At 32.1% G+C, this 115,103-nt stretch overlaps 15 protein-coding genes and 4 long non-coding RNA genes across 27 annotated transcripts; 6 read left to right on the top strand and 13 right to left on the bottom strand.

The window, feature by feature from the left end:
• Window positions 1–1,830: 1,830 nt before the first annotated feature.
• Window positions 1,831–3,415, bottom strand: LOC101218824 (auxin-responsive protein IAA4). The gene is made up of 4 exons (XM_004134055.3): window positions 3,128–3,415; window positions 2,809–3,035; window positions 2,594–2,693; window positions 1,831–2,494 (listed from the first exon to the last, which is right to left on the bottom strand). Exons 1-4 carry the CDS (start codon window positions 3,337–3,339, stop codon window positions 2,419–2,421), a joined length of 615 nt encoding a protein of 204 aa, XP_004134103.1. The 5' UTR covers window positions 3,340–3,415; the 3' UTR covers window positions 1,831–2,418.
• A 14,280-nt stretch (window positions 3,416–17,695) lies between these two features.
• LOC101217325 (auxin-responsive protein IAA14) lies at window positions 17,696–20,174 on the top strand. The gene is made up of 5 exons (XM_004134048.3): window positions 17,696–18,097; window positions 18,242–18,471; window positions 18,974–19,109; window positions 19,248–19,309; window positions 19,771–20,174. Exons 1-5 carry the CDS (start codon window positions 17,850–17,852, stop codon window positions 19,806–19,808), a joined length of 714 nt encoding a protein of 237 aa, XP_004134096.1. The 5' UTR covers window positions 17,696–17,849; the 3' UTR covers window positions 19,809–20,174.
• Window positions 20,175–24,850: 4,676 nt separating this feature from the next.
• On the top strand, window positions 24,851–27,418 carry LOC101216620 (E3 ubiquitin protein ligase DRIP2). Its single transcript, XM_031883374.1, has 6 exons — window positions 24,851–25,709; window positions 25,803–25,902; window positions 25,985–26,587; window positions 26,692–26,742; window positions 26,898–26,970; window positions 27,174–27,418. The coding sequence occupies exons 1-6, from the start codon at window positions 25,589–25,591 to the stop codon at window positions 27,390–27,392; spliced, it is 1,167 nt and encodes a 388-aa protein (XP_031739234.1). The 5' UTR covers window positions 24,851–25,588; the 3' UTR covers window positions 27,393–27,418.
• Window positions 27,419–27,662: 244 nt separating this feature from the next.
• On the bottom strand, window positions 27,663–28,637 carry LOC101217951 (PRA1 family protein D). Its single transcript, XM_031883375.1, has one exon. It carries the CDS (start codon window positions 28,479–28,481, stop codon window positions 27,951–27,953), a length of 531 nt encoding a protein of 176 aa, XP_031739235.1. The 5' UTR covers window positions 28,482–28,637; the 3' UTR covers window positions 27,663–27,950.
• Window positions 28,638–29,245: 608 nt separating this feature from the next.
• Window positions 29,246–31,631, bottom strand: LOC101218353 (DNA-directed RNA polymerase V subunit 7). 2 transcript variants are annotated; one of them, XM_004134053.3, is made up of 2 exons: window positions 31,405–31,631; window positions 29,246–30,433 (listed from the first exon to the last, which is right to left on the bottom strand). In XM_004134053.3, the coding sequence occupies exon 2, from the start codon at window positions 30,422–30,424 to the stop codon at window positions 29,852–29,854; it is 573 nt and encodes a 190-aa protein (XP_004134101.1). In that variant the 5' UTR covers window positions 30,425–30,433; window positions 31,405–31,631; the 3' UTR covers window positions 29,246–29,851. The 2 variants fall into 2 exon arrangements, with proteins under 2 accessions (XP_004134101.1, XP_004134102.1); XM_004134054.3 differs by lacking the exon at window positions 31,405–31,631 and adding an exon at window positions 31,260–31,398.
• A 725-nt stretch (window positions 31,632–32,356) lies between these two features.
• On the top strand, window positions 32,357–36,981 carry LOC101216848 (CRM-domain containing factor CFM3A, chloroplastic/mitochondrial). Its single transcript, XM_004134046.3, has 9 exons — window positions 32,357–33,500; window positions 34,130–34,625; window positions 34,692–34,822; window positions 34,910–35,257; window positions 35,526–35,682; window positions 35,750–36,042; window positions 36,161–36,220; window positions 36,305–36,391; window positions 36,488–36,981. The coding sequence occupies exons 1-9, from the start codon at window positions 32,598–32,600 to the stop codon at window positions 36,635–36,637; spliced, it is 2,625 nt and encodes an 874-aa protein (XP_004134094.1). The 5' UTR covers window positions 32,357–32,597; the 3' UTR covers window positions 36,638–36,981.
• A 1,230-nt stretch (window positions 36,982–38,211) lies between these two features.
• Window positions 38,212–39,950, bottom strand: LOC101217711 (40S ribosomal protein S15-4). The gene is made up of 4 exons (XM_004134050.3): window positions 39,795–39,950; window positions 39,565–39,719; window positions 39,426–39,483; window positions 38,212–38,682 (listed from the first exon to the last, which is right to left on the bottom strand). The coding sequence occupies exons 1-4, from the start codon at window positions 39,795–39,797 to the stop codon at window positions 38,434–38,436; spliced, it is 465 nt and encodes a 154-aa protein (XP_004134098.1). The 5' UTR covers window positions 39,798–39,950; the 3' UTR covers window positions 38,212–38,433.
• Window positions 39,951–42,512: 2,562 nt separating this feature from the next.
• On the bottom strand, window positions 42,513–45,334 carry LOC101217085. Its single transcript, XM_011652645.2, has 9 exons — window positions 45,193–45,334; window positions 44,897–45,091; window positions 44,582–44,805; window positions 44,435–44,493; window positions 44,028–44,252; window positions 43,804–43,933; window positions 43,390–43,706; window positions 43,142–43,286; window positions 42,513–43,037 (listed from the first exon to the last, which is right to left on the bottom strand). Exons 1-9 carry the CDS (start codon window positions 45,290–45,292, stop codon window positions 42,774–42,776), a joined length of 1,659 nt encoding a protein of 552 aa, XP_011650947.2. The 5' UTR covers window positions 45,293–45,334; the 3' UTR covers window positions 42,513–42,773.
• Window positions 45,335–53,754: 8,420 nt separating this feature from the next.
• LOC101216376 lies at window positions 53,755–61,281 on the bottom strand. 4 transcript variants are annotated; one of them, XM_031882376.1, is made up of 8 exons: window positions 60,876–61,280; window positions 58,621–59,106; window positions 58,306–58,467; window positions 56,135–58,015; window positions 55,792–55,981; window positions 55,140–55,255; window positions 54,896–54,990; window positions 53,755–54,197 (listed from the first exon to the last, which is right to left on the bottom strand). In XM_031882376.1, the coding sequence occupies exons 2-8, from the start codon at window positions 59,078–59,080 to the stop codon at window positions 54,057–54,059; spliced, it is 3,045 nt and encodes a 1,014-aa protein (XP_031738236.1). In that variant the 5' UTR covers window positions 59,081–59,106; window positions 60,876–61,280; the 3' UTR covers window positions 53,755–54,056. The 4 variants fall into 4 exon arrangements, with proteins under 4 accessions (XP_031738236.1, XP_031738237.1, XP_031738235.1 ...); XM_031882377.1 differs by having other exon boundaries at window positions 55,792–55,957; XM_031882375.1 differs by having other exon boundaries at window positions 55,792–58,015; window positions 60,876–61,281.
• A 6,590-nt stretch (window positions 61,282–67,871) lies between these two features.
• Window positions 67,872–71,970, bottom strand: LOC101216617. Its single transcript, XM_004134045.3, has 6 exons — window positions 71,366–71,970; window positions 70,637–70,796; window positions 69,599–69,775; window positions 69,410–69,493; window positions 68,850–68,931; window positions 67,872–68,722 (listed from the first exon to the last, which is right to left on the bottom strand). Exons 1-6 carry the CDS (start codon window positions 71,749–71,751, stop codon window positions 68,292–68,294), a joined length of 1,320 nt encoding a protein of 439 aa, XP_004134093.1. The 5' UTR covers window positions 71,752–71,970; the 3' UTR covers window positions 67,872–68,291.
• Window positions 71,971–75,746: 3,776 nt separating this feature from the next.
• Window positions 75,747–77,085, bottom strand: LOC116402538. The gene is made up of 2 exons (XR_004214969.1): window positions 76,757–77,085; window positions 75,747–76,304 (listed from the first exon to the last, which is right to left on the bottom strand). It is a non-coding gene; the product is annotated as an uncharacterized LOC116402538 (long non-coding RNA).
• A 2,541-nt stretch (window positions 77,086–79,626) lies between these two features.
• Window positions 79,627–81,116, top strand: LOC101216135 (uncharacterized protein At2g34160). Its single transcript, XM_004134376.3, has 5 exons — window positions 79,627–80,204; window positions 80,295–80,343; window positions 80,440–80,502; window positions 80,613–80,677; window positions 80,773–81,116. Exons 1-5 carry the CDS (start codon window positions 80,004–80,006, stop codon window positions 80,842–80,844), a joined length of 450 nt encoding a protein of 149 aa, XP_004134424.1. The 5' UTR covers window positions 79,627–80,003; the 3' UTR covers window positions 80,845–81,116.
• A 54-nt stretch (window positions 81,117–81,170) lies between these two features.
• Window positions 81,171–85,626, bottom strand: LOC101216373 (ureidoglycolate hydrolase). The gene is made up of 12 exons (XM_004134044.3): window positions 85,191–85,626; window positions 85,003–85,088; window positions 84,452–84,526; window positions 84,207–84,335; window positions 83,833–83,919; window positions 83,535–83,737; window positions 82,993–83,095; window positions 82,662–82,753; window positions 82,460–82,522; window positions 82,122–82,362; window positions 81,644–81,684; window positions 81,171–81,486 (listed from the first exon to the last, which is right to left on the bottom strand). The coding sequence occupies exons 1-12, from the start codon at window positions 85,395–85,397 to the stop codon at window positions 81,389–81,391; spliced, it is 1,425 nt and encodes a 474-aa protein (XP_004134092.1). The 5' UTR covers window positions 85,398–85,626; the 3' UTR covers window positions 81,171–81,388.
• A 2,193-nt stretch (window positions 85,627–87,819) lies between these two features.
• On the top strand, window positions 87,820–88,621 carry LOC116402890. Its single transcript, XR_004215564.1, has 2 exons — window positions 87,820–88,046; window positions 88,398–88,621. It is a non-coding gene; the product is annotated as an uncharacterized LOC116402890 (long non-coding RNA).
• Window positions 88,622–91,026: 2,405 nt separating this feature from the next.
• Window positions 91,027–92,214, bottom strand: LOC101215888 (glu S.griseus protease inhibitor). The gene is made up of 2 exons (XM_004134042.3): window positions 92,071–92,214; window positions 91,027–91,420 (listed from the first exon to the last, which is right to left on the bottom strand). The coding sequence occupies exons 1-2, from the start codon at window positions 92,087–92,089 to the stop codon at window positions 91,224–91,226; spliced, it is 216 nt and encodes a 71-aa protein (XP_004134090.1). The 5' UTR covers window positions 92,090–92,214; the 3' UTR covers window positions 91,027–91,223.
• Window positions 92,215–94,987: 2,773 nt separating this feature from the next.
• LOC116402968 lies at window positions 94,988–95,472 on the bottom strand. Its single transcript, XR_004215698.1, has 2 exons — window positions 95,410–95,472; window positions 94,988–95,324 (listed from the first exon to the last, which is right to left on the bottom strand). It is a non-coding gene; the product is annotated as an uncharacterized LOC116402968 (long non-coding RNA).
• Window positions 95,473–100,405: 4,933 nt separating this feature from the next.
• LOC101215413 (TNF receptor-associated factor homolog 1a) lies at window positions 100,406–109,293 on the bottom strand. Of its 4 annotated transcripts, none has more exons than XM_031882115.1 (14): window positions 109,131–109,293; window positions 108,972–109,035; window positions 108,164–108,400; window positions 107,562–107,673; window positions 106,952–107,040; window positions 106,795–106,863; window positions 106,589–106,718; window positions 105,946–106,104; window positions 104,481–104,829; window positions 104,046–104,158; window positions 103,368–103,518; window positions 102,772–103,247; window positions 102,495–102,699; window positions 100,406–102,094 (listed from the first exon to the last, which is right to left on the bottom strand). In XM_031882115.1, exons 3-14 carry the CDS (start codon window positions 108,342–108,344, stop codon window positions 100,718–100,720), a joined length of 3,411 nt encoding a protein of 1,136 aa, XP_031737975.1. In that variant the 5' UTR covers window positions 108,345–108,400; window positions 108,972–109,035; window positions 109,131–109,293; the 3' UTR covers window positions 100,406–100,717. The 4 variants fall into 4 exon arrangements, with proteins under 4 accessions (XP_031737975.1, XP_031737976.1, XP_004134088.1 ...); XM_031882116.1 differs by lacking the exon at window positions 108,972–109,035 and having other exon boundaries at window positions 100,406–101,372; window positions 101,466–102,094; XM_004134040.3 differs by lacking the exon at window positions 108,972–109,035.
• Window positions 109,294–109,892: 599 nt separating this feature from the next.
• On the top strand, window positions 109,893–114,050 carry LOC101215891 (FHA domain-containing protein At4g14490). Of its 2 annotated transcripts, XR_004215617.1 has the most exons (3): window positions 109,894–111,273; window positions 113,551–113,590; window positions 113,671–114,050. XR_004215617.1 is itself a non-coding variant. In XM_031883434.1 (2 exons), the coding sequence occupies exons 1-2, from the start codon at window positions 110,028–110,030 to the stop codon at window positions 111,246–111,248; spliced, it is 1,125 nt and encodes a 374-aa protein (XP_031739294.1). In that variant the 5' UTR covers window positions 109,893–110,027; the 3' UTR covers window positions 111,249–111,641. The 2 variants fall into 2 exon arrangements, 1 of the variants encoding a protein (XP_031739294.1); XM_031883434.1 differs by lacking the exons at window positions 113,551–113,590; window positions 113,671–114,050 and having other exon boundaries at window positions 109,893–110,910; window positions 111,007–111,641.
• Window positions 112,985–113,787, bottom strand: LOC116402931. Its single transcript, XR_004215618.1, has 2 exons — window positions 113,562–113,787; window positions 112,985–113,370 (listed from the first exon to the last, which is right to left on the bottom strand). It is a non-coding gene; the product is annotated as an uncharacterized LOC116402931 (long non-coding RNA).
• Window positions 114,051–115,103: the final 1,053 nt, after the last annotated feature.

Genomic DNA, 115,103 nt, shown 5'->3' with positions numbered 1-115,103 from the left:
AAATTCTTAATAACATATGTGAGGTGAACAATCTATGTCTCCCAGCACTGTATAAAGATAAGATGTGATTTATACATCATATTTACCTCAATTGATTATAACATGTGGTGGTGGTTTCATCTTTTTTTTTTTCTTTTTCTTTTGTAGTTTGGATGTTAGATTTTGTTTCATGATATAAATATTAAATGTCTTACCACCAACTTTTATAACAACATGTCTAGTAAGTCTAAAGTTTTATATTTGTTAATTGCATCTCTAAATTGTTTAAAATATGTATATATGTAGGTAAAAATTAAACATTAATTCATTAAATAAATTTTCTATCCAATAAATGTTTAAACATTAATTCATTAAATAAATTTTCTATCCAATAAATGTTTAAATTTGTAAATAGATGCATCAAATTAACATTTCAACTTGACACATTAATCGTACCATGCATTACCAACAAATTCCAAGACCAAGAATGATGAATTATATATCAAAGAAGAAATATACAAGAAAGTTTATAAACTAACAAAAGAAAATACTAGAGAAAAATCTTGAATGAACACGTCATAATATTATAAAATAGTTTTAATTTCGTGCTCCATAGTCTACCAACCTATTCGATTGTTTAGTTCTATTAAATTCAGTTTTATATCTAACTAATGAATTCATTAATTTTTAAAAATATTTAGAATCTATTAAAATTATTTTTAGATTTTTTTAATTTAAAAGATTACTAGTCACAAACTTGAAATCTCTTAAAAGTTTTAAATGTAAAGATAAATTCAACTTTTGTTGTTGTTTGTGAAGGGTAAGTTTGCTAATTATTTTGACAAGTTTAGAATGTTTTTGAAAAATAAAAAATAAATTGTTTGTCAAACTACAAGTTAGAAGACTTGTTTCTTTGATCAAAATATAACTGTATATATATATATATAAAGAACAATTCCATTACAAGTTGAACTGTTATTTCAAAAAAATAAACAATATTTATAGTCATAATTAATTAATTCAATTTAATAAATGAAATCCACTTAGTAGTTTATAGTGTGAGTGCAAATTATTTAGAGCCAACACATGTGAAGATTCTTTTATTCTTTTCTTTTTCTATTTAATGATTCCCAATCACAAGCTTATAAATTTACATATTAATTTTAAAATATTGACTTTTCTAGTCAAAATTTTTAGCTCAAACATAGTCTTAATTAATATAGAAAATAAAATTAATTAACGACGATAAGAAACTACAACGACTAAACCACATAAAAGATGAAAAATTAAAGTTGCACTAAACTTGAAAAAAAGAAAAAGAAAGTGAAAAAGAGAAAAAGTTTTTAACAAAAACCTTCAAACTTCTGCACTTTTTCATTATTATCATATTACTTTTAAAAGTGATGTGTGTATATATTTGAATCATTTTTAACTCTTACATATGTTACACATCAGAGATTGTATATGAATAATTTGATATAAATTTTTTTTAAACTTTTATTTTATGGATAGTAAAATAACTTAATATGGGATTTTACTTTTGTTTCATTTTAGTAAGAATTTAAGACTTGGATTCATATAAGATATAAAAGAAAAAAATATTAATTTATCAATTTTTTTCTAACAACACAACAAATCTTGTCTTAATACAAACAAGATTAAACAAAAAATTCACGAAGATAAAAAATGAGAAGACATGATGGAAAATATAATCATCATTTGTCCTCTTGTCTACCTCTAAACATCTCAACTTGAACATGATTTTAGACTATCTCAACTTGAACATGATTTTAGAACAAAAACAAAAATAACCAACGATGGAATTAGAATCTTTAAAATTAACTCAAATTCTTCTGAGAACGTGAAGGATAGAATAAATGAGAAAGATTGCATTACATGATTTAGATACACAAAAATTCCATATAATATAATCAACAAAATTTAATGAACATATAATTGATATAATTGTTTTTGCATCAAAATTACATTAAGATCAATAATAATACTAATAAAAACAAATCATTCTCTCTGCTCCTTGCAGATAATGATATGTAATTGGGATTAAAATTCCCACCATGAGACACTCGTGATTATCTTCCTCATAAAGATGATCAAATTGCAGCAAGAATCATATCATCAAACGATCCCCAAAAACATCCAAATTTCTTTGCCAATTTTTTGTTTCTCAAATCCAAATCCCAATTTGGTCTTTTTTTTTTCTTCTTTTTCTGTTTGTTTGGCTGCATAGAAAAAGGAAAAATTCCATCTTTGAAGAAGAAAGATCCTCCCCGAGCAAAAAACAATTAAAATCTTAATAATAACAATCCTACATTCTGTTCTTCTTTTTCTTCTTCGATAACCCAAGCCTTCAATTTTTTTCCTTCTCTCAATCGATCCTTCCATTGATTTTGTTCTGATTTCTTAAAATATTGTTTTTCTTTATGCAACACATCCTAATCCCTTTGCTTCTGATCCTTTCATGATTCTCAATCGTTTGCACGATGACGTAAACATTCTGTAAAATCAAAAACCCATTTGAAATATCAGATCAATTTCAAATTTTAAACAAATTTCCTTAAAAAATTAATAATAATAATAGTAACCAAGAACTTACTCCCATGGGACATCTCCAACCAACATCCAATCACCATCTTTATCTTCATAAGTTGGTACATATTCAGATCCTTTATAGCCTTCTCTCTCAGAGTATTCACCTAAAGACAAGAGGAAAAAATATTCAATAATCATTTTAATCAAAATTTGATGTGACAAAAAATAAAAATAGAAACTTTACGTCGGATAAAATTAATTAATTCAAAATATACATACCTACGGTGAATTTGAACATGTCTTCTAAAGTTTGGAGGAGTACAGGGTATCCTTTGTATAAACTAAGATCAATTTTTCTCAAATAAGGAGCTCCATCCATGCTTACTTTCACAAAATTTCCACTACTCTCCTGTGCCGCCGTTGTCGCGGCCACCGTCGTCGTCTTCTTCCCTTGAAGGCTATTTCTTCTAAATGATTGAACCGGTGGCCATCCCACAATCTGAGCCCTATATAACATAACCAAAAGAATAAAATTAATAACCCATAATCTAAAAATTATGAATTACAACTAAATGAAAATAAAAAAACCGAAACATACTTGGAGGGAGGTGGAGTGTCAAGTGTGGCATCAGAAGAAACGGATATATTTGATCCAGAAGAACTTTGGTTGGATTCTGGTAATAGTAATGGTCTTTTGTTGATTCTGATGGATTGAGGTAGTTGTTGATCTTGTAATTTATTTTCATCGAGGCCCGGTGGTCCAAGGCGGAGCTCCGTCGCGTCGAGGTTTAACCCATTTTGAAATGCCATTGTTCCCAAATATGGCCTTAAAGTTTGAGTTTTCTCTCGTTTGAGTATTGATTTGGTGGAAGGGGGAATCGGAAGTGGTTGTATTTTTATAGAGAAGGCTTAAAAGCAAAAGGGTTATTAATTAATTTATTAAAGAAAGAAAAAGAAGAATGAATAAATTTGAAAATTTGGGTTTGAATTGAGGACAAAGGGAAAGGAAGCTGTCGGTAGCAAAGGCAGCAACTTTGAGGCAAAGGGGACAAGAGTGGGACATTAAGGGAGTCTGCCCACGAGGAAATGGGGGAAGTGAGAATAAACGGGTCAGATTTGTTGAGTTAGATGAGTGGGGAGAGATCTGGAGCGTTGGATTGTAGGACAGCCCCACGTGAAAGGGGTCCACATTCATTGCCATGTGGGACACCAACCCCTTTGCTACTGACCTACCAATTAAACTAATTATTCTTTTCTTTTTTTTTAACTCCCTTATTATTCTCTTTCTAATTTAATTCACGTTTAAGGTGTCGCTTTTTATTGGAAAACTACCCTCTTCTTTAACTTTATTATTTCTTTTTCTCTTAATTCAAACATTTTTTATTTGTATCTAAAGTTACTTTTGGAATTTGGTTCCTTCCTCTTTACTTCATTACTACTTTTTATTATTATTATTATTATTATAAGTCTTAGTTTAAGATATATTTATTGACTTTATCTTTTTAACAAGTATGTAATAGTGTAGAATTCTAGATATATTATTATTTCGAGTTTGACATTTTTGTGCAAAACAGCTACATAATCAAACCCATTATTATTGTTGTAGAGACTTGATCCCATCAACTTGTGTATTAGTGTATTGATGGAGGGCAAGTACTCAACAATAGCTGCCATCCATCTCTAACTGGGAAATCTTGGAGGCATAGTTTCAAGCTGCCAAAGGCAGAATTTTAGTGAATAATAGCATTGTTCACCACAAAAACCTTTAACAAAATTCATCATACCCCCGAGGAGTCTATCTTTTATTCTTATGAACTATTTTAAAGAATAAATACTATTTTAACAAAACAATGATTGTGGTTCTTTTAGTATGTTTTATCTTCATTTTCACATACTTTTAAGAAAAGCTCGTTGAAAGTTACTCAACATAGAATTACTCTAAACGAAACATGCTTATCTTGGGAGTTTCTATGATTCAACCATTGAAAATAAATGTGCACTTTCTTAATATATGTAGTAATTATCAATTACTTTTAACTACTTTTCAGCTATATACTATTTCTTTTTCATCTAGCATGTGATATGAATTTATTCAAATATCAAATATGTAGTACATTTTTTGAACTAGGATGTTACAGTAGTATTAATATACTACAAATAATCTATTATCATTACTTTTTTTTTTTTTGTTCACTAACATTTATTTTAAATGTCGACGGACTGTACACAATTTTCGTTGATATAGGGCAGCGACTACTATTATAGATGTTAATTCTGGTGTAAAATAACTAAAATTGAATAGTGTAAATGGATGGATGGAAATCAACAATTTGTTTGGTTAGACAAAAGGACATGAGGAATGATCGATGAAGCATCAATATGAATAGAGAGAAAGAAAGCATAATTACTACGAAACTTCTGAAAGAACAAAAATCTCTCAATAATTTTGGGATATTAATTTATGAAATGAAATTAAAAGAGAAAAAAAATAAAGAATAGAGGTTGAGGTTTGACGAGTTGTCTGTTGAAAGAGTATAAATGAATGGTAATTACATTAAATGTTTAGCATGTGGTAGGCCAAAAGAAAATTAAAAAGGCTGTCTTAATCTCATTTTTCTTATGGCCCGACATGTCGACCTCCTATTCCCCCCTTTTCACTTCTTACTATTTCCTTTTTACTAAAACTTAATTAACAAAACATATCATATATAATAACACTAACACACATCCCCACCAAATTTGAAACAAATTTGATTACAATAAACACATTATGCTTAAACTTCTCTAACTTAGATAATTAACCAACTTGAAACTCCATACAAACGACTCCAAAAATGGATATTTATATTGTGTACTTTAAATTACTTAGATGATGATTCATTAAGGTTGATGGGTGTCATACCTAATATTCCACATGGTTTAAATTGAGCCAAGAGGGGATTTTTAGTTTATGTAATAAAAATTACCGTCCATTTTTTTAAAATTTTATTTTATTTAGTCGTTTTATAATTTTAAATATCTAAATTAGTTAGCCATATATTCTTGATAAAAAATGATTATAGTAGTCTCTATTATTGTTTGTGATGATTAAATTTTCAAAAAAAAAAAAAAAGCTATTTAACATCGTTTTTTTAAAATTATATATTCAATGAAAATTATTGATTTTTTATTTTTTTTATTTTAGTGACTAATTTGGATAAAAAGAATTATTTTAAACTAACAATAAACTAAAGACTAAATTTATAATTTATCAAAAATTGCAACTCACTTTATGGTTGTTAATGTGATTTTCTAGGCCACAAGAAATGTTATGTGTTTTGAAAATATATTATTTTTCATTTTTATATTATTGAAAACTACAAATATAATTGGCTAAGCAGAATATCTTTTGCACTATATATATAACTAAAAGCTTGATGGGTTCTTAAAATATTGATTACTACAAAATTAGGGTTTGAATGAACTTATTTATTGAAGAAGAAAAAAGTTGTTTAAACAAGTCCTCAACAAATTAAAATGAAATTTTATCATATATAGATGCTAATCCAACAACTAATTTAGTAGGCCATTTTATTGTTTTCCAATTTTTTTTAAAAAAATGCTGTTCAATCCAAATAGACATATAGAATCTAAATGAAAGAGATTGGACACAAAATGGAATTTGATTATTGTGATATATTATTAAAGTTAGATTGGAGTTCACACCTACTGTTTCCTCATCAATAATCTATGTAACTAAAAAATACACAGTTTAATTACTTTAATTTCTAAATACTGTTATAAACATAGGCCAACGATAAAGAATAGTGTTAGAAACTATTTATAAAATATAACAAAAAAAAAACATTTAACTAAATTTAGAGATGGATGGATTTTAATGTATTTTGAAAATAGTTTCAATAATTTATTGTTTTTTAAAATGTCCGTTTCTATATAATATTATTGTTTTTTTCCTTTTCCTTCTGGATGAACTTTTCTCCCCACTCTTTAGTAAAATAGGTAACTTTATTAGGCCATTATTATAAGTTTTTCTTTCTCTTTAATTTTCATCTCTTTCTCTCTTTGCTTTAAAAAAGGGGAAACAAAGGGAATGAAAAGACATGGCTTTATTACAAGGGGACTTGGGGCAGGTTTTTGCCATTAATAAAACAAACAAAGTTATTTACAATTTTCTAAGCTGTTTCACCATTGTTGGGTAAGGGCAGATCTGCCATTAATTTTCTTGAGAGAGGGGGTTGAGGGGAAATAAAAAGAAGAAGAAAATTTTTGTGGCAAAGCAAGAATGAAGAGCAAACATCAGATTTTAATTTTATACCTTTACACCTGTGTGGAAGGTGAGCCAAAAGCTTGGCACTTCCTCAGAACAGAAGATTCAATGGAGAAAGATATGGAAATATAGTATTGATTATGAATTAGATTTTGGTCAATTTATGAAGGTTGGAATTGATTTGACTTGTCATTATTTAGGGTTTGCTAAGTTAGGTTTGGGCAGACTTTTCTTGATACATCACTTTGATGCATTCAAATTTAATTATATATGTACCCTAGCTAGCTAGTGATTCTTATACATTCCTTAATTTTGATATTTCATATATATAATATCTCTCTCCCTTTGTTTATTGATTTTTTTTAAGGAATGGTTTGAAATGTTTTTGTGGGAAGCTTTCAATGGTGTAAATGCAAACAATATTTTCTTTTCTATATTCTTTTAAGAGGTATTTTATGTGTGTTTTTTTGGGGGTTAATATGAGGATTTTTTAAAATAATTTTGAGGTGGGAAATGCACTGTTTTAGTTGATGAATTTTTTTTAAAAGTTAAATTCTAAATATTTAGCTCGATAATATATATTGTCATATTATTATTTAGGGTGACAGATAGGGTTTAATGAATAATTTAGGGCATGATATGAGGATTCTAAGCGGGTGTCATTTTAGTTGAGATGTTAGGGTGCATTTTTTGTTATCCCTCTTCCTCTAATTTGTTGTTAAAAAAATTATGTTTAATGAATAGTATTTTATTAGTTGGTCAAATATCAATTTTGTATTTTTGAACTTGAAAGGTTGTATCAATCATTTAAGCCATAAACTAATAACCATATTAATTTAAATCTTTAACTTTGAACTTCATATCAACTTAAACTTTAAACTAATAATTGTACAAATTTAAACTCTAACTTTCACAAGTGTGTTAAATTAATCCCTCAAATTTCATTAGTATATCCAAATAAAACATAATTAAAGATTTAAATTGATATAGTTATGTTATTAAGTTCAAAGATGAAACCAATACACACTTACGAAAGTTTATGTTCTAAATTGATGCAACTATTAGTTTGAAGTTTAAATAGATACTATTTTCAAAGTTTGTTGATCGAAACGGTATACATATTTTTTTCGGTACGAGTGTGAGTTAGGGAGGCAATGGGAAGTAATAAAAATCCTTTAGAATCAAAATGTTTTTAATGATTAAAAACACTACTTTTGTTTGGCAAATATTATTGATGAAATAAATGCAAAATAAAGTTTTAAGCTACATAATAAGAAGCATTATGGTTTAATATCTTTACTGATACAAAACTTGTTTTTGGGTGGTTGATTAAAAACTAGCAAATTAAAGTGTCACACACTAGTGGTCATTTTTCAAAACTTCAAAAATGTAAAATTAAACATAATTACATTAATAATCCATTAACTTTGTGGATTAAGAAGGAACTCAATCACCCAAAACTATCAACTAAAACAATACTTTTTAAAAATGTCAAACATAAATTGAACTCACAAAACGACATATATACAATTGATTATTGAACTTAAATAATATATTATTTCTTTAACTAAACCAAACAAACAATATAGTACAGTACTACATGGTAAACTTAAACCTAGTTCATCTAATTTTAACTTTTTAATATATTAATTTACACACAAACTCAAAATGTTATCGAACTCCGAACCAAGGCAACAAAAGGTTAAGACTTTTATCAACTCCATGTGTCAAACACTAGTGCCTTAATTACTCTATTGGCTTAAATTACCTAGAGTTCATCAAAATCAAGAATTAACCCCACTAACAAGAAAAGAAAGAAGGTACAAAATTAAGGAAGGAAACCCAAGAAACAAAAAGGAGGAAATTAGATATGTAAAATTAAGAGACAAAACACACATGGAAAGATGAGAAAAACATGTGTTGTTGGAATAATATGTGCAATAGTAAAACAAGAACAAGAACAACAATCAACAATGTCCTTCACCCCATTATAAACTTCTTCTTTTTTCATATTTTAAAAATTGTATATATATTTGATGTGGGACTCGAATGTTACAACAACAGCTAGGGTGTGTGTGTTGTTAATGGGAATGGAGAGTTAGTGGAAAAGCTAAGAATTTAAAGTGCATTAACACTATAGAAAGAGGAAGCAAATTAAAGGCATTATATATGAATAAGGAAATCCTCTTTTTAATTTGGACTTTTAATTTTTCTGTTTTTTTTTTATAAATTTCCAGCTCATATTATAAAGTCGGTGTTCCTAACTATCCCTTCTGGTTATGTCTTCTCTATGTCTTCTCTGAAAAAAACAAACTTAAAGCATAAGATGATTAAATATGTACCGACATCTACAACTACATCAATCAACAATAATCTTTTTAAAATTCCCACTTTAATAAAGTTTCAACCAATTTAATAAAGTTTCAACCAATATCTTCAGCATCTATTCATCCTTCATATCTTTTGTTCTTCTCTATTTCAACCCTAATTAACTCAATTCCCTCCTACACATAAAAGTGTACAGTAGAGACCAATGAAGAGTAATATAAAAAAACAAAACAAAACAAAAATATTTAAATGCATGTAGTTTTACTATCAACCTATTTAGTTACATCCACAGCAAGGAGGGTGAGAAGTTTGAAAAGAAACATAGAACGATCGATATAATAGTTTAAAATAGAAAATGAAAGAGTAGTTCTTATATAATTCTTTTTTATTAATAATATGTAACGTGGAAGAATCAAATCCTATAACCTAGACAAATATTATGTCAATCGTGATATGGTGTATTATGACATTCTCATTATATAAAATGTACGTTTATAGAATGACTAAACTAAGAGCGTCAAATAGAACATATATTGAAGAGTAATTTTCATGAATAGTAATTCTACCAATTTAAGGCTATAGAGATCGTACTTTATTTGTTTAAGAAGACAACATACGATAGCCTTAGTCCATCACATTTGTGATTATGCATATAGAATAATAATATTTACGAATCACACATCAACGAATAAACTAAAACAATATATAAGTTACAGAAGCTTTCATTTTCTATAAATTTTGTTAGAGCTGGAGTTGTATGGAGTTACATATTTGGTGTATAGTTGGTCATTTGTATAGTTCATTAGTTTGAACTAGGGTCCAACGTCATTATTCGTTAGTTAGGGAGATAATATGTCACTAGTTATGTGTATTTAATCACATGTTGTGAAGAATGAATATAATATGCTCAAATTAAACTATTCTTCTTTGTGTGTGATTATGTTTTTCTCTAAACTTAACATAATAATGTTAAACATGACAAATCGTTTTAAGTTTAAGAGTTTTGATTAATCAGAGACAAGACACAATGGCTTCTCCTAATAGTTAATCTCTCATTTTCAATTCTTCTTCATATTTGATTATTTAAAGGAAACACACACTTTTCAAAAATTAGCATTATGGTATGGATGATAATGCATTTAAATTCATCCCCACAAAAATCTCTATTTAATTTTTGTGGGCCAAGGTGATGAATTCTCTATAGAAAATTGAAAAGGAATTGGTTTTCTCCCGAGGAATTATATTTTGATTTAAGTTTTATACATGAATAAAAATATCATTAATTATCAATAAAGTTCCTATTTAAAGAGAGAACTAATTCCACCTTCTACGACCAAACAAATTTAAAACATTATACAAAAGTTGAAATTTAGAAGGGATTTTCTAAATAATGGAAGAAAAAAAATTCTATTTACATCCCACTAATACATATACACACATAAATATACATAAAATGTAAAAGCAAGAGAAGAGAGAGTTTGAAAGTCCGAGTCCAATTAGGGTATGAAATTATAATTATGTATTTATAAAAAAATTAACATAAATTGTTCTCTAAAATTTTTAAGTTGTTTTATGATAATTAGATGACCAATTGGATGGAAGGGCATGCCTGGTTTTCTTTTTGGCTAGAGTTGGGTCCAACCTCGACCAAACATCCTTCTTTACTTATATTTTTTTTTGCTTAAAGTCTTGCTTTAGGTTGGGCATGCATGAAACATATCCTTTAACACACGCGACACATGAAACATATCATTTAACACCGGCGACCTTCAACCTCGGTCTGGGACACTGGTTTGGGTTTGACCCAAAACAACTTCTTTTTGTCGACTCACCTCGATTTTTAGTTGTCAATTTCAAATTGCATTATTCTTTTTCTTAACTCTATCATTTATAAATGTCAATTACACATTTTGATCCAAAATCACTCTTAATATATACTCCTTAGATAAAAGGAAAAAAAACACTTATAACGTAAATCGCTAATATAAAAGTAATGATGTAAATAAATCCATGTACATACGAGTTTGTAATAATAATTATTTTTAACAATCCTACCAAGGAGTGTGTATCATATATGTATAGCTATAACATAAAATAAAATAGAGTAGTTGAAATGTACCAGCTGTGTGTGTGTGTGTTTCCCTTCATTTGCATCGAATCTTTGGCCATTTTCTTTATAAACAAAAACCACTTTTATGGGCATTACCAGCTTCGAAATTGCTATTTCACACCAAGTTCCCTGAATGTTCTTCCAATAATATTATTCAAAACGTATCATATCAATATCATTGCACCAAAAACACACCTATTTTTTCCACAACAAAACCCCTCACTTTTTAGATTCTTTTTCTGTTCTTTTCTCTTACAAGGATGTCATATGAAAGACTATTTTGGTTGACTCTTTCTTTTTTTTTTCCTTCCTTAGTTCAATAATCGTTAAGAAGATGTTTGTGCAATCCCATTCATTAACTTAAAAGTTTTAATATTATATAGTGATGGATATATACCCGATAATGCAAGTCTTTTTTTAATAAGACTAAGTTTTTTTAGATTTATGAACTCTAATGTCATAGATGTCATAGATGTAGGAGGAGTAACACTTTTATTTTATAATTTTTCTATGTAGAAACCCAAATTCTCACAATATACACACACACATATATATATCTATACACACATACAAATATATCTATTCATATATATAATATCTTCTTAAACTAAACATGTCATATTTATATATATATATACCACCACACTCTTTCTAATCTATTAATTGAGGAACACATGAGCTACACTAAATTATGATTGTTTATATGTTAGACATCATAACTCCATAACTCTATAACAGCTTCTGTTATCTATAAAATAATAAACACACAATTAAGAGTAATAAAAACTGAAGAAGTTGTAAAAATAATAAAGAAATGGAAGAAATTTGAACTCTTATGAATGAGTTAAAAGTGTGATAAAAAGGACGAAGTTGTGATATATAAAGCTTTGAAGAAAAAAAAAATCGTAGATGAAAATAATAAAGACGCTGTTTAAAACATGATTGAACTATTTAGAATATGGAGGGCGTGAAGAAGAAGAAGAAGAAGAAGAAGAGAGATGACGTGTGGGGACGTGGTAAGGGTTGCATGTGTGGGGGTCTGAGGTGGTAACTGCACAACTTAAAAGAGGGTCCCACTCAGAATCAAGAAGCCACACGGGAGGTACGGCTGGACCCCTCCCCGCATCCCATTCATTAACTTGGAAGTTGGAGCCCTCGTTGCGTGCTTGTCCTCATCTCCCTACGACACGTCACCAAATCAAATCCTTTATTTATTAATATAATTAATTATGCATATTTATTTTTTGCGGTTTTTAAGGCCACTTGTTGGGCTCTCACCCAAAGCCCACTTTCCTAACACACACACTCCCTTCCTTTCCCTTCTGTGGACCCTTTTTTCCTTTCTTTAACTTCTATTTTTCTTTGTTTATATAGATTCCTTCTTCCACGCGTTTAATTGAGTTGGGTTTTTTTTTTTTTTTTTTAATAAAGGCACAAAATGATTGATCAAAGTGTTTCAATTGAATTAATTCATTCTCTATAATTATTTCGATTCTATATTTGTTCAATTTAAAATAGGTATATGTGCATGGTTTTTGGTATTGTTATTTCATTAAACCTCCACTATCAATTATCAAGTATCAAATACCTATTTACTTGTGAACATCTGATTTGAAGAGAATTCTAAATATTATCTAAAATTTCAAACCATTTGAAGGGATATTGGAAATGGGCCTGAAGAAGAATGGGCTGAAACGATAAGAAGAGCCCAAGAACAATGTCGGTTGAGAAAGAGGGGGAAGAGAGAGAGAGAGAGAAGTGGCAGTTGTCATTATCAAATAGGAATTTTTGAGGGAGAGAAACACAGCACAACTCATACGTCAATTATGTTCAAAGATTCCATGAATTTGATGTTCCCGCCGCCATAACCACCAATTCGATTTGACAATCAATTACTCTCAAATCTATATCTATATATATAATATATACTTTTTTTTCTTCTTCCTTTTGACAAATTCTTAACCTTTCTGAATATTACCAATACAATATTATTCCTTCATTTTCTTCTTATTATTTTTTTCTACCCATTTCCCAAGACATAGCTTAAACTCAAAGGACTGTTAGTTGAATATGAAATATAACTAGGTTTGATTCTCTTAATTAGGACCAAATCTCATGTTGATCAATATTTATATATAAGGACACACAGCTTGAGTTAAGGGTTTTGATGAATGTATCCGCCTCATTAAACCCATGTTTGATATGTACATGTATCCTATTAATTTAGAACGTTCTATATATATAGTTTTAGTTTTGAATTCAATTCATGATAATCTCATTGTTTTTCTTTTATAAATAATGCATCTCCTTCTTAATTACAATTCTCAAAACCCACCATTCAAACAAATATTATTCAATAGTTTAGACTTGGTTTAAAGTTAAAGAAGAACCTATTATCTTAAAATATTGAATTTTGTAAGTGTTGCAAAAAACTACTTACAAATATCTAAATTGAGTTTGTGTAATTTCAAAATAAATCTTACTACTAATTCTCATGCACGAGAAATAAAATATTTATAATTTATGAAAGGAAGTTAATAGACACTTTCCTTTTTCAGAAATTAAAAATAAACAACTAACACTAAAGTATATGAAAACCATAACAGTATTGTAACCTAACTTTATAATAAAAGATATGAATGAGCAACGAAACAAAGCTTAATTTAGTTAAGACTCTTTAATCAACCTATCTCCCTCTAAATCTAAATACAATAAGGGGAATTAAAGCTTGAGGGACCCTTGGAATTAATAGACATGAAAACGAGACATCTTTTTCTTCTCTCCCATATAATAATGGTTGGGAGACTCGACCTACCGACTTCGTGGTCAACAATACAAGTGACTATCGAGCTACAATTTTTGTTCTATGAAAATAAGATTTAGGGTTTAGAGATATGAAAGGTGTCAAATATAACAATCAAATCTAAAATATATAATTAACACACATATATAGCACAACGTAGAAGACTTTGCACATACACCAAAATTTAATTAAATTGATCAATTTATAGAGTGTAGACTATGTGTATGATAATAGAATATAAGGTATGATTGATAGATTTGGTTATAAACTTGTATGAAACTTAATTGTTATGGATAGAAGAAAAATGGTGTTATTTTTTAGTTGAATAATAATAAATAGAAAGAAAAGAAGGTAGGGGCATAAAAGTAAAAAGAGAAAAGAAAGAAGGGTTTGATTTGATTATATGATTAATGATAAGAAAAATGTGTAATGTGTAATGTATATTGACTAAAACACTAAAAGGAAAGGGGGTGTCCTGGTCAGCCCCACCCACGGTACCATTGTCTCAACTTCTACCAACATTTGGAATATTTTGTTATGGTGCGTCCAGATTCTTTCTTATTTATTTTTCCATCCCTACACATTTCATTTATTATTTGCCCCTCCATTCAATTAACCCTAATAACTCCCACTTTAATTATGTCTCCATTTCTATTCATACACCTTACAACCATCATTTATACTATGTCTAACAAAATATATATATTTATTTATATTTATATTTCCTCAAACATACAAATAATTCATGATAGTAAAATTAGGATTTTCATTTACACTCATGCCATAATATACACATCCAATATTCTTTGGTTTAGATATAAAGGTATTGTCTACACGACTTACAACATATTATTAAATGAAAATTTGTACGAGACCGACTAATATGACAATGTTTGTTTGGAACCTTTGGTTGGAGGGTAATGTATAGGACTACTTTTAATGATTCCATCTACGACCTTTTAACAACATTTGAGAAGATTCACTGGTCATGCCTTTACTCTTTGGTCTCTACTAAATTTAATCTCTTTCACACGTATGACGATGTTGCTATAGTGGCCCTCAATTGAATAGTTTCTTGATAACTTAGTTTTTTAATCGTCAGCTCTCTTCTTTTATGTTTTCCACATACACCCCTCCATGATAAGTATTGTAGATATATACAACACTACTCTCTCTTCGTCACTCGTGAGTTTAAGAATTTGTAGAGCAAAAGGTTCAACATCAAGTAGAGATCAATGTTAAATAGAGATGTAAATGACATTTTGCCGATTCAAATACAAGACCATATACTCTAACATCATGTTAAAATCACCACACCAATCCAAAAACTTAAATGGAGGGATAAATTTAATTAATAGTCCTACTCACTATTAAATCACTCTTATATACTTAAAATCTTAAAAGGATAATACTTTGATGCATCTTAGGATATACACTATCTTTAATTATGCATTCCCTTCTTAACACTCACTAAAAAAGAATTAAAATGTTTCAAAAATAAAATGTGAATAATGATTGAACAAATTTAGTGGAATGCATGAAATATAACAAGTGTAGTCTAGAATGCACATAAGAACCAATTTATAAGTATATATTTCTAACTCCAACATGACCTTTGAGCAATATTTTAGTTGACATGTAGATCATGTGGCTTAACTAGATATGAATTTGGCTTATCACACTTATCACAGTCCAAACAATATGAATGATGAACACCATTTAGAAGTACTGGTGAACTCAATAAATGTTTGAATCTCAAATAGGTATTATAGCTCACTTTATGTTTGAGACTTCAATTATATTCATTAGTGTTTCCAACTTTGAAACCGTGTTTACTATTTTATACACCTAGACTAAAAAAGTTCACCTCAAACACAAATTATTATAATGTATAAATTATATAATAATTAATCAGTCGAACGTTTTAAACAACAACTAAAGCTTTGTACTTTGGGGTCATGGTTGAGCGAGAGAGATAAGAAAGGGGAGAGCTGTTTGGGAACGAAGAGGAGGATAACCATAAACATACATAAGGACGAAAAACATTACATGATTTTGACTCGCATATAAAAGATATATATAAAAGTGAATGAGTGGGAGATATATAGTGGGGGCTTAGAGAGTAGTGTGTTTGATGAAAGAGAAGACGTACGTGTGGTTAGGAAGGCATTCACATCAGAGATTTAATAAAGGATTGGTTAGAGAAGAAACATTGTGAATGTGTATATATGTGTGTGTATATATATCAAAGCTTTAAAACAGAGAGAGAGAGAGAGCAATTGAGGGGCTTTGAGTTTTAATTTGAGAGAGCGACGTTGACAGAGCAAGGTTACCTGCTACCTTTACAAATGTTTCCTTCTCTCTCTTCTTAGATGTGACTTGTCTCTAACTTACCACCATATTCTTTTAAATTTAAACATACCTCCTCTCTTCTATTCAATAAACCCTTCTTCTTGATATTTTAGCTCTAACATTTTTTTACATCGTCTCATGTTGATGAAAACATTTACGCGTTTTTGTAGGAAAATAGATAGACTAAAATGAACGTTTTATGTATTTGAGATTGTTGTGTTTGTTATTGAGACTATACGATCAATTTGTGTGCAAGAATTTTGTTAGACTATAAGTCAAGGTTATTATTATCACTTTAGAAATGCATGGACTAAAATTGACTTGTGAAATAATCATGAATGAACCAATAGTACGCATTTATTTGAAGAGGTTTTCACAATGTGGTTGACAGTTTGTATTGGATGTTTGTAAAAGAAGAACACGAACTGAATCCATATTTTAAGATTACCATGAGAATAGTCATTGCGATCGTAACCTCCTTATTGAATATTATATATTTTTTCAATAAAGATGTTTATAAGTAATATATAAACTAAAATAGATAAAAGGAAGAAATTATTCAACGATAACTTTAGCTCATCCTAGTGTGTGTTTTGATTTGTATATAAATGTCATATATGGAAATGACTGGCCATTTATTCTCTCATCCTTTGTTTGTTACCTAATATAATATTTGTTTTCATCCTTTAAGCCAATAGAGTCTTCATATTTTCACTTTATCGGATTATCAATTCTCAATTATAAGAGATTCTAGTGTCCATTCATGATGGTTTAGAAACACAGTGGTCTGTTTGAATTGATTTTTCAAATTCCTTGAAAGACAAGAAGTATGGTAGAGTGAAAAAAACATTTTATAATAAAAAGCTAAAAGAAACGAATGGAAAGTTGTGTTTGGTTCAATGTTTTTGGTGGTGCTAATACAAAGAATGGTTGTTAATTAACATCATGATTTGGATATGATATAAATGTGTACTAGCTAGAGTGAGATTTAATTTGGAAAGAAAGGGTGGGTGTGTGTAACATTGAGAGGTTGGGTGGAGTTGAGTACATGTGATTAATGGTTGACTAATTGGAATTAGAAGAAAAAGATATGATGAATCATAATTGGAGGCAAAACCATGTTACCTTGGCTCCCTCCAAAACCAACCACAACTTGCCCAAATAAAATCACATAATATAAGTTTTTAGGGGAGAAGAAGTCTCAAGATCAACGGTCCTATATTTCTCCACGTGGCAAAATCCCATTAGTGAGGGAGCTTGATAAGACATGCACATGCAACCACACGCTACACAAACTTCCACGCACCTTAATATTATTTCTCTTCTCCTCAAACACTCCCCAACCCCAAATTTCCAAATTATCAATAACATAAAAAAGAGAGAAAGGATCAAGAAAGTGGCAAGCCAAATTCTAAAGCTCTCAAATTTTCTCTCCCTTATTACCGGAACAACAATTTTCCATGGAGGTTAGCCGCAAAATGGTCAACATGCTGGAAACTGATCTCTGCCTCGGCCTTCCCGGCGGTGGCGCTGAGCCGGAGACTCCCAAAGCTAATGGAAAAAGAGGGTTCTCTGAAACTGTTGATTTGAAACTCAATATCCAATCTAAGCCAGGAGTTACCGTCGATCTCACTCCACAGAATAATGATACTTCAACTGATGAGGAGAGTCTCATAGCCTCTAAAGATCCTGCAAAGCCACCTGCCAAGTATGTTTCTTTCTATCTTTTCGATGTTGAGGATAATCGTTATCCTTCCTGATTATTATTTAACTCAAACGTTAAAGCTAATAGATTACGATAAAAATCTTTTTTCAAGTATGTTGTTTGATTGTATATGGGTGAATATTTTAGGGCACAAGTTGTGGGATGGCCACCCGTGCGATCCTACCGGAAGAATGCGATGTCCCAAAAGAGCTCTGAAGCCGGAGAAAAAGGCGGAAGCAGCGGCGGTTCAGCTATGTTTGTCAAAGTTTGTATGGATGGCGCGCCTTATCTGCGAAAGGTCGACCTGAAGATGTACAAAAGCTACCAAGAGCTCTCGAACGCCTTGGCCAAGATGTTCAGCTCCTTCACCATGGCCGGTTAGTTTTTTTTTGTTCTTAGTAGTACTTGTGAAGATGAGTCTCACTCAATTTTTTTTTTTCAGAAACAGATTATTACTTTACTAAATTAAATATGAAATGAGATAATATTAAAGTGAGATGGTTTGTTATTAGAAATATTTTAATTTGCACTACTTAGTTATCTCAACATAAAATACAATATTTTCAATATGGGTATTTTTATTAGTTAAGTGAATTGTTTATAGTATTTTAAACATGGTAGAGAGATTTATGAAATGAATTAGGTTAGATCTGGAAACACAAGAACCCTTGATGCCAGAATATGTGGGATCATTTGGAATCATTATCAAAGGCACATTACAGCCTAGCTATGATAATGCTTTACTATTATACTTATTATTAATTATTTCTCAAAAATAATTATTATATGTTTAGAATTAAAGAATTTATTTAATTAATTAGCATTCTTTTTTTCTTTGGGGGAAGTGTTAATGATAATGTTTAATAATAAAATGTAAAGGTGACTATGGGGCCCAAGGAATGATAGACTTCATGAATGAAAGCAAGTTGATGGATCTTCTGAACAGCTCTGAGTATGTGCCAACTTATGAAGATAAGGATGGTGATTGGATGCTGGTTGGAGATGTACCTTGGGAGTAAGTTCTTATTCCAACTAAATCCTTCCTTATCTCCATAACCAATCAACCCCCCGCATTTATACAATTTTACATCCATTATATTAATTATTCTCTCCTAATCCTGATATTAATTACATTTTAATCCACCTTTTTTAGGATGTTTGTTGATTCATGCAAGCGCTTAAGGATAATGAAAGGATCAGAAGCTATTGGACTTGGTATGTATATTATTATTTCGTCTAATAGTTTTCAAATATAGGAAAATTTTACTTTCTATCGATCATAAGACACTTATAAATATTTATCTAAGCCTGTTACAATTTTTTTTTTCAATATCTTTGTGATTTAAAACAATTATTTTTTTTTAATTTGTTGATTAGTCATGAGATAATGGTAATTTTCATAAATCAAACCATGCACTATAAATGTATATATTAAAGAATTTGAAATTATGGGGTTCATGATATCGTTACATTTCATCATGATCAATTTTTTTAAAGTGTCATTCAATAAAGAAAGTACATTGAAACCCGAAAGGGAATTAAAAACCTTATGTTAATAATAAAAAAAAAGGGTTTGATAAAGAGAGATATATAGAAAAGAAAAAAGGGAAGAAAGACGAAAGAAAGAAAGAAGTGAAGCTTTTTAAACCCCTAAAGTTAGTTAATGTTAATTTCAGCCCCAAGAGCAATGGAAAAATGCAAAAGCAGAAGCTAAAGAGGGCGGTGGTTCCATGATTTGGTCGACCCATAATTAAGCAACAAAGAAGGAGGCAAGACAGATGGATCGAGCATATGGATCTTGTTTGATTGCAATATCTGTACTTTTTTTCTTTTCTTTTTTTTCTTTTTTTTGCTTTTTTTTCTTCTTTAATTTTAATTTTTAATGTTTTATGATTCGTATATAGATATTAAAAGAGATTTGGGACATTAATTAATTTGTAATAGCCAACAAGGAAAAAAAAAAATAAACTCTCTCTCCTAGTACTCTGTCTGGCTGTTTGTTTGTTTTGCTTTTAAAATGTCTGTTTAATTATTACCCAAAAAAGAAAAAAAAGAACTATAATGGGCTTTGCTTTTTATATGCTTTGATCTCTCTTGTTAATTATTATTATTGTTATTATTTGCTTTGTTTTCTTTTGTGTTGGTTGGTTGTTAAAGATTATTTTGATTCCTTTTTTCTTTTAAAATGTATATTGTGTATAGTTTATTGTGGCTAAACTAAGGTACCCATTTGTGTTCAATTTTTTTTCTGATTTCCCTACATATATTATTGCATATATTGTGATTTGAAGGTGTGGAAGCCATTAGGGTTTTCTTTTTTTTTAAAAAAAAGTAAAAGAAAAGTTTTTTTTTTTATTATTATTATTCTTTGGGGAACATGAGCATGTGAATGCTTATGAAGATGTTTGATTTATTATATGCTTATTATGAGTTAAGTTTGTTTTGGCTTGCCCAAGACTAACCCAACAGCTGAAGGGTAAAAGGGTCGTTTCAACAAAAATATTATTTAACTATTGATCTCTAATATAACATCAATAATATTCATAGGTTTAATTACAAATTATTTTATTGACATGTTAATATTATATATGAGGGGGGAAAAGAGAACTTAGCATTCATTAGTCTTCCATATTAAAGATAAAAGGTAAGAGAAAGCATATTATTTTACATGATTATCCTAAATTTTGATAATTATCTATTTATTTTAAATTTTGTTGTGAAAATTACTAATTAAATTTATGATGGGCTTTAATTCATATAAAGTATAATTAAATATGATTAATAATGTGTGGAGATAAAGAAGGGGTGGAAGTGTTATCCATGTTTTTGTTGGAATTATGATGATTGATCGATGTGAATTATTATAAATAATTGATAGTGGGAGCAAAATTGTTTTAGATAAACTTCGTATAGTTCTAATCAACTCTTTAGTGATTTACACATAAAAAAATTCCAATTATTATTGTCAAAAGAAATTGCAATTATTTTTCTTCATTATTACTTTTTTGAATTATATATATATATATAGTAGGATAGAGTTTTTTTAGGTATATTGTCTTTGGATGTTATGATGGAGTGTTGATCACATAAAATGAGAGAATAATTTCAATGTTTAATTCAATTCCAAAACCACCATTTGGATATTAACGTGTATATAGAACGTGGATAATTAATTAAATAGCGACATGACTACTAAGGGAAGAGAGAAAGGTATACAACTTGAGATATTTGGATGCACCATGCCTTCTGATCTTTCGCTCGATGTTTTTTTAGGAAAAAAACGCTATGAGATTCAAAGAAGAGAAAAAAAATTAATAAAGAAAAATGTATATTAAATCGAATAAAATTGGGCTATCTTTATTTTAAAAAAAAACCCTAAAGTTGGAAGAATATTAAACTTTACAATAATTATGTTCGTAAGAGTTTACGTCACAAGAATAACTATACAGATTAGGTTAAATACACATTGAGTTCATAGGCTAGTTCAAATTTGTTTAAATTTTTTAACATTGAACAAATATTTGTATATATAAGTCACTGTAAGATATATATTTGATCGATTAATAAGTTTTGAATATCTGCATAAGGTTTACATTGGCCTTGATAAATGACCATTCATATTTATTATATCAAACAAAATAAATAAAATTAAACAAAACAATATGTTTGTACTGCTATGAACGTAATGCTAAGTATTTAAGTGCTTAATGATACTTATAAATTTTAAGTATTTTTAAAAGGACGAAATAAGTTCTTGATGAGAAAACATAAATATAGACATTATTTTTATAATATAACTTACTAATAGTGATTTAGTCGTTGAGGTAGATTTATTAGCGTTTACTTCATGATTAATTTAGTTAACTATCTTATTTTCTTGTAAACTTATAAGTAGTCACTTCCACATCGTAAGTTGTTATGGACCTTTTGAATATCATATTTAGATTCATATATTTGGATCGTGTGAAGTTGGCACGCACATACAACCTCTTCAACATGAGTGCATTATTAGTGTTTACACCAAAATCATCTAAATTACTTGATACAACTCTAACATTTTTAAACTATCAATATCACATTTGAATAATCTAATTGATTTTGAACTTGCGGAAACTTTTCAACATGATCACACACTAAATTCATTATCTTGTTAGTATAACTTAAGCTATCAAAGTATTTTGTTATACAATATAGAAAAAGGTAAATTACTACAAAGTTGATATCGTACATTTTGTGTGTGTTTTGTTTGTTTGACTTTGATGCTATGATTAATATGATATGATTTAAAAACTTGTTAAATATGTAATGTAAACCCATATTTATGAAATTAATAGGGATGGATGCTACTGCTAGTGTTTTCCAATGTATATACTAAAATTAAATGCCTAAATAACTTCTTCAATTCCTTCCTCCCATCTCACTGATTTCTTGGATCTGACGCCCTCCATTTATATAATAAATTATAAGAGTATATATTGTATAAATGTTATTTCTTCTATTAAAAAAAAAGCTATTGAAACTATATATTTTATTTAATTTACGCAAGTGGAGGAAATATTTTAATAATCTAAATACATAACTCACAAATATGTCTAAGAAATAGGAGAATTGCATCAGGTAGCCAAAATAATTAATATATTAAAACCCATATAACATCTTTTTCAATATTGCAAAGATGGCAAATTATGTTGATTTTTTAATTGCAAATCTATCCTCAATAGTTTCAAATACATACACTTTCCATTTTCTTCCTCCTTGCGACAACCAATCCAAATTCATTTTCTTTCTTATTTGTCTTTGCAAAAAATGGTTGAATTTGAAGCTGATTTTGTGAAAATTCAAGCTTCGCTTTCTCTTTCACTTCCCCGGTCCATCGACTATGAATCTGATTTGGTTAACGGGTGGAAAATCAAACCGAAATTGAAAATACCAACCACTTAACGAAGACTCTTATCAACCGGAATTCTACCCCGAAGCCTAATCGAAAATACCCATAACGGCAACTTCAAAATCTCCCCTGGATAAATTTGATTATATCTCTCTAGGCGTGTTGCAGCAGCTTCTTTTTTATATTTGAAGACCCTGAATGATGAAGATGATGATAGTTACAAAATAATTGCCACCCATGAAAAATTTGCTTAAATGTTGTTAGGCATAATTATACAATTGTCATTAACTTAAAACACCTAAATATTTTGTAATTAACAAATGTCCTTGGATGTAATGTGATTACATTGGAAGTAATCTATCTTTCTCATTTTTGTAATTTAAAAATTCAACTGACATAACCTAATTTAGTTGATTTATTTTTGTTAATTATGCAAGTGAATGCGAACATTTATTTTTGGGGAGAAATACTTATTAATGCGAAACTTATTATTACATGTACATGTATAGGTATATAAACATGATATGTAACGTTTTATATTATAAAGATAACATTATTATATGTTATAATTCTTGCGTATCTTTAGTCTCCTTTTGTATCTCTCCCTTGTCTTCTGCCAAAGAAATCGAATCATGTCCTCTATAATTTCAACATCTTTATTTTTTTATTTATTATCATTATTTGTTGGAACTTGAAATCAATAAGAAAATGTCAAATTTAGTTATAGAATGCAAACACTTGACTCTTAATAGTTATAAAAATCAACCATTTAGAATAAATGTGTCCAATGTCAAACACCAGTCTGAGACATTTACTTTTATTTGTGAGATGTAACCTTTAAATCTTTCTTTTCAAAGATAGATAATCTTTCTTAGGTATAATGTGATCGTTCATGGTGTCCCTATGTCAATAATATTCATCTAAAAAAATGAATTGTTAATATAATTTACCAAATTATATTATCAATGTCAATATTATGATTTTTTTAAAAAGGAAAATTTTAGAAAAGCTACATAGTTAAATTAATAGATGAGAAGTTATTACAATGTATAAAACATACTTCTTAATAATGATTCAATTGATAACATATTGTTTTAATTTTTTGTAATTATGGATAGAGGATCAATCTCTAGAATTTTAGAATGGAAGGACGTGTTAATCATGGTTGAGATAAAGTTACTATTTTAATAAGTTGAGTAATGCTAAAATGGGTGAATTAATGTCTTTTCTTTTGGCATGAACAGTTGAGCTATACTTGTCATTTATTAAAAATTTGAAGGTGAAAAAAAAGTGATTTTGTCTTTGGTTGGAAGGCTGGAACCAATCTTAAGCTGGTAGATGCAAAATGGCCTCCAAGCTTTGAGCCCAAAAGGAAGTCATCAAATATGGGCTTGAGAGAGATTTTGAAAACTTTGCACAACTATCGTGAGTAACCTCATGTATTTGGCAATCTCAAAGTGTGCATTTGACTTACACATAACAACATCAGTAAATTTATTGATGAAGAGAAGAACATGACGGGTCAAAGAGAAAAAATGCATATTCATGTAATACTTGTCACATAATTAAGTTAAAAGAGTAAAAAAATGAAAAAGCTTAAGAGTTTGAGAGTAAAATCCAAGTTACTTCATATATGACTAAAACGATGTATTTATCGATAGGTTGGCTTTAGACTTCTCGTAGTCTGTGTTAGAATATGACTATATTAGATTTTCTAATCAAATTCTACGTGGGATTTTTAGGCTTGAAGGTGCAGTTAAGCGAGAGTTGGACTTCTTGACCTAGACCTCTAAGGTTGAGGAGGAGGAGTCAACCTCTGACAAGAGTTTGACTCAATCCAAAGTCCAAACCCCGTGGCCAAGGAGACCTCCACACCCTCGACCACCAAGGCTGAGGAGGGTGGGTCGACCTTAACCGTCAACCCGGAAAAAAATGCTCTTTCAGCGTCCAACTCATGAGGGAATTAGCAAAGAAGTGTCATATTACTTCACGTGGGAGAATGAAACCTATCCCAATTCACGCCCCCATAGACATCATCTTCTAAATTAAAAATAGAAAGAGATCTCCAGAAGACTCGAAGATCATCATTGAGAAGAAGAATGACCTCTTAATTGTATCAATTTTTCTTTCTTGCTGTCAACGAAAGTTGAATGGCATTGCATGTACTATTGTGGTATAAACTTTTCTTTAACGATATATGACGTGGGAAAATCAAATGTAAATCTTTAATTAAACATATATATTGTTTTTGAGAAAGGAAAAAAAAAATTAATTGTAGACTTATATAAATAATATAGAGAGAGAAATAAGAAAAAAAGAGAAGGTGTTAAAAATAAAATAATGATGAAAGAAGAGTGGAAGGCGGAACGGACGTTACAACGTTGTCCACAAAGAAAAAAGATAAAAACAAACATTTCCTAAACAGAAGCCCAACTCCTTAGCCACGAGAAAAATGCTCTTAATCCTTTTCCTAATTTAATTCCCTCTTCTTTTCCCCCTTTTTTATTATTTTCTATTATTATTTTAATTTAATTCTTACACACCACGATACGACAACACAACCCTTCCACTAATTTCCTCTCTTTCAACCACCGCTCTTCCGCCCAATGGCGACGGCAACTGCGACAGTGAAATTACCCACTGAGAAGCTCATGGGTTGCTTGACATGCCCTCTTTGCCATAACTTGTTTACTAATGCTACCACCATATCTGAATGCCTCCACACATGTAATTCATACACATTCAACCTCTGTTTCTTTCTTTTTTGTTATGGCTCCTATGCTAAAATGTCATATAAATAGATTGTGGATTGTGTTTTAGTTTGCAGGGATTGTATATATGAGAAGATAGCTGAAGAGGAATTAGAGGGTTGTCCTGTCTGCAACACAAATTTAGGGGGTGTGCCATTGGAGAAACTCAGGTATGTTCCCTTTATACTAATTTACATCCTTAATTCAATTTAGAGATAAAATACCATCAGTGATCGGTTTGAAAATATGCAGGGCAGACCACACAATGGATGATTTAAGGGAAAAGATATTTTCTTGTAAATGGAGGAAGGAGAAGGAACCTGAGGAAACACAGTTGTCGTCCTCATCCTCAGTTTCATTGCCTACCAAAAGAAAAGAGGGACCTGTCTCTATTTTAGAGATTGACAATACGTACACAACTTCTGACTCTGGAACATCGAAAAAGTTGTCGGCATCTACAGCACAAGAGAGCTTAACCGAGCAACAATACCTTTCCACCATGATTGATCACACAAAACTCAACTTTGATCAAAATAAGCAGAACAATGGCCAAGTAATGGAAAGAATAATTGATGATTTGAATAAAAAGGAAGCAAGTGTAACATGCTCAAATGATTGTAAGATACAAGATACTCTCCCTAAGGCAGAAACAATCCAGATTGATGATAGCTATTGTAATGTTCAAGAACGTGGTTACAAGCCAATTATGGAAAGAGGTGAAAGAGAATCTCATGGAACTTCAGGTTCAATTGAACATGGTAAATTACAAGATCCTTTAGGTGACATTGATGCAGATAGGCAATGCAACAAGTCATCAAGTCCTATATGGTTTCAACTAGTTGCTTCTGATCACCAGTGAGATTTTAGTAACTTTAGACAAGAAAAAGAATGGTTCTGTTTATTATTCTACTCCTGTGAATGACCAAACACTGACAAGAGCTTTTAATTGACTTTACCAGGGAAGGAAATGAGCCTTTGCCTCAGATTTCCTCAAACTACTTGAGGGTCAGGTTAGTTCTATCTCCTACAGTAACCAGTAGCCCATTTGGCAATCAGCAAACCAAAGCGACTGCCCTGCCCTCCACTGTCCTGTCCCTATTTCTTGCATATTTCGAGTAAATAACAAGTTTCTTATTCAATTTTCCTTTTGATCTTCAATACACAGCGATGGCAGTATACCTGTGTCATTTATCCAGAAATATCTTGCAAAGAAACTAGGTCTTGCTAGTGAGATTGAGGTGATAACCCATCTTCTTCTCCTTAGTTACATTAGCTTTCCTTGTGTTTCAAAGATCTAAAAAGATTCTACCTATGTCACTTTATGCAAGAATGAAAGGCATCAATGTCAAGATGAACTAAAATCTATGCACAGTTCAAACATTCAAGAAACAGAGTCAGTTTATACAGCTATAAAGTAATAACATTTCCTGAATATTTACAGGTGGAAATCTCATTCAAGGGTCAACCAGTGAGCTCCACATTGCATCTACATGACATTGTAGAACTGTGGCGACATACAACCACTAAAGTAGAACTAATACAAATATCTGTGGGCAGCTCGGCCAAGGATTTTGTGATGGTTCTATCTTATGGTCGGAAGTGTTATCACCCTGGAAAATTCACAAATATTTGTGCTCACTTAAACAATGGTGTTCAATAAGAGATCAAATAAACATATTTTATGCATCTGTCTCACACGTTTCCCACGTACGAGTTACACAACAGGCCTCAATTTAGAGGGTCAACTTCTTTCTTTTTCACTAAAACGAGATAATATGGTCAACTAAATCCAAACAGAATACGAGGAAAACTGACATTTAGGTCTCGTGATATCCTTTCTACTCTATCTTTCTTAAATGTTAAACATGCTCATAAGTAGGAGAAAGGAAACTAAAGGCAAAGTTTTCATGTGATCAAAACCCAAAAGAAATGAAAAGCAATGATTTGTTGGCTCAACAATCCATTTCAGTCACAAAGTTGGGAAACATACATCAACACTAACAACACAAGCGACTAATTTTAATTCAAAACAATAATGCAGAAGAATCTAGATTATGAGCATAATGGACGTGAATAATTTTCTGCAATTCATTGTGTTCTGCAATGTACATTTCATCTAAAAATACCAGTATATAGACCAGCAACTATCACTAAACCAATTGAAAAAGAAAAACAGAAGTCCAAATGGTTAAATCTCGAGACAAACCCACATATTCAATCAGATACCGCTGTAATCACCTCTTGGACTCTCCAAAAGGGCATCCCCAAAAGGGTCTTGCATATCCCCAACAAGATCCTCAGTACTCCTCAAAGCCGCATGCAAGCAAACCACCACAGCCCCAATTGCAAGTGAAATCAGCACATTCACAAAAACCCCAGTCAAAGCCAGCGCCAAACCAGTAGCCAATCCAAGAATAATAATCAAAACCAAATCATCCAACTCAAAACCAAAAACCCTAATTGGGTCATCGCGAGAAAAGTAAAGAAAGAACCAGGCAACAAAGACGAGTAAGAAGACAATCATGGAAAATGGATGGTAAATGAGGCCAAGAAAAATGAGAAGCAAGACGACAAGACAGTAATTGGAAAGGAAACGGGTCAAGTTATGAGAAATCCGAGTCGTAGCGTCCGAGAGGGAAGAAGGAAGGCTGAGAGCCGATGGGTCTAGGAATTCCCGCCATGGACGGCGAGTTGCGATGACGGATCGACCGGCTTCCTTGAAAGTGACGGCGAATTCAGCGGTAGACATTGGGATAAAAATCTGAAAATTCTCGCCGGAGCTCCGAAATGGAAAGAAATACAAAAAAGAGAAAGATCCCAATTCCGAAGCTTAAATCTTGAGTCTCACCTTACTTTATACTGATTTATATGAATGATCCAATTCAATCTTAAATGAGAATTCTATAAATATGAAATTAAAATTTTAAAATAAGGAAAAAAAAATGTATACGAAAGAAATGACAGTCAACGGTCAATCTGGAAAAGTTCAACTGTTAACCACTTTCACTCTTGTAATGTTGTATCATATTTCTGTTGCTTTTTATATGTTGAGATTATGATATATATTATGATCATTGTTTCTTTAGTTTTTAAATTCGATAGGTTTGCTTTACAAGCCATGAGTTTGATTGATTATATACGACATAAAAGCTCATCATTATCTTTTCCAGAAAAAGAAAAGTTCATAAAGATGAGCAGTGTAAGAATTAAATCAAAATATGTATAAAAGAGTTTTGAAGTGGTATTGAGAAGATTTATGAATTTATCTGAATTTTAAATACTCTTTTTACTATTATTTTCTACTTCACTTTGATTCACTTTCATTTCTATTGTGAATTTTTATTCAATTTGATTTTAACAAAGTTACCATGTAAGTCAATGTTCCCAAAAGTTTAGTACAAACTTCATTAATTTAAAGTAACGGATGCTTGTTCAGGGTAGTTTTTGTGATTGTGATGAAATTATAATGGAAAAAAAAAAAAAAAAAAACTAAAAAAATTGTTGGGACCAGGATAACATCCAAAAATTCTTCTTTATTTGAAGTCAAGATAACTCTAGAACTCATTCAGTTTCTTTTAACCAATAATGACACTTTTCTACTGCCAACGTGATATATTTAGCCAACTTGAACATAGATTTAACTTATAGGGTGGATGGATAACAATTCACAACAACCCATCACTATTTGAATCAATGAAAAACAAGAAATGCATTGGATTGTAATTTGTAAGACATAGACATCCGTGTCAGTGGGTTGGGTTGAAATATGCCATCATCTTCAGCCTTCAGAACTTCTCTCCCCCTCTCTCATTTTTATTCTTCAAGACCATTGACGTTAGAAGTAGAATATTGCAAACATCGACTCTATTAAGATCTTCAATACAAACTCAAAAGTCCAATACTGTTTTGCAAGTATCTATTCTCCAACTAAAGATTTAAACCATCAGACCTCAAATGTCCTTAATGCAAGACATTTAAATTAACATTCCATGAGAATCTTGAATTATCATGGACAAAAGAACATCGAACAGATATAGAAGGGAAGGAAGAAAAAAGCAAGGCCTGTAAGAGAATATATTACAGTGAAACATTCCCAAGTTTGTGGTTTGTGTTCTAAATTTACAGGTCAAACTCATCGGAGTCCGACAATGAAATAGGTCCAAGTGAGTTGTTACCTTCTAAGCTAGCAAGCATCACAAACTCTTTTTTGATACATCCTCTTTTCTCTATCCATCTCACACCAAGCACACTGAACCGTACAACGACATCGTTACCAATCGTAGCAAATTCTTTGCTTGAGAATACCGGATTTTCACCACCAACGTACTGGTAGGTTGGCATTTTACGAGCTGAAAGAAACACGTACTTGATCGGTCCACATTTTAAGAGTAATCCACGCTGAAATATGTGACGAACAACTCCATGTAAGATCTCCCCCTCAAAAGGCAAAAAGGTTCGGCAAATAAAGGTAATGGGGAATGAAACACATTGAGACTCATTCTTAACAATTCCCTTGCCTATGCTCCTCAAGCTAGTAACAGAAAGAAAATAGCCATGGTCTTTGTTGGCCTTCTCCTTCAATAAGTTTTCTAATAAACATGTTATAATGTACCTCTGGAAATTGTGAGCATCTCTCTTTTCCTTTTCCACTGTGATTTCCACATCTCTCACTAGTTCCACTTCATAAAACATTTCCTAGATCTGATAACATTCAAGTAAACCAACATTTATCAATTTACATCTTATAAGAAACTGGATTTTTTTTTAATCCGAAACAATGTTAAGAACAACAATGCAAAGAACATTTGATTCACCAAATTTGCTTTCTTAGACTATCTGACAAAATATGCAACTCCATTAAACTGTATGAACTCACCCACGTACCACATGGTGCCAAGCTAAAGTATGATCCGTCCTAAGGTCAAAGATTCAAACACCCAACCGCAGTTGTTTAAATAAAAAAAAAACATATCCGCATGATGAAAAATGCTTGAGACTGGGAAATTTAGAGCCATAATTCCAACCATCACTTGAAGGGTAAAACAAAAGCAAAGATAGAAAGAAAACATTTGCTTCATATCGCCCTATAACATTAGCGGAATATATTGGTAGCAGCACTTATAAGGATTCCATGTCATAAATTTGAAGATCCCACTTCGAATAAATACTGTTAACTCTTAAGAAAACGAAAACGAAAACTCTAACAAAGATAGCAAAATGGTTGGTTCCAAAAGGAATAAACACAGGATCCACCCGATTATGCTAGGAGATTTAGATTAAGCCAAATCCGAATCTCTGTTCACAAGCTGACCACACACACACACACACACACACAAAAAGACTTTAATTCGATTAATCAGCACAAAAATAAGAAATTCGTATCACAAATCACCAGGCGATCACAATCCCGAATCCAAACAGAGGGTCGAATCAAGAATCAGACGGCAGAAGAAAAATAATCAGAGACCGCCACAAATGAAAAATGAAAAGGAAAAAAAAAAAACGCATAGAAATCCAATCATCTTACAATTACAGAGAACCAGAAAACGGGTACAGATCCGAAGTTTGAAATGGAAAAGCATCCCTAAAGTGTGGAAAATGAAAACAGGAGGGGAAGAAGCATAGACAGGGAAGGGAATTAGAAGGAAAGGGCGGAGAAAATGATGAGTTACCTGAGTAAGAAAAATGAAGAACGGGAAGGGCGGGAGGGAGGGAGAATTGGGAAGAAGTAGAGAAATGAAATTGGGAGGGCATTAGGAAGAAGAAATGTTGGGGGATGTTAGTGCATTGGAGGAACGGATAAAGGTAAAGGGGAGATGGGTTTGCCATTTTTATACAAAAACAAAAAAGAAAATATGGATTTTGGAAAAAAGGAAGCTGCTCCGATGCCTTTCTCCGATATGATCAATGACGTGTACTATAAATATAAATCCTTCCTATGCATCTCCTCATCCCTATCTATTATTTCTTTATTTAATATGGGTTTCCAATTTGCATTGCAAGATCGTAGTGTGCTATTGTGTCCATCTTCCCCAACATCGCATCTCCCTCCTTTTCATCTTCTTTACAAAGATACTTATATAGTTAAACTAAATGTTCAAGAATTTGTACTTCCACCTCCATTCTCTAATTTGGATTATTGACCATATATTGTTATTCAACATTTTGTAAATTTTAATACTTGGGACTTTAAATAATAATAGAACCAAAGAGAATCAAGAGAAAAGAAGAAGAAACCTATTACAAGGAGAAAGGAGACAAGAATTTTAGGGGTTTTTGCATTTTTTTTAAAAAAATTCAAACATATAATAGAATATGATTCCTTAAAAAGTTTCCTTTCTTTTTTTTTTTAAAAAAACATTTTATTACATTAGATGATCTTAATGGAAATTCTTGGTTATCAAATAAGAGATATGAAGCAAAGAATGTTATAATAAAACAAATCCTTACATAAAACTTTTCGATTTTTAATTATTATTTTTTTATTAACAACGTTTTGAGTTAATTTAGTTTGAGCCATTTTCCTTTAAATATTTTGAGTGCTACTGTTGTGATATTTTAGAGGAGAAAAGTCTAAGTTGCCCTTGAAGAAAAAATATCACAAAATCGTTAATTTTTCTCAAAATCTCATCTCTCACGATTTTGACAACGGCGTTCTCAGGCGGCAACATCAAACGACAACGTCTTTCGACGGCGCCGGCGAGCCTCCTTACCGTTCCCGCGGATAATTTTCGATATTACGCGGAATCAAAATCAGAAAAGTTGAGCTCAGCAAGTTCGTACCTTCCATTATCTGATTTCACATTATTTCTATCTACTTCGTTCGTGGTCCGGGAAGCAAGCAGTTATGCTTCTGTAATCACCGATGGCTCTATTACACAGTCGTTTATGCCATGCCACGAACTTCTTCGATACATTTCAGACTGAATTCCACAGTTCTCACATTTTACTGAAGTACGGTTCGTCTGTTGTCTTCAGAAACCGCTCTTTCTGCTCTTCGTTTTATGGTTTAACCACCGATACTTTTTCCAATGGAATTTCGTATGGGAGTTTAAGCTCGCGAACACCCGTTTACCGATATAATTTGAGAAGAAATTTATCCCGTGTTAGTTGGATAGACAGGTGGAATGAAACCGCGAAACGGAATCGTCCTAAACCACCTCGTGCTGTGTTGGATTATCCCAGTAGCGATGAAAATGAAGTTTCAATTTCAAGTACAGGTTTTTCGAAGAGTTATAGAGCTAGTAGTCGGATTGATGATGATGGAAGAGGCGGAAGTACAATGGAGAAGATAGTGAGGAAATTGAAGAAATTTGGGTACATCGACGATGAGAATAAAGAGAAGGGGGAAGAGAGAGCCATTGAAAAGGGGTCTGTGGAGGACATACTTTATATTGAGGAAGGAATGTTGCCTAATACTCGAGGTGGGTTTTCTAAGGAATCGCCTATGGGAGATGAGAACATGTTTGGAAGTGATGGGGAAGTTAGGTTTCCATGGGAGAAGCCAAAAGAAAAGGAAGATACACATGGGGATTCAACAAGAAGGGGCAGCGCATCATTGGCACAATTGACTCTTCCTGAGCCAGAATTGAGAAGGCTGAGGAACTTGACTTTCCAGAAAAGGCACAAGATGAAGATAGGAGGTGGTGGAGTGACTCAAGCTGTTGTGGATGTCATTCATGAAAAATGGAAATCATCAGAGATTGTGAGGCTTAAAATTCTCGGTCCTCCTGCACTTAACATGAAAAGGATGCATGAGATATTGGAGGTTTGCTTTCTTTGCAGTTCTTTATTTGTTTGCTCATGAAATTTTTGGCATTTGCAAAATAGTAGCGATTTGGCTTCCATAATCATAATGTTATCTCACAAAAAGCTGACGATTGAGCTAGCAAATGAAGTAGTTATAATAGTGATGATAAACCGATTGGAAACTACCATGGTAGATAGAAGATCAAATGACCACATGGAAGGCGTTCCTTGCTTGCAAAGTTCCTTTCCTAGCATAGGCTGGATATGGGCTTAGTTATCCACCCAGTGTGCTTTCATTGTAAGAATAGTCAATTGATGCTGAGACAACTGTTTGAGAGCCATGTCTCAGCCAATGATGAAAATATGAAATTGTATATGAGTTCCCTTTGTTGGCGTGCTACCATCTTCTCTGGATAAACATATCAAGTATGCCTATTTTGAATGTAGCATTCATGATTAGATACTGGGATAAATTTTTTGCAATGTTTCAGAATGATCAAAATACCTGCAAGCTTATTGATGTTCAGATTTTGATTTTGAGCTTTGTAAGAAATCATTGTGTTCCCAGAAACTTCTTAATAGATATGATTTCTATTTTTGCGACTAAAGGTGTGATCGTTTATCATGTCTTATTTGTTCTTTTAACAGAGAAAAACCGGTGGACTGGTTATTTGGAGGTCGGGAACTTCGTTGTCTCTATATAGAGGTGTCAGCTATGAACTTCCTGAAGCACCACAATTTAACAAACGGATTTACAAGAGAAATGAAATCACTGCATTGCCTAAAACTGGTGCTAGTACTATAGCTCCTTCTGAATCTTCTTCTCACCGTAATGTTTATGCTTTGCAACAAAAAAGAGCAGAAACTTCCATAGAGGGTGAACATTGCAGCGAACAATTGACAAAAGTACAAGTGAATTATGAGGATGAAGTAAATAAATTGCTGGATGGTTTGGGTCCAAGATACACAGACTGGCCAGGATTGGATCCTTTGCCCGTAGATGCAGATATGCTCCCAGGAGTAGTTCCTGACTATGAACCTCCATTTAGAATACTTCCTTATGGAGTGAGATCTTCTATTGGAGTTAAGGAAGCCACAGCCTTAAAAAGACTTGCCAGAAGACTCCCTCCTCATTTTGCATTAGGTATTTTCTTCTTGTCAAATTCTTGGTGATATCTGCTGCAGGTGGTGATATTTTTTATGGATACAGGCAGAAACAGACAGCTTCAAGGATTGGCCATTGCAATGACTAAATTGTGGGAACGAAGTTTAATTGCAAAAATCGCCCTGAAACGAGGTGTGCAGCTGACTACTAGCGAAAGAATGGCTGAAGAGATCAAGGTAACGTTTGTTGTTATGGATGAATGTGGTGTATTCATATTACATTATAGCGAGTTTATGAATTGAATGTTTAAGTGGTTCATGTAGAAATTGACGGGAGGCATGCTTCTGTCAAGAAACAAAGACTTTCTGGTATTCTATAGAGGAAAGAGTTTCTTGTCGCCTGAGGTAACTGAAGCTTTGCTAGAAAGGGAGAGGTTGGCAAAATCTCTACAGGACAAGGAAGAACAGGCAAGGTTGAAAGCATCAGCCTTTGTGGTACCCATTGAGAAAACAGAGCAATCTGGAACTGCTGGTTCTCTAGAGGAAACACTAGATGCTGATGCTAGATGGGGAAAGGCTCTGGATGACAAGCACAAGGAAAACGTAATGCGGGAAGCTGAACAATTGAGGCACACCGACCTTGTTAGGAAGTTGGAACGAAAGCTTGCTTTTGTGAGTTTCTTCAATTTGGGTTAACTTCTGCTATCTGAGATCTTCTTCAAATTGTTAATTGCCTTTACTTCATCTAGAATTCTGCTCTTAATGCTGCAAATGGAACCTGCCTTTTTGGTAGAACTGGAGAATGTGAGATTTGATTTTGTTGATCTCCTTGTGATGCTGATATTATAAACATAACTCATGAACTGACTACTTAAGATATGGGACTTCTTATTTCGATGTAGCAGAATCCTTTTTTATTTGAATTATCTGTCTTCTCTAGGCTGAAAGAAAATTGGTGAAAGCTGAACGAACATTAGCTAAGGTCGAAGCATTTATGACACCAGCGAAACGGCAGGCTGAACCTGATAGCATAACTGAGGAGGAAAGATTTATGTTTCGTAAGCTTGGTCTACGAATGAAAGCTTTCTTGCTTCTAGGTAAAACAACTCCCTCCACCATATTCAACTTACTCAGAATTCACTCACTGGGATGGTGTTATTTCAGGTAGGCGTGAAGTTTTCGATGGCACAGTGGAGAACATGCACTTGCATTGGAAGTATCGTGAATTGGTGAAGATCATGATAAAAGCCAATTCCTTTGACCATGTCAAGAATATTGCTCTGCAACTCGAAGCTGAGAGTGGGGGTGTCCTAGTTTCAATTGACAAAGTCTCCAAAGGATATGCTATAATCGTTTATCGAGGAAAGGATTATAAACGGCCATCTTTGCTGAGACCCAAGAATCTTTTGACAAAGAGGAAGGCTCTGGCACGCTCGATCGAGCTTCAAAGGCATGAGGTACAACATTTAAGTTTCTTTTCTTATAGTTGAAAAGCCCTCATGCGTATGAACTTATAGACGAAGAACGAAGTAGACATTTACTGATTCTTGGTTTTCTCATTAATTTGCTCAACAGGCTTTGCTAAAACATATATCAGCAATGCAGAGTAAAGTGGGCAAACTAAATTCTGAAATCGTAAGTCTCCCGCAACTGCAGAAATTATTTCAACTTTTTGGTTCTCTAATTTGATACCTTATTTGATATCTTCTATGTCAAAAGGAACAAATGGAGAAGGTGAAAGACCAAGGGGATGAAGTATTATACAATACTCTAGATTCTGCTTATCCTACTGACAATGACTCGGAGGTCTGTTTATTTTTACTCGATACATTTCTGCTATTTTTGTATCTGTTATCTGCAGATCTAACTTCATGTTCTTATTGTTTTTTTCTTTGGTTGTAGGACGAAAACTCCGATACATATGAGGCATATGATCAGGATAGTGATGTTGAAGATGAAGACGATATCATGGCTAGCGACGAGTACCTAGAAGGGGATATTTCAAATGGAATCCAAGTACAAGAATCAGAGGTTGAATATGAGACCATCTGAATCACGTCGAGTATGAAATTTAATATCTAACACGTGGTGCTTGATGAAGAAGGTGAAACAAAATAATAGTGTGAACAAAGGGATGGAAGAAGGATCTCAAGTATAAGTGTTAACAGTTGAGAGTTGATACTAGGAATTTGTCTGTTCAGTAATCTGAGGATGTATAAATAAAACAATACCATTCGATATCGTTGAAACGCTCCATTTTTTATAGCATATGGCAGAAATTCCATTAATGAACATTGGAAGAAGCTTTGCAAGGCAAACAAATTTTGAAGAACTACATTATTTGGAACGGACAACTTCCGAATGAAGATTCTCTGATACCTTTTGATTGAGTTCAACATTAAAGAATAAAATCAATTTTTCATTTATAGCTGCAAAATTATGTTGTCAAACCGTCAGTGACCAAAATGTGAAGGAACTAGACACTTGGACGCTGCGTGTTGCCATTGTAAGGTTGAACTTTAACTTTCAGAACTCATGAGAGAGGCAAGTGGTATTAGTTACTAGCTACTTGGCTTCCTCGCAGTGAGCCATTTATGAAATGTGCTACCATATAAAATATGTGTGAAAATTTTCAGAACTCATGAAAGAGACAAGTGGTACTAGTTACTAGCTACTAGCTACTTGGCTTCCTCGCAGTGAGCCATTTATGAAATGTGCTACCATATAAAATATGTGTGAAAATGTTGCTAACTCTCATAATTTTCTTCTACATGTCACTAATCGAGGACTTCCTGATGCGGTCATGAAGTGAGCATCAGACGTGGCCAAGCGGACTCAAATGGATCACTGGGACTTGAGTTGACAAGGTTTTAAGCAAGCCTACTATGTCCAAAAGATTCTTATCAATTAGCCTAAACATAATTTAAACTGATTAAAATGTTATATCAAAAGGTCAGAAATTTGACTCGATTGTTTTTAAAATGAAAATCACAAGGTTACCCAATAAAACCTAAACTATTCAAAAACTAACATTGAAATGGTATTCAAACGTTAAAAGAAAAATCGAACGAGAATAAGATGTTTCACCACATGCTAATTTCCATTAAAAAAATAATTACACTCAAATGGCAATCCCTTGTAATTCTTCAACACATGCTCAAATTCCAGAAGATATGCTAACCACTTGCGACATTCACTTTTTGAGAGCACCTAAATTAACATTTGAGTGTTTATATAAAGCAAAATATCAAGACTCATATTTTCAATTACTTACATATATTTTCAAATGATTGTTACTTGAAACAATTTTCCTTTTACGTACAACCAAACAATTTATATGCCTTTCACATTTAGAACTAATAAAAAGATGATTGTTCATTTCCCCCACATAGAAAGAAAAAAGTTGAGTTGCGATGATCAACAAACAACAATAACGTAATGGTTAGTTTCGAGTTTAAGCCACTACAAAACTACATACTAGTAATGACCACTTCGTGCCTACCAACATAAGTGAACATATAGGAAGAGCTTCATACTAGTAATCAACGCAGCTCCAAACAATCTGAAAAAAAGAACCTTAAAAAGCAAACACAAAGGCAATCCCCCCACGAACATCTCAAGCATTCTTTAGATCAAACAAATAAATGCCTTGGTTTAACTCTTGGATGGAGAAAGTAAATCAAGAGCCTGCGTCTGAACCCATCAAAATTATCTTTCATTGTTTGTAGAAAATTAAATTCCAGTCAAAAAGTAATCAAAAATAGACTAATAAAGAAAAATAATTAAATATCCATAAAACTTGAAGAAATGCAGAGTATACTCCAAGACTGACAAATGGTATTCCCTTCTCACTTGAGAGGAATGAACCTCGACGAGTGAGTAGCACCAATACCAGGTCTACCGTGCTTAACAGGCTTGTACGATATGGAAAACTCAGCTAGGTAATGGCCAATCATCTCAGGCTTGATTTCAACCTGATTGAAGGTCTTTCCATTGTAAACTCCAATGATACTTCCAATCATTTCAGGTACTATGATCATGTTACGAAGGTGAGTTCTAACGGGTTCTGGTTTCTCACCCGGGGGTGCCTCACGTTTCTGTAGATATAAGAGGTAAAAACCATATGAGATTGGTATCACTTGTCACAATCTCCAAGTCATCAACCATAAAAAAATCATAAAGCAGTAACATTCGTAGAAGATAGGAAAAATAATTTCATCTGAATATAAAAGCTAAGGGGGAAGGATGCAAATTAGTCATGATTGATGGTGGATTTGACTACATGAGAGTCAGATTCTTGGATCATCAAGAACCATGTGGGTGATCTCATCCTATTTCACCACTAATTGAAAATTCAATAATTGAGAAAGAGAATGGCTCAAATGATCGAAAATTCAAGCTAATTTTGTACTTGGACAACATCAAAAGAGGCACCCAGCAATACAAAACACCACATTTCCAGAAAGCAAATGAATTACGGATATTGCATGCCTTTATCCATCTATGATATCCCGTTTAACGGCGCAACCAATTGACAAGCTTCGTATTGGACTGAAGTTAAAAAAAGGCAGTTAAAGGAAAAACAACAAATTACGTTCCAAAACCCACTCATCGAATATCAACCAATAAAACCATACAAGCCATGGACTTCATAATAGTACATTATGTTAATGTGGATAGCTATTTTTCTATCTAGTTCACTCATATCCAACTACATAAACGCACTAAAATTATGGAAGTAATCACATGAACCTGAATTAGTTTTTTAAAAAAAACAAAAGTTGGAACACTTTTCCAGTTACAAAATGGAACAAAGAAAAATACGAAGTATAACAATTACCGCTTTACGCAGCTTCTTGATAAGAGCCATTGGCTTCCTTGTCAGACCCCTACGGAACCTGAAACAGAAGATCAAGGGAAGCATCAAAATCAGAAAGTTAAACCATTCCAAAAGATCACCCATATATCATTTGAACTACCTTCTGCGAGCCCTGGCAGTGAAGAGCTTGACAAGCTCATCGGTGGACATGTCGAGGAGAGCATCCAAATCGACTCCACGGAAACTGAACTTCTTGAAGGTTCTCTTCTTCGGGACTCCTGCCGCCGCCGCCGCCACATCGGGATTATCGTCCGCCTATGAGCATGAAATTTAGGTCAGATGGAGTACACACATTTCACAACAGAATGCGAGGAATTCCTCGAGGCTTACCATGGTTGGAGTTCAGATATGAGCAGAAGCCGTAGACTGAGCGCAAATGGAGATTCTGGCTGCTAGGGTTTCGAGTGGAGCGAAATTGTCAAATAAAGATCATTTATAAACTCTAAAGCCCTTAGACTTCAATTTTATTTGCATAAACGGACCTGTCATCTTTACTATTCCACTTGGGCCTAAATGCAATTAATCGGCCTCGTTCATAAGCTGCTATGATGAAAATGGGCCGACTATCCAATCAACGAAGCCCAGAAATTAAAAAATTCTTTTTCTTTCTTTCTTTCTCTTTTGTTTTTTTTTTTTTTGAGTTCGAGTTTCAAAATTTAGTCTTTAAATTTTATTTTCAAATAATTAGTGAAAATTTTGTATTTAGTCTCTAAAATTTTTTAATCTTCAAATTTATAAAAATAGATTTATTTACTTCTTCAGTTTTCAAAACATACTTTTTTTTAGTTACTAATTTTTTAAAAATGAGTTTAAAATATCTTTCAAATAATTTTATACTTTTATTTTAATTAATTATATGACATTTTAAATTAAAAAATAATTTATAAAAATCATAATTTTATAGAATTGTTTCTTTTCTAATTTAAATATCATTTATTTATTTATTTAAATCAAACAAAAATATTTCAGAGATTTTTTTAACTTATTTTTAAAATTCAAGGATTAAAAATGCATTTTGACAATTTAGTGATCAAGTAAATCTGTTTTTATAATCTCACAAATTAGAAAAGTAATTTTCTCGTAATTATTTAACCTAACAAATATAGAGAGAGCAAGAGATGTTCTTTTTATTACTTAACAACATTGAAACAATACAATGTATCTTTATGTGTCACTCATCAAGACTTGATTTTTCCCCTTAAAACGATGATGGTATTTTATTTTGTTTATAAGTGGTTACAAACTAAATCAATTAATCTAACTTTATGAGTCAACAAGCTAAGGGTTGGGCATGTGGAAGGCTCCTTGGGAATTAGCAATTTCCCACCAAAATGAAGATCTTTGGTGGTCACCTTGCTTCAATGCCCCATATTGCACTACCCAATCATATACTTCAACGCGGAATTATCAACTCCCATGTGCGTTCAAATTTGCCACCCAAGCCCAAAAATTAGTCTTCGCATGACATGGCATTCCAAGGGAAGTAGACAGTTAATTTTTTAGAAAATTTCATCTGTTTTTTGTGTTTATCTGTTCGTCCACTCTTCAATTTGATTTCGTCTTTTAAGCTTACCTACATGAGAGCTACTTGCATCGACTAGTGTAATATGAAGTCTAAATCTAAACTCTAAATTTGTCACACTTTAATATCTAAATTTGTATATGAAGTGTATAATTTAATTATTCAACAAAACACAAGAGAATGAGATGCTTTTCTTGATAAATTACTTAGTTTCTCTTTGAGTGGGCATCAAATAGAGCATATACAGTGTAGTTCCTTTTGACACTGTCTAGTTATCTTTATACTCATATATGGATAATGTGTTTGTTTACAAAGTTAGTGCGTGATAGTTATTTTAGGAATTATATGCTTTTTGAAGTACTATAAGTAGTGAATAGGTTGGTGTAAGTAGAAAAGTTTGTACCCACTACCTAGAGATGCCCCTATCCTATTCATCATTCCCACCAAATTTTTCATAAACAAAATGTATATGTTTAAACACTTTCTAGAGATGCCCCTATCTTAATCACCATTCCCACCAGTTTTCTCATAAATAAATATATATCTTACACATACACCCACTCACACACGATTAAACATATACATGTTTAAACATTTTTTTTCAAAAATTGTGAATATTTTTTTCAAAAATTGTGAATATAGATACGCCTATTATATATTTCTTTAAATTTTCAATCCAAAACATATTTTCAAATACAACGTAAAAAAAAATTTTACTAAATTTTTGTTTTTCAAAATAATTATTGAATCACAAACCAAACTAGAATTTAAATTTTGAAATGAATCTAAGTTTTGAGTGCAATTTCGTTTTTAGGTAGTTAAGATTATAACTTTCATACGTATATAAAACTTTTTCAAATGCAACCATTATGTATAGATTAAAGAGAACTACCAAAATGAAATAAATATTAACAGTTATTCCTTAAATTCCAGTAGTTTTACCATTTGTTTGGTCTTCATCTATCTGTCTCTACTCTTTCTAGAAGAAAAAAACACATGTGATAATTTGTTGAGTACTTTGCTATTCTAAAAAGAATCAAAATTTAATTTAAATAGCTATCAATCACTAAAAAAAAAATTAATTTAAAAGTGAGTCATAAAATAGTTTAGTTGCAACTATTAATTTTGAAGTGAGAGATTTGATTGTTTTACCTTTACAATAATTCAATACCTTTCTTTTTTAAAGAAAGTTTAACAAAAAAAAAAAGTTTAAATTGATTCATAGAGTTAAATTCATACAACTCAGGGTAAAATAATCTTTGTGATAATTTTTAAGAGGATTGTGTGAAGTTGGTACCATAACTAAAGGTTGGTGGCCAAGTGAATGTGTTAGCTTCCATAAATACCTGTAAGGATATTTATTTTTCAATGGAAAGAATCAAAGTTCTTCTTTTCTTGCATGAGTACTGTTAATTATTATTAAAGTTAAATTTAGCATGGTAATTAAATTCTTCTTGGTTCAATCTTTTTTTCATTTGTTGAATCTTAACGGTAAAACTTTTCTTTTATGTCCACTCTAATTTGTCTTCTACGTTTAAATCATATCATATATTCATTTGGGATGACCAGTAAGGTCTGTCTCACATGGTTTCAACATTCTTTTGAACAGAATGAATCGCCAAAAAGAAGCCGACACATGCGTCGAACTGAATCAAAACCATAAGAAGAGAAGTATTGCGTTTGATAGATTAGTCAAAACTGCAAATGCTTCTTCTTCCTTTTAAAAAGTGAAGATTTTCGTCATTAACATAAACTTCACTTCAACCACCATGAAATTTACAAGTTTTTCATTGTTCTATTTTACTTGAGACTGTTCTTGAACTTTCTAGCTTTTTAATGGCAGATCTCAGCTCTTTCTGAGATTGTAACCTCGAAGGGGTCAAAGCAATTTCTTTCCAAATGGCCTCAGGTTCAGAAAATGGGCTTGGGTTCGGGTATAGTTCGTAAACGGATTCAGCATCGGGGTTCAAATTGCTTAACGTTGTCAAACACGCACTTGCTTCCGCATCAATCGTCTGAAACGGGTCGGTACCGTCTTTTCTATGGATCAACTGTGAATATGGTAGCACGTTTGAAGTAATTAATACATATGAAATTTAACATTTTCCTGAAAAAACTATGTAAAATCAAATTTCAAGGAATAAATTTAGCATACCTTGGGTGGGTTGCCAATGAAATTGGTGGAATATAGCCTGACACTATCAACAACTTCAGAGTATTTTGGAAAAGCATTAGCAAATCTTTTGTGGGATTGCAACTGTGAATTCACCCTCACAGCCCTTCCCATCATTATGGCTCTCCTGTTCAAATCCATTAGAACCTCTCTTAGAACCATAAATGGCTTAATTAAGATGTTCAAATTAAAGGCAAAGCTCCAAAAGTTTGAGTTATATTCTTACGTACCTTATTCCTCTAACAACAGCTAGATGAGCATCACAAACAACTCCAACCAACTCTATTCTATATGGCATTCTATCTTGCATCTCTCCATCCTCTTCTTCTTCACTCACAGGCTCCCAGTAATTCTCTGTGACTTCGCCATTCTCTACCTTGTACCCAACTCCCATACGATATCGACGCTTGTGAATGTTTCGAGCCATTTCAATTGTCTGCATGACATATGGCGCCCACGACAGAGTGCTGTCCAAGATCACATCCCGTCCCTCGTTTAATGCTGTGACCAACAATGAAGATGCAGCATCAATTGAAGGCTGGTGTACCTGATGTGATTTATCACGTAGGTAAGTTAGTTTAGTCATCAAAACAATTCAAGATGTAATTAAATGTGTGGTTTTGCTGAAGAGGAGAAACAATCACCAATTCAGCAGTCTGAAGCATGTCGTCGTGATAGCCCATTGAGCTGATGGCTTTGTAGATAACATCAGTTTCTTTGAAGGCATCTGCCTCTACTGTCACTGTGTTTGTTTCTGCTTCCAACCAGAAGGGCCTGCATAATTTAGCAACTCACTATCAACAAACTTCGTTCTAAAAGCTCTTAAAGTTTTGCCGATCGTAAGAGACTCAGGAACAAAATTACGCACTCTTTGAGAATGTCTTTGAGGACAGTACTCTTGCCAGCCCCCATGCCACCACCCATCATAAGAAGCACAGGGCTCCTCTGTCTTTGAGACGACCGTGGCTTCGTGAGGGAGCATTTCGACTCGCCCTTAGAAGCAGCACAGCCAATCTTCTTCATCTCCTCCACCAAAGTAGAGAACACCCTAGTCATTTTCAAATCCTTGCTCACCCTATCAAATCTTTGCTTCCTATAAAAAATAACAACCAGAAACCCAAAAAAAAGAGAGAAAATTATTAAGAATCTTCATTTCTCAAAGTTATCTAAAGGATCTTAATCCTATAGTTAAGATGCCGTTGTGTCTAAAGTTCAAAACTCAGGAACCAAAATTGACTTCTCAAGAAAATTGACGAAGATGAATAAGGGAATCACCTAGTGGCTGCCACCACAAGGTCTTTCAACTTCTTGTGCTCGGAGTCAACACCCAAAACCTATCAATAAACCCGCCATTAATTAAGGGATACACTGAAATTTTAAATTCGTGTTGACTTTTTTTGGGGGAAATTTGTTGAATTGTACCTGAGTGATCATCAATGAAGCTTGGCTCCAATGGAAGGCGAAATAACTCAAAATACATTGATCAAACTCAGTCACTAACTTCACATACAGAGATTCTCCCCCAGCTTCACTAGCGAAATATGCATAAATTTCTTCCTCACACCCTTTCGTCTTCCTCAAATAGTTGTTTGCTAACTTGCAGAGTTGAGGACACTCATCTACATCTGAAATCCCCAATTGCCTCGCTGAAAGAGAAAACGCAAAATTTTAAGGGCTAAAATTTCTTTTTTTCATAAAAAAATTAATTAAAATAGTTAGAAATTCTGAAAATTTTACCAACATAATGCGAAAATCTCTCCAAGAAATCAACACGGCCAGACTCCGTCCTATGTAGATGCGGAATCAACTTCTGATTGTTGATGACAGGCTTGGAAGTCCGGCGGAAATGGCGGTTACCGGTGGCGGCGACACCTCCAACAAACGACTGATTAAGATAGTGCGATGTTGGAATGAGTTTTCCAAAACCGCCATCTGAGCATAAAACAAGTAGAAATAGAGTTAATGTTGAACATTCGGTGAATTTCAAAGAAGAAGAGAATGAAAGAATTTTTGAAAAATATAGGTTTGGTTACCTTCGTGCTTCATGATGAAAAGATTAGAAGAGCAGAGCGATCGGAGGAAGAGGAAGAAGATTAATGAATTGTTTGATGGTGTTTGAATTTGGAGGTTCATAAATAAATACGATGAGCTTCCACTGATTTTAAAATTGAAAAGTACGTGGGTCAGAGTTTCATTTTTATATTTCATTTGGAAGAGTCTGACAAATCAACTCGGAATTTTACTGTTAGTTTTAATTTTATATTATTTACGTCACTAACCTACAATTGCCTTTCCGTAATCACATTCATTATTAGCTTAATGACCATACCTTAAAATATTAGGTTAAAAATAAAATTGAATATGAGTTTAAATACATAAATCTAATATTTTAACAAAAATATTAAAAATGAAAAATATCCAAATCCAAATATGATTCTTTTGTATAATGTTTGGGTACAAAAAATGGATAAGAGTTATAAGACAAAAGAGTAGTTATTCTCCAACTCAAGTGAAGTAAAAAGGCAGCCCACCTTTTCACAAGTTATTTATTTGTTTTTTTTTCTTTTTTTCATTTTATTAGTTCAATTTATTTTTTCATGAAAATATGTTTCTCAGTAGTATCTTGAGTTCCATCCATATTTATTTACCCACACTACAAAGTGTTCAATCCCTCGTTATTACCAATTAAGACTAACTTTATTCTATGTTTATTAAAAGGTGATAGAATTGATAGGCAATATTAATTCTATTTTTCTACTAATGTTTTTATGGTAAAGTGTCATGTAATCATATAAGTTATACGAGTTTATTTATCTATTTTGTATTTTTTTAAATAATCAAAAATATTAGATGAAAAATTCTTTTACTCTATAGTAATTGTAGAGATGTTCGATTGAATATTTAACGATGAGTATTATTTTTATTCAAATAAACCAAAAGTTAATCAATGGTATAACACATAAAGGATCGTGAAAGTATTGTTTATTCAGTCAAAAAGGAATGTTGTTGAATAAATTACAACGTGTATATATTTTACTAGAAACAATTAAAAAACTTATTAAGGGCATGTTTCATTGTAATAATAATTCAATTTTCAACTATACATCCATCCTTTCTTTAAAAATTACAAAACGTTACACGTTATTCCAAATTCTGATTTTGAACTTTAAATGACATGTTTTAGCATTTTCAACTTTTAAATCTATATATTTTAATTTTTGTCATTCAACTTTAGAAGGTTGATTTTTTTTTTTTTTTGTTAGTATTGTAATTGTGTCACATAACATTAATCCATTTTGATCTCATATTCACTTTAGTTAATTAGATGGACTTAAACCTATATCGATGTATAACAAAATGTTTATTTATTATCTAATTGCATATGTATTATCAATCTGGATGTTAAAAATTCAAATCTCTTTTGACTTATTTAATCTAATATTTTTATTTAAAAAAAATCATAATATATGATATTTTATAAATTACTTTAAAAATCTAAATAAGGCAATTTAAAATTTTTATAATAAAATAAAATTATATCAAATACCCTTTTGAATTAATCTCGTTTTAACTTTATAATTTAAATTAATATATTGTTTCGAAAAGGATATTGTTTCAAAAATATGTAGCATGCTCGTTTTACATTTTTTTTCTTTTTTTTTTTTTTGTCATTTTACATATATATTGATCTTCATTTGTAGTATATAGTGTTTTTCCTTTTTTTTTTTTTTTTTTGTCAATTACGATACTTAAAACTGTTCATTTTGAATATTAGAATTTTTCTTATTTATCTAGAAGATACAAATACAACATAGGTATTTTTGTTCAAACAAATAAAAAAGTTAATCAACAGTATAACACGTAAAGGAAGGCGAGTCAAAAGGAATGTTATTAAATAAAGCAGAAGGTGGATCACGTGTTGTTGCTAGTTAGCAAACAAAAAAAAAAAAAGGCATGCATGTTTTCTCATTGTATTATTCTAAAGAAATTCATTTTCAACTTTACATCCATTATCCTTTCTTTAAAAAAAACAATATACAAGTTTACATCTTATGTTATTTTAATTAAACTCTGATTTTGAAATTTAAAGTTCATATTTTAGCTTTTTCAACGTTTACGTATATTTTTTGAAACAATAGTTTTGTTTTTAATTTTGGTCAATAAACTTTATAAGATTAATTTTTTTGGTTAGTTAAGTGATTGTATTATCATATATGACATTAACATCAATTCATCTAACATTTACTTTAATTAATTAGAAAACGTTAGTTAATTAATATATATATTTTAACTCAGAGTAACTCACTCAAAATTAATAAAATTATTATTAAAATCAAAAGTTCTAATTTCTCTTCCTTAACATATTTAAAAAGCATTCATAATATACATTTGATAGAGATAATGGAAACTTTAAAAATTAAAATAGACATTAAAAATCTAAATTGAATAATTTGGAATTTTCCTAATAAAATAATGGTAAGTCAATTGGCATTTCATTAAACTTGTTTTTAATTAGCTTTATAATTTAAACTAATATATTATTTTTCGAAATTAAAATTTTAAATTACGGAAAGGTGTATGTTGGGAAGTACTGATTTATTCCCTCTTATATTAACATAATTCTATATTGTTATGAGTTTTTTTAGATGGATGACCCACAATTCAAATTGTAATGATTAATTACCGTATGATGATACAGTGATGTATAAATTTACCAAAATAAACATCTGCACGCAAGACTGATTTACTAACTTCTTTCTTATTCCTACTTTTCATACTAAAGTTTATTTTCTAGTATGTTTCAAAAATATTTTAGTCACGTACATGAATCAATATATCAAGTCAATGTATATTGTACTAGTTATTTGATTCCTACATAGTTATCGTACCAAATATATTTTTATAAAGTTTTAATATATGTCAAATGTGTTGGGTGTTGTTTATATCACATATTTAATTTTCTTCTTAAAAAATTATTGTAAATTTTCTATTTGGTACATGAGGATCAAGGGGAATAATTTTCTTTATTCATGTAAGTTTTGAAAAGAAAAAAAGTTTTGGAAAGTTCATCTTCTAGACAAAATTCTCTTACATGCAACTTTATAACTATAATATTAAATATTCGTCTGAAATGAGAAAAAAAAACATCTAAAGAAAGAGATAACAATTATAATACACATAAACTATTGTTAAATTATGCTCACTATCACATGTGAATGTTTATGAACCAAAATAATGAAAATATGTGAACCAAAATTTGTTGAGAAGTGGAAAAGTGAGGATAGAAAGCAATAAAAGAAAGAAAGAAAGAGAGAGGTTGACCAGTGGAATTTGGATTCAAAGTCAATAAAGACCGGAACACATGAAACTTCCTTGAAATTACTATACCGTTTTTCCAACAAACGTGTCCTATTTTAAAAAATACAAATAAAAGTCAATGAATTTCTGGTAATTTTACAGCTAACCAATTTCTTTTCTTTTCAATCTGAAATTTATTTGAATACGTGCAAAAATTCATTATTATTTTGTATTAAAGTTGAATTTTGTTTTCATTATATATATTTCAATCTGAAGATTATATTTTATATATAATGTTCGTCTCTCTCTCACACCCCCACAAGTTCTACTTTTAATATATTGTTTTTTCCTTGGCTTATTCTTCTGGGGTTTAGTTATTTATCTTCAACAATGTTGTCTATATTTGATTTGAAGATCTCAGAAAATTTATTTAATACAATCACATCGATTCTGTAATGAGAAAATTGGAAACTTTTTTATTTTATCAATATGTTTCACTGTTATATATATATAATCTCTTCTAATTTGTTTTGTCAATTATTATATATGAATTTAAGAAGTTCACTAGATATCATAAAATTAATATACATATTATAATAATGACTAACACTATACTTTATATTATATTTTTGTAAAATTTTGAAACTTCGATTATGATGGTAAATAATATATACTATGTTCAACTTGTATATTAATGCAGGTGACCATCCCTTCCTAAGAATGTAAGGTTTGAATGTGCTTTTATTCACACCTTACAAAACGACTTAAGTTTATATTTTGAAATATTATTGCTCAAACTCTTTGAAAAATATTTGAAAAAAAGTTAAAATGAGATTCTAGAAATATAGACTATGTCAAATATAAAAATAAACAGAGAAAATTATGTATCCAACAAACCCACGAGATACGGCCCATCCATACATTTGAAAGTTTCAATACAGAAAAGAAGAATGGTAAAATTAGATTAACTAGATTGATATAATTGTTGTATTTGGCCATAATATCATTTATCTCAACGTTAATATAATAATTTTTATGATTTTTTTACCATTATTAGTCGGACAAATACAAAGCCAAGTTCAATTTTAAACTAAGTAAACTTTATTAATTAATTATATTGTTTTCACAAAACGTTATTTAATAAATAATCATTATATAAATGCAAGATTAACAATCAAAGTTTTGGATGTGCTTTTATGAATATAGGTTGTGAATATATTTAATTCTATTATATTTATCTAGCTTATTTTGTTGATTTTCATTTTAAAAACGATAAATTTACAAATTGAGTACACTTTTAATTGATGAGATTGGAAATTTGTGCCAACATAATTACTAGATACTAAAATTGAACCGTTGATGTACATATATATATATATATATATATAAATTATATCAAAATCTAAAGAGGAATAATTATGAATAAATAAAATAATAGAGCAGATAGAAGGAAAAAGGGTGGAAGATAGTGTTTGCCTAAGTCTAACCCACTTCTAATAATAAATAATGGTCTCTTCTTTTTAGATATGAAAGTAAAAGTTATTACCTCTTCTTTTTTCAGAAGTGATACTATGCCTTTTTTATGGACTTTGAAATTGATTTAATATATTTTTCTAAAGAAAATCTACGAACTATATTTTAAAATATGTTTTAGATCTCTTCTGCTCGACCTATTACATTTAAACTCATAGGTTGACACTTGGTATATATAATATATTACTCCTTCGTGTTTACAAGTTTCAAATTGAGATAATTCTAAAATGATATTAATGAAAATATAACACAAATATCAACCATTATAACTAATTTAATTTAATTTTACTTCTTTTGTCGTCATTTTTAAATGTTTTGTCAATGTTAACATTTAATTAATATTGTGATAAACGATAGTTTTATTGCGAACGTTAGTAAACATTAGAAAGTAGAAGAATCTATCTAAAAATTATGAAAATGTAGTAGTATATATAATTTTTGTTTGTTTGTGAATCACATGACTAAAATAAAATTAGAGGTTTGAAGTTGGATAAGCTTTTAGAAAGTAATAAATGGAAAATATGGAAAATGCTTTTGGGCTTTTATAAAAGCTAAGGCCTACCATTATCATTGTAGGCTAAGAGTCGTTCATGTCCTTTAATTTGACTTATAAGTCTTCTTTTACATTATCACTAATTGATCAAATTGATGATGAGGTCTTCTGCCCCCACCGTTAATTGGGACTTTTTGGCCTAGCTATTTTTTCATTGTTCAAATTTACCTAATTAGTATAATACAATGATAGTAACAAAATTTCTTTGGTTAATAGTAGTAATATGAACCAAGCTATGGATAATTCAACTAACAAATAGTCTATAGACTCAAAGTCTCCCTCCCCATTTCGTTGAAGTAACAAAAAAATTGTATTGATCGACATATAATAAATGCTAAGTTAGGACTGTGTTACCGCACATGCTTTCTCTTAATAACTTCATATTATGCTAAAGTTAGTGGGTTTTGACGCAATAGTAATTATTAAAATAAGTTTTCTTTTTAGAGGTTGGAGATTTGATATTTCACAAAATTTAAACTACAATTAAAGAGAGCATAACTTAAACTATAGTTGTCGTATACTTTTTTCTTGTCCCCTCTCTTATCTCACACTTTTTTTCCTTATTGATTTTCTTTCGACATATGAAATAATTTTCTCCATTTTCCTTCGTTTTGAGAATTTTCATATATACTAATTAAACATTAACATTAATAAGAATTTTTTAAAAATAGAAAATTTTGATAAATTATTTACACTTATCAAACAAAATATTTAATTACCAAATTAAGTAAAATGTTTTTTTCCCTAAACACACTCAATGACTCAATAATTTACACATTTTATTAATTATAGTCTTAAAGAAAAGACTCCAAAACCTTTCAAACACACCAACCCCTAATTTGAGAAATTTGTGTGAAATCATCCTTCCTAAAGAAATGGAATGATATAAAGAAAAAAAAACCATAAAATAAAAGTGGAATCGAAGTCAATAAAAAACATAAGAATAATAATAATAGTGATATGTGTGTATATATAATTTTATGATAGACGAATTTTGGTTATGATATCATATTTAATTATTTGAGTCAATTAGATGATTTCCAAGAAAATCAACACGGTCCATTGAAAAGGAAGGGTCAACCAGCCGTTGTTTGTTGTGTTCTAACAAACTCTCTTGGAGTTCTTTACTTTTATTTTCCAACTTTCTTCCAATATGAATATACGTCCAGATTTTCTTTTATTTCAATTCCTAATTCAACTAATAACCTTCTACCTACGCTTCTTTTTTTTTTTTTTTTTTAATAACTTCTCGTTTTCTTTAAACTTTTGAAAATGTTTAATATGTCATCGAATTATTAATTCGATTATTTCATATCAAATAGAGGATAGTTTTACAAAGATTATTTAGTAGCATGATAGAAAGGTGGGAGATTCGAAAGCTGTCTATCTTTTGGTCACACCTTAAAACGCCACTTAGAAATTTGGTTAGATAACTTGTTAAATTGGAGGGAACTAACCTATACAATTATGGAATTTGTAATTTAGGTATAAGATTGTGACAAGGGAATAGGAGAAATGAGTGGGTAGATTATTGAATGAATCAATGGATTAAAGGTTTGCAAAGAGGAGAAAGTGGAAAAGAAGCAAATGTGATAGACTCTGCAGAATTAGTGCTTCTACTTTTTGGTATTTCCTTTTCCATTTTTTTGCTTTAGTTTAGCTGATGTCATTACAATGATAGAAGAAATTGTTGAGAATTTTGCTTTTCACAAAAAGGAAAGAAAACAAAATATTAAAAGTAAAAGATGATGAGAATGTTCTTTCTATTTTCTTGATAAAGTAAGATTATGGCATTAAGAAGTGAATGGCATGTGTAAGAACGCTAAACTCTTTTTCTTTTTCTTAAAAAAAAACGGTAATATATTTTTTTAAATAGAAAACATTACTTAAAGTTGTTAAAAATAATTGTCATTTTAAGAAGAAAAAAAATGTAAGTTGGTAATAATGTTTTTAAAAAAAATCAAAAAACAATTAGAGATCCAACAAAATCACGGCTAAGTAAAATTATTACTTTTATGTTTCTAAGGTGGTGATCATCGGTTGGTTTCGATCAGTTTTGTACAAAAGTTGTCACTGTAAATCGACTCGATCAATTTGACCCAATTGGCCAAACCGTTGGTCAATTTCGATTTCAGTTAAATTTTTTCGAGCTGAGATGAAGAAATAAGTGAGCTAATCTCGCTATTTCTCAGTCAAGAATCAGATGAAGGACATAGAGTTTTAGAGATTGAGTTCTTGGACTAATCTTGGTGCTTGTCCGACCAAGATGGAAAGCAAGAAGCCTAAAACTCAGGTCATCCAGCAGTCAAATTCGGGCGAGATTGAAAATTATCGATAAATTAATATAATTATTAATAAGGAGGGTTGGGAGCTAACATGGATTAATAGGAGCGAAGGGTTTATTTTAATAATATAAATATATTTATATATTTATTTTATAATATTTTTAAATTTCGGTCGATGAGGGCATAAATTCGATCATGTTGATTCAGGTTTCAAAAAATTTCTTCTTTAAATCAACTGTCAATTGCTTTTTCATTAAAACTAGCATATGAGAGTCGATTCATTCTATTTCGGTCCTTTGAATCGGTTTTTTTTAGTATCAATGTTGACTCTTAGAAAGACGTAAAACTAAACTTGGGTGATAGTAGTTTTGTTGCGACACTTTTTGAATTTTCAATTCAATTAAGTGTTCTCCTTGGACAAGGAATTGTTGTAATTAAGCCTTAGTATATTGAAAAAAAAATGTACAAACAGTAAAGCTAAAAATAATGCATCTTAACAACAAACCACTAAGGCAACTATGCATCAATAATTTGGGCATCAAAGTGTGGCAATGATTTTAAAAGTAAAAGTGACAAAAAGTCATTTTCATCTTTATTCCTTTTAATTTTTATCTTTATTCCTTTTAATGTTTATCTTTATTTCTTTTAATATTTCTGATTATCCAATATCTCACCTATATTTATACTCTTAACCACTCTTAATATGTCATTAAGAACCAACCAAGAATTTTCAGTTCAAATCCTCTACTAAAAATACTCTTCATGTATTGAGTATTGTACTTTCTTTGATGTACATAGAGAATAATTGTCCAGGTATCTATTCATATAGCTAAGCAAACATTTAATTTTTATTCTCAACCGAAACGTCAAGGATTCAAATTCCTTGAAGAAAAAGAGACTAAGGAAAAAGAAAAGCTCTGCAAGTCTATTCATAAAATCCAACCAGATAACATTAACATCAATAACACAGCCATATAGATAAAAACGTGACGGTATTGTTACAGTTCGGTATTTCTTTGTTTCATTGGAAAGCCCATCTCGGGCTAAATGATTTGTGTGCACACAAACAAGTAGGAATAGCATTACAAATTCATTAAACAACACATTTGACACTGTTCAATTGAAATTTGAAGTGTAGGTATGGTGATGAATGGTAATTCTATGTACAGTTTTAACAGAAACTTTCCTTTGTGCAAAAAAAAAAAAAAAACTTTCCTTTATGCTTAGTTTAGAAACCCAACTCCCTTTTCTTTTTCACTTTAGCTCTTAAATCTGCTGCCAGAGGAAGAGCGTTGCAGCCATCTCTCGAGATTGTACACCACCATGCCCTCAGCTCATCCTGCAACCAGCCAACTTGAGTTTTAATATCCTGAAGAAATTATTGTCTCATTCATCAAATCCTCTTTTCCCAAGCTGAAAATATCATTATTTGCTTCTCAGCTTAATATTTCATTCACCTTCATTCAGGGTACTTGTTAACAATTTAAACAGTATAATGGGGGAAGGTAGACATGAAATGAAGTTCAGAGACGACCAGTTTTGATTACCAATTTGAACAATGACTAGAGGATTGAGCGAACTCCTATCAAGTTCGAATGATAGAAAGAAATAAACTTCAGGGTAAATGATACTACAACGATGGGACTTTGATTGTCTAAAACCATTGAAGGCTTCTATAACAGTTCAGCAATTGTCATTTATCGTTGCAGTGACGTCTAAGTCAGGAAAACAAACCAAGGCATTTTCTCCTTTTTACCACCGTGCCTTTAATAAAAAAAAAAAAAGGTTTCTAGAACCAAACACATTCAAAACAACAACGCTAATAGAACAAAGAAACATTATGGCATGAACAGCAAATGTTTTCTTACGGTTCCTTTCTGAAATAAGACTTGAACACAGAAACATTAAGCTTAATAGAGGACTTAGCCAAGAAAACAAAACTCAAATCAAACGAGCATGTACTCATACTCTTTGGGCTCTAACAAACAACAATTAACAACTCATCACAACTGCTTAACTTATGTTTGGGAGGGGGAAGGGTTGAAAGAAAAAGGCAAACATTTATACCTCAAGAAAATCATGGTTGGAAATGTACTGGGTCTGAACTTGGCATTCAACCCCTCGAACAATAACAGAAATAGAATTCTTTGTGAGTTGTGCGCCTGGAAATATATGGACATGAAAATTTCAGAAGAAATTAGAAGAGAAAGGGTATTAGAAGATAAAGGGTACAAAAAGATCAATTTATAGTTAACCAATACAACAGTGAAAGTTTGCACGATAGTCAAGCAAAAACTAATAGGCAATTTACCCCTTATGCAAGCCACATGGTACCCAGTTCCCCCAAGTCCTTCTTCCCACTTCCCGAGCCGAATACGCAAGAAAAAACCATCAAGAAGTGACAGTGACGTGTGGGAACTCATACACCTGGTGTCGATGCAATAGAGAGAATATCAGTTTGCAGAAAGATACACTCAATAAGGAAAAGGAATTTCTATGTCTGATCATTTTAGGAACTGAACTATAAGTGATCTATGTAGGATTTCAAGTGAATAAGCCTATCAACACAGTAGCCAGGAGGCTTCAACTTTCCATTCTTCAAATGCTTTTGCAAACTCAGTGGTGTGTCAAAAGACTCGACACCAATAAGAACATTAAGTAGAAAAGGAAGTACATGTGAACAAAAACCTTGCTACAGCATCTTGAAAACACAAAATTGCAAAGATAATGTAACCCATGATAAGTTCAATCACACATCATTTTAAAATAAGTTGATTCAAAACTTATGTGTCTCAAACTGTGGGATCCAATCTGTCAAGTTAACTTTGTAAAGATATTAAAAGAAGACTTAAAATGCAGAAATATGAACGTCTAGGTTTCTACAACTAGAACACCCATAATTGCATGTAAAAGGTGTAACAAATATGATAATAGATGAAGGACAAAAATTTGTTCCTACTTACTTGAGAACATTGCTTCGAGACAGTCGAAGTTTTTTTACAGCATTTAAGACTGCATGGGAAATATTGGAATTCTGATTGTCAACAAAGCTATCAACTTGAACCATCTCACTTCCTTTCAAACTTTTCTCTGGAAATCTTGGAGGAACACATTTTGGAAACGATATTGCTGCAGACTTCACTTGTTCAGTGACTTTAAAATCAAGACTAAGATCAGTTTTAATATTGGGATCACCAGTATCATTTAGAATTGATGCAACCCCATACATTTTCCCATCCGTTTTTCTATCCTGAAGGTGTTGGGGTTTTACACTTAAACCAATCCTAGAAGTAAGTTGGAGCTTACCAGAATCATAACGATCGGCCAAAGAAACATGGGAATCAGATTGCTGTTGACATCTCGCGGGAGCAAGTGGGCATGCAATAGCCCAGTGATTGAGCTGAAAGCACCGAATGCATGAACAAGGGGGATCAACTGTCTCGTTGCAGAACCTGATATTTCTTGAAAGATCCTCAATTTCTCTTTCAGTAATTTCAGAACAATTATGTAGATTATGGCCTTTTGTGCCGCAAAAGAAACAGGTCACAGTTTCATTACCCACATTAATGGTCAAATCTGACGGTATGATGTGTTTGAGTGCACCTAATCTCCTAGCAAAGACAGAAGCCATTGCCTCTGGACTTCTTATTTTAGGAGAACGTAAAGCAGATTTGAACTTACTAATGGATTTTTGCTCACTATGGTCTTTGAATTCCTTATGACCTGGTGAAGTCTCAGTATTAGCTATATTGTGTTGTTCCTTACTAACAGCAGTATCCAAGTCATCCATGGAATGATGATCAATGTGGTTTTGAGGGCAAGGCATATGTCTGGGACTGTGCATGGAACATTGCGAATCATCCTTGGTATTTAGGTTGGAAGTTTCTGGGTTTGATGTAAACCCAGATGCTTTTGCAGCAAAACGGGAAATCCATAAGCTTTTGAGAGGATCACTCACATTACCAGTTGTATGGTTAATCTTTCCACATAGTTGATCACAGTCAACATTCTCTGTACCGTTTGACTTGCACTTACCCAAAGCAGAGTGCATAACTTCACCTGTTCCAGCAGCACTAACAAGATTGCTTGAATTCTGGTTCCCCTGAGACCTGGTTTTATGACTTTGATGACTGCCACAGGAAATTTCAGGAGAATTCTTTAGTTGTATAAGCAAGGTGGGTCCATTTCCAGATATAAGGTCTGTGGCATTCTCATTGTTCAGGAGTAGTTGTTTGCCGAAGTGATCAGACTCTCCGAAACAGGCTATTGGAGTTGCATTAAGATCACAACTGTTTTTAATAATTTCAATTCCCTTAGCTTCTTGCTTGGCTTGACAAGTTGCACTAGGTGCTCCTTCCTCACCTCTCATTGTTGGATTGTACAAGGACCGGAAGATAGATTGAAAACCTATGCCACTGAACCCAGGAGCATTGATCTTCTTATATATTGGTTCTTCATTTGGGCCCCCTTGTTCAACATCACATTTTGCAAGGGTAAGATCAAGAGTAGGTGCCTCATCTTGTATCGACTCTGAGAATCCTTTCATCATGTTAGATATCCAAATCATGAAAGAGCTATCTTGACCAAGGTTTGATGTTGGACCAGAAGCATTACCATCTTGCTTTTTGGCTCTTTTGTTCCCAACAATTAAGCGTTGTTCAAAGCTCCATCGTCTCTTAGACGTTGAACGAAAAGCACTGTTACAACTTTCAACACTTCCATAGCTGTTGTCATCCTTTTTCAACATTCTTCCATGAACATCACCATCAGACAGAGCCTTTTCCTTCCCTTTCCTTTGTATCCAATGCATACGACAACTACTTGGAGAAGCTGAATCAACCCCATCATTGCAATTGTCCTTTTCTTCTTGCTGGTTACTGCCTCTCACTTCATGTGAAGAGTCCGTCACTGTCACTAGAATTTTATTTCCCTCGCACCCAGCATTTTTTCCATTCATATTTTGTGAGTCATTTTCTGCAGATGATTCCAGTTTCCCTAAAAAAGTTGGACGAGAGACAGTAGGCTCAAACATATCCAAAGGTCGAAGAACAACTTTTCCAGCTGAAATATATTTATCTTCATTTTTGTCTCCACGAACTGGATCCATATCTAACAATTCATGTTGCAGTTTATCAAGCTCTGGTTCACCTTGTTCCATTGATACTTCATTTATTCTGTTTATGGAAACTGCAAGGGAGATGAAGTAAATAAAATTTTAAACATGAAAATTAAATAGAAAAAACAAATATTTGATAATTGGAATCGAAGGTTTTCCAATGCAAACATTTTAATATGGAGAAACAAGTTGCTCCAGGGAAAGCAGGAACATAAAATGTTCAAACAGGTCTTGATGTTACAAACTGGGATTCAAATCATTAGACAATCACACTGTATTTTATCAATTATCAAAATATAATTTATTTCTAAATGATTCATGCTTTCAATCCATATAATAAACTGCATTGGTATCAGCAGACCTGATGAACAGTCATTTTTCCCAATTGTCAATACTTCGTCCACCAGAATGTTTCCTGCATTAGTTATATCCACTTCTCCAGTTGCTAGTAGATCTTCCTCTTTAAAACAGACAACAGCCACGTCTGCCCTGCTAAGTGTTTCATTTGCAAAGTTTCCAACCCCTGGAAGGTAAGTGCATCAGAACTGGGAAAAGTCCCAAGGAACAAAAATATAATTGGGCAGAAAGAAATATCAAGCCTATCGAACAAAATATGGTATGAGATGCAACTAAAATTAGGATCAACTTAGACTCACAAACTTCAGTGTCATTATACCTTTATCCAGTGTCATTTGTACTTCGCTTGTCATGCAGGCAGCATCATCAGAGCTGGTCCTATTTGAAGTTTGTTTACCCTCAGATATATTCTTCAAATGACTCTCTGCTTGTGACAAAATAATAGTTCTATTATCAAGTAAATTATTGGAAGTAGACTTCTCAGCTATTACACTTTGTGGCAGTGCAAAATTTGCTTTATTGGCTGCTGCATCCCACAAGATCGATGTTTTTCTGTTATTGAAGCTGGAATCAGCGCATCTAAGGCTCAAACCTTTGTGAGGAGACCAAACTAGTTCAGACAGGGAGTCGGTGGTAACATATTTCACATCCACCATTGAACCTGCATTTGCACCTACACCTGATCTGTTGGTCAATCTTCCCTGAATGTACTGGTCTGTGTAACCCAAGCCAAGTCCTAAATCCGTCCCCGGTTCAATGCTTTTATAGTCCTCATTCATCTTCAGTAATACCTCAATGAACAATTCTGTAATTTGGGCCCATGTTAGTTGTATTTTGTTGCACCTTGTTTCTTTTTTAGAAGAAAGAAAATAACTCCTACTTTCAGTTTATAGCACATGGAGGCACATCATGCAACATTAGGAGGTGATAAAATTTCTAACACGTAAATGGAAGACTAGCAACAGGTAAGAAATAGGATTGGACAGAAAGGAGAAAGTTAAGCAAATCTTATTTTAACTCAACAAAAGATCATTCCAGTTTGTTTCAAACAAAACCAACCCACCAGGGTCGTGAAAACTCAACTTAACATAAGATGTCATTCAAATAGTACGTACTTGTACAGAAGGTCTGGCATTTGTATGCATGTTATGAAGAAATACACCAATCCAAGTGGCATATATTTTACTTCCAGTTTACAAAAATCAATGCTTTGTATCATTCCAAAGTTCCCTTTAGCAGCAAGGAGACAATTAAGCAAAGGATACTCGTACAAGTCCTTTCACGTTTAGCCAGTGTATAAAACAAATATTATGCTTGATATAAACGTTACGATGGCTTTTGCGAAGGTGACAATGAAGCAAAGGATACACGTAATTCCCCTTTACTCAGCTTATAAAAGCAATTTCAAGCTCGATTCAAAGGTTATAATGGGTTTCAAGGACAAGATATTGTTGTTATGACTTATGCAACACCAACAGTGTGAAGAAACAACACAATTTCAAAGGAGCTTTGTTAATTGAATAGTCACATTATTCTCAGGTATAGAATGCCCCCATGACTTCAAACACTGCATGATAGTTCAGGGAAGGAAAAATTTGCAAACAAAATCATGTACCATATCATCCTACATTTATGGATGGGACCCATATATCCTCTCATAGTTGCAATGTTTTTAGGCTCAAACAGTGATTTTTTGCATGATCTTCTCTTCCAAGATGAGTGGAAAGAACTAAAAGAGCCTGTGGAATGTTTATGGCTTTTTAAGGTCTCTAGACAGCAACTATATATACTTGCACTGGTAAATTTACTAATAGTATGAAGACCAGCTTCGATTTACAGGCAGAAGGAAATAAATGATATTTCCTATTTGGTCATGATCTACGATTTCCAGTCGCATTCAGGGATATTTTGGAAGCTCGTTCAAGAGAACTACATCCCTAGCTAAAAAAAATATGTCTATATATTACATGACAATTATTCTAGGCTCACAAAATTCAAACGTATTAACAAGCACTATGCGCCTGCATTATTTACAGCACATTACATAAAGACAAACAAGAAAACACCAAAAAGACGACTATGATTCCTCTGAAGCAGTAAAAAAAAAACAATTAACTTAAATAAGATGTAGAATGGACAATCTTAACAGCCCCATCTTTCGAAAGTTGGGCACCCTGCATGTGGATCCAATATTTAGAGAGTAACCAACAAGTTTCGCTTCTTGGATTTTCAACGTCCGTTGCAGCTTTTGAAAATAGCCATACAAACGTACTGGAACAAAATGATGTCCTACGGTAATTTTAAATCAAATTTCTACTGTTTTACTGTTTCAAGCTCCACATAAATCAAAAGTTTCTAACTTCAACAAACTACGACAATCTAAATGTCGCCCAAAGAGAAGCAATCACGAGTTAACTACACACTCAACCCCAGACAAACACTTCAGAAGCTCAAATTTCACAGAACCACTTTCCAGAATCTTAGAGAAAAAGGAAGGATGATGAACTACAAAAAAAACAGCAAAAATTGGAAGATACCCATCAGAGTAAACAAGAATCAAAGAAACCCACATACCTTATATCCCTCAAATCCATTAAGAACTGCTTTATTCAACTGCTCAGCATAAAAGGATTGAGTTCAAAGTTCAAACCCAGAGAAAATCAAATCAAAACCCCCTTAGCAAAAGCAAGAAGAACACCCAGATGAAAAATGATCTAACAGAAATTGATTACAGAGGGAGAAATGGATTGAGAGGAGAAGGATTAGCAGAGTGAGAGAGAAACCGACTACCAAGGGGCGTTTGCGGTCACAGTTTACATGAATCTCTCGAGGCTTTTTTGAAAGATTCTTGAATAAGAGGTCAGAAATGAGACACGTAGTTGAATGCATGCCAGTCCATACTATTCAGAATTATGTGCGCAACTGTATTGCCTGCCAATTGCGCTTAGCGCTACTGTTAATGCTCAGTTGTTGGGTGTTCGCTTCACCACCAAGAGAAAAAAAAATCAAATATTTTTTCCTTTTTACCAAGAAAAAACAAAAACCCAGAAGAAGGAAGATAAAAAAAAAAAAAAAAATGATAATCAAGATCAACTAAAAAGTAAAAATGATTTGGCGTTTAAGATTACTTTTAATGAAGTTTGAAGTCAAAAGAAAAATTGTAGTTCCAAAAAGGTAACCTTGTTTTCTAACCAATAATAGAAAGATTACTCCCATATTAACTATAATATCTTAGCTTTTCTCAAGGAGTTTAGCTGTTGAAAGAATTTTGACACTGAAATGTATTGTTAAACAAATTAAAGTCTTATTGAGGTTTAGTTTTACTTTCTTTTCTCTTATCATTAATTTTAATAATTTGTTTGGTATGGAATTGACAGGACACACACACATATATATATTTATCAAATCAATGTCTCTATGTGAACAATGTTTAGAGTCACGTGTAGTAAGTGAAACAAACACACAATTATCAATTACAATTGGGTTGTTTGTTGAATGATAAATAAAAAGTTTATGATATTGACAAAAATATATTTTTTTTAATTAAAATAAAATTACAAATTTTGTAGATATATAGAAATGCAAATTTATACTTAAAAGTTTTATTTTTTATTTTGCTAAATTTGTAACACTTAATTACTTAGGTAAAGGAAATAAAAAGACATATTTGGTTGGATTATACTATTTTAAAGTAATATATGAAAAATAGTGGCATGTTGTCTTTGGGTGAATATTTCTAATGATATGTCATTTTTCTTTTAGCCAATAATCTATTTTGTATCAAAAGGAATGTCATGTTAATTTGGCTAATAAATAAGTTTAATATCGTATTAATTAACAAACCGACTTCTTCGTCGAATTTCAGAAATTATTCGAAAATGAACAAAACTTCATCTTGAAATGCTAAAAATGGTGAAAACAAATATTTCCAACTTTTTGTTTGTTGGTGTTGTTATTGTCCATAGATTCCGTTTATACTATACCATTAGTTGGTTTAGGGATAGGATTAAATGGGTAGAAATAAAATAAAATAAGTTTGTTTAAATATTAAAAAACACATCGATGTTAACTTTATACCTTTGTAAACTTTGAAATTTATTCTAGAACAACTTTTTGAACATACGATAGAATTTTTGTGATTCTAGTTATTGTTAGAAAATTTGTTCCCAATCTAGTTTCTATGAATGTACTGTATGAATTTACTTTAGTTGTGATAAGGTAAAGAGAGAAGTCAATATGAAAAGAATAAATTGAGTACTACACACGTAAGAGAAGTATAAAAAATCGAATAAGAAGATAGAGTAATTTTATTGTCATAAGAGAGGTCATTTTCGAAGTGAGTACGGAAAGATTCTAGAGAGGAACTGAAAAAAGGTTAGGGAATGATGAGGTAAATGTAGCATCTAAGCTCTTGGGATTGTGTTGAGAGTGAAACAAAAAGTAGTAATCTTTCGTTTGGTTGAGTTATAAACAATCCAAATAGTATAGATGTAGCCTTTTAGATAGCCATTCATTCACATTCTTCATTACATGTCATTTATGGTCTATCAATAATTGGAGTAGAACTACATGAATTGAAAATACTAATTCAAAGACCGAAAACGAGAAAGATTTAGAATTATTAAGATTAATCTCAATAGATATCGACAACCGACAAGTTGATTAATGAAAGTTATAAAGTGGGAGTTTAATAGTTGTCTATTAACTCAATTTATGATCCAAGGTGGTGGGTTGTTGGCCACTTGAATTTTAATGTTGCAAATAGTTGAACGATATAGTATAGTTTAATTTAAGCTATATGTGATTGGTGTAGAGTACAATTGCACTAGTTTAGATAATATCATGATCCGTCATTTCAATAATGGCCGATAAGTCCAAACACAGAAAGTTGACTTTAATGACTATCGTGAACTTAGGTGAGTTGGGGATATCAAAGTGAAAAATCAATATCAATTATCAAACCCTATAGTGAGTGGCTATAAAATTTTTGTAGCACAAGCATGAGGGTCATTGGTAATCTTGGTTAGACATAGTAGCTAGAACTTATAGTTATATAGTACAAAAGATCAAGTTTATATCAAACCAGTATATTTTTCAATATATATATATAGTTTTCTTTTTTTCTTTCAATTTGTATAATTTAATCTTCGAAATTGGTTACAAGGGTAAGCTTTGATGTATATATAAATGAGACATTTTAAATAATAATATCATGGATCAAAATATTTATAAAAGATTGTGAAATTAAATAAAGAAATGATATTATATGATATACAAAATTTATATTGTTTTCAAATAGATTGTGATTTTTTTTCAAAATTTTGATGTCAACTATCTTCTCTGTCTCTGTCTAAGTTAGTATCATATTAACTTTGAAATAATGTCTCTGTCTAGTTAAAGAAATTAGATAAGATGAAACAAACGTGAGATTGGACGATACTTTTGACACACCACTTATCTGTTTAACTCTTTTTTGAGTACCACTTCACAAATTTTGATACTGTGTTTGGTCATAATCCTACCTCCCATTGCTATATATCTTGTGGCCAATATCTCTCACTCAAAAATAAACTTTTTCTTTCTTTCTTTATAATTTATTTTAAAGTGATTTAATAAAGTTAATTCGTACCTATGACTTTTCTTTGTTATTTTCTTTTAGTATTAAAACTAGGATTATATATATATATATATATATATATATATATATATATTTGATTTAGTAAGGAATTTAAATACTTCTTTTAAAATAGATGAAAATTGTTGTAAAAATTAATTAATTAGTACAAAATTTCAAGAAATTAAATATGTTATAACACAACAAATTTGTCTAATTTTAATTTCTCCAGTTAGATAATTCTAGTTTTAATCATTTTTATAACCTAAAAGGTAAATTTTGAACTAAAAAAATATATAAACTCTAATAATAGACTTTTACAGTGTGTATCAACGTCTATTAATGAATATTTGTAGAAATTTATTATTATTTATCATTAATAAACTATAAGAGATCTTATTATGTTTTACAAATATATTTTTGTTTATTAAAAGGTTGGACGAGAAGGGTGAAGACTGAAGAGGAATGTGAGAAATTGAAGAGGGATGGACCAATGATGAGGAATTAGAGAGAGACTTTGAATGATGGGTTGGTCCGAAATCAATAACTTGGAAAACAAAAGGATTTAATATAGACCACATACATCTTTTCACTCATTTTATACTTTCAAGTCCCATTCAGTAGACCAACAAAGTTTAATCCAAATAATATAACAATCTCTTTTCCAACTAAATTTAGAATCGACTGATACAGTTGGGTGTTTAGATAATTAACAAATTTACCTAACGATAATAAATATATAATTGTCGTTCAACTTTGTTTAAATATTCTCAATAATTATTGGAGTTGGAGAGAGAGAATTGGTTGCATTTAAGATCAGAAACTTTGTTATAACATTTAAGAAGGGAATTACTTGAGTTGTGAATAAATGTGAGTATGCAAATGGGGTGGGTTGAGTTTTCAAAAGGTTTCAACATTCCAATTTACATTCATTATTGGTTCAGTGGACGTTCTCTCTGGTTGTCTCATTGAAGTGGATATATATATGTATATATATGGTTGAAACCCAATAAATGAGTTTTTATTATTTTATACAAAGGAAAGGTAAGGATTAACTCTGTAGTCTACACTGTTATTCAACTTATATATTCACTCTCTTTGATTTATAGACACACAGAAAGAACACATTTTCATTCTTTTTCTGCCACGTACATGGCAGAATTTTATAAAGGTATAGCTTCTCTTTGTACAACTCCAATAGTTAAATTCAACACCTACGATCAAATTGAAGGTTAATGATTTTATCTCCTGCTTTGTAATGGTTGAAGTATTTGTACAGTTCAATACTAAGGAAATTTTCTCTCTCTCTCTCTTATGTAGACTTTAAACCGGGGATATGTATATGTTTAATTTGTGGCATTTAAATGAAATAATATAGCATATGTTTATACACAATATTTTATATTGTTCTTAAGATTTTTTAGGTGCATTTGGGTAGAATGTTGTTAGTTTAGTTATAGTTTATTATAGTTAAGTTATAATAGTTTGTGTTTGGAATATAAATTTTTTTATTTTGATAATAATAATATGTGTAAGGTATTTTTAGTTTGAGAAAGAAATAGTAAGTTCCGTGCAAAAATAAATCACTGTAAAATAGTAAAATCAATAGAAAATTGAGGTTTTGAAATAACCTTCTCTCCCGCCCGTTATAACAAAAGTGATTATTATAATATTAGGTTTTGAAAATGTATACTTACTTTTAGAATTTTTTTGGAGTCATATCTTAATATTAGCTATAATAAATACTATTTCAAAACTTTTTATTTGCTATAATTGTTACTATTTTATATTTATCAAATTTTTATTATTTACTATTTATTTTTCAAACTAAATTAATTTACATTTCAAATATATATTATTATAAGACAAAGTAAAATAATCTACAATCCAAATACATACTATTAATAGTCAAATCAAGGTTTCAAACATCTCTTAATGTTTACACCAACTTGTTGAGACAATAACTTTTCTATGAAAGCGTTTGATCCAAAGCTCTTGAAAATGACATATTTTCTTTATAGATAAAAACAAATAATTCTATATTGCTTGAAATCTATTAAAAGGAGAAACTAAATATGTAATTCAAGTCTGGATTTAATTTCTCAAAATGAATTCTCTGCCAATTATGGCTAAGATAAGAGGTATTTCTTGAGGATTTGTAAGTAGTTACAATTAGTTGAAATAACTGTTTATGAAACAGCCTTAACTGTTAAACAGTTTAACTGTTTAAACTGTTTTACTAACTAACTACAGCTGTTTAGCCATAGCTTTATTCTATATTACATCACTAAATATGCTAATGAAGTTCAACTACTAAATATGCTAATGAAGTTCAACTACTAAATATTTTCCCCTATAACCTATTGTATCGCAGTTCAACCCAATCACACTTGTGACTTCGATGCTCATGTGGTTAAGACATTTCATTCCAGTAGACATAGCTTCTCAGTAACTTGGCTTGAAGATCCTCACTTTAGATACTGTTCTTCCCTCTTTTCCAATTGATTAACGCACAAAAAATCAAAGTTTTGCTGAAAAGAAAGAAGTAAAACATTGCTGGCCAAGTAAAATGGGTGTTGAGAGTTATTTGGAAGAGACAATATCTAGCAACAAAAACCACTAGTAAGATATGGAGGAAAGCAAAATGATTGGATTAGGCTCTCTAAATGTGATAATAAGAGAAGTGGAAAAGAAAAGATAAGGAAAGAGGCAATGTGACAAAAGGAAATGAGATGTTGAAGGGATGAAATTGGGAGTTGGGACCCTTTTTTTTTCATTTTTAGCACAAAATCCAAAGCCTCATTTATTAGGTTTTTGGTTGGTTTAGAGGCATCGCATAGCCGCCATGGACAATTACAATGGCAACCACCTATGAGGTCCATTTTTCTTGTTCACTTTTGCAGATTGGAAGAAGAAATAATGGGAGCAACTGTCTCTTTCAACCTTGTCTATCAAATGGGACACTGCAGACACCTTGGGACTAATAACTTTTGTCTTTGTTTAATGGCTCCACTAAGACTCCATTTTCTTTTCCCTCTTATCATATTAAATTCTTGGGTCATTCCCTAGTTGTCAAGACTATGACCACCTTGATTTGATGACACTCATTAACTGTGCCTAGTGGCAAAGCTTGGATCTAATCCCAAATTGTGAAGAATCAAGTTACTAAATATGTGGTATCCATACTTGGAGATGCACAACACAAATAATTATTGTTGTACTCCATAGCTTGATGATTGCACACATCTCATTGTAAGGTCGAACGTAGATAGATTCATTCGACCTAATCATTCATGCATCTTGCTAATATCATTTTTTTTTAGAGTAATTCAACCTTGCTTTCCTTTCCTTCTCTTATCAATGACATGAAACATATTCAAATCTAATGGAATCATTATCACTAATAAGCCAATAAAAAAACAAACGCTAATTGATATATTGCCTTATTATAACTTGTATCTTTCCTCCTCATAAAAGATTCTGTAATGATTGTCATCAATAGAAGAAAATGAATTATTGATGCCAACTAACAATGATTTTTAATTTAGGATTCATAAACTTTAATTTTTATACAGCTCACTCTTCTGGATGATCCAAATACAAGATAATCAGAACTTACCACATATAGATTTGCTAGAAATAGAATCCACAAATTTCAGTTTTTTTATAATTTATGTTTCATCAATTTAATGATTACAATAATTGAAGCAAAAATCATCCTCAACTCATTGAGCCGTGTCCCGATCCAATCAGACAAATGAGTACTAAGTTTGTTCATTGCCTTGTCTATTGTCTGTCAGAATATTTGTTCTTTCCTACTCACTTTCTTGTCAGTACGTTCAAGAAATTAGGAGCTGGATTTTGATATCTTGAATCAGAACTGACAATAATATAATAGGCCCAAAAATGAGCCCAGGAATACATTGCTACATGCCTGCTAAAGAAAAGCCTATCTCTAAATCAACAAATGTACAGTGTCCAACAAACTTTATTACGTATATTAATACATAAACCAAATCCTCTCCTAATTTACATATCCACAATTCTTAATCGTGCTTCAAGAAAGAGAAGCATGACTTAGTTTAAAGTTCAACACATGCAAGATCTGATTAGCTGTAGAAGTTGATTCAAGCCTCAACTGAATTCCAATGTAAATGCACATACTTAATCATTTAAGCAAAATAGAGATGTAAAAGCTGGAGGTCAGAAATATGGAAGTTATACATGGGAGAGGATCACTCTATCATAGCCATTCTGAAAAATTGGTCTTAATGTTGTTAATCTCAATAATGGTTGATGTGTTGGCCTATTATAAGAAACTTGTTGAGCTTCAAAGTGCATAGTAATACAGTGCCAGTGCCTAATTCAGATATCTCTCACCTTCGAGCCATTCTCTGTCCTGCTCCAAGTAACAAGGCCTTTCCAATTGCACCTGTTCGAAGTCCACACACTACAGCCACTGTCCCACCAATGACTATCCATTTCCAATCTATGCCAGCATCATTCTGGAGCTTTCTCCTCATCACTTGAGTTCGTACTTCACCCGATTCTGGCTCTGAGGAATCCATGTTTCTGTCGAAAGAAATCTTTGTGGTGATTCTGGCCATTAGTGCGCTTCTGGAAACAGAAATATCTGATTTCCTAGCGTTCTGGTATGCTCTGAAACCAGAGTGGATCTTCTTGACAGTTCCCCACATTCCATGACGGACTCCCAACTTGGCCACATCATTGGGGATTCCCATATCTTCATAATGCACAAGGATAACCTCGCAAGCAGACCTCAAACCATCTCCTTTACGAGACTCCACTGAATTCATTTACAAAATAAACGGGTTAGGATATTAAGCATAACAAATTTTCATATGAAATCCCGTTATTCTCATAAAGTGGAAGTAAAACACTATCTTAATTCTTAATCCTTCGGCCTTCCTCACCTGCCCTGATGATCCAACTTGAAAAACAAAGATCCACACGCCTGGGTTTGTCACGTCTGGGTAAACTTGGATACTGTACGCCCTACAGAAGTAAAATTTCATATTACAACTCAGCCACATAATATTATGAAAAAATGTCAAAATGGACGGGAAGCATATAATCATATTTCAACAATGCAAGTCAGCATGAAATGCTTAGAAATCAGAGATGAGCCAACCATGAATAATAGAAAAAAAATCAGACATACAACCAAGTCATAGTCAGATAACATCTGGTAGATAATGGCTGAACTTGACCATTAAAAACTGGGTGCTAATTACTATTAATTTCCTTGATACGTTCCTTCCCTTTGACAACATATTTCCCATATTGCTTACCCTCCAAAGTTCCGAACATTGGCAGACCAGATATACAACAATGCCACTAAACAATAGTGCATAAATAATAGAGCCTATCAAAAACATATTTGAAATATGCAATAGACGTTGGCTAGAGCAAGTAAAGGAAGTGTAGCTAATATGGAGTAGAGAAAATTCCTCGAACAAGTTGTAATATCTACCTTTGTAACACAATAGTAAGTCTTTGCAGATTCCCATATTCTTCGACCGTAGACATATTCTCTATCACTGCAGAAAAAGGGGAACTGCAGAAAAGGAATATATAATGAGGCATCGACCCTCATAAATTGTAAAATATTTAATGGTATTACACAACTAATATGTTCAGGCATCTCCGATGTCCTACAAACCTTCTTAATCCAGTGAACAATCATGGTCCCCGTATGAGGGCATTCATCCAATATCTTGAAATACGTAAGCATGGGATCCCATTTAGTCCGAAACTCATCATCCCAGAAAAAGTCTCTAACCATCTCTGGGGTTGCATCTTCAAAGACAGTTCTACTGCGATAAACAGTTGGTCTGTTCTGGTGAGAGGAAAAAGAAAGACATTGAAACTTAATATACATCTAAAACAATAGAAATACAAATTTGATGCTGAAGTGAGAAAAAAGAGGAGGATGTTGTCATATAAAGCTAATTTGAGAAAAAGTGAGAAAAAATCCAACAAGCACAAAGGCGTGCTGGATTATGATTTCCATTGCTAGCACCATATAAAGCTAACAACAATTATTAAATGTTGTAGAGTTCAAACATGAAAATGTTGTCATATACAGATTTCAAAACCAAATTTGTGTTTTGAAAACAGGGCTCAAAGATAGTTTAGGATTTCGGACCATAAGTTCAGAGAAACGAACAGCGATGATCAAGTGTAGAAAATTTTCCCATAGTGCAGCTGCTCCAAACTGGTGTACCAACCAAAACCACCTCGTTCTTGACATTGGGTTTGCAAGCAAAGCTTTAGGTTAAAATACTCGTCAGATTTAAAAACCAAGCTAAGACTCTATCACGAGATGCTATCCCATTAAAACTACTATTGTTGCGTCAAATTGGCATACAATTTTGAAATTATGACATTGCCCTTCTATTTCAACTTGGACCACCTGGAGTCCTTTTTGTAAGCTCCCTAGGTTCGAGGGGCTCACCATTTTCTCATCTTATATTGTTAATGAAAACTTAAAAGAGTTCCTGAGATGGAAAAAAGATTAATGGAAAACGTTCCAGAAGGAAAAAGCAAATGTCAAAAAATGTAGAAAGTCAGGATCTTTGAAAAATGACAAAAGGCTAAACGAATGAAGTGTAGCAAAAATGAAAAACAAAGAGCACTTCAGATTTTCAACAATGTGAAAGATAGGAAAGACCAGGTACCATCCTCATAGTCTAAATACCTCAGGCTCAAGGCGCCAGGCTTCATATGCAAAGTTCGGGGTCGACCGTTGCATCATACTTTGCCATTCTGCCTCCCCATGTCTTCCTTCAAGAAGTTGCAATAGGTGATCTAAATCATTCTCCGTAATAATATCCTGCTCTTTTCCCTCCTCTTTATTGCTGGAGCAATGAAAAAAATAATTTATCATGAGAGACGGTTTTATCCAATGGCATCTATGACATGATTACAACTTATATTTTTCTTTTAGCTAAGAGATTAATTAAACATTGTCCAACGAAATCCAAAGCATTCATATTAAACCACTTAACCAAGGTGGAGCAAATAGAAGGGAAGAGAGCAAATGCCCCATTCTTGTTTCTCGTCTAAGATTAAAAAGTAATTGCAAAAGTTCTAATACTAAAGTACTCTACTCAAATTTGCTCCCTTAAATTTTTTTTTTTTAAAATCGAATTGAAATGTTTCCACACAATAAGTTATAATGTAAAATTTTGTTTCTATTAATGAAGATTCATGACAAGCCTTCATCAGTCAACAAGAAAAGGAGTTCTCCAGAAAAAACAACGAGCACACCATTAATATCAATAACGGAGTCAGGACGAATGTCAAAATTTCCAAATTCAACATGCTGAAATACTATCAGTTACACATAGAATTCAAAGCCTGCCACCTAAGTTAACTACCCACAAATATATATACATTATACGCAACCAAGTAAATTCATACTCACGCAATTACATCCCCGCTTCCTTCTGCCGAGTGCACCAACGTGGATGACACCGGAGAATCTGGGGTCGGCGGAACAGGCGGTGCCTTCCTCTTCCCATAAAAATTGGACCAAAGAGTACGGCAAACTGAGAAGGCAGATAAAGCCGTGAAGGCCAACCAAAGGCGCCGAGCTCCAAATCCAGGAGGAGCAGTCCACAACAATCTAAACTTACTCCGAAAGCCAAGGAAAACCAATCCAGTCCAACGAGGACGCCAGGACCAACCGATAACGAGGCCAATCATAACAGCAAGCCAGATCGGAACTGCACATAGCAAAATGTCGACAAATGTTTCGGCGATTGAGGGCTTCTTGAGAAACTCCACAAGATCGAAGAAAGTTTCTTCCATTTCCAGACAAGAAGATGAGACGAATTCCAAAACGGTTGGAATGGAATGAGAAGCACTACATCCAAAACTAATAATGAAATCCTACAATCCGTCTTCTTCTTTGATTATCTCTAAGTGATCGAATTCCACCAGGTTCTGCCCTCTGCGAGACAGATTCCCGAAGGAATTCGCATTCAGAGAGAGAGAGAGAGAAAGAGGATGAAAAGTTAGAGAGAAATGACGTGTCAGGTCGGCAATTTGTTTGTAGGACGTGGCGATATTATAATCGTTGATTAGTTTGAATATTTTTTATAGTGATTGGACTTGTGATGTATACGGTGATGAGTAGCGCGTGGTGGGTTTTGTAAAGGAACATGGTTAAGTTGAGATAGTTTTCACACGTGGGGTAGATTTTTAACTTCTTGGGCCGTATTGGGCCTAAAGTCCAGGTTTCATGCACTTTTGTGTAGTGCAGGCCTTTCAATGCAAAATGAACAAAATTACAATCTTAGTCTTTTTTTAAATAAATAAATAAAGTTTGGAGTTCTATTATGAATTACATTTTATTCTGGTTTTTTAATTTTCTTGACAATAAAAGATTTGAGGATTAACCTCACTTTGAAGTTGATAATAAATTATTTACATCAATTGGGTTACTTTGATTTTTTTGTTTAATTATCGTGATTTTGACGTATTATTGTTGAGTTTTGACTACCACACTTTAATATTAAATCTATTTGTTGTTAGGCTTAGATTATTTGTGTATATAAATGCATATACAACACATAAATTACATATAAAGATAAAGTAATTGCATATGTAATACATAAATTGACAACAAAATATTTTACTCACACCTAGCCCAAAAAAAAAATGATAATTATTGTGAATGATATCACTAATTGTTGCTATCAGTCATAGATTTTAATTTAAGAAATGTGTTATCAACTACAGTAATATACTTCAATCTCAGGAATGCACTATTAGTTTCTATCACTAAAAGTTATCAGCGACAACTTTCAATTTGAGAAATTTGTTATCATTGATAACTGCTATTAGTAGTGTTATCGATGATAGTTTTTTATTTGAAAAATGTACTATTACTTACTATCAGCATAGCAGCTATATTAATCGATATCGTTGATAGTTTCTATTAATACTTTTTTAATATGAGAAATGTACTATCAGTTGTTATTATTATTAGCGATGCTACACGTTCAATTCTTTCATTTCTAAAAAAATTACAAGGTGCTTGCTCAATATTTTCTATATACATTTACTAGTTGGATTATTTGTTTGATTGTGTTTTTTTTGCTATAATTTTCTAATATCTTATTACATTTACTTGTTGGGTTAGGAGTAATTTTATAATTAATTTTTTATTTGAGAAAGTATTAAATGCATAGTTTATTCTATAAAAAGGAAAAAAAATATTTTTAAATATGATAAAAAAATTAAAACTAATTATAAAATATATCAAAATCTATTAAATTCTTCTTACCATTTTTTATTGCTATATTTTGTCAATAGTTTTATTTTTTTCCGATCTATAAGAATTTCTAAAAAAAAAATCCACCACATTCAATTTTGATCCCATTTATCGTGAAAAATTAAAATTTTAGTATATATAATTAAGTTGAAAAAGAAATTTTTTCCCAATGTACACTTTACATGGTTGTTATGGTTCTTCGTAGGCTTGTTTATACACTTCTTTGGCTTGGTCTTATTCCCTAAATCCTAACCGATGTGATAGCCACTTTCTATCAATGTAGTGTTGTGCTTTTTGTTCACTCTAATACTTAAAGTAGTACATAAACTATGGTGTAGAAACCTTAACAAATTAGTTAGAACATCTGCTCTTAACTTCTTTTTTAACGAGTGTTTAAGGGTAAAAGGTTATAAATATCTTGTATCATTCATTTGAAAATACACTGAACATAGAATAACACATCTTGCTCCTAAAAGAACAGTAGATGTAGTTATATTTGTCGAACCACTTAAAAAATTTTGTGTGTTATTCTTATCTTCTTCCTCTTCATCATCTTCATCATCTCACCACCTTCTACAAAAAAGAAAAAAAAACCATCAATAAAAAATCTAGAAAGAAACAGATTGAAGAAAGTAAATGAGAAGAAACTTGAAGGTTTCTTAATTCTTCTATAATCAACAAAAAAAAGTGAAAAGAAAGGGAAAATGAAAGTTAGTAGGGAGAGACAAACTACTTATACATGCAAAGAAGCGTCCTCTTTCTCATCATACACATAGTTGTCCCTGCAATGTATAGTTTAACTAGGTAAGTAATGTGGAGTTTTTCTTTTGAAAATTGTTTACTTTTCCCTTTTAATGGTTTTCAATGTCGAATAAAGTTATTTCTAGTGTCCTTCCTCTAACACTCATACGTGGTTACGTAACATTGGTGATCATATCGAGGTGTTTGCAGCTCTCAAAGTGGTAATCAACTTGATTATTTTTTGAATATATTATATACATTCTCTTACACAAAACATATATCGATTAGAAATTTGAAAATAAGAAAACTCTCCTTACAAATCTACCTTACTCTTCTTTGGCATATATTTCTTCATAATTAAAAAGAATAATCTTTCTTCAAAGCATACATAAAGACCTAAAAGAACAAGTTGTCTCCCCCATGAACCTTTTCAATGGGCAAATTCCAAATTATATTTATTTTTTGTTTTGATGCCTAACATATAAAATCCCAATCTTTCTTTCTTCTTTCTTTCCAACCCATTCTTTAAAACAATCTTTTCTAAGCTTTTGTCTTGAAATTTTCCATGTTGAATGAGAATGCTTTTAGTGAGAATTTTCAAGTTGGTCAAATCATGAAAAAAAAGAAAAGAAAAAGGAAAATTTAAAGCATCCCACAGAAAGGAGTGTTTGGGGGAAAAGAAACCCATTTCCTATTTTTTTGAGAAGGAATTCCCAAATAATGCCTTTTTTTTTATTATTATTATCAGAGAGAGAGAGCAAATGGAACTATATACTTCTCATCTCTTTCTCCCTTCATTCTTTTTGACCTCTAAGAGAATTATGAAAGTACATAGAGGTTTCTATTCCCCTACCTATATTGAGAATCCCATGTATGCCCATTTTATTTTATTTTTTTAAAAAAAACAAAATATCAGTAAATTAATATGCAAAACGCAAAAACCAACTTATAGAAAAAATAATAATATGTAGCCAAGAAGAATTAATGAAGTATATAGTTGGCTTCCTTTTCCACCTCTCTCAAATTTCTTTCAATTAAAACCTTTTTCACTCCCTTTTTTTAGAACTTACATTTGCTTATTTCATCAACATTTTCTTCAAAGCTTTCTTTTAGAGACTTTTTTTTTTTCTCTTTTTTCAAATACCATTTCACTGATGTTGATGAAAGTTTGTAGAGGTTGCATCATTGACCTTCATCCATATAATCAATTATCTCACTTCAAACCGATCATTCTCTATTCAACCATTGCATAACTAGTGAACCACGGTGTTGGAGATTTATGAATCCCTCATTCAAGATATAATTAACAAAGAAAAAAAGAAACTTTTCTTTTTGTGGTAAGAAAATCATGAGTAATCTTGAGATAGAAGTTTTATTGGATTTCTTAAAATGGTATGGAGAAAGAGTGTTTTTGGACCACTACATATATTTACATTTCTCCAACTCATAATTAAAATGGTCTTAGTGCCCAACTTCTTTTGTATTTCTATCACAAAATTCACAAAATCACTAGCTAGCAAAAAAAGAAAAAAAAAAGTCATAATGTACATATATAGTTGTGTTCACTTGATATAAAACTTATATAATAAGTTCACGGTTAGAGAAATTTAGTCAATATTCTTCACCACGTATTATTGTGACAAAATGATCTTACTTGTGAAAAAATTAAACCTTGTTTTAACATATGAATATTTTCAAGTGTCACATATATATATAATAAGAAAGTACATGTGATTATATATAATCAAAAGAAAACAACGTAAAAGGGCAAGAAGACAAGAAGACAAATGAATAATAGCCTTCCATTGTTGAAAAGCTTTGAAAGACTATAATTTCAAACTTAAATTGTGCACCACCAAGAAGCGGTAAATTCTACCATTTCTCTCCTCACATCTGGGAAGCATATACTTACATATATGAAATGGTAATTAGTTGAGACGTCTCTAAAAGAATTAAACTTAGAAATAATAGATGAGGATGATGTCCATTTCAAGATCCAAAGGGTAGTAATTATGAGGCAAGAAAATTAAAAGAGAACCACAATATATAGAAATGGAAGATTTTGAAGCCCAAATCTGACCCACAAGGGGGTGTTTAAGAAAGTGGCGAGTGAGCAAGAAACCAAGCAAAATGGGCTATCATGATAGTCTTGAGCTTATAAACCAATAAAGGATAAAATTGAATTCAAACCTCTACTTTGATTGCCTATTTCTAAAATTAAAAAAAAAAAAAAACAAAACTTTCTTTCTGTCTATCTCTCTCTCATGCAACATAAAGTGAAAGGGGTCCTCAAAGCTTCCTCTTCTTCCTCATATGATCAGCTGATATTATTCTTTGTAACTCTCTGCAAGCAAAGCTAATTTATTTGGAAGCAACATTTCAACGCACAAAAGATGATCAATATTCCCCCATAAGTTATTCTTTTTTTAAAATTATAACATCTTTTTCAGTTATGTTTTTCCAAACTTTCTAATCTAGTTTGTTTGTTAACTTAAGATAAAAAAAAAAAAAAAAAAAGGAAGTTTTTGAAAAAACACAAAACTGATCTTAATTAGAATATCCTTCTGATCTCTTCTTTAAAAACAAAATTTGGGGTTTTCATTTCCTTGTTCCATAAAATCAATAATGGCTTAAAGAAAGACCAACAAAACAAGAGGAATTAAAATGGATCCACACCTAACACGCATTGTGGGTTTCTCCAACTTGAAGGCAAAGATAAAGCAAAAAGCTGATAAATTTAGAAAATATATAGTAAAAAATTATCACAAATTAGAAAAGCCTTTACACATTACATACCCATAATTATCAAAAAAAGATCAACATTGCCCCTTGTATTGATGAAACTTCGAGTTGGGGGGAATGAAGCCTGGTCCGAGATCGTTCCCATCATGGAAACAACGACGATATCCAACAAACGGTCTCGAACCAGACAGCATTCCCCTCAACAATTTCAACACGAAGAGGAAGAGAAAAAGAGAGAAAGATATTGAAACTAGCTATTTGATATTTGCAGTGAGGATGGCCATGCATAGAAAGAGAGAGAGAGAGAGAGAGAGAGAGTTTGTGATGGGGCCTTCTTATATATATAGGTGAAAGGGAGAGAAAAGAGTTTAAACAAATCTCAGCTTTTCACACACAAAACAAGCACTCACTCTAAAGCAATGAATTAACTACTTCAATTGTGTCTTTGCTTGTGTTTCTTCTCTTAAGGTTAATAAGACAATCACTTTTATCATAACCCAAAAAGAAAAAAGAAAAAAAGAAAAAATTGCTCTTGTCTCTCTCTTTGTACTTGAAAAAGAATCAAGGAGCTTCTATTTTTACAGCCTTTTGATATATAGTTTATTATTGTTATTTAATATTATGAGATCTACTTAATTCTTTTCATTATTATTATTAATATAATTGTGTGAACACGAATCACTAAAAAGTGCATGAGATCTATAGAGTTTAGTATGAGCTCTTTTCTAAATTAATTCACTAGATCTAAACTAAATTTTTCATTGTGAATCAACTCAATCAAAGAATCAACATTGCTTCAGAGATTAGGTTTACTGATTATGTTTACTTCTTTGGGTAACTATTCGGTCTCATTTTACATTGATTTTCGTATCTTTATTCCTAAGGTAACACATGTATGATCAATTGTTCAAACCCAAATTCTGAAAATACAAATAAAATTTGACCATTCTAGTTATTCGGTTGGATAAACCTTTGGTTTCTTAAAATCATATTTGTTTCTACTTTCTTATCTTGAAACATTTGAATTTGTATTCAAATTTGATATGTTATTTTTTTTTTTTCATTATTGGTGGATATATGTTTATAAATATATGGGAAGATAAAGAAAAATAGATAATAATCCAGTCATCAAATTCAGAATTAATAAACACTAAAATAATTGAAAAACAGTGAAATAGATCAGTTTGGTGAGGAAATTAAAAACCATCTCTATCAAAATTAAAGGATAATGAAAAGTGGTATAAATAGAGGATGGATTGGGTGTAATATTGTGGTAAAGAACAAGACCTTATTATAGTCACCTAATTATTAAGTTAAGGCTAAATAAATAATCCCACATGCCACTGTTTGCAATTTTCAGAAGCTTTGCATTGAAACAATAATGTTTGATTTTGTCAATGAAGCTTATTTTTGGTACAAAAAGTGAACTGTGCCATTTAATGGCATTCTCAATAAGTTTGGTATCACCATTCACCATTTCATCTCTTCTCAACAATATATATTTTTAATTATTTAGGACATATTTTGCCTTATGATTATCTTTTATGGTTTTTAATTTATAAAGTTTGTGGGCCATAAAAAGCTTGAATTTATGTCACTAATTAACTTGAGTTTATGACTTTGTTTAGGGTTTAGGGTTCTTAAAATTAATCTTGATCCTCATTTATATATATACTTTTCTTTGAAGACTTATTTTTAGTAGAAGTGCTATGAAGAGACAAACGGATTATTTTTAAAACAGGTAGCTAAAAATAACAGGGTAATGTGTTCTTTTTTTGTTCTTTGTAGTGGTTTTTATATGAAGTTTATATTTGATTACATGAACGATTTTGCAAAAAGTTTTTTTCTATAAATTATGATAAAATATAAGTAAATAACATTATTATTTTAAGATCTTGAGAAATTATTGTAAATGACAAAATTTTGTCAGTGATATAAGTATATTAGTGAAAGATGAGAGTAGTCTATTCGTGATTAATAACAACTATTAGTAATATTTTTGCTATATTTAAAATCAACTATTTTAATCATCAATAATTTTTATAAAACTTTTGTGACAATTTCCTTTTTAAATTCTTAGTTTAAAAATGTATATAAAACTTTCTCTAAAACTCGACTAGTCAACATCAATCGAAATCTATCATTGTTTATAATGTTAAGAGATTCTAAACCTATGATTCCTGGAGTCAAAGAGTATAACTAAATCACCGGATCAATTGAATTACACTCGTATTGACAAGAATATGACATTATTGTTTTAAGCTATTGAAGTGAAAGTAACTAAAAGATGCTAACCGAACATCAATATCGGAATGTGTCTCAACCAATAAGTGTATGATCAAATCAAAATGTTTGAAAAGACATGTTGAGCTGATTAATTGGGAAAAAAAAAGAGAGAGTTGAAGAAGCAGGGCACTTTACGCTCTTATGGAAATCCCTTTTTCTTCTTTAGCTTCAAAAGATTTTTCATAATGAGGCGTAACGTAATCATGGAAAAAGAAAAATCCTATCCCAAACAAAAGCATAACAAAAAAACATCAATGGGACCCTACTCTTTGATATTGAAAGGCCATATCATTTCTCACGTTCAAACTAATCTTATAATAATATTCTTCCTATATTTTACATTTTACTCTCTAATCATATAGCTTAAAATGTTAGAAAACGTGATTGTTTATTCAAATATATATCCATTCTTCGATCATGAATTTCATATATGTGTTTGAAATCATCAAAATACACATAGATATATATTACTTTGTCATGCAATCGCTCCATCTAAATAGTTGTAATGAGATAAAAAAACGTGTAATATGATTGTTCGTTTAAATATATTTTTATTATCTATGCTCTAGATCCCACTAGTTGCAAAACAGATGTCACATCTATTAAAATAGTTACAGGCAAGACAACGGCTCAAATATATCTTCACTATTCGATATTCATATAATATGGAAAGTAAAAGTGTAAAACCCTCTAAACAATTAAAGAAAACCATTGTTAAACCAGAAGTTAATTTATATTTATCGTAACCATGGTTTAATCCTGAATTAATTTTCCATCGCTTTCATTTCTTAAGGGGCACACCCGTCACCGGAAAACGCAGTAACTGCCGGTGAACGGCTGCTAAACGAAACCGTTGATACCTTAACCGCTCAAACGTCTCCGCCGTAACAAAAATTGTCTCCGCCAGCTTCTGATTCCTTCACATTCTTTATAAATTACTCCTGCAGTTCGATTCAGTTTATCAAAGTTCACAATTAGAAGTAGAATCTTTTCCTTCCTTCTTTGAGATTAGGCAATGGATTCAGGCATGGTCGTTTCAGAAGCCGCCCCTGAGGTCAAGAATGAAATCCGAAATGAGGAAGAAAGGCTCCTCGTCGCTGCCCCTGATAGTGAGGTTAAGGAGATTGCTGTTTTGACCGAGTTCAAGAAGAAGAGGAATCAAATTCAGGTTTCCAATGTCAAGAAGCCCTTCTTTTACTACTACAATCTTTCTAAGGTATTCTTATTCCTGAAGATCTTCTGTTGAATCAACTTCTTTGTTAAGGTTTCCAAATCATGATTGCTTTGATGTTTTCATATGTTGCAGAGGCACATTAAGCAGTACAATGAAGTTGAGCTTTCTGCATTAGGAATGGGTATGAGTTCTTGAATCCTTTTTTTTTTTTTCATAATTGGTTTGTAGTTGGATGTTCATAACTGGGATGAGTTCCATTCATTCGTTCATTGTACAGCTATACCTACTGTAGTGACGATCGCCGAGATTCTGAAGAGGAATGGGTTGGCATTTCAAAAGAGTAAGAAATTTGTTCGAACCTATTGGCCATTTTAATTTGTTTTTTATTTTTATTTTTTATGGGAATAAGGCACTCTCTAAACATGATTTATTATTTGGAAATTTCTGCAGAGTTGATGATATCTTCTGTCAGTTTGAAGAATGGGGAAAATGGCAAGCTGGTTATGAAACCTAAGGTCACTGCTTATTAATAGAAACTATGTCTGATTTATTGTGCAATTTTTGGACGTTTCTTTGGCTTAATGATGTATTCTTTTATCTGTTTTCCTAGATTGAGATTGCATTGGTAAACGCAGAAAAGATCAAGAACATTTCGACTGCTCCAACAAGTGAAGATTCTTGAAACAAATTTTGTTAGTAGTGTAGTATCATTCTCGGATCTGGATTTACTTCTTGTTTGCCTACTTTGCCCATAGTTTCTATAAGAGATTAGAGATCTGCTAGGAAATAGGAGACTGAATTGCAGATCTTTCTGTCGATGCAGATTCAATTCTAATAGAACCTAAAGAGAGGAGTTCCTTTTTTTCTCCCAATGAGATTCTTAAGGATTGGACGTAGAGAAGCTTTCTTTGTAATTGAATTACCAACTTCTAATTGCATACAAAATTGGATAAACATCCTGATCCCTGGTCTCTCTCTATTGCAATCACACACTAATTTTCAATTATATTCAATTAACACACTAATTATATTCAATTTGAAATCACACTAATCATCTGATTTTGAAGTCACCCACAAAGCGTCAATATGCAAGTTCAGTAATGAGAGAAAGATTCAAACTTTATTGTAAACTAATTCACAAGGACAGGGCTCGATTATAAATTGAAGACTTGAAATGAAGTATATTTCAGACAGATCAAATTTTACAGGAATTGGGAATAAGGATTTCACTGCAGCGACAATTTGGCAAGGGTAAGGGCCAATACCTTGACTCCGTTTGACATATCCTTAAGAGAGGCGAATTCTTCTGGCTTGTGGCTGTACCCTGCAAAAGTAGTAGCATGAAATTAGGCTCAAAATTTCTTGATGGCACGAGCTCAACTAATAAGGGCGAGATGGTTTGGAAAGTGTTATCTGCCACTAACTTGAAAATGATAAACTAGAAATTGTGCTTACTAAAGAATTACAAAGTAGATTAATACCTTTATAGCAAGGAATGAAAATCATACCCATTGGGGACACCCTGCGAGATAGTGCAAATGCAAATTCAGCATTGAGTTCCATTGGGAGAAAGAGACATTACCACATAAAAAAAAACACTCTGCCCGTTAATCTTCTGAATTGCTTAAGGAGACAGAAGTATATCTCAAAACAAACTGTGAATCTGTTGAAGCTAAGTATTCAAAATTCATTACTAAGCATTTAGATGAAAAAATAAGGAAGAGTGTTATTTTAATCTCTTCTACGTAACTTTCTCTAGACCTTGAACTAATGTATTCAGTTTGAATTAGAAATTATATTCTTCAATTTTTCAGTCTAAATTGCACCCTTAAAAATAATCAAGAAGGTACTTCCACCTTCAGAATCAATATCATTTAGAATAAATGTGCTTTTCAGATTATAGGACCCTGAGAAACTAAAAATTATGTTCTTAAAGAATTGATATCAAAACTCTGTTACCTGGCCATAAACAGTGAATCATGGTATGCTCTACTAATCATCAGTTTGTGTGTGAGATTGAGATCTTTTGCTGCTGAAACCATAGCCTCTATAATTGATTTATCAGAATGTGCTGGCGGATCCTGGTTTATAATTTTGAATTCAGATAGTTTGACCCGTCGCCTTTTAGCTATTTCATTGGCAGATTCGTGAATCTTCTTAAGTACTATGTTTCTACGCTCTTCATCAATGTCTCTAGTGTCTGTTTATCAGAGAAGAGAACTAAAATGAAAATAAAATATACAATCATCATATGGCTTAAAATGACCAATTATTAAGCGTTACAGCAAAACATCAACCTATTTCCAGATGTGATTTGCTTGGGATGCTGTTGATTGCTCCAGGATGAAGCTCCAAGATACCTTGTAAAGAAGTTTTAATCAATATCAAGTTTTGCAACACGTAGTATAACATGAAAGTTGTGAATGGCATGTTTTGCCAGGTGGATAGATACAGTATGCTATGACATGAAATAATTCAATCCTGGTTAAGAAGAATTACCAACGGTACCAACAGTGTCGATGGATCCAGAGTCCAATACATGCTTCTCAACTGCAAGTGCTAGCTCAGCTGCTGCAAGTCCAGCGTCATTTCTGCTTGCATCAAAATTTTCATTGTCAAATTGGTTAAATAATAGCACGGCTCTTGGGCGGTAAAAGAAACAAACCCCTTCTATTGTTGAAGACTTTGGAATGAACGAAAGAATATTCAAATTTAAAGAGAAAAATAATACAAGTGGTTGGGAACTCTTCAACATACAGTTTAGTATAATGATGTGTAGGCATTATAATTAGTCTGGATAAGAAATATTGATCTCCATACAATTCATCACCTATATGGCATCAGTACAGCACCAGCATGGCCACCAGTGCCTTCAAACTCAACCTTCAGACTAGCAGGGGCTGCAATCGCAGTCACAACTCCTATTGATATACCTGGATTGAAGCTTAATGTTACTCATGAGAATTCGAAATTTCTAAAGATGTACCTACCTTATAAATCCTACTGTGAGTCCTAGTTAGAGATGTACTAAGAATATTAGTATGATTGTAGTAAAGGGTATTCTAGTGGTTAGACATTAAGTTTATTAGGTTTTTCGGTTATAAATAGTGGGAGTGAGTATGGCTAGGGTGGAATAGAATTTTGTTGGATTTTCCTTGGAGAATTTGGGAGAGCCTAGCCCTCTTGAAAGGCTAATTGATGCCTTGTTACTTTTCATATGATATTATGCCAAAATCTCCATATATTTCCATACTTCAGTGTTCTTAAGTTTTCTATGTGTTCTTGAGTGTGTTCTTGTTAGGAGGTATCCTATCACATATGTGATGTAACATAAATCAGATGATTTTAGGAGCTAAAACCAAAAGGACATACCTTCTTCCTCCAGAATGGGACCTTGCTCTATGTGCAATTCAAGGAAAGCAGAGTAACTTCCTTTCTTTAAAAACACAGTTGATATCTGAGCTGGATCGGTTAAGTAGCCAGCAGAACTAGCAGCACTGATAAAAGATATATTCTGACCATCAACAGTTGTTTCCAAGGCTTTAGCAAGTGCATCACTCCCTGCCAACAAGCGGCTACGAACAAAAGAAAGTGAAAATGAGTAGAAGATTGCTATTTGAATACAATCTTCATTTTTAGTTAACAGGATTGAATTGGTAATGATTCTCACCTACCCAAGCAGCTGATTCCAAAGCGTGTAGGTTCCTCAGAGGTGAAGAAGATAATTTCCAGAGACCTCTTAGGTTTAAACCCGGACCTGCAAAAATCTAACTCAACACTTAGAAAACTACAAAGATTTTATTATAATCGTCAGTATTTGACTATTTATTTTACTATTGTCTTTCCACATTCTTCTTTAATACCAGTGAATAATTTTGGAGTTGAAGCACAAGTTATTTGTAAGTCAGGACTAAAAAGAAATCGATGCATTTTTAATAACTTGAGAATGAGAACTCAGTTCTTCAAAGCTCTACTCTCTTGTCCTTGGTAACAACCAAACCTGTAGTTTTAAAAACCCTCAGAACTTTTTTAAAGGTAGCTAACCTTTTCAAGACGTTGATGGCTTCTAAAGCACCTAAAACACCAACAACTCCATCATACTTCCCAGAGAATGGAATTGCATCAGCATGAGAACCTGTGGCAACGGCGGGAAGGTCTGGTTCAGAACCATCCCTAAACAAGAAAATAATCCATCAAACCTACAAAAATAAGACTAAATCCTTTTGACAACATTGATCGTATCCATGATACTACAAAATGACATGGGTGACTACTGCAGATTCACTCACCATCTACCAAATATGTTACCAACGGCATCCTCTCGAACAGAGAGACCAGAGAGTCCCATTAAGCTTTTGACAAACCTGCAAGGAGACTAAGCCAGTAAGGGCAAAGCATACAATAAAACAAACCCATCACCGTTGCATTTTTCTCAAATGAGTGTACACAGCACATTCCCATCAATCTTGAATATATTTGGAGAGAGAACTTTGAATCCTGTTCATTAGTGCAGTTACATGCTGGATATGAGAAATGCAAAATAGGTTCACCAAAGATCAAGGTAAGAATAACATGAGATTCTGGGATTTGTGATGGAAATTCAATATTAGCCGTAATGCATGAAATGTGATCTTCCAATTAGCTAACAAGCACACATACATGCATCATCTTTAAAAATAGACACCATTAATCAACATATACACCAAGCTTCTACATTTGAGAAACAATGGACAAAAGTATACCAAATAGAGTTCACCTAGCGGAAATGTTCTCTCTACAATAAATGTAAAAATGGGTCAGATACAAAATTAGCTAAATAGACATTTCACAGAGTCCATACCTTCGTGCCAATACATCCTTCTCAGTGTAAAGAATCCTTGTAACTGATGGGGCTGGTGAATCCGAGAAAGTAGAAAGCTCCTCAATCTAAATACCCAAATCCACAAGACAAGTAATCAGAACCCCTCGAAATGGACTCATTAAGCTGACATATAATTACAACCGATAAAAACCCTGTAGTTTCCATACCTGTTTCACTAAGGTGTCAGCATCGACGGACAGAGAAGTAATGGGGGTTGAGAAGCCATGTGAGGAAGGTTCGTGAACTGGGTACCCGGAAAAAGCCTCCATGGTTCTGATTGTTGGGTCATCATGATTATGAGCTAAGGCTGCTGAAAAAGATGAAATGAAGATGAAATGAAGGAGGAGGGCGACGAGCTGCAGCAATGGAAGCATGGTGAGTGATGATTGTGGGGGAGAGAAAGCGAATTGAATCGAAGAGATAAACGACCAAAGGGGCCCGTGAGCCGTGACTTGCTATCTGGATAGTGCAAAATCGACGCTCGCTTTTTCGATTCGAATATACTTCCTGTGATGTGACACTGCACCTTCATTGGTCCGATGAATGCTTTTTTCTTCCCTTTTAAATTTCTCTTTTAATTTTGCGTTTAGTGCATCAAATCTTCTTCGTAGATGGAAAATTTTGGATCGCAATGTTATGGGTAGCTCACCTTCGTAGGTTAAGAGTCCATTATCTAAACGTTGAATCAATTATTTTGATTTTTTTTTCCATTTATATTAATGGTGCTTGTACAACAAAATTCAAATCTTCATGAAAAGGTATTTATTACTGTTGTTATTATTTCTTATATCAAAAGACCAACCATTCAACAAAGTCAAACGAATTGAATAGATTGCAAGAACAAATTCATAGTTCATGCAGATAGAGAAAACAAATATATATATTCAGACACAAATTATTACATTACACAAACATAAGGAAAGTACATTTTTCTTTCTTATTTTAATAATATTTATCGTTTAATTGAGAGACATATATATACGTCTCATTAGTTATATATAACTTAACCAATTATGGGAGTCTTAATAACAATATGGGTGTGTTTATCCACCCAAACCCAAACCCTATCACACCTGAAATCTTGTGTAACAAATTTTCCTTGTTCAACAATGATCGCGTTAACATAACAGTTCTCTTTTTCGATAATCTTTTCAGCAATGTTACCCGAAACTCCAACCAACTCAGGCCAAGAGCTCTTACCTGTATTAATGGCCAATGAACAAATAAATAATTAATTAACCATTTGAGTAAGGAAAATAAAATAAAATTACCTCCCCTTCCATCTTCAAAATATAATTAAACATGTCCTATTTGTTATAAAAATTTCTGATGAGAAACAAAATGTATAGATAAAACTCACACAAATAACTAAAAGCAACTATGAAACAACAAGTCTGACTTTCGTACCTTTGCAATCGATGGACATCTTTGGTTTGAATTATTTAATAACCAGAGAGGTTATTAAAGCTGTGTATGATGGGGGTATTGGTTAGGGAAATGATGGATTTATATAAATGTGGAGATTTTGAGATTACTTGGGTTTGTAGTTTATTTGACTTTGGTGTAATTTATCAATTCAAAGCAAAGAAGAATATAATAATGGAGGATAAGGGTATCTTTGACATTTTGGAAACCTCATCTTTTGATTTTTGATTAATTAATTAATTAAGAATGTTTAGTTTGTAGAAAATATATATATGAAATCAACAACATTAATCATAAAAATTTAGAAAAGTTAAAGCTTTTATACTTGAGAATGACATTCCGTAGCACTGTCATTCCTATTTAGCCTAACAACAGTAACATTATGTATTTTATTATCTTCTTTGTTATTATAATATAACTAATTAATTAGAATTAATTATTGTTGATAGAGTTTGTGTTATAAGAACAAAATTATAATTCTATGGTAATGTAATCTATATTAGAGTGTGAAAATGGACAAAATTGCTCGTATTATTGACTAATTAAGATAACGTGTCATAGGTTATGAATAATAATAGTAATCATGATGGACTATCTTCAAATAAAAATCCATGATGTCAACACTAATTAATATATTGTTGAAGTACAAAATAATTAAATATCTGACGTGTCAAAGAAACTTTTAGTTTAAGAAACGATTTTCTAAATAAGGAAATGAATTTAATTTATCTTGTAGATGCTGACGGGGTTGTGGATGAAGTGTATACTAAACTATTAAATTATGATGGGTTGGTTTTTTTAGAAAAACCACATACATTACATTTTTTTCTTTCTTTTGCCATATAAACTATTTAGTACACTTCATCAAAAATAAATAAATAAATCTCTTTGGTATTAGGTAGATTATTTGTTTCCATTTGATAATAATAACTATAATAAATAATAAAAACTTGGGTGCATTCTTTTCATTTTATATTCTATCAGTATTTAATATAGATTTTTATCAATGAATATCTATTAGAGTATAGAAAAACATTAACAAAAGTCTATTAATAATAGAATTTGAAATTTGGTTAATTTTGTAAATGTTGTTAGTAATTTTATCCTTAATAATAATTTTGCATATTCCTAAAGAAGAAAATTTTGAGTGTTTTCTTAGAAAACACTCATCTATGTTAGACACGCATATATAAGTGTAATTTAATAAAATGCATTTTTATTTTAAAAAATAATTTTGAGCTAATTACTTTTTGTATAGATAGAAAAGTGGAGAGTATAAGACCTCACTGGAAAAAAAAAAGAACACATATGTTTAATACCAGTTAAAAAAAATGGATCTTTAGTGACGATTTTAAACCTAATCAAATCATTGTCCATCTCAAGATGCCTAGATTAATTTAAGATGAATAAAGTTTAGGCAACAAACGTGAAAAAGTTAAATTCCACACAACACAAGGAAAAAAAATAAAATAGAATCCAAAGACACGAAACTTGAATAACATAAATAAATAGCCTCATGATCATCTTCTTCCTCTACTCCACTACGGTTCATTTCACCGAAGGCAGCTGCACATAATCAAGGATGTCTCTCTGTGATGGTAAATAAATGCTCTTCATACTAACTATATGTTATATAAATAGTATATATGCAATGTGCACCTTTCTTACACCATGTCTTCTTTAGTAACTATTTTGGCTTTTGGTTTTTGTTTTTAAACACTACTTCCACTTTTTATTTTTCTTTCTTTCTTTCTTATCTATCCTGGTTTAAAAACCAAATCAAATTTAAAAAATAAAAAATATAATTTTAAAAACTTGTTTGTGTTTATTTGGATTTGGTTAAGAATTTTACTGTCATATTTAAAAAAGATGCAATGGAGTGATCAAACGCAGCCCTAGTTATCTGTTTTGTTTTAAGTTTAATCTGTTGTTGTGATGAAAATTATAAGGTAAAACCTCATGGCCGGAGCTGATCGGAAAACATGGAAAGGTGGCGGAGGAAACGATAGAGAGAGAGGTTCCATGGGTAAATGCTAAGGTTGTCCAGGAAGGAACCACTTTTGTTACTGCTGATTATAATTGTAATAGGGTTTGGGTTTGGGTTAATAAACATGGCTTTGTTACTAGAATTCCCATTATTGGTTAATTAATTTTAATAATACCCCTTTAACAATATTATGAATCTCTCTCTTTTTCTCCATCTCTCCTTAATTATTATTATTATTACTTTTCTAAATTCATCAATTACTAAGATTTTATTGATGGAAAATCTAAATTATTTTCATAATTTTAGTATTTATCAATTATCATTACGACAATATAAATTGAAAAGAAAAAAAAACCAATACTTTACTTTGTATACATTATTGAAACACATACTAACTTTTTCGACATCCTTTTCAATAGATTGACCATGAAGAACTTAAAACATACCTTTTGTGTACCATCCACAAATTAATATGTTTGTAATGTTCAACCAACTTCAAGGTCAATATTTGATTGTATGATATCTATACCAAATTATCCTATTGTTTTCGCATTGTTTACCCTTTGCATTCTTCAGACATTTTTTGTTTTTTCCTTTCCTTCAACTTTGGTATGGTCTCTCTCACATGGAGAAGTGGGGTTTCATAAGACTTGGGATTTAATTTATTATTTTGTTCTCTCTTTATATTCAAGTAAGATATTTAGAAAGTGAACCAATCCACCTACGTACCCTTAAAAAATATTGACTTTGGCTTTCTTTGAATATACATATGTATATATATGGAAAAAATGTAGTACAATTGGATGGACTCATTTTCTATGCATCCTCCCAAGCTACATATGTTTGGTCATCGTCTCAAGCGGCATCCAATGATATGTCGCCATGTGATATTTAATTTATTGAATAAAAAATAATTTTTTCAAATTTTATATTTGTATGGTAATAAAGTGGGAAGCATGTGGTTTGATGTAACCTAGACTGCTCTATATATGTTGTGATATATTATTGAAATTTTTTACTAGTTGAAAATGGATATTAAAAATGATTAAAGATACAAATATGAAATTAATAGGATAAGCCATGTTCGACTTTGACAGAGATCTCCTCTTTAGTGGACGTGAGATTTGCCGCAATAGGTTTCAAAATAACGTGGGGATGAACAACTATGGATATTCTCCAAGCTACTGCTACAAACAACATGTTCACACTTAATGAATATGATAAAAAAACATGTAACAAAGAAAGTACACAATTTGTATAGACACAATGGGGAACTAGTATTAGAAAAATGGAACAGAGAGAAAAAGTTTCTTTTATGTAGAGTATTAAAATTGTTCATTGCAAGTGAAATGTTCAAAATATAAAAGGGTTTTACCGGTCAAAATAGTTCTAATATAATTTTCTTTGTTCAATCACTTGCAAAGAATTTTACATCCATCCATATATAATATTTTAAATTAGTAGCGTAAATCACTAAAACACTCCATTTCGAGACAAAAAAAGATGGCGGAGAAGGATAGGCCTTTTTCGTAGTTCGGACTTCGCCTACAGACTTGCGCTCCCTCCGAAGGCTCCGGGGGAGATTCCTTGCCGCATGCAGTTTAACGCCTCCGGTTAAGAAACAATAAGAAAACAATATAAGATAATCTCTATCTTCTTCTTCTTCTTTCTGATCTGATCTTGAATACTCTTCGCTTTGGACCTCTTTGTGTTCTCGCATATTTCATCCCCGGAGCTGTCGAGTTTTCGAAAGGATTCCGGTTAGACTGCTTAACAGTGGATGTTTTCGCCTATAGGGTGGTCTATCATATGACTGTTAAGCAACCCCATGTATCTTTCAACTCGGCTGCGGACCGCATAGGCCTTGACTTTAAGTCTGTGTGTCGAGTTAGGATGTCGGCATGGCCGTGGAGCTAGCAAAGAAATTCATTGTGATGCTAGCCTTCGCCTCGTGCAGTCACGCCGTCTTGGCACTATAAGTAGCTGCTTGATGTAATTAAGCAAAGGATGAAAAGACATTGAAGTATCGAGTCTGGGTATGTGCCTATTTTTTTCAACATATTTTATATATGAAAAAAAATAAAAGAAATAGAATTTCAGATTTGATTAATTGTTCTTAACAATTACATTTTTTTAAAAAAATTGTACCTAATATATATTCCTCCCTTAGCTCAATCCATTATCCAAAACTTAATTCAATTAGACGTACACACAAAATTAATTGTTGTCTTTGAATTATAATATTCAACGATGGACATCCGTGCCCTAGTTAAGATTTTTTTCTTTGGGATATTTTTCCTAATTGCATGCATGCCAATCTATGTATTTGTCTGATAATAATAATATTTGTTAAAGAGATCTCCAATAAACCATTGAATAAATATTCAAACTACTTTTGGATTTTCTCCCACATTCATTCAACCCTATAAAAAACAATAAATCACATTAATTAATTAATTAATTATATATATATGTATGTATATGACGTCTAATAATTTTCTTATATATGTCATCAATTAAATAAAAAATGAAGTTGAAATTAATTATACATCGTAAAATAATAATTAAATATAATAAAAGGTAAATGAAAGTACCATAACACATAACAAATATTTTTATTACGACAAACACAAGTAGTACATTATATCAGTACAGGCATCTTTGAAAAGAAAAGATTACAAACACCTTATTGAAATAATATTATTCATGTGGTAGGAACAAACATGAATTGGCATTTGAGTAATAATATTGAAATGAAAACATAATTTAAAACATATATATATTTAATTTAACCAATGAAAGGAGTCCTAGTGACAATGGATGTTTTAGAATCCACCCAAACCCAAACCCTGTCGCACCTAAAGTCTTGAGTCACCACTGAACCTTCATCAACAATAACAGCATCCACCGATGGATTCTCTTTCTCAATTATCTTCTCTGCTTCTTTTCCTGCCTTACCAACCAACTCTGGCCATGAACTCTTCCCTAAAAATTTCAAACACATAAAACTCAAATGTTTACATTATCCAAAAAAAATTATAATCCAAATTAAAATGTTACGTCTCTATATTTTAACAATATATATCTTAAAAGTTGAATATAATATTTTGTTAATATATACATTTTTTTTGGGTATGTTACTTAATATTATTGTTGTATTTATGATCATCTTTACCTATTTTTAAAAGTTAATTTTTTTGAAAGTTATAGTTTGGTTTTTTTTTAATTATTAAAACAGATAACAAAACAAGAAATTAAAAGGTGGAAGAAGAGTTAATAGACATGCTTTTCAATAATATAAAATAAAAAATCCAAACGATCGCTAAACATAGTTTTAGAGATTTTGTTTTTAGCTTAATTTTAGTTTTAAGCTAGTGAAGTTACGTGTTTGTTCAATTTTCATTCTAAATTTTATATTATGGTTTTTGTATATTTTTTGAAAAGTAGTTTAATGGTTCCTAGTCAAACTTTGAAAAACAAAAACAATTATCTTGAAAATTAGTCTCTTTCAAGTCTAAACTTGAATTTTCACAAGTATTATAGAAATGAAAAGTGAACAAAAGATAAAAATGACGTTCATAAGCCTAATTTAAAAAAATCGAGGGCAATAATGATGTTATTTACTCATCACGTACCTTTGCATGTTGTAGACATCTTTAGCTTGATAGAGTTTTTTCTTTGGAAACTTTTTTCCTCTCTTTATGATCTGTTTGGAAAACTCTTGTGATATTTTTTGTATGGGGGAAGTGGGTTTATATAGAGAGGTTGGGTTTGATTTATTTGGCTGATTTAATTTGACTTTTGTGCGATAAATCATATCTTCTATCCCACGTAAAAACAATATAGAGAGAGCTTATGGCTAACCTATGTGATGTAATACTAACATTATTCAAAATTTACTTCTATATCTTCAATTTTAAGTTTTTGTCCACCCTCTCTATTTATTCTTAACTAATTTTGGTTATTTTCTTGCCTCCAAAATTTCAAACTAATAAATAACAAAATTAATGTCCATTATAATCTAAAATTTTGACATGGTTTTTGTATTTGAAAGTGTTGTAATAATTTTATATATTTTAAGTGTATTATTATTTCTTAGAAGAAATATTTGTTGAAAATTTTTAAAGTACGTAGTTATCCTAATAATTTCTAAAGATTTCTTTTTGTATGAATAATACATCGGCAAAAACCTATGGAAGGACAAAACTCCACTATGTCACGAAGTGTAAACTTTGTCATTTTGATAATTTCCTAATATATATATATATATATATATATATATATTTGATCATTAAACACACCTATTTGAATGCCCCAGTCGGTCGCCTAACCATTGTTATTCCAATTCCCAACAATTTCTTTAAAAAAATATCGTTTTAAGAATGTTATTTAAATTTACAAATTTAAACACATATAACATTAATTACCATTAACTTATTGTTTTTTTATTAAGCTAATTAGATGAGAAAATTTTGCCCTACTCTTATACACATTTATTAGCAGACTTAATTACGTGGTTGAACTGTGTTTCTTTTTTATTTTATTTTATTTTTTTTTTAAGAAAGGGAAGAATGAACATTCTTGTTTTGGCATTTTAAAATTTTTTATTGTATGCAAAGTAATTAACTAAAATTGTATGGATCAAGTAAAAAGTCAAAACACGAAAGGGTTGTTTTTGTCAAAATAGTTGAATTGAATTTAGATTCCATGGCTACAAGTAATTTTACACCTTCTATGTGGCTTAAAGTGGTTTTTTATTTTTTAGGTTATTACAATAAATAACAAATTTAAATATAATAATCAAATAAATAATAACGTTCTTAATAAATATTGCAAAATCTATCGATGTAGCCTTTTTATAATCTTAAGGATAATAGATCAATATTTATAATATAGTCTATCAATAATTATATATTTAATTATAATAACAAATTTTACTATATTTATAATTTTAAAAAATGTTTTTATATTTAAATTAAATTCATATATTTGCAACCTATCTCTTTTTTTCTTTCAATTCAACACATATTCGTTAAAGTTCTAAATTTTTTAGTGACCACAGGTCATAAAATTCCTAGCTTGCTAGAAACTATATATGTTCATATTGATCTCAATGATAGATTTTTTATTCATAATATATATTTTCCATAATCTACATGTTATTTAAGATAATTAATATTTTAATGCATATTAATTTCCATATGCATTTCTAATAATATACACATTTCACAAATAATATTGTTTACCCTACCTCAAAAATCTTAAATTAATAAAGATAATCATGAAAATTTCTTCAAAGTAAACAAGGGAAGGATGAAAATTGGACCTGAAATTGTTTTTACTTTTTTTTTTTTAAGTTTTGAGCTTAACTTATCTCAGTTTTATATTTCACGTTTCTTACCAATAAAAGTGTTCGAAATTTTAGTCAAATTTCAAATATTGCTTTTTTCCATTTTCAAAATTCCATTGGTACGTTAAGTTATACACCTTCATGCTAGGCATCAAATTATATTGGTTAGACTAATATAGTTTCATGATTTATATCAATATTCTTAAATTATTGTTTGGTTCATAAATTTAATTTTATATATCATCTAAACAAATATGTTTAGAATTTGCAGAAGAAAAAGAAAAATAGAAAGAGTACACATTCTTTAGAACTGTTGTATCAAAGAGAAAATTGGAACAGAGAAAATGGCTTTTTGATCAAAATAGTTGAATTCAAATTTGTTTTTCTCTAAATTTCAAATCCACATGCTCCAGTATTGTCGATATTTCTTAAGATCTTAACCACGATATATTCTTTCCACACATCTTCATCTTTCCCCATATAATTAATTACATGTTAGGTTTAAATTACATTTATTGAATTTTAATCTGAATGCTAATTTTAATTAATTCTTACGTTTAGTTCTAATGCTAGCTAGTTTATTGTTGGCTTTTTTTACACAAAAAATTATTGCCTAATTAATAACATTTTTACTATAATTCTTTATGTTTCTTTTTTCAAGAAAACTATTATTATTATTATAATTATTATTAATTAATCAATTTCAATAAAAATAAAAGTACATGAACCAAATTTGAAATTTTTTCAAAGTATTAAGAAATAAATAAATGTTATTTTAATATGTAGTTCATATGTGTACATAATAGCATTATTATGTATTTAAACTAATAAAAATTTATAAAGTAAATTTGAATTAAACAATGAATTAAAATTAATAACATGGAAATAAAGGAAACAAAATCTTAAAAAAAAAAAAAAAAACTCAAATAATTACAAATATGATTAAGGTTGCAATTTTAAAAGATATGTCTCCCATTCAAACTATCATGAATTATGATTAAAATTTATATATCTAGTTGTTTGTATCAAGCACTAAAAGATTTATTATTATTTATTTATTTTAAATGGAAGACCTTGAAACAATAAATCAAATAACTAATAAAATAAACAACTAGAGAACCAAAGTTGTATAAATCAATACATGATAATGTCATAGAAAACCACATAGATACATGACATAGTGCAGACACTTCTATTGAACGTAAAATGAAAAGCAAATTAGTGTGAAGCTATTCATTGATTCATGAATCATCGATTTAATTAACTGAATAACTAAAGAAAATAGAAATACTAGAGGATAAATTTATAAAGCATACAATAGCGATACAATTAGCCAATACAATTAGCCAATGTGCGGGGTCTTAGTAACCATATTGGACTTCTTGTGGATGAAAACAAAAACTCGACCACACTCGAAGTTGGTGACAACAGAAGATCCTTCTTCAACAATAATGGCTTTAACCGAACTGTTTTCCTTCTCTATAATTTTGACTGCAATTTCTCCTGGAGCATTAACAAGCTCTGGCCATGAGCTCTTTCCTGTGTGTCACACATCAAACAAACAAAAACTAACCATTAAGATAAAGAGAAAGAAGCTAAACTTTTTTAAAAGATAATTATATACCTTTGCATGAGTTTGGCATGTTGGGACTTGGGAATGAAGGTTATATTAATTAGTGACCAGTGAGTGTAATGTGGATTGAAAAACTTAAAGAGGGGAGTGAGTTTTTATAGTAATTATTGGAAGATGTGTGGTTTCACTTATTGGTATATTCGTACTTTTGGGTTTTAAATTTGAATCCAATTGCCGGCCGGTCCGGCTGGCCGGACACCACCGTAGTTTCTAAAGTTAGCTTTGTTTTGTTCTAACACTTACACAATGTCTGGTAGCTGCTTCTTTCTTCCTTTGTGTACTGAAGAGTCTGTTTTGATTCATATTCTTTTCTTCTTGTTTTACGCTTCAAAATTTTGTTTTTTTAAATCAACTTAATTTAGCTTTTCTCTCTCTCTTTTTAAAAAAAATTAGTTAAGTTCTAAGAGTAACAATATAACTTAGTTTTTAAAATGAGCTTCTTCTCAAATAATATAGCATATTAAAAAGAAAATTTACAAAATATCATACTCTAACTAAACATAAATACAAATAATAGTTTATTTTCATATATTACAAATGAATTGAGTAAAATATTACTGTGTAATATATGAAAATAAACTATTATTTTTAAAAACGGATAGTTTAGGTTTTGTTTTTAAAACTAACCATTCACATTCTAATAAAGGAAAAATACGGTAAATAATCATAAATATTAATATCTAGATCATCATAGCTCATATGGTTGTACTTACATTTTTCTGTAAAAGAGGTACTATAATATATATAGTATGGGGTGTGAAATTTAAATTTAGGATCTCTTGTCTTTCGATATAAACAAAATGTTAGTTGAACTAAGTTTGTGTTAGTATATATAGTACTTATATTCAGACGAGGATATATAAGACATGTATGAACAATGTGAAAAGAAAAGTTGATTATTTAGTTATGTATTAATTATGATTGTCGGCAAAGTTTGAGTTTGTCGATTACAAACTTGATTTAGGGGCATGGGAAAGCAGAAAATCAAACCCTAAATTTGAAATTGACAACAATATTTATTTGTCATATACAATACGATTCAATGGGATATTTTGTCAAAATCTTTGAATTCAAACAACAAAATATTGAATGGCCCAAAATTTGTAGTCATCCGAAAATTAAGAATATATATGTACCACTACACTTCACCGCTTTTAAAGATAAGGATAAAGAACTCTAAATTATATTTTCTTCCAAAAAAGCAAAATAGTCAAAATTTAGGTCAAATAAATAATACATAATTCAAATTGTATCAGATAATAATCTCCTACAAATAAATAAATAATAATTTCATTCTTATTTCTACTACATTTAATTTTAACTAAGCATTATATTCTAGAATACCATCAAATTTAATGGATTGAATTTAGTAATAACCTACTAATTCCTTTTACTTCTAACACAAAAATATTCAAATTATTTTAGATTTCTATCGGTATAAATATATTTCAGAATATGTCGATAAAGACTGTGATGTGTCTATTTGAATATAATTCAATTAAATTTTTTAATTAGACTTGCTATGAGTGACAAATGTGGAAGGCCTTGAACAACAACAAGAAGCTGTTGACTCATAAGTAAGAGTGGGTATGAAAATTGATATTATGTTTTAAAGGCTATGAAAATTGAAGCTATACCCACTAGCTACTACCAAACAAGTATAAATATATAGCCTCATGATCTTCCAATTCTCATGCAGAGGAAACACCAAAACACATACTCTAAGAGTAAAAAAAGATGTCTGAATGCAAGGGTAAATATAACTTCATAACTCTCTCTCTCTTCCTCTATTCTGTGTTTCTGTTTAATTTTGGTTTATAAATACTCGTATGGTTTTAACTTGATTCATTTTAGTTTTTATAATTAAAAACATACTTAAGGATTGATAAACGAAATCTAGCTATAATGTTAACCTAGTGGAGTTTTTTTTTTCTTGAGATAGAAGTTTTGTGAGATTTAAGTGCAATTTGATATGATGTGTGTTAATAGAGCATTTAATTAAGATTGTGAATTGAGGTGAGGCGTGGCGTTGGGTGAACAGGAAAAAGGTCATGGCCGCAGCTGGTGGGAGTTGGAGGGTCAGTTGCGAAGGCCATCATCGAGAGGGAGAATCCGAACGTAAGAGCGGTGGTCTTAGAGGTGGGAACTCCGGTGACGAAGGACTTTCGATGCAATCGGGTTCGGGTTTGGGTCAAGAAGAACGGACTTGTTGCAAGCCCACCTATGGTTGGCTAAGGCCTAAGCCCAATTTCACAACATAAATTCACACAATTCTATGATTGACGTTTCACATGAAGAATGAAATCACTTAGCTTGTGTGGATCTACATCACTCCAATTACTAAATAAAATAAACCTTTAAACTCCACTTCCATCCCTTTCCTTCTATGAATTTTCAACTTGTTAATATTTTAATTTCGTCTGGATGTACAATCTCATATATGGTTAAACTAAAGAAGTTGAGGTATATTTAATTGATATCTTACTGTGTAGGGTTGAAAGTGATTTAACTACGTTTTTCTCTTAAGTTCAAGAATAATTAGTATATGACTTGTACATCCAATTGTTGATATCTTAGAGCAACTTTAAAATTAAAATAACATCTATTCTTTAAAAGAGAAAAAAAGAGTTTATCCTTACGTAACATTTTTATATTTACGATGGAAGTTTATTGATGACTCATTATTGAATTATATTCGTGTGTCTTGTATCATAAAGGTTTGATGTTTGATAGTGTAGTTATTTTAGATTTAGAGAATATTATTCAATAAATTTTTATTTTAGGGAAGAGGTCACCTATAAAATATTCAGTGTAACACATTGAAGTCACCTACTTGATATGTTTATTTAATTAAAAATTTATGAGTCAAAAGAAGTAAAATATTAAAAAAAGGGAGAAAAAAAAAAGATATACACCTAATCATATAATAAACATACCTACTTAATCATGTCAAAGCCAGAATAATAAAATTAAAATTGAATGATTTTTTCAAACCTTAAAGATGAATATATCACAATTTGAATATTTGATGGACCAAAATATATAAATTATTTCCAATTCTCAACAGTTCTTAAACGTGACACATTTGTTTAACTAAAAATAAGACTTCTTTTAACGTTTTATTCTTCAAACAAAAACTGATCAAATGGTAAAAACTGATTAGTGAACAGAAAATTAAATAGTGAGAATTAGAAACTCCAAAGTCCAAAGGTATATACATTTAAATAGAATTTGTGAGCATAAACAAGCAGGATGAATGCGTACACGCATGAACTTGCACACAAAATTTCCAAAAGGATAAACTTTTTATATCCAAAAACTAATAAATAATATTGTGTGTTGCCCAAAGTAATAATAATAATAATAATGCTGCACTTCAAAATTGCATGGAAGGCTGCACCAATATCTTTTCTTCTGCCTAAAATAACCAAACTTTACAATTCCAATACGTAATTCTCTATTTCAAACCCCATATGTGTTTTCCATTTGCTGACTCTTAATCTCCAACCCCCCAATGAAATTCAATTCAAACATCTTATTTACATATTAATTAATTCAAAACATTCCTTGTAATTTCTCTCCAGTTTCCTAACTTCCAAACATTCATTCAAATTGATTATTATACAAAAAAATGGAATTATACTGTAATATATATATGTGTGTGTGTGCGACGTGTGTGTGTGTGTTAGTTCAATATCTTTTGGAGTTGCACAATACTGGCTTTTCATTTTGAGTTATTGAAACAACATGATTCAAGTACATATGAACATAGAGATTTTGGCATTTTGACAAGTACATTAGTTACATTGACAAGGACACAAATGACAGAATAATTTTGATGTAGATGGAACGTTTAAATGCTTGTCATATAAGTGACTTTTTATTTTTAGTTGAAACGATATAATTCAATTTCCATAGACATTGGGGACTTTGCCATTTTGGGCTTTTACTACATTATTTACAAATAAGGACACAAATAACAAAACAATATTGCAATGAATTCAATATGTTACAAAACGTGCAACTGCCTTTCTAGCTTCCAAGTATCCAAGGGCCAAAATAATCCAACTCTTCTGGATTATGAATGGAAGTAGGAAAAAGATGAATATCAAAACTTCAGACCAGATTCTGCACGACACGAGCAGGGGCAGCATAGCGTCGGTGAGTGCTAGGACGCTGAGTGGAATGGTTGGCAACATAGTGCCTCTCTTTCAGAGGACATCCGGGGCCGTTGGTGCCAGGAATGAAGGTGCAACCGGAAGGGCCAGAGGGCGGTACGCTGACTCTCTGAAGAGACTGCAGCTTCAGGTTCAGCTCCATTCTTCTCACCATTGGTGGCTTCTCATGCAGAGTCCTACCAGCTAAATTTGGCTGAAGCTGCAAAAGAAGAAGAAGGATAGCCATTGCTAGAGCTGTATGGAGAAATTTCATATTTCTTGCCACCTTTTGTTTCTGTTTTTTTTCTTTCCTTTTCGACAAGTTTAATGAAAGAAAATGTTTGATTTTGTTGATGAGATTACAATGATATTTATAGTAAAAAGGAACAGTGTCAACTTTTGGATTATTCTATAAGCTGCAAGGTTTTGACCAAAGCCTCGACATAATTGAATGCATCCTCTCCTAACAACTCATAGTGGAATTTTTTTTTTTTAAACTGGAAATTTCTTTTGATAATTTGTTTTTTCAATCAGTCTATCTATTTGAAAACTAGAGGAGTTCAAGAGATATGTATGTATCAGCCATGATGTGTAGCATTATAAGAAAGTTATTGATTTTCTAAATTGGGTTCATGCGAGGAAGTTTCCAGCAAAGGGAAAAGCAGACAAAAAGAGAAAGTCAAAAGGGAAGAACTTTGTTTTGCTTGCTTTAGCAAATGGGATTTAGATTAAATATTAGTTTGTTTTTGAATTAATTGCACAGAATGGTAATATTATTGAATGGATGGAAAAGAAATAGTAAAGAAAAGTAGTTGAGCTCTATTTAGCAGTGGTGTGGAATAAGGGTATTGTTGTATACGCAGTATGCTTTTAACCAATAACTACTAAATAAGCAGAGGAAACTCTGAAACGTGAAAATAATTAAAAACCTCAAAGATAAGACTAAATTTTGCATTAAAGGCTAAGCAAAGAGAAGGCGAAGAAGACACTCTTTACAAATTGTTTTTCTTATGAGAAGGATTACAACCCCACTCCAAATCCAAGACCCCAACAACTTCCTGGTACGTTATTACAGTGGACAGTACCCACTAACTCTAAGGCAGGGGAACGCAAATTCCATCCATCATTGTTTCTTGTCTTAATCAATGCCCATCTGAAGGTCGAAAGACGTTGTAGCCGTTCATCCCGTGTGCCATATTTGAATATTCTGCATTCAGATATTGGTAACCATCGAAGTCTAAAGTTCTTGTCCCAAGTAGAGAGAGATCAGACGTTGCTCGCCAATTTGGAACCAACCCATCGATCTGGCCGTTTAAGTGTTGCTGTTGACTGGATGGTGGAATAAAATCCATGGTTGGTTCGTAATGACTGATGGAAGATGTATATCCCCGATGAAAACCGCCATCATGATAACTCCGTGTGCGCTCAAACCTGCAAGAGCTTGTTGAAGACCCTACATCGCCAGCCATCCCACCCATATCACCCGGTAGTGAGAACTGCCGGTTCAACAGAGTAGGTCCATTTCCCAGAGACTGGAACATTGAGTTGTCTCTGGCAGAAATCCCAACAATATTTTCATCATCAAGGAGGTCGTTAATTATATCGAGGTGCGGGAACTCCTCTGCAAAACCTTGGAGCTGGCGACCAGACGTACAGGCCGGGAACTCTGCAGATAGAACATCAGGGGTTGAGCCACGAATCGGCTTCTTGTATAAATCTTGAACATCATTGAGAAGGGGAGAATTGTAGTGCATGCTCCTAACAGCTTCCCTTTGTGAACCCTCAACCCACTGGGGACTGTTCGGTAAGACATCTCGAGTTACCATGCTGAAAGGATAACTAGATCTAACAGCATTTGGATCTAACCTCTCAGAGTTGTGTGGTACATACATGGGTGAAGAAACCATAGCAGATGCCAAAGAGAAGGCAGTTGATGGACTGGCGCCTGAAGTTGAGGTGCTCAGGTGAACATATCCAGCAGTGCTCGGAGCCACATGGTTGCCCATTATGGCGTTTCTATAGGACTGGGGAGCATAACTATGTGTGGCTGGAGCAGGGTCTGGACCCAACCGACCAGCTGCACTCACTGAACGGGCAAGCAATGGGGATGTATGGACTACATTAACAACAGGTGCTGTAGCTCTTGGACCAGGAATTAGAGGCGCACTAGAAGGCCTTGACATCATAGGAGCTTGCTGTGCCGAAGCCTTTTCAGTTGGTTTTGGAATTGTAGACTTCTGAGCCTCTGCTTTTACTGCACTAACAACATGGGATGAGGTAACTACAGGCACAGTCTTCTCCATCTGATGTCCACTAGTTGACGATGATACTTTAATTGGAATGGAATCAACAGCAGCAACACTCTGATTGCTTGACTTCTGTTCAACAGTTGGTGGCATATGATCCTGGTGATTCTGAAGGGAGGATGGCACAGCTGTTGATGCATCTCTAAGTATCCTTTCCATATCAACCTGGTTTTTAGAACTTCGCTCTTTTGGCAATGAAACGACCTTTTCTTCCTATCACAATGAACAAACTAAAAGTTAAAATGGACACCTAATTTTGACATAAATGATTTTATAAATATTCAAGTAACATACATGAAATATGATTTATACATATACAGAGTCTGTTTTAAAACTCTAAGACTGATATAGTCCATACTTGAAGCCAATGAAACATACTAGTATTAAGATGTTAGTCTAAAGAAAAAGTGGAAGGCTAATGAGATTTCTGACGGATCAAAATGAAAAGGTAAAATAGCAAACTATGTCGATAATAAATAAATGAATGCAACCAGAAGTTGGCAACATCTACTGACGCTCTTCTTTTCAGATTTTTTTCCCTTTTTCTTTTTACTTTGAAACTCTTTCGTTTTATTCAAAACATTTATGCATATGAAACTGATTAGATGAGCACCTTCTTAACTCCCTGCTGTTCAACCCTTTTTATTTTACCCCGAAGGAAATGATTAATGGCCACAGGATCAGACTCTTTAGACTTATTACTACCACAAACATCACTTTGGTCCTCTATGTCAGCTGGAAGCTCTGATGACTGATTATCCATCTCGTTGGCACAACTGTTCCGATCATAAGCTGCATCTTTCTGCTGATTCTTTCCACTACAAAATCAGAGATGCAAATCACTTTATATCCCAGATGCACTTTCAAAGAAATATAGTTTGATCACTTACCCGCTAGGTGATTTTTGCTTCTTATAGTTGTGAAAAGAATTCTCCTTATAAGGGCCGTTCATTACTACTGATGGAACAGAATCAGTAGAACACGTAGAAGAGCTATCATCCATAACAGACAAGCTCTTCTTGTCAGATAAAGGTGTTTGGGCGGAAGAAAGACTGCTAATGCCACTGCTACACGCCTCCATTAAGGGATGAACTTCTGATGTGTCAGTGTCCCAATTGACAGGACTGGCATCTCTGTCCTCTGAATCAGGCTGAAGTAATTCGCTAGCGCCTTCAACAGAATCAGAGACATCAGACACACCCTCGGGCAAGTCAGACTTCTCAACCACGGCCTGCACCTCATCCACAATGGTGTCTTCCTCCTTCCCATTGCTAGGATTTACTTGTTCCCTGATCAGCGCAGTCAAATTTGCCTTCTCTTCTCTCCCTTTATCCTTACTTTTGCGGTTGTTACGTTTTTGTTTAGCCTGTTGAAAGAAATGACCTAACATGGTGAGTAAATTATTTGATAACAAGATGAGATGATGTAGGAAGAAAGAGAATGAAGGGAAAAAAAGAGGAAGTTAATAATTCAATCAATGTAGCACCTGTTTTTTCTTTGATTTCTTATCCTTTTCTGAAGCTAATCGCCTAGCCTTTTGTTCACTTTCAGCCTGCCATGCTGCCTCTTCTTCACGAATGAGTTCCTCTTGCCTCTTCAATGCAATAGCCTCCTGATAGGCAACTTCAACTTTACTGCTGTGAGTAAAGAGAGAAAATAAATATACCATTCAACATCCAGTTAGCAATTGAATCATATTTGATGTGAGAAACTGAGAATCATGTAGAAAGCTTCCTGTCTCAATAAACTTAAGAAAGAGACTTGTGTAACATAAACTTTTTTCGAGAAAACATGCCACAAATACCAACACTTTTTGTCAAAGCTTTATAATAATCATGGCAAGTTATGGCCTCTGCTATAGAAAATCCTTCGCAGACAAAAACAGCACAATAATTGAAGAATATCATCTCCAATGACAAGTAAAGGTACCAGAAGAGATTGTGGAAACCTATGACATCATTGAACCTGGCTAGTAAATTAGTTGAAACAAGATATCCATAATACGACTGACAAGAATAAGTGTGTACTATTTGACCTCAGTATCACGTTTGTTAAATGAAGCAAAAGAAAAATATTATGCACGCTTACAAAAAAAGTTCAAGAGTAGAAGCTTCCCAACTAGAAAATTTACCGGCTTTTCAGAGAGATTATAAAAACACAATACCTAAATATATGGGCAAGGACAAATATTTCCACAGTCCTACGTCCCAATTCGGTAAGCCGCCTTTCGTCGCGTTCAATGGAATCTTTATTGAAGTCTTCTCCAGAGCTACCATCCTGCAGACAAGAGTTCATGATTTTTACAACCAACTCCAACATTACTAGGTATACAAATTATGAATTTAGAAAACTTGTTCATAACTGATAATGAAATCAATGCTAAAAAGAATTGTACGTCTGTCCCGAAGTGGGGTGCCTATTGACAATTCAGCCCACAAGTGTGTTATCACAGATAATTTAAGCGTTGTTGTCATAAAATTAGGTAACAAAGAAATCAAATAACTGGTTAATAGCTTACTCTTACCCCAGACCTATCCATAGTTAACACTTCCCATCAAACAATCTTTCTTCCCCCTTAAATTATTAATCAGGCACTCACCTTAGTACGATTTTGAGGACCCTTCTCATCTTTCGGTGGTAATGGTTCCACAGCAGCCCTCTCAAGCAGCAATAGAACATCATCCACCAAAACGAAGGTGTCTTTCTCTATGTGAACTATTGGAGCTGTTATCTCTTCAGTATCTAATAGTTTTGCTTTCCCTTTTTTACTCTTGGTATGTCCTTCGAGAGCCTTCAATCCACTGTATAATGAGTCCATCACTAAAGTAGACGTCACCTCCTTCTCTATAAAGAAGTGTTTTACAACAACTTTTAGAATTGCATCTGTCTTTTCCCTAGACATGCGCCGCCTAGCATTCTGGTCAATTCCCAACCAGAAAGCCCGGAAACTGTAACAAATAAAAATGATAGTTGTTTAAAAAGCCAATGTCAATGGCAATGATGATAAGAATAACAATAATGATGTGGATATGCTACACTTCTATTTGCAAAACACACACACACAGAGATATAAAGGGCCATGGAAACACTTCTATTTGTATGACCGAGGAAGTTTTGTCATAAAAACTTCTCAGAAACTTTGGTGAAAGATTTCTAATTAAGATATTTTCTTCTTTTCTTTCCGTTTTTCCCCTTTCCAGAAGGTCTCCCAAAAGCTCTGAGAGAGACTATATCGTCTAGAAACACAAAATGATTTTGTCAGAAATCTAAGTGCAGTGGAAAACATATCTTTAAAAGGTTCTTTCATTCTTTTCCAACCAATAGCCCAGAGAAACACCTCCACCAAGCGCCTCCAGAAGATCTCTTCCTCATCTTAAGAATCTCCATATGAAAGATAATTTGCACAAAGAAGCCCCTTACAGAGGGGTGGGACCCTAATTGACGTTAGCAGCTTGAAGACAAGTATTACACTAGGCCAAAGTAAAGGAACAAGTAACAAAGATCTAATCCAATACTTCCTCCTTTTCACAAGATCAATGAGATATCATCATATTTCCATTGAGATCTGACCTTCAAGAAAAGAGAGGCTATTTCCTGCCAGCCAATGCTGCTCCAGGAGAACTAAATTAACAAAAACAAAGAGGGCTCTTTTCTTCCTTTTAGAAGGTCAAAAAATAAGAATTCAAATCCTGGTTTAATAAAATTCATTTGAACTGCTGCTAGATTGGACTTTTTCCACCAATATATTCTTTTAAGCATGGATTAATAAGTTAAATGATAATGTAAATCTTCCAGTGTATTATCGTTTCAGTTTTCTATTCCTTTCTTATGTAAAAGCTGCCTTGTTTCTGATTCCTTGAAGATCCCTGGTTTATATATTAATCAGTTGTTACTGCTTTTGGGAATTTTTTCTTAAGAAAAAGAGCCCATAGAAGATCCAAGAGTAATGAAAGGTCTCAAGAATAGATTCCAGACACTACGCTTACTAGAGGGTACCGCCAATCATTTTTCATCATATGATTTGGAAACTGGAAAGTTGATAATCCATGGAGAACAAATACTACCTTGACCATCTAGCTTTATCCTCTATCAGCTTCCCCAGCTTGCTTCTTCTCTCCTCCACAAAACGCCGACATATCTGCTCAACATTAGTCAAATATACCCTAACAAGTTCTCTCCTATACTGACAATCAAGGCAACGAAAAGGCCGGTCAGCTCTCTCCCTGCAAGACAAAATTCAAAAGCATGAAATTCCAAACATAATTGAGAACTTAATACTCATAGGTTTCCTTTTGAAAAAGCAAAGCCACCGAAAACTTAGACATCCCCACCAAACTGAGGCCTGTTTAGGGTTTAGACAAAAAACCAGCACACAATGCAGTTTCAGTCTTCCCGAATTTAAAAAATTAAATAAATAAGTTAACAAATTCATTTAAGTAACTGAACAGATGAAAATATCAAGTGTGCTGGTAATAAGAAGGTAGCCTAAAATACATTCATAGAGATAAGACTTCTTCATTTTGAATAATTCATGGACACGGACATTGAGCCAGTCAAAACTCCATTGATAAAACAGAAGGGTCAAGTTCAATAATTACAAATGGAAACATAACATGACAAACCAACAAACGAGAAAAATAGATCATTACACAGAAATTGCTAGAGTATATCAGCAATCAAGGATTATAAATTTTGATCAGAAAGTACCTAATCACTTGAACTTGTGCCTTAATTATGAGAGTGTCAGCATCAATAAAACCATCTAACACTTTTGAAAGCTCCATGAATTTTTTCCATCCCCAGTCGTGTTCTTTCTTCCAGAACCGATGTAACGTATCTGTACAAAAAAATTTATTTCACAAGTTATGCTCAGTTGTAACAAGAACTTGAAAAGCAATGTTAACAAAACTAACCAGAATATTTTGATTTCTTTGGATCCTTATTCACCACTGCTATTGTAAATTGTGCAAAATGGCTCCAACCTATCTTGCAAGAAAAAATTTCAACAGCGATTAATCAACTTAAAAACAAGGGTAGTACTTGATAAATACAGTTTAAACAGGTTAGTACCTGGAAGGAGTTTGTCATGATTTGCGACACAAAGAAACAGGGAGAGATGATTGCAGACATCACACCCCTGAGGATAAATTAAAATGTACCTGCAACAAGATTCTTCAGCTTATCAAAACCTACGTTTCAAAATAATTCATGATCCTAATTCCTACAAGAAATAAGAAAAAATGCATAGGCAATTTTGAAAATACTAATGGATCAATCCCCAACCATTATCATGTGGAAGAAATGAGCATGTAGAAAAAAATAAAAAAGAAAATGAAAAACCTGAACATCAACATTTCCTCATCAATAACCCCTACCAAAACAGTTCTTAGTTTTCAGGAACGATTTCCACTACTGCTATCAAAGTAGTCAGATTGAACACCAGAAAGAGAAACTAAGACAGAACATAAATCCATAATTGAAGATAAATATCAATACATCATTCCAGAGTAAAAGATAATTCCAGAAAGGATAAAACCCATCATGTAAGCAGAAAGACTCAAAGATATTGGCTTGGAATTTCATGGAAAAATTCATGAGGCATAAAAACAAGCAGATAAAAAAATGTTAGAACATATTAGAAGGGACAGAATTTATTTCACAGATATACCCATCCACGTACCATTTGTAGCCCCCAACCTCAAAAGCATCACTTCGAAGTTCTCGTTTGTTAAGTTGAGAAAATTTCTCTATCTTCCATGTATGTTTTCCATACAAATCTGAAGGTTTTGGTCCTACAAAGATATAAAATAGGAAGATAAGTACATTTTCATAGTACAAAGACAAGTGATAGATCCAATAGACCCAGAACAGCCATCATTAGAGAGCATGAGACATGAAATAAATATTAAAAAAATAAAGGTGTAATAAAATAATCCACCACCCCAGTTAAAATTTCCAATTTCACACCAATAACTATAAGCCAACCTCAGGTTTAGGTCATGTACATGACTGACATGAAAGACCAGTTGGAGCACTTTCATGCAGATTAGTATTGTCAAAATCGCATTTTCATGCAGATTAGAATTGTCAAAATCCATTGAGGCATCTTTAGGAGTTTAAAAAGCCCACAATATTTTACATATTTTTCCTAAAAAATGTCCTCCCTGTTCTATGATTTAATTCCAGCTTGCTTAAGCGCTTCTAGAAAAATGTAATTGCCAGCGAAAACACCCTAAGAACACAAATACGGAAGTATGGAAAGGAAAAAAAGATCAAGCATACCAGCATCATCGTCATCGTCATCAGTATCCCAGTATGGTGGTGAAGTTGATGGTGTTCCATTTTCCACTTGTTCAGAAGACCTCCATTCAGCCAATGCTTCGCCAGACTGACTGTGATGCCCATTTGCAAAACTCTCCACAGACCTCACCCCTACAGCATCTTCACTAACAACACCAGCCATCTTCCTCTCAAAAAAAATTACCTTTGTTCAGAATCAGCTCCTCTCCTCTCCTCTCACTAAATGATGCAAAACACACCAAAAAGGTCAAAACCAGGCAACAAAAAAGCAAGGAAAATTAACATATAGAGTTAAACCTTTCCCAATATAAACCAATTAGACACCAATACATAATAGATGTAATGAATGTAAAATTGATATAGCTGGTCATTCATTAAAAATTGAAAAGGAATAGACTGTATTGTATAAAACTGATATCAGTTTTTCCGTCCTTCAACCAATGCAAATTCCAAAAAATCATAATCGTTTCCCATAATTGTTAATTTCAAATGAAACCAAACATGCCCAACTTGTAACAGCTGTGTAGACCAAAATGAAAAGAAAAAAAAGAAAAAAAAAAAGAAAAAAGAAAAAAAAACCTATCTGACATAAACGAGAGACCATTAGAGTGTAAAAGTCAAAAGATTCGGAAAGATAATCAGGAATTAAGCGAGACACGAATCTCAAAAGAAAAACAATCCCTCGAGAGGGATAGAAAATGCATCAATCAAAACCTCAAGAAATAGGATAGCCGCAGACAAAAAAAGAAAAAAAAAAAACATAAACCCAGAACGCGAAGGAAGTAACAACCCATATTAAAGGCGATGATCGCAGATAGGGAATCCGGAGCAAAAACCCCGATCAAATTAAAACCCTACAGGAAGAGAGAAAGAAATTGGGGGAAAAAAAGGAAAATCCAAATGGGCGATATTCGTTACGACATCGTGCAGATCAACTGAGCATACAAACCTTGAAGAACTGGCGGAGGTTGGAGAAAGGGCAATGGAAGCTGAGAGTGTATTGTGGGAGAGAAAAAGGAAGAAGACAGAGACGGAAAAAAGAATTAGAGAAATAGAAAAAGAAGGGAAGAAGGTCGAAGGAAGAACAACAAGAGAGCAGCAAAGGAAGAGAAGAGAATAGAGATAGAGAGAGCCGAACCCAAAAATAAAAATAAAAAATAAAAAATAAAAAATCGGCTTTAATAAATTAAATATATATTTATATAAGTAATTATTGGTTTTTTTTTCCCTTATGAATTAGGGTAATTAATTAAATGTGAGTTTATATATAATATTTTTAATTTTATTTTAATAGAAAACGAAAAGTAATTAGGAGATTGGGAGTTTTTTAAAAAAGAAAAATAAACGATTCGTTGTTTAGGAATAGGTTACTGGTTGGTTTTTGTTAATTAGAGAGAAAATAAATAAAAAGAAAAGAAAGAGGAATATTATTAATTAATCATAATTATTGATAAATTAGGGTGGCGGATGCAGTTCCTAAATAAGGGTCGGTGAAGGGCGAAGAGAAAAAGGATGTGGGTTTGCACATTTGTGGAGTGGACTTTCTGAAGTGAAACCCACTTTTCTTCACTTTTTATTTGGGCGGCTTTGTTCCTATTAGGGTTTTCTGATTATGGGCCTTTAGTTATCTTGGGCTCAATTGGGTTGGATTATGGGCTCGATAGAGTATTATCTTTCTATTCAAACACCGCGCCCAAATAGACTACAAGTGGAGTTGTGGAGGGAAACAAAACTTCAAACTGAGGAACGCCGTCTTTCACGATTCAATTCCCACTCTCCCCATCTTACAATCGTCAATCCAATCCTCAGAATTCGAAATTCCGACTCATCTCTTTACTTCCTCTCAATGGAATCCTCTTCAATTACTCTCATCATCGTTAAAGGCCCTCGCGAGGGCGAAACACTAGATTTTCCACCCGGAGCCACGATTCGGATCGGTCGCATCGTTCGGGGTAATTCTGTCGCCATCAAAGACGCAGGGATCTCCACCAAGCACCTCTCTATCGAATCCGAGTCCGTATCAGGCAACTGGATGCTTCGGGACCTCGATTCTTCAAATGGCACATTCGTTAACGATATCAAGCTTCCTCCACACGATGCATTCGCTTTACACGATGGTGACACCATTAAATGCGGTGAGTTGACTTCGATTTTTGTTAGAATAAACAGTAATGAAGAGCCTCGGTCAAGGCGAAACCCTAGGCGTAAAGCTGTCGAGAAGTGTACAAGTTCCGATGTTGTGGGGTCAGTTGCCGGAACTCGGGGTCGTAGAAGAAAGGTTGTGGAAGAGGATAGCGTAGTTGGGGGATGTAATGACGCGATGGTAGAGAGTGGAAGATGTTTAAGGTCGAGAAAGGGCAGGGGCTTGAAAGATGAAATTGATAGCCAAGTACCGGATTGCAAGAAAACTGAGGACAAAATAGATGTGGGAAGAGAGTCAGGGAATGTAAACATTGCGGTAAACGAACCCGGCCCAAAAATTGCTACAAGAAGTACCAGGAGAACGAAGAACACTGTGTCTTTGGCCACAAATTCAGTTCTCGAGATCGTCCCACATGTGGGTGGTGAAGTAAAGGCTGAGGCAAAGAAGACGAGAGCAGGAACTAGGGGAAGGAAGAAATTGCAGAATGAGCCACCATTGGATAGCAGTACAGTTATCAAATTGGAACATATTGAAAACGTCGAGGAGAAGAGCTTAGGAGGAAATAAACCTGTTGACGTGGGAGAAGGTAAGAAAAATGCTAATGTTGACGCAAGATGCAGTGGGTCGAGCCCTCAAGAGGTTTGTGATCGAGATGAAAACCAAGATGTGTGTATCATTTCAGAAGGTTGCGAAGAGGTTGCTGATGGGCGAGCTTCACATGATGAGGACTTCCTTTGTAAGGCTGAGAAGGCGCCGGATTTGAAGAAGATGACACTTGGAGATTGGTTTGATTATTTGGAGACTCATTTGCCTAGACAAATTATTGATGCAACCGAAGAGGTAATTTCTGGCATGAAAATTAAATCTAAACAAGTACAGGAGTATGTTGTTCAGCAGAAGATTGAGAATTGCCAAGGAGATTAGTGGAAGGAAAACACTGGTGTACGAGGTAACCCTTTTGCTTCCTTGTTTAATTTAAAATTGTGTATATATCCTTGTTTGTTCAACACACTGTTCTGAGCTTTCAATATATCATATCATTTACAGCGTAAATCACTCTCACATGGACTTAATGTGTATGACTTAGGCATATAGTTTTAGTTGGATTAGGGAATGTAACCCGGTTGATTATCTTTTAGAACCGATGGAAGTTTTCCTTCATGGAAACAATGAAATGGCATGTAGATTTCATGGATTTGAAACTCTCCATCTAGCCACAACAAGCAGTGTAAATTATATAAAGCTACGAAAGAAGCTTGGGCTTGTGTATTAGATATTTGTTCATTAATCTAAAAATGCTTCGAGTGTTTTATTTACCTCCTTGGAAGATAATTTGGTCCCCTGTTCATATCCATTATATTATGATGAATGATTTCCGTATATCCTCTTACTTTTTGTGATATCTAGTTTATGTTAATCTGTATTCTTCTGTTCTAAAGAAGAAATTAGACAAGTATTGTAATATTGTCCAAAATAAACTCATCGAAGACTAAAGGACAATGAAAAGTCTCAAGAATAGATTTCAGACAATTTGTTGATTGGGTAATGCTACAAATCCATTTCCTAATATAATTCAAAAAATTTGTAAACCATCGAAAACAAATTGAACCTTGACCGTTTATCGTTATACTATCTTCTTCCTCACTGTCATTGAACACAAAAGGAAACACAAACTCTTACATACACGCTCCCTATGGCATTGACCCTAGGCAACAAGCTTGCCTCACACTATGCTTGGGTAAGCCTGTAGATGGTTTCACTCCAACAACCAGTTGAAGTCCCTCGTCAAGATATCTCTTGACGAACCTCAGATTTCCCGCTGAAACTTGACTACAGAACCAAGCCCTCTTCATAGAGGAGACTATCATCTATGAAATCCCTCAACTATATGTTGATACGGATGAGTGTGATTGAAGTGTTCGTTGGGATCCCTCTTATCCCTCCATGTGCATCTTCCACAACCTTGAAGCCTTCTTTATATAGCTTCATCCCTAATCACCTACCCCCATATTAGGAGGGTTGAGAGATTTGAGCGATCGTGACAATATGTTTAACATGTGTCCAATATTCCCTAACAATTTCTCTTATGTGCTGATGATCCAGGCAACGGAAAGGCCCATCAACTCTTTCCATGCATGAAAAAGTTCAACAGTGTGAAATTTAAAATAAATTTGATGATCCAATTCTTGTAGGTTTCATTTTGAGAGAGCAAAGCCAGAGCAAACTTAGGTGTTTGGAATCATTAGTGCCTACAAATGCATTTGAGTGCAAAATTTTAACTTCTGACAGTCATTTCAAGACTTTTAAGCGGGGGTTGATAAGAAGGTAGCGTATTCTGGGTTTGCTTGTAAAGGAACTTTGAGTCCGTGAAAACAATGATGAGGAAACGGTGGGCCTTGATTTCCAAATAAAGCATCGTATATGAATAACAAGAAAAATATTTCATTCCAGACCTCTAAATTATAAATAATGATATACAAAAATTACCTAAGAGATAGGAAATAAGCTGAAAGATGTATATCATTGTGAGCCATATATAGGAAATGGGCGACAAAATGGTCTCCAGACGGGACCTAAATTACGTTATTGTGAGATTACAAACTTAATTTGGAAAACTCGAAAACCAATTAATAATTATCATGAAACTTGCGTAGACGGTATCTAAGAATTGATCTTTGTTGACAATGATGGTAACAATTAATTTGACAATTTATTACATATCAGCACAATTAATAATAATAACAATATTGGAACGATGAGTTGAAATGGTAGAAATACCACTTATTAGTACAATTGATGATGGACATAAATAAGCATTTGACATATGATTAACCTTATACATCATCCAGTCTCTAACCAACCTTGGGCTTTTTCACGACTACTTCTTCCACATTGATATCAACCCAAACTCGATTGATATCAAAATTCAGAATTCTAGGTGTACCAGATAGAATCTTGACAGCTTCCACATCAGGATTCTCTTTTTCTATGATCGCAGCAGCAATAGAATATTTTACAAAGACAAGCTCTGGCCATTCAGTTTTTCCTATTTAAGAATTATATATTTATGTTAAACTTTGCAATAGATATCAACTAAAATCCAATCAAAGTATACCCTCTGACAAACACAAAATATACAAAACTTCAAATTGAATAAAGTCAAATTCAAGTTAGTTTACAAACCGTTCAATCGAAACTAGTTTCTCAAAAAAGATCGTTTTGATAGGATGAACTTACTTGGAGCAGATTCTTCAGCCATATTGAAGGTTAGTATAAATGTATGGATTTGCAGACTCTTTAATTTTAATTTGGGTTTTGATGGCCAATGAAATGTCTCATTTTATAGCCAATATTTGAGAGCTTCGAAAGCCTCTGGAAATCCCAAGTTGCCGCCAAGTTGTCAGGCATCTTTGATCTTTGGCAGCCCACGTTGTGGATTTAGCGGTGACTGGCCGGCGATTACGAATGCATAAGCCTTCATAGATTACGTCTATTACAAATGGCCAATATGTATTATTATATATTATGTGCAGGTATATATTAAGATAAGCATTCTTTGATTCAGGGATGTTTCATCCTTTGAATAATTAACTAATTTAGTTCCCACTTGTAGTTTATTTTGCTAGAATGGCAAGACTTTTCATACGTTTTTTTCGTGGCCTTTCTATCCATGTTTGTAAAAAAATGCAGTTCTTTATATATATATATATATTAATGGCTTTTCAATGTTTATGCTTAGATACATTTTTGGTTTGGAGTATTAAAGTCAAAGCTTGTTAGAGTTTTTGTTTTGTGTACTAGCATAGTTAGGAGAAACAAAAAAAAAAAAAAAATGTATAAAAATGAGTGGTCATTTAGCTACTTAAGATACTACCTAAACAATTAACCGTGATTGGGTTGTGTAATTATGCACCTTTTGCTACGTGAACTATAGGTATGTATGTTTTTGTCATGTCTTTGTTTATACAACTTCCTAGCTAAATGATGACTTATTTTTATTTGTATATATTTTTGTGTCTTTTTCAATCAATTTAGCAAAATATTAAAAATTAAAATCATTTTTAGTATAGATATATAAGTAAAAATGAAGATGGGAGAAACTTAAACATCCAGATAGAAGTTATTCATTGAAGTATGTGGATAAAGTAGGCATATCAACATCCTTGTTAAAACAAAAGTTTTTTTTCTCTTTTTCTTTTTATAAAAAGTGGTAGAATTTTTTTTAGTGTTTTTTAGAAAGTCAAGGTTACACCCATCCATTATCCTTTTTAGTTACACCAATTTTGTTCTACGCGTAATCACAATCAGTAGCATTTTAGAACAATTGTACAGTAATTTTTTCAAATCTTCCATTCATTTTGTCTTCATTCGCCCATTAAACCCTCACAATTAGGTATTTTTGCTATTGCTTTTTTTCTTCTCTTCTTTTCTATCCCTTCCTACATTTCTCCCATTCTTAGGCTTTGAAAGTCAGTTGTGCGATCAAGTTATATATGAATAAATATGGCCTCCGCTAGTTAATACAAATAGTTGAAGAATAATAATGTGAGATATAGTATTAGATAATAAATTAGATTTTTTTAGTTTTCTTTGTAATTAAGTTCATTTGATTTTATATTTCCTCTATCTCCCTCGTCTTTTATTGCCTTGGCCTTGAGAGAGGAAAACCCAAAGATGGGCAGTGAGGATTTTTGTTGCTTTTGTTAAAGGAAAGTGAAGCCGTTGACCCACTGTCTCGGGTTGTGGCGGTGAAGGTGTTGAGATACCATCTTTGAAGTG

Source organism: Cucumis sativus, chromosome 3 (assembly GCF_000004075.3).
Source record: "Cucumis sativus cultivar 9930 chromosome 3, Cucumber_9930_V3, whole genome shotgun sequence".
In the NCBI taxonomy this organism is placed as follows: Eukaryota; Viridiplantae; Streptophyta; class Magnoliopsida; order Cucurbitales; family Cucurbitaceae; genus Cucumis; species Cucumis sativus.
Note: the sequence above shows the minus strand (reverse complement) of the source record. Positions and strands in the feature narration are given on the sequence as shown.

Coding starts and splice junctions, on each gene's coding strand:
- LOC101218824 (XM_004134055.3), bottom strand. CDS start 3,339: ATGGCATTTCAAAATGGGTTAAACCTCGACGCGACGGAGCTCCGCCTT. Junction 3,036..3,127: donor GACACTCCACCTCCCTCCAA/GTATGTTTCGGT, acceptor TATGTTATATAG/GGCTCAGATTGTGGGATGGC. Junction 2,694..2,808: donor CATGTTCAAATTCACCGTAG/GTATGTATATTT, acceptor TCTTGTCTTTAG/GTGAATACTCTGAGAGAGAA.
- LOC101217325 (XM_004134048.3), top strand. CDS start 17,850: ATGGAGGTTAGCCGCAAAATGGTCAACATGCTGGAAACTGATCTCTGC. Junction 18,098..18,241: donor CCTGCAAAGCCACCTGCCAA/GTATGTTTCTTT, acceptor TGAATATTTTAG/GGCACAAGTTGTGGGATGGC. Junction 18,472..18,973: donor CAGCTCCTTCACCATGGCCG/GTTAGTTTTTTT, acceptor TAAAATGTAAAG/GTGACTATGGGGCCCAAGGA.
- LOC101216620 (XM_031883374.1), top strand. CDS start 25,589: ATGGCGACGGCAACTGCGACAGTGAAATTACCCACTGAGAAGCTCATG. Junction 26,743..26,897: donor TCAAACTACTTGAGGGTCAG/GTTAGTTCTATC, acceptor TTCAATACACAG/CGATGGCAGTATACCTGTGT. Junction 26,971..27,173: donor GTCTTGCTAGTGAGATTGAG/GTGATAACCCAT, acceptor GAATATTTACAG/GTGGAAATCTCATTCAAGGG.
- LOC101217951 (XM_031883375.1), bottom strand. CDS start 28,481: ATGTCTACCGCTGAATTCGCCGTCACTTTCAAGGAAGCCGGTCGATCC.
- LOC101218353 (XM_004134053.3), bottom strand. CDS start 30,424: ATGTTTTATGAAGTGGAACTAGTGAGAGATGTGGAAATCACAGTGGAA.
- LOC101216848 (XM_004134046.3), top strand. CDS start 32,598: ATGGCTCTATTACACAGTCGTTTATGCCATGCCACGAACTTCTTCGAT. Junction 35,683..35,749: donor GAAAGCTTTCTTGCTTCTAG/GTAAAACAACTC, acceptor GTGTTATTTCAG/GTAGGCGTGAAGTTTTCGAT. Junction 36,043..36,160: donor TCGAGCTTCAAAGGCATGAG/GTACAACATTTA, acceptor TTTGCTCAACAG/GCTTTGCTAAAACATATATC.
- LOC101217711 (XM_004134050.3), bottom strand. Junction 39,484..39,564: donor ACTGCCAGGGCTCGCAGAAG/GTAGTTCAAATG, acceptor CTTCTGTTTCAG/GTTCCGTAGGGGTCTGACAA. Junction 38,683..39,425: donor TCAAGAAGCTGCGTAAAGCG/GTAATTGTTATA, acceptor TTATATCTACAG/AAACGTGAGGCACCCCCGGG.
- LOC101217085 (XM_011652645.2), bottom strand. CDS start 45,292: ATGAACCTCCAAATTCAAACACCATCAAACAATTCATTAATCTTCTTC. Junction 45,092..45,192: donor TTTCATCATGAAGCACGAAG/GTAACCAAACCT, acceptor TTTTATGCTCAG/ATGGCGGTTTTGGAAAACTC. Junction 43,707..43,803: donor TGCTTCAGACTGCTGAATTG/GTGATTGTTTCT, acceptor AAATCACATCAG/GTACACCAGCCTTCAATTGA.
- LOC101216376 (XM_031882375.1), bottom strand. CDS start 59,080: ATGAATGAGGACTATAAAAGCATTGAACCGGGGACGGATTTAGGACTT. Junction 58,468..58,620: donor ACAAATGACACTGGATAAAG/GTATAATGACAC, acceptor CTTACCTTCCAG/GGGTTGGAAACTTTGCAAAT. Junction 58,016..58,305: donor GAAAAATGACTGTTCATCAG/GTCTGCTGATAC, acceptor TCTCCCTTGCAG/TTTCCATAAACAGAATAAAT.
- LOC101216617 (XM_004134045.3), bottom strand. CDS start 71,751: ATGGAAGAAACTTTCTTCGATCTTGTGGAGTTTCTCAAGAAGCCCTCA. Junction 70,797..71,365: donor GGAAGCGGGGATGTAATTGC/GTGAGTATGAAT, acceptor TCATTGCTCCAG/CAATAAAGAGGAGGGAAAAG. Junction 68,723..68,849: donor AAGTTGGATCATCAGGGCAG/GTGAGGAAGGCC, acceptor AAATGAATTCAG/TGGAGTCTCGTAAAGGAGAT.
- LOC101216135 (XM_004134376.3), top strand. CDS start 80,004: ATGGATTCAGGCATGGTCGTTTCAGAAGCCGCCCCTGAGGTCAAGAAT. Junction 80,205..80,294: donor ACTACTACAATCTTTCTAAG/GTATTCTTATTC, acceptor CATATGTTGCAG/AGGCACATTAAGCAGTACAA. Junction 80,678..80,772: donor AGCTGGTTATGAAACCTAAG/GTCACTGCTTAT, acceptor CTGTTTTCCTAG/ATTGAGATTGCATTGGTAAA.
- LOC101216373 (XM_004134044.3), bottom strand. CDS start 85,397: ATGCTTCCATTGCTGCAGCTCGTCGCCCTCCTCCTTCATTTCATCTTC. Junction 82,363..82,459: donor CAAATCACATCTGGAAATAG/GTTGATGTTTTG, acceptor TCTGATAAACAG/ACACTAGAGACATTGATGAA. Junction 81,487..81,643: donor TTTCATTCCTTGCTATAAAG/GTATTAATCTAC, acceptor CTACTTTTGCAG/GGTACAGCCACAAGCCAGAA.
- LOC101215413 (XM_031882115.1), bottom strand. CDS start 108,344: ATGGCTGGTGTTGTTAGTGAAGATGCTGTAGGGGTGAGGTCTGTGGAG. Junction 104,159..104,480: donor GTCCTCAAAATCGTACTAAG/GTGAGTGCCTGA, acceptor TCTTGTCTGCAG/GATGGTAGCTCTGGAGAAGA. Junction 102,700..102,771: donor AAGCAAAAATCACCTAGCGG/GTAAGTGATCAA, acceptor CTGATTTTGTAG/TGGAAAGAATCAGCAGAAAG.
- LOC101215891 (XM_031883434.1), top strand. CDS start 110,028: ATGGAATCCTCTTCAATTACTCTCATCATCGTTAAAGGCCCTCGCGAG. Junction 110,911..111,006: donor ACCTGTTGACGTGGGAGAAG/GTAAGAAAAATG, acceptor GTATCATTTCAG/AAGGTTGCGAAGAGGTTGCT.